Source organism: Engraulis encrasicolus, chromosome 24 (assembly GCF_034702125.1).
Source record: "Engraulis encrasicolus isolate BLACKSEA-1 chromosome 24, IST_EnEncr_1.0, whole genome shotgun sequence".
NCBI classification, from domain to species: domain Eukaryota; kingdom Metazoa; phylum Chordata; class Actinopteri; order Clupeiformes; family Engraulidae; genus Engraulis; species Engraulis encrasicolus.
In genome coordinates this window covers 44,367,721-44,490,538 of record NC_085880.1, presented here as the reverse complement: position 1 = coordinate 44,490,538, position 122,818 = coordinate 44,367,721, and the positions used below count along the sequence as shown (strand labels likewise).

The 122,818-nt window shown below is 43.0% G+C and overlaps 5 protein-coding genes and 1 pseudogene across 5 annotated transcripts in view; 2 read left to right on the top strand and 4 right to left on the bottom strand.

Moving 5' to 3' along the window:
• The first annotated feature begins 12,738 nt into the window (after nt 1–12,738).
• Nucleotides 12,739–32,817, top strand: LOC134441359 (chitin synthase chs-2-like). Its single transcript, XM_063191636.1, has 19 exons — nt 12,739–12,809; nt 18,740–18,875; nt 19,133–19,315; nt 19,862–20,967; nt 21,317–21,406; nt 21,498–21,650; nt 21,850–22,024; nt 22,779–22,883; nt 23,542–23,683; nt 24,598–24,798; nt 25,813–26,097; nt 26,935–27,114; nt 28,024–28,459; nt 28,584–28,612; nt 28,708–28,772; nt 28,909–29,019; nt 30,922–31,139; nt 31,761–31,866; nt 32,029–32,817. The coding sequence occupies exons 1-19, from the start codon at nt 12,742–12,744 to the stop codon at nt 32,047–32,049; spliced, it is 3,810 nt and encodes a 1,269-aa protein (XP_063047706.1). The 5' UTR covers nt 12,739–12,741; the 3' UTR covers nt 32,050–32,817.
• A 5,832-nt stretch (nt 32,818–38,649) lies between these two features.
• LOC134441115 (sialidase-3-like) lies at nt 38,650–40,881 on the bottom strand. The gene is made up of 2 exons (XM_063191305.1): nt 40,660–40,881; nt 38,650–39,729 (listed from the first exon to the last, which is right to left on the bottom strand). Exons 1-2 carry the CDS (start codon nt 40,879–40,881, stop codon nt 38,650–38,652), a joined length of 1,302 nt encoding a protein of 433 aa, XP_063047375.1.
• A 14,925-nt stretch (nt 40,882–55,806) lies between these two features.
• Nucleotides 55,807–58,781, bottom strand: LOC134441114 (sialidase-3-like). The gene is made up of 2 exons (XM_063191304.1): nt 58,559–58,781; nt 55,807–56,787 (listed from the first exon to the last, which is right to left on the bottom strand). The coding sequence occupies exons 1-2, from the start codon at nt 58,778–58,780 to the stop codon at nt 55,807–55,809; spliced, it is 1,203 nt and encodes a 400-aa protein (XP_063047374.1). The 5' UTR covers nt 58,781.
• A 10,068-nt stretch (nt 58,782–68,849) lies between these two features.
• LOC134441113 (sialidase-3-like) lies at nt 68,850–70,903 on the bottom strand (annotated as a pseudogene).
• A 14,998-nt stretch (nt 70,904–85,901) lies between these two features.
• chs1 (chitin synthase 1) lies at nt 85,902–120,367 on the top strand. The gene is made up of 20 exons (XM_063191672.1): nt 85,902–85,958; nt 88,074–88,209; nt 95,130–95,318; nt 98,329–99,413; nt 100,213–100,308; nt 100,589–100,753; nt 101,150–101,297; nt 101,507–101,572; nt 102,202–102,430; nt 103,074–103,274; nt 103,895–104,179; nt 104,902–105,081; nt 105,524–105,769; nt 113,046–113,406; nt 113,580–113,701; nt 114,695–114,864; nt 115,433–115,606; nt 118,101–118,211; nt 118,992–119,209; nt 120,168–120,367. Exons 1-20 carry the CDS (start codon nt 85,912–85,914, stop codon nt 120,346–120,348), a joined length of 4,410 nt encoding a protein of 1,469 aa, XP_063047742.1. The 5' UTR covers nt 85,902–85,911; the 3' UTR covers nt 120,349–120,367.
• A 1,767-nt stretch (nt 120,368–122,134) lies between these two features.
• The window catches only part of mpc1 (mitochondrial pyruvate carrier 1), a 7,253-nt gene continuing 6,569 nt past the window's right edge, over nt 122,135–122,818 (bottom strand). The window contains exon 5 of the mRNA XM_063191670.1: nt 122,135–122,818. This exon is cut by the window's right edge and continues 55 nt beyond it. The gene's annotated coding sequence lies outside the window, so the exon portion shown is untranslated.

The following is a 122,818-nucleotide window of genomic DNA, read 5'->3' as shown; positions in this document are numbered from 1 at the left end:
ATGGGTTTGGCTCATTTCTCAAAACAGAGATAACATTCACAAAATAACATGGACAAGTGCCAAAGCAACTAGCAATCGTTCAAAACAGAATGTTGTTTGAAAAAATGTCATGAAATTAGCCAAATAACAGAGGAAACTGTAGTATACATGGTTGTAAAATTCTTTTCTAACTAGTAAAGTTACAATACCATCTGACCTGTTGAACATTTACTATGTAATAAAATTCTTAAAATATGATGTCCTTGACTGTTTTGGGAATTGCGTTGACCACTTTGCATATGATGACTTACACAATGAAATAATGCTGACGTGTTTTGGAGAGGGCAACCATTAGACTGAGAATTGTCTAATTCATTTAGATAAGCAAGGTCAATTTATTTGGAAAATGTGCTAAATCTATGCTGAATGTGTCAACTGAAGGGTATTTGTACATATCCATCTGCAGAGATGTACTAAACATTTGAGACATGTACAAAGCATTTGATATCTGATGAAAGCAATGAAAAATGCCATTCTGTTTTGGGAAATTGCAAGTTGGTTTGGGGATTTGTCCGTGTTGTTTTGAGAATGTCATCTCAGTTTCGAGAAATTAGCCAAACCAATCGAGAAAAACTGTAATCTATGTACAGTAACAGGGTTAACAAAGAAGATTGAAACAGTGTTTGACCAGCCTCCCATGTGCAGTTAAAGGGACACTGTGCAGGAAATGGTCAAAAAAGGTACTGCGACTATGCTACATTGCTGCTCATTGAAACTGGGCTGCCTACTGCCAAATTTGATCTTTACATGGAAGTATGGTCCAAGTACAGTCATTTTTGCAGCTAAAAATGGCTATTTCTGGAAATTCAAAATGGCGGACCATGGAGAAGATCCCCCTTTTCATGTATGAAAAGTGCAATTTTCCCAGTCATAATGAATACTTAGAATTTTATGGTGGTGGTAAGTATTCATGAAAAAGGTAACATTAGTGAATGGGCAGCATGAATTCTGGAAATAAACAACTAAAAATCTGACACAGTGTCCCTTTAAACTAAACATAAACATAACCACAAAAATGAAGCAATCCGCCAATTGTTCCAGCTTTTATTTTAAAAAAAAAAGTGGAACGATCCGATCTGGAAAGAGTACAGAAGAGTATGCCTGTGGGGGTATGTAGGCTAAGTAGGATAGGGAGATCTGACCCTGTGAATGTATGGTGATTTTTCTGTGAATATATGTGCAATGTTGTGTGTAATGTCCTTGTGTCTTCTTCTGTATTTATGTACAGTATGTATGTGTGCTACTTGACATCTTCACTTCAAAAATGCCTGGGACCTTTTTTTTGGCCCCATGCAGGTCCAGGCCTGTCTGCCCTGACAGGTTTCCCTGCTTCAGATGAGGTTCCTGAGAAGCACCTGACACTCAACCATGAGTCATGTAAGAATGGTGGCTGATACTTTTTACTTCCGCCAAGGAGGTTACGTTTTTGGTCGCGTAGGTTTGTCTGTCTGTTTGTTTGTTTGTCTGTCCGTTTGTCTGTTGGTTTGTCAGCAGGATAACTCAAAAAGTTATAAACGAATTTGGATGAAACATTGTGGAGTTGTTGGAAATGACAAAAGCAACAAGTGATTAAATTTTGGTGGTAATCTGGATAACGATCCAGAACCAGGATTTAAAAAAAGATTCTATCTATCTATCTATCTATCTATCTATCTATCTATCTATCTATCTATCTATCTATCTATCTATCTATCTATCTATCTATCTATCTATCTATCTATCTATCTATCTATCTATCCTCAAAGGGGTGACATTTGAATGAATGAATGCATTATCATTGACAGGCCTCTGTAATGTAATTAATTCAGGAATCTACTGATGTGTCAGAGCAGCAAAGCCAGGCCCGTGGGGGTGGAGGTGTTGTGCTACATACAGCCACTTTCAGCTCCTATGCCTTATGGTTTTATGGTTTTATTAAACATTTTTATCTCGCCGTTGCTCTTACTCATATATATTTTTTCAATTCTATTTATTTATCATTTTAACGCACCTGATGCCCTTTCCAATTTTTACTTTTTATTTTACTTTTATTTTGTCCTGTGTGTGAAGCACTTTGGTTTGCTTGTGTACGAAAATGTGCTATACAAATAAATTTGCCTTGCCTTGCCTTACAGTAAGCCACAGGGGTAGGAGTTACTGGAATAGGCTCACGTGCAAAGGTCAACATACACACTGAACTTCAAAGGTATTTGAGGAATTAAATGCTTTGTGTCTAAGACCATAGCTGCTTATGAAGCAATGAAGGGTGAATTGGTCTTGTGTGTGTCCCACATACTTGTCTTATTTATTCATTTGTAGTTTATTTGTCAGGGATATTTGTCTCGATTGGTTTGACTAATTTCTCGAAATTGAGATGACATTCTCAAAACAACACGGCCAAATCCCCAAACCAACTCGCAACTTCCCATAACAGAATGGCATTTTTCATTGCTTTCATCAAATATCACATGATTTGTACATGTCTCAAATGTTTAGTACATCTCTGCAGATGGCTATGTACAAGTAGCCTACCCCACAGTTGACACATTGAGCATACATTCAGCACATTTTCCAAATATACTGATCTTGCTTATCGAAACGAATTAGACAATTCTCAGTGTAATGGTTGCCCTCTCCAAAAACAGGTCAGCATGATTTCATTGTGTAAGTCATCATATGCAAAGTCGTCTAGACAATTGTCAAAACAGTCAAGGATATAATATTTTAAGAATTTCATTAAACAGTAAATCCATGACAGTGTTCAACAGGCCAGATGATATTGTAACTCTACTAGTTTGTAAAAAATATTTTTTACAACCGTGTATACTACAGTTTCCTCTGTTATTTGGCTACTTTCTTGACATTTTTTCAAACGACATTCTGTTTTGAGCCATTGCTAGTTGCTTTGAGATTTGTCCATGTTATTTTGAGAAAGTTACCTCTGTTTTGAGAAATGAGCCAGACCAATGAGAAACCTGTAATATATGGGCATTACTTTCTGTATTTGAATGTATAGTAAAGAAAGTCACTGCTAAATGTCCTTGGTAAATTGTCTGTATTGTCAAACTTCAAGGGTTTCACTCACTTTTTCATTTTTGTACATAGCTAAAATGTGTTAGCTGAACATAGTCCCATAGTGACAAAACATCTAACCATTTTGACTTGCAGTGCACACAATGACAAAGGGACAATGTATTTTGGGGGTACTGATGATATATGTGGGGAAGGAATTTAGATTTGACACATGGGTAAACTGTTTTTGGAGCAATATGAGCATGTGATGAGGATCCATGAGGTTATGCTGAACCATCCAGTTTATTTTGACAGAAAGACTAAATGAATGCAAATGACCCAAAGCAATTGAGAGGGATCTATGCCATTTTTATGGTACCGACTATTTATGTGGGAGAAGGATTAAGTGCTGATGCAAGAATGAGCTGTTTTGGGAGGTATATGACATTTTGCTAGTTATCTGAACTGTTTTGCAGAAGTGTAAGAAAGTTTGGCCAAATGACCCAATGGTTATAGGAATGTCATCTCAGTTTCAAGAAATTAGCCAAACCAATCGAGAAAAACTGTGATACAAACATGACATGGCAAGGCCATGACACAGCTTGCAGATGTGAGTACAAAAAGGTTTGTAGCTAGATAGCTAATTTGCAACCTCATGTCAGGCTAGCTATTCTAATAAAATACATAGGTCACCTAGACCAGTGGTTCTTAACCTGGGGTGCGGGCACCCCCTGGGGGTGCGCCAGACATTACAGGGGGTGCGCGGAATGTTGTTTGTGTTGAGGTTGTGACCAAAATTCAGCTTGGGAACATTATAATTAGGCCAAATCTAAACCAAATTAAAACATGTTTTGGTCCCCATTTAAAGTCATCAAGCTTTTCATTAATATGTCAAGCAAAAATCATTGTGATTCATCACTAAAATCCTTTTTTAGTCCTTATACACGTTACATACGTTGGGTTGGGGGTGCGCGACTAGTCATGGGAACAGGTGAGGGGGTGCACTGAGAAAAAAGGTTAAGAACCACTGACCTAGACTATACAATTATACAAAATATACAGTATACAGTATACAATTACATGCTATCTTAAAACATACTTCCCATAACATTAAAAGCATGTACAGAAAGAAAAAAAACAATATGATGAGTGTGACCTACAGTATATGCTGTGTGTGCATGCATGTGTGTCTTGACAAAACACCATCATAAACCAATGTCATGTGCATTGTGTGTCACGCGTCTTTTTTTGCACTGATCATTACAGTTGAGGACTATAATAAGTACTTATAGCCTCATAATGTATGCCATTCTGCCAGTGGAACGCTGTAATAATCACTGACAAAAAGCGTAATTACCATAGCCACTTCATACTTCACCACTATGGCAAGTGCGCCGGAACGAGTTTTAAAGTGGTGATGCATTTTTTTTCCTTCATTCTTTATTTCTTAACAATGTTACTGCTGCTGCACTCCACTCATTTGTCTGCCGTAAAAGTTGAGAAAGATTCATTTAAGGAGCCCAGAAGTGTGGATGCAAATGCAGCACTGCATCCCCCTTTCCGACACACCTATGCAGTATGGCATGACATAGGCCAGGGCCCGACACACCTATGCAGTATGGCATGACATAGGCCAGGGCCTACAGTAGCCTACATTTACATCCACACATGGCCAAGTTAGGAGGAGAACTTGGTCATTGCCATTCTGATAACAGCACATTAACAGCGGCTGTGTCTTACTGTAATGGGTTGAGGCATAGCAAGTCTTATCTGTCATTATTAAAGCTATTTTTTATCTCTTACGGCTTTATTGATGATAGGACAGTTTGAGAGGTGGACAGGAAGTGAATGGGGAGAGAGATGGGGAGGGGTCGGCAAAGGACCCGGGCCAGGAATCGAACCCGAGTCGGCTGATGGCAGACAAGTACCCTACCAGTTGGCCACGGCAGGGCCTTGTCTGTCATTATCACTGTAGGCCAGGGGTGGACTGGTAATCTGGCATACAGGGCATTTTCCCGGTGGGCCGACAGTCCCCAGGGCCGACACTGTTATTGTTGTGGTTGTTTTCCTGGGAATTGGCCAACAAATTAGAGGGGGAGGCCCATTGGTCCGTCGTTAATATATAGACAGTGGACTCAGCCAGTCAAGATATAGTATGAAAGTGGCCTGTGTGTGTGTGCGTGCGTGTTTGGGCCGATCAATGCCAAAAATGCCCGGGCCACTTTTCGGTCCCAGTCCAGTGCTGGTGTAGGCCTACTTCATATATATATAGCCCAAATGAAGAGGTGACTATTTATTTGACCTTTATTTAACCAGGTTATCTTCCACACACCGCGCTCTTCCGTCTTGTTGGTGCGTCTCTGAAGTAATCTAGTAGTAGGGAATGGATCGCACTCAATTTTTCTTCTTTCTTGTTGTTTTCTTTTTATTTGAACATTGCAGGGTCTGACATGACAGACGTTTGTTTTGGCTGCATAGAGTGACACTGAAGAAGGCTCTGTGCAGCCGAAACGTCTGTCATGTCAGTCCCTGCAATGTTAAAATAAAAAGAAAACAACAAGAAAGAAGAAAAATTGAGTGCGATCCATTTCCTACTACCTTTATTTAACCAGGGAGGTCCCATTGTATTGAGGTAGGCCTATAAGATCTCTTCTTCCAGGGAGTCCTGGCCAAGACCTCTTGTCATCCAGGGCAGAGATCGTGTCATTGGCAACTAAAGTAGTAGCAGTGATAGTGTAGAGCAGTCGTTCTCAACTGGAACAGTCTTGGGACCCACCATTTTCCACTCTCATTCGGTCGCGACCCAATTTTTTTTAGCGTTCAAGTCAATTCAATGCAATTCTCAAAATGTAACCAAGACTCAAATGACTGGTTGCACGCTACCTATCTCACATAAACATTCAGATTGTATCTATGACAACAGATGACACAGAGTTCACTAGCCTATCAAAATAAAAGTTGTAAATTGTTGCAGGAAAAGTTGGATTTTTTTTTTTTAGAATTACGTTTTTTTTACACCAAGGCTCCGCGACCCACCCATGACCCTTCCGCGACCCACTTTTGGGTCGCGACCCACCAGTTGAGAAACACTGGTGTAGAGGTACTGTACCAGAGCTGGACTTGTAATCTGGCATACAGTGCATTTTCCTGGTGGGCCAATTCAGGGCTGATACTGTGGTATTGTTGTAGTTGTTGTTTCTCTTTTTGCCTTTAAAGATCCAGTTACGATTTAGATGGGGCAGCCCATTCATCTATCTTTAATATAGGCAATAGACTGCGTCAATCATAATATTGTGAAAAACATTGGGGTTAATGTGTCAAGGGCTGGTTTACGCCAAAAATGCCCGGGTCCCAGGTCCCAGTCCCAGTCATTCTTGGGTCCCTGTCCAGGCCTGAGAGGTATTGTCTAAATTCTGATTGTGTATACCGTAGTTGAAATTCCATAATCAGACAAATAATGTTTGACCTGCTCATTAACTTAAGACTCAAATATTTAGCCATCGCTGTTAATCTGGATATGGGGCAATAGTTGTCTGGCATTTGAGGGATTGCCGCCTCAGCAGTGGGAGAACCATGGCTGACTTCCTTGACCTCAAAGGGATTTCTCCAGTGGTGAAGCTAAGATTGAATATTGAGGCTTTACTATAGAACTGGCAATCAGCCAATCACACTTGCTGCTGCTGCTGCTGCTAGCAAAAACAAGGAAGTATATCAACAAGGAAGTATGTGGAGGCCCATGAAAAATGTACACAAAAGCTGTTGATCAATATGGACACATATCATACAATAGGCGCTCAATGACAAGAGTCCTCAAGACTCCATTGCCGGCTCATTTGAAGAAATGGGGGTGACTCATTTTCGCACGCACGCACACACACACGCATGCACGCATGCGCGCACGCTCACACACACACTCAGATGTATTCTCTCCTGCACTTTCTCTCTCATGGGCATATGAATATGCCTTGTTTTCTTTACCACAGTAAATTATAGAACCACACACACTTTTGAAAATATTACAAAAACAACTTTAGTAGATGAATGTCACTGTTTTTAATCTTATTTTCACTGTGTTTTTCGTGTCATTCTATATCAGTTCAGTTTTGGGGTTCTCTATTCTTGTGGTTCTCTATTCTTGTCTATTGTGTGCTTACCTTTCTTTTTCACTTTTCTTTTTCACTGCTATTTGCTTCCCTGCCTTGCTTGCTTGCTAGCCTTTGTTTATGTATTCAGGGTCTATCTGCTTGCACTCATGTCTGATGTGTGTATGGCTTATGCATAGCCTATCCTTGCATGTGCTTTTCATGTTTGTCTGTAAGTCTCGTGCACGTGCCTCCTCTGTTTGTTTGTCTTTACGCCGTCTTGTCCAGGACTACTGCCAGGAAGAAGAGGGGTTTTACCTCACTGTGACCTTCCTGGTTGAATAAAGGTCAAATAAAAAAGTAGGTCATGACATTATTCATTTGACAATACAGTTCAATACAGTTTAAGTGTTTATGGTAACTAATCATTAACTGCACGTGTGTGGGTCCTGCATCAAGTGGATGCTGAGGTGTGGCCACCTATAGTATAAAAGTGAATGCACCTGTGCAGGTGAGCCGATTGGTCGAGGACATCCTGTCAGACACCTCCATCACCTGCCTGTCAGACCAGACGTCGCCATCGCAGACTGCCTACATCACCCACCAGCTCACTATAGGAGACTGCCTCAACCACGAACCACCAGCTCACTATAGGAGACTGCCTCAACCACGAACCACCAGCTCACTATAGGAGACTGCCTCAACCACGAACCACCAGCTCACTATAGGAGACTGCCTCCACCACCAACCACCAGCTCGCCTCACGGGCTGTCGTCCTGCTGCCCAGACTAGACTGACCTCCTGCTGACCACCCACGTTTCTAAAGAGACCATCTCTGCAGACCACTAGAGAACATCTCTGACCAACTAGAGAACATCTCCGCTGACCACTAGAGAACATCTCTGCAGACCACTCACGTTTCTAGAGAGAACATCTCTGCTGACCAACTAGAGACCATCTCTGTAGACCACAAGAGAACATCTCTGCTGACCAGTAGAGAACATCTCTGCTGACCACTAGAGAACATCTCTGCAGACCACAAGAGACCATCTCTGCTGACCACTAGAGAACATCTCTGCTGACCACTGGAGAACATCTCTGACCAACTACATTTCCAGAGAGAACATCTTACCTCTCCTGCCTGAGGTGTGTACTTCAATCATTTTGCCTTTTAGTTTTTAGTTTTTTTGGGGTGGGGGTGGAGGGGGGTGGTGGGGCTTTTTGGCCATTATTATTATAGGACAGTGTGAGAGTAGACAGGAAATGATTGGGAGAGAGAGATGGGGCAGGGCCGGGAAATGACCTCAGCCGGACTCGAACCGGGGTCACCGTGGGCAATGTAAGCCCAAATATGGGGGGCTTAGCATGCTGCGCCACAGGGCCCACCAATCTTTTTGCACTTCACCAATTACGTACATCTCACAACTTGGAATCTGTCTTTTCTTTCTTTCTTTCAAGAAATATCTCTTTGTAACCCATGATACAATCTCCGCCAGGGGCGCCGCCAGGCGGGGAAAGGTGGTACTGATTCTAACGGCCCAGCCCAACGCAGCACGGCCCACGGCCCGTGGATGCCATAATAAAATATTAATATTCCTTTTTTTTTTTGGGGGGGGGGGATTTCTAAACAAAGAACGAAATGGTAATTGGAAATAAACAAAACAAAGTGTGGGGAGACAGCCTTTAGCTACTAACTCCTCACTCTCCACTGGTACTGTACCCTCTTTGTTCAAAGTTGCTGCTGTCACCCCTATACTAAAAAAAACCTGGCTCCTATCCCTCTGACTACAACAACCTCCGCCCAATCTCCAACCTTCCGTTCATCTCCAAAATACTAGAAAAAATTGTAGCTTCTCAACTCCATTCCCATCTAACTCTTAATTCCCTCTATGAGCACTTCCAGTCTGATTTTCGCCCCCGACATAGCACAGAAACAGCCCTAGTTAAAATCACTAATGACCTGCTCATGGCTGCTGACTCTGGCCTACTCTCTATTCCATCCTTCTCCACAGACTCTCCTCAATTGGCATAAGTAACACACCCCTTGACTGGTTCCATTCTTATCTCTCTGGCCGTTCTCAATTTATTCAAATGAAGTCTTTTAAATCCAAGCCCTCCCCTGTCACCTCTGGTGTGCCTCAAGGTTCTGTTCTGGGGCCCCTCCTCTTCATCACCTACCTCCTTCCCCTTGGTAATATCTTCCGCAAATTCAAAATTAATTTCCATTGCTATGTTGATGACACCCAGCTCTATTTATCTGGCAAACCCTCTGACACTCTCCCTCCCCCCTCCCTCACCACCTGTCTCTCTGAAATCAATCAATCTGTGTCTTTTGTTTTGTCAGCTGTGCAATAGTCTTGTGATGTGATGTTATTGTGTAGGCCTATGTTTTTCTGTTTTCTGTATTCTGTTTCGTCTTAACGAGTGTTGCTCAGGGATGCAAACTGAATTTCAGTGCAAACTGACAATAAAGTATCATCGTATCGTATCGTATCGTATCGTAAATCCTGGTTCACCTCCAATTTCTTGAAACTGAATTCTAACAAAACTGAAGTCCTACTAGTAGGCACCAAATCCACCTTATCCAAAGCAAATAGTTTCTCCTTCTCAATTGATAGCTCTCCTGTCTCCCCCTCCCCTCAAGTTAAGAGTTTGGGTGTCATGCTTGATGGCTCTCTATCCTTCCTCTCCCACATTAACAACATCACATGGTCTGCTTATTTCCACCTACGCAACATTAACCGTCTCCGCCCCTCTCTCACCTCCCATTCTACCTCCATCCTTATACACAGTCTTGTCACCTCTCGCATTGATTACTGTAATTCTCTCCTCTTTGGTCTCCCTCAAAAATCTCTCCACAAGCTCCAACTGGTCCAGAACTCAGCTGCCCGCATCATAACTAAAACCCCTTCCTGTCACCATATTACCCCTGCACTCCAACATCTCCACTGGCTCCCTATCAAATTCAGAATTCACTTTAAAATACTTCTCCACACCTTCAAGGCTATCCACAATCTTGCCCCTCCTTATTTATCTAATCTTATTCACATTGCTATTCCCTCCCGCCCCCTCCGTTCCTCTTCCTCCATTCTCCTCTCTGTCTCTTCTGCCCGTCTCAGCACCATGGGGAACAGAGCTTTCAGTTGCTCTGCTCCTCAGCTGTGGAATGTGCTTCCCCCTGACATCCGCAATATTGAGTCTTTACCCCTGTTCAAATCCAGACTTAAAACTCATCTATTTCAGTTAGCCTATTCTTTATGATTCTTTAACTCTATTTTGTTTTATTTCATTTTTAATTATTTTCTATATATTTATTTTTTGTTTACAATCTGTTAATCTGTCTTGTTTTATTTTGTCTCTTTCTGTACAGTGTCCTTGAGTTTTTTGAAAGGCGCTTTTAAATAAAATGCATTATTATTATTATTATTATTACTATGCTTCAAAGCTTTGGAATCAACTTCCGGAGGAAGTGAAAAACGTCCCTACTGTTGATAGTTTCAAGACCAGACTTAAGACAAAGCTTTTCTCTGATGCCTTCTCTTAGAGATCAAAATGTTTTTGATGTTTTTACGTATTTTGTTTCCTTATTTCTTGCTTTTATCTTTACTTTTTATTTAATTTTCGCCAGTCATGCCTTATGCTTTTATTTTTATTTTATTTCAACTTATTTTATTTTACATCATTTTTATCTTACTTTACTGTACAGCACATTGAATTACATTTATGTATGAAATGCGCTATACAAATAAATTTGCCTTGCCTTGCCTTGCGAAATGGTGCGATCCAATCTGGAAACGCGCAAGGCGTTGAATCGAACAGCATCCAAAATGCTGGCAGGTGTACAGAGTGACTGAGGTCTTAACCCATTGAGGTCTTAACCCATTGAGCCCATTGAATAGTAATATGCCTATAGGCTACAATCTATGGGCCCTTCTCAAAACCTAGGACAGTGCACTTCTAAGTGTATCAGCCTAATTAGTCACACCCAGTGATTGGATACTCTTTATTAGTCACACCCAGGGATTGGATATTCCGTAGAGTTCACCAAAGAGTATCCAATCACTGGGCGTGACTAATTAGGCTGATACACTTGGAAGTGCACTGTCCTAGGTTTTGAGAAGGGCCCTATGTCTTAACCACAGCAACCTGTAGCGTAGGGCAGTGGTTTTCAAAGTGTGGGCTGGGGACCCCTAGGGGGCCGCGAGGGGGGCTGCGGCAGGTTGACCGAATAACTAACGCAACCCAAATCATCCCATAAGAAGATGAACAAGCTTAACAACATTAAGATAATCTATTACAGTGTTTCTCAACCTTTTTTTAGGCGAGGCACCCTTTCAATTACTGAAATTTTTCAAGGCACCCCAAAGCAATAAGCTGTAACATGGCATAATAACACATATGAAGACGTCACACAACCTACGTTCGAAGTTGCAGCTTACTGGGGCGACCTAAATTTACTTTATTGTGTGTAAATGGCAGATGAAAGACTCCACTGAGCACAGACTAAGCAATACTTTATTAATTTAGAACAATATGTGTTAAAATACATAATTTATTTATCAGCCACGTTCCCGCTGCACTCTTGATGGGGGCCTGCGACACCCCAGGGGGCCCCAGCACCCTGGTTGAGAAACACTGCTCTATTACATCTCTGAATATTACAACTATTAGCGCTACTATTTTATGTAGGCCTATCCTAGTGGGACACTGTCATAAAGACCTAGACTGTGTTTGTGAAAGAGAATGCGCAGGAAAAAGTGTGGCATGCGTCGTCCCTTGTAAGGGGTGCCTTGGCTGGAATGTACTGGTAAATGGGGAGCCTTGTCACGGTAAAAAAATGGAAAACCCTTGACCTAAGGTCCCCTTGCAGGTCATCTTAATCTTTTTGTATTATTTATTTATTTATTTATTTGTACGATTTTTGGGGGGTCTTTTACGACTTCATTGACGATAAGACAGTTTGACAGGTGGACAGGAAGCGAATGGGGGGGGTCATGGCCACGGCAGGGCCAAGCCATCTTAATCTGCAACTGAATACAGATTATGAATACAGTACATTGTCATTTGAGTCTGTTTCTAGGCCAACCTTTAGTTCACAGGAATACATTTCACAAGTGTGACGAATGGAAACTGATCTGTATTCATGAAACCAAAGATTTTCTAGGCTGCCTCTCCCCCGTTTCTGAGGAAGCATATTTCCTTGAAGCAATTATTGTCGAGCTGTCATTCCATTTTCTGTTTTCCATACACTCAGAGCCAAGTGTACCAGAAGAGATGCATTTCTTTGTTGTTCTTCCCAGAATGAACATCACATCAGTTGTATCTGTTTGAAGACATATAACCAATGTTTCACAACTTAACAGGTTTTCATGTATGTTTAAAATGTTTTATGTTATGTTTAAATAGTCAAAGTTGTGGCCTCTCTCTCCATGAGCTCAACTTCTTAGCCTCTCGCGCCCTGTGTTGCCCTCATTAACATAACACGTTTCCCAAGCAAAATGCCTGAATCTTAATGACAACAAAGTTCACAATAACTCATCTCTAATGCACAAGACCCACCTACACCTACATACATGTGCTTAACAGAGGACACACAAGGCACCTCCGCTCAGACGGGTTGGGGAGCTCCATGGAGAAGGAGAATCTGATGGAGGAGGAGGAACAGAAGCGGTGGGAGGAGGAGGAGAAGGAGTTCAGGTAAATGCCATCACTTTGCTTACAGTGATTTTTTTTAGAAGTATCCTGGCAATAGTGGATAATATGTATGATTGTAACTATGGTATAACTGTAACTACTTTTGTTAAATCATTGTTATCTTTTTATCTTCTTGTTATCATTGGGTGATTTGCTGTCATTATAAAAGTTTGAACTTTAGAATCACTTAGTTCCTGATGGCCGGATGCAAAGCTGGGAATCTGGAAATTATAGAATTTTGGAAATTTGAAAGAGTCAAGTCAAGTCAAGTTGGTTTTATTGTCAATTTCTTTACATGCACTGGTCATACAAAGAATTTGAAATTACGTTTCTTGCTTTCCCATGCAGACATAGACTAATCTAGGTAAGGACATAGACAGTATAGACATATACAGTACTCATACATGGACATAAGACAGTATGGACATAGACAGTGCTCATACAGACATTTAAAGTGCAAGACTGGACAACAGAAGACTTGTAGAGAACATACATTAAGAGGAGGTATTTGTTGTGCTTTTTCTAAAAGTCCTTTATAGCGTTCTGATATAGTAATAGTAGCATTTTGAAGAAAAATAAATATTAAAATAGGTCTATCAAGTACACCAGCAGCAGTGTGTGTGTGTGTGTGTGTGTGTGTGTGTGTGTATGTGTGTGTGTGTGTGTGTGTGTGTGTGTGTGTGTGTGTGTGTGTGTGTGTGTGTGTGTGTGTGTGTGTGTGTTTGTGTGTGTTTAGTGCAGGTAGAAAGTGCGGTGTGCGTCTGTGTGTGTGTGTGTGTGTGTGTGTGTTAAAGAGAAAGTGGAAAGTGATGTTCTATCATATGTTTGATGTGAATTTAAATATGTGGTGAAATACTGTTAAATTGGAATGTAGTCACAGACTTTAAGAAGAAAGTATTGATGAATCTTATATTTTTGGTATAGAAAGATAAACTGTTTACGTATGTGGACATTTTTGAAAACGCATTGGTTTGGCCTTGGGCTAAGACAAAAGAGGTCAAGTTCAGATAACCAGATGAGCAATGTTTGAGAAGAAGGATAAATCGACGAGCAGTGGCGGTACTAGACCAAATGGTCAGGGGGGCCGAGGTGAGGCCAAATTGTTTTAAGGGGGGCACATTCTGTACAGTATATTACATTACATTACATTTCACTTAGCTGTCGCTTTCATTTATTCAAAGCGACTTAGTTATTATTTGTCAGGGTATTGTTTACAGTCCCTGGAGCAATGTGGGGTGAGGTGCCTTGCTCAAGGGAACTTCAGCCATGTATGGAGATGTAGGGAGAGGTCAGAGGGGATTCGAACCCTGCAACCCTTAGATTGAAAGACCAACTCTCTAACCACTAGGTCACGGGCGACTGGCCCATATCCGTGACACTCCTATGGGCACTCATAATCTTAATGGAAGACATGGAAAAAAGCCCTCCATTCAACATTTAATTCATCATTTCAAACTGTATCTCTATCAAAACAGTGTATTGTATTCAATTTCATTTGGGTTGCTTTTGTGTATTTAGGGTATTACTTAGCCTATGTTAAAGTGTGAAAAAAATATTTCCTTGAACATGTTACTGGCCCAACCTGTCTTCATTTGCATTTACTGGTAGCATTTACTGGTAGGTCTCCCCTGGGGCTAGATAACCACCTTCCATCTTCTCATGAATTCTTTGTATTGTGGTATTCATGGAACTTGCATGCAATTCTCATGAAAGCATACCGGTAGACTATTCACCTGTATTGGGTTTTTTTATTTCCTGCATATCATGTAACCAGAGACGATGTAATTAGAGCAGTGGTTCCCAACCTGTGGGCCCTGAAGGTATTCCAAGTGGGCCTTGAAATAATTTTCCAAAAATAATAATCATATTTTGGTGTGTGTTGCTGTTGATTTATTTGAATTTTATTCTTAATTGGGTCAGAGGTTGCCTAATCACAAGTGAGATTAGGTCTGGGGAGTTGCCTATTGTAAATTCCGTAGGGGCCGGAATACTTGGCTATTATGACACACTGCCCTGCTCTCTGATTGGGCAGAGAAACTGTAAAGGTCGGAATGCTTGGCCATTATGACACAGGGCCCATGATCTTGGACGTTATGAGTCATCCTCGCCAGACAGTCTTTCAGATCGAAACGATTGTGTAGAACTAAAGGCGGTATGGGAGTTCCCAGGCTAGGTCAGAGGTGGGCCCCGAACATTTTTGACCATTTCGAGTGGGCCCCAAGTTGAAAAAGGTTGGGAACCCCTGAATTAGATAATCTTTGATGTAACTTGTTCTTTTGAATGTCACCCTTATTATGCCTCTGGGTATCAAAGGTGCTAGATGAGGCATACATACCATCAGGGGCTGCGCTATAGGTGGGGCAAGCAGGGCATTTGCCCCTGGGCCCAGGGCCCTCCAGTATTGGTGGTGGGGGCCCTATTATGACCTTGGCAGGCCAAATTGAGGGCCCTGAACGCAATTGTTCCACCACTGCACTCTGCTCTCTAGTCTTCCATTCATCCGTCCTTCACAGATTTGTCTACTCTGTGCAGAGAAATCTTCTGTGCTGTCACTAATAAGTACTTTGATTCAGGATTCCCAAGGTGCTTACACATTGTTTATTACCTCCGCCAGGAGGTTATGTGATCGCCTGGGTTTGTGTGTGTTCTGTGTTTGTTTGTTGTCTGTGTTTGTTCTCTGTGTTTGTTAGTTCGCTGCTATTCCACTGCCTGCCACAAGGTGCGCACGGTGAGCACTGAGCAGAGGCGTGCCTGCGCGTGTCTCAGCAAGGAACAGGGAGAGACTCTCTCCTTCGCCGCCAGCTCCAACACCAAGTGCATTTCAACTAAAAAGTTGTTCATCTGCAGGCAGCCTTCATCCGCAGGCAGTAACCAGTCCTGTCAAATGAATTACCACCGCTACCAAAAATATTCAATTTGTTATGTGTGGCATAGGCTATGTTACCATTGCTGGTGCGAGAAGGACAGTGACCATCCCCGCAGATCGTTTAGGTTCACAATGCTGTCGAATTAATTACGTTGTCAAAAAACATGGAAGTGATCGTGTAAGTTCACAATGTTGTTGTGGACTGTGACTTAGGTTCACAATCCTGTCGAATTAATTAAGCTACCGTTGCCAAAATAATGTATGACTCTAGACCTACGTTCACAGTGCTGGTAAAATTCATTACATCCCCTTCGCTACATTTAAAGATAACCCCAAGTTGTTTGCGAGATGGACAGGGATCAGAAAGCCCGGCCGACAGCATGCATAATGGTCGAGCACCGGCATATATTCCACACGTGTGAGCCTGCGCCATTCTAAACAGTAAGGAACAGGGTGGGACTGTCTCCTTTGACGCCAGCTCCCACACCAGTGCTATCAACCTAAAAAGTTGCTCATCAGCGGGCAGCCTAGCCCTAGGCTACACCCTCATTGAAGTTAACAAACAATCATGTAAAATTAATTACCGCTGCCTAAAATATGTGTGAAGTGGAAGTGAATTGTTGCGAGATGGACAGTGACCACCGCAGATCATTTTGGTTGACAATGTCGAATTAATTGGGTACCATCGCCAAAATTATGGAATTTGTGGCTGTGTAAGTTCACAATGCTGGTCAAACACCCCCTTCACTAAATTTAAAACCAAGCCCAGTTGCGAGATAGAAACGGTGAATAGTGATTTGAGGAATGCGGGGAAGCAAATGCCGCTTCAACCGACAGCGCCAAGACTAACCAGTGGCCCATGAGAATGATGCATAGCCTATACCATCGTAGGCAAAAAAAGGCCTTACCCTTCTGTAGTTGTTTCAGTTTTGTTGGTCAAAATCATTACATTCCCTTCATTAATTAGGCTACAGTTCTATCAGCGCGTGATCACAAGCTTTCAAAGCAGGTAGATTTTGCAAATGACTGAACTGATGTGAGTGTGTCATTTTGAAAGTTCTGACAGGAATATAGTCGTTCATTTTGGCAAAGTGATTATTTTTGTCCATTATCTAATTATGGCATGCCCTGGCGGAGGTATGTGATCTCGGAGCACTTTTCTAGTTGTTACTATTACATTCATTAGTTTAACAGTTTAAATAATGTAGTTGGCAAAGTGTAACATTGTGAAGGCTACAACACCATAGTGTTGACACCCGTCCTGGTTTTTAAAGGGACACTGTGTGAGATTTTCAGTTCTTTATTTCCAGAATTAATGCTACCCATTCACTAATGTTACCTTTTTCATGAATACTTACCACCACCATCAAATTCTAAGTATTCATTATGACTGGAAAAAATACATTTTTCATACATGAAAAGGGGGATCTTCTCCATGGTCCGCCATTTTGAATTTCCAGAAATAGCCATTTTTAGCTGCAAAAATGACTGTACTTGGGCCATACTATAAAATATGAATTTATTACTTAGTAAACTTTCATGAAAAGATAACATTTGTCCTTAGACAACACATTTTCAATGAGCAGCATATATAGTTGCAGTACCTTTTTTGACCATTTCCTGCACAGTGTCCCTTTAATGGTCTGTCTTGAGGGGGCGCTGTGGCGCAGCGCGCTAAGCCCCCCACATTTGGGCTTGCATGCCCACCCACGGGGACCCCGGTTCAAGTCCGGACGCGGTCATTTCCCGATCCTCCCCCATCTCTCTCTCCCAGTCACTTCCTGTCACCATCTTCTACTGTCCTGTCAAATAAAGGCATAAAAAGCCCCTAAAAATATATATATATATATAATGGTCTGTCTTGGAAAAAGATATATACTCTCCTGGACACTATGCCATTGTATACAAGCAAAAAGGTCGATTGAGTTTGAAATGTCCAGGGGCCTAATTTATCATCAGTTCGTAGAATGCATTCTAAATTGTTTCTTAGGAGTGAAATTTAGAATGTTCGCAAGTACAGAAAAATCGGGATTTATCAAACGGGCGTTGGCTGCTCCTACGCACACGTCTGCATGATAAATCACACACCTTCCAAATCACTTTGCACGCGCGCATTCGGGGTAATTAGCATCCCGAAACGCCTCCAAGTAACCATATATGGTATTAAAATATATTCAAATGCCATGTTAATTCGAATGCGCCACCCTGTTCGGACTTCGGACACACGAATACACGCGGACACACGCGCCAGTCGAAGCGCTGGCGGGAAGTGCGGAGATAGAACCATTTCTGTGGCAGAAGTGGAGGTGCTCTCGACAGGAGGAGGACCGTGTTTCAAAATAAGTAAAAGATGGAGACACACATGGACGAAAACACAGTCAAATAGCATACTGTCATACTCCATTGTAATTTGAAGCAAACTGTAGCTTGCACGGTCAATATTATTTGCAATTTCGTGTTTCTTCCACTCACACGCATGGTCTGAGGTGTGCGTAGATTTAGGCACATTTCTACGTTCAAGTACAAAAAATCCCACACTTCGCTCAGGAATGATCGCACCCACACTTTACGCACAGATCTGTGCCTAAGAACGCTTGATAAATGAGGCCCCAGGTTTGTTTGTCGGACTGAGGTGGCAACCATAACTGCACCACAGAGGGAAGTTTGAAGAAAGCTGCAGTTTGTTCTGTTTTGTTCCAGCTGTAATGGAGGTGGCTCAGGCTGAAGGGCTGTTCCCCATGATTTTGGGCACACTCCAATATGCGACCTTGCGTCCTCCACTTGTGCTTGTGGCCTCACATTTTGCTGATGCCCCGTCTCCATGGAGAAAACAAATAAGTTTCCCCGCTGTCAGCCTAGCCCAAAACATTTTTTGGGGGACTATTCTTCATTCACCATCCAGTTTTCAAATGAGAAAATGACTTTATAATTTGCGAGATATTAAAATATTGTCAGTGATGTCATCATGACATTTTACTTCCTGGTACGAGGCACCATCACAAGTGGAGGACGCAAGGTCGCATATCGGAACGCACACTTTATCTCCCCTTTGCGTCTTGTCTTGCAGGAGCTCCTGGGACTGTGCACGAGAGGTGCCCGTCATTCAGGATGAACAGAAACTGAGGAAGTCAGTGAGATGTGTTCAAGTGCTGGTCACAGGACTCACCGGCATCCTCATGTTTGGACTGGCCTTTTTAAGCAAGGTAACCTAAGGCATTTCCACATTGCTCCCTCTAAGTGTTAAATTAACAATGCACAATTTACTATATACTCAAAAAAAGGTTGTGCCTAAAGTAACACCAACCAATCGGCCAAATGCTGGTGAAGTTTCAGTTTGGCTGGTAGAAAAGACCAACTCACTAGCCATTTTAGCTGGTGGTGAAAAAAGTTATTTTAGAGCCCTGGTTGTGTCAATCCCATTCAATGCTCAATGCTGTCTTTGTTTCTTTTTATTCAACAGACCTCGTTCCTGCTGCTGATAACAATAGCCAGTCCAGATGCAGTCACCATCTCAACAAAGCCCTACGCTCTACTCTTCATTGGCGTGCTTCTGACGGCACCCAGCCTGTTAACCATCTGCAAGGGCATTTGGAAAATCTCCTTCAAAGACTCCAAAACTCCATCTAGAAAAACATTGCTATGGGTATTTCATGTTTAAGTTATTTTTCTATAGCCACAACAAACAGCTCCCAGAAGAACTATCAGTTTGCCACATTGGGGGAACCCCTGAGATCCGGGACAAACCTTCAATAGAACATCAAGGTTCTCCCAAGAACCAGTGTTGCCAGATGTACGATAATTATCGCATTTGTACCCTAATTTGTACTATTTTTACCTCTGTACGATCAAAAAACCATGATGTACGATAATTTCAGAGTTCTCATTCAGTTCATTTTGATGCCTTGAAACAACAATGCGTGTCTTGTACAATAATTTCCTCCCAAAGAGCACCCAAAAACGATAATTCTGGGGTACGATAATTCAGCATTTTCCATCTGGCAACACTCCCAAGAACCGATTTATCAAATACTCACCTTTTCTGGTTCCTCCACAGTGGCCAACTGATGTTTCTTCAGGGAACTTTTATTTTGACAGTATACATACGTATGTGCATAGTTTTCTAGATCATAGCTAAGATATTAATGAGTAATGCCAAACCCACAATGCTGCTTTCCTTTCTCTCCCACAGGTTATCTCGGTCGACATATTTGTGGCATCAGGCGCTGCGGTGCTTGCTCTGGTTGCGATGCCCCATTTTGACATCCTAACAAACGTGATGATACTGAACAGCATTGGCATACTGTCAGCCATCTTCCAAGCGATCGTCCACTCAAAAATGAGGGGTAGAAAGCGATTTGTCGTCTTCTCCATACTTGCAATAGTCCTGCTCTTGGCAGGCTACGCCCTGTTCGCAATAGGCTACATCAATGAAGCTGGCCAACGTCTCTCTGAGAGAGACACGGCACTCATGATTGGTCTGGCAATCGCGTGTACCGTCTGTGTGTCGTTCAACTGGTGGGAAAACTACGCAAGTTGGTTCAACATCTTGTTCTTCAAGACCATCGCAGAAGAGGTGAAAAGGACGTCAAACATCGTAGGGATTCTCTCGAGCATCACCCGAATCGCCGTCACTGGAGCCGTGCTAGGGGCCTACGTCTACCTGTCTGGTCAAGAGTGGGAATCTGTCCTGTCCATCTCACAGAAAGACAAAGTCACCGTCTTGAGCCTGTTTGCCATCCAGTTCATCTCCTCTGCCCTGTGCCGCTGGTTTGCGGTCGTGGCGTGTAAAATGCACGCCGTCCGCCGCAGCTTTGTTTACCCCATGTGGTTCGTCTCGCCGGCAGTGCTGGCAGCGTTCGTGTTGTGCATCTGGATCCCGTATCTCGAAGAGCACGACAACATCGGCAGCATCGCCCAATTGCTAAACCACTCGTTCCCACTCTACTGCAACATCAGCGTGTCTTTCTACAACTACTCTGACGTGCTCGACCCCTTCCTTCTAAAGGCTCCCGCCTTCGATCTCATGCGGGCCGATATCACCCACAGCCTCTGCAGGCGGCCTTCCTTCTACGATGGAGACCTGTTCGGCCAAGGTCTCCTGGCGAGCTCAGTGATCAGCTGGTGGCTAGGTCTGGTAATGGGCACCATGTACATCAGCTTCAGCCGAACCAAGCGCATCCAGAGGACGCGCGACCTGTTTGTGCGCAGTCTCTACGAGGCGCTGTTCATCGACTCCTCGATGCTCCTCAACACCAGGTTCGACGTGCCCAAGCTCAAGAGGGATATGAACATCAAGTATGTCCACTGAAACACTGCTTGAACTGTAATACAGTATATACGTACAGTATATGTATTTCTAATGTGTTATTCATGTTATTTCATTATGCTACCCTTTGAAAATTATAGAAGAAGCGCAACGCTGCTACAATTATGGAGGTCTGACTGACCGAAACGTCAGCTTTCACATTAAAACCGTAATTGTAGCAATGTTGCGCTTCTTAACCGTAATTGTAGCAATGTTGCGCTTCTTCCATAATTATCAAGTTATTTCCATTGAGTTGGCTGCAGGCCACCTCCTCCATTCTTCTTGAAATATGCTACCCTTTGAAATCTTTGATTTCAAGCCGAGTGTTGTATTCGACAGGGACACGGAGAAGATGACCATCTACTTGTGCGCTACCATGTGGCATGAAACCACAGATGAGATGATGAAGATGCTCATATCAATGTTCCGGTATGAAGCTTTTCCTCTAAATGGGTTTCATTTGGTCATGTCTTACAATTATTTTTAAAGGTTGTGACCGTATACTTTTGTTCCTTTAAAGGCTTGACAAATTTAGGCCCAAGAGAAACAACTTCCAAGATGTGAGTTTCGAGTCCCACATTTACTTCGACGATGCCTTCTTCAAAGATGGGGATCAACTATGTGTAAACGAGTATGCGGAAAATCTTGCGGAAGTAGTCAGAGAAGTCTACATGTGCGTGACAATTCCTTTTACGAAGCTATAAATGCAAACGTTTATTCTGACAGTACACAGCAGAATCGATATACCTCTCTTCTACTTTTTAATCATGTGCGTTAGTCAAACATGAATTATGACATTAATTATCAATTTGACAGAAAACGGAATGAAAATAAAACTATTTAAATAATGTACCGGTACTGTATTTTGACAGGATTTTCACTGATGACGGGACTGGTATATTTCGGGAAACCAAACACATCCCTACTCAGAAGATAATCCCAACTCCGTACGGTGGGCGGCTGCAGTACACTCTGCCCCAGGGCAACACGCTGATCGTTCACTTCAAGGACAAAAACAAAATCAGGCACAAGAAGAGATGGTCTCAGGTAATTATGCATACTGTATGTAGTGCTTCCCAACCTTTTTTGTCCTGCGTAGCCCCTTAGCAACTTTTTCATATGATGAGTACCCCCTCGCCCTCATTCATGCTCTGTTCCTCTATCCCAATGTGACTCCACTCAATATATTTGTTATTATTACATTTTTTCCGTGTACCCCTTGAGGTGTGCTCGCGTACCCCTAGTGGTACATGTACCCCTGGTTGGGAAACACTGCTGTATGTAGTACAATACGTAAATCAAGGTTTCATCAGCCAAGGTTTGGGTGGGACTATGGATGGGGCTGGGGAGTGAAGGGGGGGGGGCTGCGTGCAGGGGACTTGCCATATGAGTGATTTGTTTATTGTTTCTATGTGTATATTCATATGTTTTTGATAGCTTTAATTTATTATTTTATTGTATTGTATTTTATTTTATATTAATGCTTAATGTCCTGTCAGGGACTACAGATGCAAATTAGCCTAAGGCTGTATAATCCATGACATGGAAACTTTTATGCTTTAATTGTACATGGTCCCAATAAACCGAATTGAATTGAATCAATATTACATCAACATAAAGGAACATCTGTCAAAGAAGCACTTGGACATTGAAGCACACATTCAGAAGCAATGCTATTGTTAGCAAAGATAATGTACATGTACCTCTGATTTCAGAAACAATGCTTTTCTTCCCAAAGATAATGTACCTCTAATTTCAGATAATGTACCTCTAATTTCAGATAATGTACCTCTAATTTCAGATAATGTACCTCTACTATCTACTGGGATGGAGACTCCACAGGAGATTCTACCAGAAGTTTCAGGAGAACAGCATGGCGAGGATGGCCATCGAAGAGGAAATGAAGGTAAGCGGCTGATTTTCTTGCATCATAATGTTGTGATGAACCACTGGGCATTTCTCAGAACTCTAGTGCGCACACTTCCAAGTGTATCAGGCTAATTAGTCATGTCCAGTGATTGGATACTCTTTGGTGAACTCTGCAGAGTGTCCAGTCACTGGACCTGACTAATAAAGAGTATCCAATTACTGGGCGTGACTAATTAGGCTGATACACTTGGAAGTGCGCGCACTAGAGTTTTGAGAAATGCCAGTGAATCAATCAATCAATCAAGGGCTTTTGATTAGCGTGCATGCTCATTTCACACGGTTCAACTTAGTAGACAGCATCTGTCCTACAAAGGCCAAGCGCAGTAACTACATATTTTGTCAAAATTGAGTTTAAACCTACATTACACATCCTTTACTTTGCGTCGAAGCCTTGTGGTGAAAATGTGTCCCGTTTTAGAGATTTTGCTATGTCAAATTTGCATTAACTACAACATCCAACCTACCTGTATTACCAAGGCTTTGAAGGCATTTTTCTCAGTCAGTTTCAACGTCTACGCAGTTAAGCACTTTGAACTTTATTTGTAGCTCAGATCTTAAAACTTGTGTAACCACATACAGGAAGTTTGTGGAGAGACTTTTTAAATGGTGGGTACTAATGTTCTGCTCATCACCAGAAAATGAAAAAGAACACCTACCTGTTGGCTTTGGATGGTGACACGGACTTCCAGCCCTCAGCTGTGATGCTGCTGGTGGATCGTCTCAGGATGTACTCGGAGGTGGGGGCTGCCTGTGGGAGGATCCATCCTACTGGCACTGGTAAGACAATATCCAAGACTGGGCTCACAATATCCGCATAGTCTGCATCCAAAATAGGGATGCAAACGATTAATCGATTAATGTGTTGCGTTAATCGATAAAACATTTTTTAAATCGGAATAATCGCCAATTCAACTGACAAGAGACTCAGGTGACATGGGTATGTGAAGAGTGTGTGTGAAGAGGGGTGTGAATAGTGGGAACATTTATATCACCTTTACATTTAATGAAGTTCTTTAATCCAGTAGTTTTTTTCCCCAAAAACATTGCGATTTTGGGGGGAAAATGACGCTTATCAATTAATCGTAAGTCGATCGATAAGGCAATCAACTAACGATTAATGAATTAATCGATAATTTGCATCCCTAATCCAAAACATTTACCTTTTCACTACACAATGACTGGAGATGTATATAGTACAAGAACCATACGTGCTTTGACAGTGTGTTTACTTAATTACAGTAAGTACAGTGGAATAAACGGGCTTGCTATTTTTTTGTTTTTTTTATGAAACTGTGATCATTTCAGGATGATGACAATGACAATGTCATCAACGTACAGTATGGACATTGTTTAAAAAACAAAAACAAGCGCAGTCAGAGATGGCAACTTGATGCGTGCATGTGTGCATGTATGTTACTTGGACTGTGTTTGGCGCCCCCTGAAGACTACTGACGCACACTGCAGGCATGCAGTCATGGTCATCATTGCAATACTTGACCCAACCCCAAGTGTTGGAAATGTTGTATACTATGATTATGTCCCCAATTTTAAGTCGCTTTGAATGTAATGTAATGTAATGTAAAAAAAAACATCTTTGGAGCCTAATTTAAAAAAAACACCATATAAAGTGGATCTTTGGCTCTGAATTGGTCTACTAACTACTACACCATCCACTCCTTGTCCTGTCACAGGTCCAATGGTTTGGTACCAGAAGTTTGAGTATGCGGTGGGCCACTGGCTGCAGAAGACGGCGGAGCACGTGTTTGGCTGTGTGCTCTGCAGCCCCGGCTGCTTCAGTCTTTTCCGAGCCGCCGCACTCATGGACGACAACGTCATGAAGAAGTACACCACCACTGCCTCCGAGGCTGGGCACTATGTGCAGTACGATCAAGGTACAGTGTTTATATGTAACAGAGTTGGAAAACTATTTTTTAAAATCTATTTTACTTAAAGGAACACTGTGCGGGATTTGTAGTTGTTTATTTCCAGAATCCATGATACCCATTCACTAATGTTACCTTTTTCATGAATATTTACCACCACCATCAAATTCAAAGTGTTCATTATGACTGGAAAAATTGTACTTTTCATACATGAAAAGGGGGATCTTCTCCATGGTCCGCCATTTTGAATTTCCAGAAATAGCCATTTTTAGCTGTAAAACTGACTGTACTTCGGCCATAGTAGAAAATAGTAGTTTATTATTTTGTGAACTTCCATGAAAAGATCAAATTTGGCAATATGCAACCCAGTTTCAATGAGCAGCATAGTTGCAGTACCTTTTTTGACCATTTCCTGCACAGTGTCCCTTTAATTTTAATCTCGGGCTCGACTACGCCACCTAGGAGTAGAGGAGAAATCTGGACAGAGGGGGCCCAGAATTGGGTTCTAATTACATTGTATGTATTGGGTGAGGGGCCCTTTCAGATGACTTTGTCCTGGTCCCAGCCAAAGCTGTCAGTGGCCCTGCACATACACACTGGCAATAAAAGCTAAAACTTGGTGACCCGCTTCATCGATGTGTATGTGTGTGTCTGTGTGTGTGTGTACTCTACCTAACCCTTCTTTGCATCTGCACTTGTTGTTCTGTATATTTCCTGTGCACCTTGTATCTGCTAGTGATGTTAGTTGATTATGTCCTCTTTTGAAAGTCGCTTTGGTTATAAAGCGTCTGCCAAATGTAATGTAATGTAATGTATGAAAAACTGAAAGAAAAGTCTGCGACACCAAGCTCCCGTTGCTCTTTGCTGCCCGAAACGTCATGTTAAAAAAGAGCAACGGGAGCTTGGTGTTGCAGACTTTTCTTTCAGTTTTTCATGGTATTTTTGCTGGTCCTGCACCCAATCTTTTTGAGACGGATGTGCATCTTTTTTCTCTTTAACTAATGTAATGTAATGTAATCGTAGGTGAGGACCGCTGGCTGTGCACTCTGCTGCTGCAGCAGGGCTGGAGGGTGGAGTACAACGCGGCGTCCGACTCCTACACCAACGCGCCGCAGGAGTTCAAGGAGTTCTACAACCAGCGGCGACGCTGGGGGCCCTCCACCATGGCCAACACGCTGGACCTACTGGGCAGCGGCGAGCTGACGGTGAAGAAGAACAAGTCCATCTCCACCCTCTTCATCCTCTACCAGACCCTCACCATGGGTGCCTCCATCCTCGGGCCTGCCACCGTCTGCCTGATGATCGCAGGTGAGGGGATGCATTGCATTGCATTACGCATAGCTACCTAATGTTATTACATTACATTACATTGCATTGCATTTGGCAGATGCTTTATAACCAAAGTGACTTTCATAAGAGGACATAATCATAGCCAACATCCCTAACAGATACAAAGTGCACAGGAAATATACAGAACAACAGGTGCATATGCAAAGAAGGGTTAGTTAGGTACACACATACAGGAATGTCAAGAGTCTGGCCTTATGCACACCGTTCCACCAGTGGAACACTGTAATAGTCATTGAAAAGTGAACTACACTACTATGACATAACATATGGCCTTAAAGGTGGGGTTGCAGGTATGACATCACGTTGGGGGAACTCCCCCAGGATTCTAAGGTTCTACATTCCTATGAGCCTGCGGAACCATAGATGTGTATAGAAGACTTCTAAACACATCTATGTGCGGAACCCCCAACGTGATGTCATAATAGTACATTTTCTTGAAATGGTTAACCTGCAACCCCACCTTTAATTAATACACTATGACTTGGTCATTACCGTTCTGGTGGTAACAGCTCATTTATAACAGTGTACCTTAACGACTCTAAAGCATGTTGTGCGTTGGCTATGTGTGGGTGTGTTTGTGTGTGTGTGTGTGTGTGTGTGTGTGTGTGTGTGTGTGTGTGTCTGTGTGTGTGTGTGTATGTGTGTCTCCTCTACTTAACCTGAATTTTGAGTTGTGTAAAAACTGAGGTGAATAAAATAAATCAATTTTAATAACGTACGGAAACAAAATAAAGAATCAACATGTTATTCCTCATATGAGTAAAAGAATGGAATGTACGCAATCTGTTCTTTCAGGAGCCTTCGGGTTTGTCTTCGGCATGTCCCCTAACTGGGCTCTGACGGCGGCTATTGTGCCCCCGTCCATCTACCTGATCTTATGCTACAAGCTGAAATCCAACACCCAAATCACCATCGCCGCCATCATGAGTATCTTCTATGCATTCCTGATGACAGCCAGTATCCTGTCAATTATTGGTAAGAGTTACTGTATTATCCATTAACTTGCTTTCAGCAACATGACATCACACCAGAGGGTCATTCTCAAAACCTAGGACAGTGCACTTCCAAGTGTATCAGCCGAATTAGTCACACCCAGTGATTAGATACTCTTTATTAGTCACACCCAGTGATTGGATATTCCATAGAGTTCACCAAAGAGTATCCAATCACTGGGCGTGACTACTTAGGCTGATACACTTGAAAGTGCACTGTCCTAGGTTTTGAGAAGGGCCCAGAGTGTAAAGATGACATGCCGACTTGAACTGTCTATCGTGTTTGTGCGTCAGGACTTCGCTTGTTAACTCCACAATGGCCTGTGACAGGTTAGGTTTAGGCATGGCACGATCAGCCACAATTTTGCCATTTACCTTGCTAGTTTCGCTTTTCTTGGCAAAAGCAAAGGAGGAGATATGTTGCTTTACTGACAGGTTAGGGTTAGGCATGGTTTTCAGTGTTGCCAGATTGGACTGTTTCCCGCCCAATTGGGCTGCTTAGGATGGCTGTGTGCATTTAGCAGAAAAATCTGCCAAATTTTTGGCGCAGAAATCAATAGAATTTTGCGGGATTTTGTGCTTCTATGCGAGTTTTGAGCATTTTGTGGGCTGGAAATCATCAGCCTCATCTGGCAACCCTGATGGTTTTGGTCAGGGAACAGCAGAGCATTTTCACGTTTAGCAACAGAAACACGGCGGGAAAACTGCACAAACCTGGTCATGTGACAAAGTGCTTTCCCGCTGTGTTAAAAAGCACAAATTTAATGTGGCCTGTTCTTCACTTGTTGTGTGTGTGTGTGTGTGTGTGTATGTATGTATGTATGTGTGTGTGTACATGCGTATGCCTCTATGACCATGTGTGTTGTGTACGTATGCGTGTGTCCGCACGCAGGTGACATGGTGCTAGAGGGCACCTTCATGACGCCGAGCGGCCTGTTCTTCATCGGCATCGTCAGCATGTACATCGTGACGGCGCTGCTGCACCCCAGCGAGGGCCACCTCATCATCTACGGCCTCCTGTACGTGCTCTGCATCCCCAGCGGATACCTGCTGCTCGCCATCTACTCCATGGTCAACATGAACAACGTCTCCTGGGGGACGCGCGAGACGGCCGCCCCCAAGCCAGCAGGGGGCGCCGGCCAGGCCACGCAGACGCGCACCGAGAAGAATGTCAGGTGCGCCAGGAAGTGCAAGTGCTGCGGCTGGAACTATGAGTTTGAGATCAACGAGGACAAGCAAGTGACTGTGGTGGTGCCTAGCAACGCTGCGGCTAACGCTATTGCTGCTACTGCTGACAAATGCCAGGAGAAGGAGGAAGAGATCGAGAGGTATTTCACTGTGACATACAGTTCCTCATTCCAGTAGCATGAAGTTATGCAAATGCTTGAGGCCTTAGGAGTTTACCGCTGTGTTAATCGTTGGTATCTTTACTCACTGATCTTTTTTTTTTAGCTGCCAAGATCCAGAAGATCCAGACAGCCGTATGTATTCTGGGCTTTTTTAATTAACAAAGTTATATCAATGCATTTTTTCTTCTTATGACTACTAAATATTATATTATTGTGTTTCCCATTAGACTGGATTTCACAACTGGTGAAAAAGTCTGGAGAACTGAAGCTTGCAACATCATATCTCAGTAATGTGAGTAAAGATTGTTGTCTTTCTGTTGTTTCGGATTAGTTGTTTTCATAATGTCTACTGAATGAACAAGTTACTTTTGACATATTTGTGTATTTCTGAATTTGAATCTAAAATTAAATGACTCATCTCTTCACAGGATGAAATTACGTTTTGGGAGGGCCTTAAGAAGCGTTATCTGAAACCTCTTGACGAAGACAAAGAACAGAAGAAGAAAATTGAAGCAGAACTTAAAGACTTAAGAAACAAGGTGTTTACCTCATGCCATTGCATCCAGAACACATCATTACATACACCATCTGTTATAATAGTATGGAGAGGAAGACAGAAGCTGTTCAAGAAGGACTTTCACTCTTATGCCAGGCTCAAACTACACAAATATCGGCCCGATTTTCGTCCGAAAACCCGCCTTACGACAATCGGTGGAACATTATCCCCCAGTACCATTGCAAGCGATTGTCGGCCAAGGTTTCCTTGCCGTAGGCAAAGTTCTAAGATAGAATTTTTGCAGGTCAAAGACTCGCCGATCGCAAATCGTAGAATTCGAACACTTTGATATTTGCGACTTGAAATAACACCTCGGGCATTGTCTCAGTGTTTACGATCTGGGATAAAATTGACAGTTATGATCCACTTTATGTTTGTGGCACACCTCAACATCAAAAGCATGTAGTTTGAGCCGAGCTTTATTCGTTAATGTTATGGCAGGTGTCAAACTCAAAGCCTGGGAGCCAATAGCATTTCAAATGAGGATTACAGTTGGCACACATACACCATTACTTTAGAAATATGACTTGAAAACAATTTGATGTGCGTCACACAGGATTTATGTGTAGGCCTAGGCCAGTGTAACAGTGAAGATCATCAGTAGTGATATCTTCCATTCATAGAGTACAAAAGAATTATGTGCAGGCACATCTGAGCTACCAAATGATGGAAGTGTTTGTGAAATTGGTCCAGCATCAAGTATTAAGTATTAAGCGTGTGCATGCGTAAATATTGAGTTTGGCCCATGTCTAAGTCCCATGTTTTGATTTTGACACACTATAGTATGAACTTGAGTTTGACACCCCCTGGTCAGTTAAACTTAAAAAAATAAGTTGCCGTGCTGCCTTAAGTTTGTAAGTTCTGAGTTGTACAAATAACCATCAAGTTGCGTTAACTTACGGCAGCTGGGCAACTTGCTTTTTAACGTTTAACAGGCTTGTAATGTTTCACAGTGTGTAGTGTAATGTAATGTAATGCTGTTCTCTACTGCCATCTGCAGGCCATCTTTTTATTCTTCATCTGCAATATGCCCTGTAATGTACACTGTAAAAAATATCACAAGTTTACCAGCTGTCTCAGAATTCCAAGTTAATTTAAATCATTTTTGTAAGTTGTGTGAAGCTTTGAATTGCAGCTTTGTGTTCAAAGCTTCACACAACTTACAATAAGGATTTAAATTAACTTGGAATTCTGAGGCAGCTGAATTGAATGGAATTTTTACAGCGTAATGTAATGTAGTGTAATGTTATGTAATGTAATGAAATGCAATGCAATGCAATGCAATGCTCCTCTCTGCTAAGTCCAATAATGCAATGTTATTTAGTGTAATGTAATGCAGTGTAATGTGATTGTAGTGTAATGTAATACATTGTAATGTAATGTGGTGTAGTGTAGTGTAGTGTGATGTAGTGTAGTGTAATTAAGTGTAATGTAATGTAATATACTGTAGTGTAGTGTAATGTAATGTTATGTAATGTAATGTAATGTAATGTAATGTAGTGTAGTGTGATGTAATGTAAGTAAGGGTTAACGTTCGGCGAGAAGGTCGCTACCGTGGAATAGCAGCACGACAGAGAGAATCTTTAGACCCCGACGCGGAGCGGAGTGCTGCTATTCCACAAAGCGACCGACTCGCCGAACGTTAACCCGCTTATTATATGGATATACTTAAATGATTCACACATGGCGGGGACATTTCTTTATTTAATGTTTAACTTTAGCAGTGAAAAGTCTTGTTGCCATTGACAGCGGTCTGATATAGACCAACTCGTCCTTATCTCAAATATCAGACGTGCGAACGTTGGGGAGCCCCACTGAAATGAATGGAGCATTCGACCGATGACGTCACACCATATAATGTAATTTAATGCTCCTCTATCTGCAGGCCACCTTCGTCTTCTTCATCTGCAACGCGCTCTGGCTGGTGGCCACGTTCTTCCTTCAGGAGATCGGAGGGGCCGTCAGCATCCAGATTCCCAAGCTGTACGCCAATGGCACCATAGACCCCAACGGCAAGATCTTCATCGATCCCATTGGCCTCATGTTCGTCATTGGCTTTGCATTCCTGCTGGTGATTCAGTTTTTCGCCATGCTCTGGCACAGGTGAGTGTTAGACACTAAGAAGATCCTTCTCTTTTCTTTCTGGTCACGATATGTAATCTGGTCATATGTATATCCTGAAGTGAGCAGTTTCAATGTTATTGTGATTAATATTTACAGTATAGTGTAAATTGTACATGTGAGTAGTCACATGTGAATAAAACGCATTCTATTCTATTCTATTCTATTCTATTCTATTCTTCTCTGTTCTATTCTCTGTTCTATGCTATGCTATGCTATTCTGTTCTATTCTATTGTATTGCGTCATCGTTCACCGCCCTTCCTTTTCAATCCCCCGTTTGCTGATATTGTTTGGCATCATGAGTAATGTTGTCCACGAAGACCCGTTAGCCGACCGTAACTTTGAGGGTAATGCGAATTGAGTGGACGTGTACAGATGGGAGGGCGGGGCTGATATAGGCCTTTTGTAGATGTGTTTAGTATGACATGTATAGTAAGTCTATGGCCATTTCTCAATGTTCCGTCTGCTTACTAGAACATAGAGAGATGGCCTACAGAGTGAGGAAAAAAGAAATGGACAAGGGTATGTGCTTCTGATTGTTAAAATGCTGTCAAATGATGTAAATAAAAACTAATGTGTCTTGTCTTTGTGCCCCCTCCCAGACTTCAAACTCTGATCCACTACATTGCATACCAAGACACCGAGTCCACAGTCATAAAAAACAACTTGAAGAGGTCACATGAGGCTCTAAACAAAATGAATGAAAAGGTAAGCTTGCTAAAGCATATAAAGCATAGCGTATATTTGCCTACACTACCTTTGAATTGTTTTTTGTTTTGGTCTATTATGCAATAGAATAACTACTGGATAGTAGTTTGAGTATAGGTTTGACTTTAAAATATTAATGCTGTATAACTTTCACCTTAACAGAACATGAAGCAGTTCCTCTGACAAACCTATGAAATGGACAATCTCAACAACAACAAAAATGGAAAAATTAACACAAGATTGGAAAATTCACCTGAACCATCATTTGACCAAACTACTAAATCTCACTTTTTCAGTAGGCAACATTCTTAATTTTTTATATATTATTTGGTCACTGCTTTTAACAGAAAAAAATATGTGTAACCATAATGCTCATGTCATGTTCTATCTTTAAAATTATATATGTACACCACTGTGTTTCATGGTTTATGTTTCCGAAGTGGGCTTTCCAAATGGACAGTACAGTGTTTAAGTAAATTATCTCAGGTACAACAATGTGACAGCGATAACTATGATGTAGCGATAACTTCTATGATGTAATTATCTACTTTTCGATTTAGAATTATTGTCTAATTTGATTTTGTTGTTATTTGATGTTGTCTTCCTCTCTTCTCATTGTTGACACGAGACTCGCACTTTATTGTAATGCACTATTTTATTTAATTTTTTAAAGGTATTTTTTTTACAGGCTTTTGTGCCTTTATTGATAAGAAAGTGGAGATTATGACAGGAAGTGAATGTTGGGGGAGATATGGGGAAGGGTTGGGACATGACCCAGGCCAGAGTCAAACCTGAGTCCCCATGGGCATGCAAGCCCATATGAAGGGGGGCTTTGCGCACAGTGCCACAGCACCCCCCTGTAATGCACTACATATATTTCCAGTTGAAAAGATAGGCTTTGTATCATCCTTTGATGTTTTCGATGTTGTATTATTAAAGATATAATAAAATATTAACTACAATTATGCAGGGCGGCGTCTCCTTCGAGCACTTAAAATGCTCTACAATGACAATGTAAGTCTCACATTTATTCACATTCACATTCACACACTGATGCTAGAATGACAGGTAAGCATGTCAATATCTAATATGTCTATCAGCTAATGGGGATCCTAAAAAAAATATCAAATATCAAATTGAAATACAATTCTGTTGTCGGTGACGTCATCACAAGGCCACAAGGAGGTAAGTGAGCAAGGGAGGACGGGAGTCTGCATATTGGAATGCACCCAGAGCAGGGCTAGACCAACTCCCTACGCCAGGCAAAACTATGTTCGGCTGCTAGGCGGGTTTTTCTAGTTTACTAGGCTTGGAGGCCGCTTGCCAAAAGACTTTGGCCACCACCAGGAACTGTTTTTTGGGTTAAGTAGTGTCTTAAAGGGACACTGTGTGAGATTTTTAGTTGTTTATTTCCAGAATTCATGCTGCCCATTCAATAATGTTACCTTTTTCATGAATACTTACCACCAGCATCAAATTCCAAGTATTCATTATGACTGGAAAAATTGCACTTTTCATACATGAAAAGGGGGATCTTCTCCATGGTCCGCCATTTTGAATTTCCAATAATAGCCATTTTTAGCTGCACTTAGACCATACTAGAAAATATTTGTTTATTACTTAGTAAACTTTCATGTTAAGATCAAATTTGGCAATAGGCAGCCCAGTTTCAATGAGCAGCATAGTTGCAGTACCTTTTTTGACCATTTCCTGCGCAGTGTCCATTTAAAACCGGGAGCGCGGCCGGGACTCAATGAGATAAGACACTCAGCCATTTCTCAATGTCAAGTGTATGAGCCTTGGACGTGTGAGAGACTAATTAGTCATGCCCAGTGATTGGATACTCCGCAGAGTTCACCAAAGAGTATCCAATCACTTGGCGTGATTACGAAGGCTGATACACTTGGAAGGATGCACTCTAGATTTTGAGAAATAGTCCCCCCCCTCTCTGCCGACTCATTTCCTGCCTCTATGAAGTGCCAGTCACCATGATTGTACCAAAACCTACTGTATTCTTGATGGATTGCCCAATAGCAGCTGAAATCAGGGCCACTGACAGCTGAACTAAACAGATCCTGGGTGTTGCAGCACCTGCATCTTTACCTATAGCTAAAATATGGTTATACGTGTAATTGTTATTACTGTATATGTCCACAGTATGTAATGAAAATATTGTCACTTTTCAGCAGAAACATTGCATATCATCTTTTCATATTTTTTTAGATGCGTCCAGCATCTCTATAACAGGGTCTGTCTGTCCGTCCGTCCGTCCGTCTGAAACGCTTTCATTCAATTGTTGTCCGTCTGAAACGCTTTCTTTAAATTGTTCCTTCCTGTGGCCACAAGGCGGCAGACTACGGAGCGAATGCGTGCAAGCATAGCCTTTCTATACTAAACCGGATGCTAACGTTGGCGAAAAGTAGCCTAGCCACAGGCTAACTGACAAACGTGAGACCAACAACTCAGCCGATCGTGATGTACGCCACAAATAGACCAATCGACCTCATATTTAGACACTACAATGTTGATTTCTGCCTTCGATTTTCATCAGTTAAGAAATCTAGCGTCGGATTAACACATTATTAAGGTAGTAAAGCGAGTTGCCGCCATGTTTGTTTTCCATAATCACCCAGGTAGAGAGCTCACGTGCAGCATTCTGGGTAATTGAGTTTCACCTAAAGGGTCAACCCATAAGCGCATGAGCTCACGTGCAGCATTCTGGGTAATTGAGTTTCACCTAAAGGGTCAACCCATAAGCGCATGATTCACCCACACGGTTTTATTATTTTTTTATTTGTCGATGTTTAGATTCTTTCCCACATGCACATAATGCTGAAATGGCGTGATACTAAAGGTTGTTAGGCCTAATAAATGTCTGGTAATTTGTAATGTAGCCTACTTCATCTAGGCTATGTGAAATTTCAAATCATAGCCTATGGTTCTTTTCCAAATCCAAGAATGATGATAAGCTTATGTAACAGGGCGCACTGCCTGTTCAGTAAGGTGTGTCCCTCAGCAGTTCCCATACCCCCATGACGTCACGGGACTCAGGTAGCCGCTCAGTGGCTAATACGTAATTGGTGGCTATGCCATTGTTTTTATAAAATCAGATGAATTAGACCGGCTCTTTGGAGCCTTCCCGGTGTGCCGGTATTCGCTGATGATGCCCGGTGCCTTTGCTACGGGTGCAGCAAGGTATGTGTGATCACAGTTTTGTCTAGATGACTGCAACCAGCTAGAGCTGTGTATTTAAACATATATTGTTCATTCTCAGGAGCCAGAGTCCCCGTGGCGTCTAACCCCAGTCTTGTGGCTTCCCCCCTCTCAGTGTGGTGGAGGTGAGCTTGTAAATATTCTTTGTCACATGCGTAGCTCATGTTAAACATTTGTCCACTAATTGTATGTAACATGTACTGATCCGTGTGTGTGTGTTCACCTGATTCCAGACACCTCAGAGTACGTCGAGGGTCTATGTGGGCAGACTGCTTGCGGCAGCTGCTCACCGCTGTTTTGCCCATAGCCAAAATATTTTAGCCTTTCTGTTTTTGTTTGTTTGTTTGATTTTCTTTTACCTGTCCGCCGCTTCAGCTTGTCACATTGTTATTTTACGGGGTTTGGCTGTCACAGTTCTAGGCCTGTATGCTGCTCTAGTCGGGGCAGGGCCATACAGTAGACTAGTAGTTTGAGTGTGTATTATTATACGGATTTATTCTGTGTGTAGTGGATATCCACACTGATTGTGCATTTAATCACTTACATAGCGTAGTGAGCCTATGAGCGTGTGTGTGTGTGTGCATGGTGTTTACCATAGGCCCTTGGTTTCGTGCACGAGTGGTGAACTAATTTATTCTCGACTAGTAAACCTGCCCGGCTAGCCTGGCTCGGTGACACCCTTTATCCTGTGGCAGCCAACCCCGTTCTTGAGCATTACTGTTTTTATCCCAGCGGCGCAGGGTTTTAACTGTTGACTTAAATTGTATTAATAAAGAAAAGATTGGGTTATTCCCTTTAAAACAAAGGTACGTCTCTTGTGCATTCTATCCGAACCTGTTGTGCCTTATTGGTTGAAATCAAAATATATTCTGGGGTGGCAGTCCCCCAGTGGCGTAGTCGTGCAATTACAAGTATCAGTCTGATGGTTATTATTTTAGGAAAACTAACATCTAAAGGTCCACCTTACTACACTTATTATACCCTAAACTGCAAAAAATAAAGCCATGTCTCGCCATTTTGCTGCCTTGCTGCCTGCCACAATATTTGGAGTGTCCATGATGACCAATAAACAAAAAGTACATCCTCGGGGGGCGTTGACAGGCTAGGAGGAGGCCAGGGGGGCGTTTGGGGGGGAAAATGGCATAGTTGGAACTGGCATAGAGGGACGCATCTGTTGTCCGCCTGTCGGCCTTGTTACTTCATGAATTGCTGGTAATCATTGGCCCTACTGTTACCATTTATTTGTGAATTATTGTTTTCTAAATAAATAATGTCAACATACAGCATATATCAATGGAGACTGACCAGAAGTACCGATTTATGTTTTATAATGAGAAGAAAACTAATATAAAATGATTTAACAAGGATGCCAGACAGCAACAATAGCTGTATGTAATTGAATGCACTAAAAAATGTGATGAGCTGCAATACATACTCAAAAAGAAAACATATTAAGTTTGTATGTTCATGCTATTGAAATCCATCTGCACAAGCATGTTTGATTGGTGTACTTCAGGCAACCCCCCAGGGGCTTCAAGTACTTAGCCTCATACCAGCATCCTGACGACATCATCATATTCATTCACTTTCATTCAAAGATGTCTCTTCAGCAGGGAGCCTATGTGAAACACTAAAACAGGTGTGTTACAAAATTACAATCATCACGTTTATTTACAGTTACAGCCATCATCATTTTTGATATACAATAACCTTTATTTTACCAGTACCAGGGCTGTAACGATATTGCATCCAGCCCAGAAATCGTGATACAAAGAGTGCAGAAAAGAACCACATGATATGACTCCAAGTTTCAAATCCTCCTTATTACTCCCTTTAAACCGTGTTAAATACTTAGTAGTGACTTCTAACCTGGTCTAGTGAGAAATTATAATTAATAGGTTTTTTTTTAAATGATGTGGTGTATCGAACTGTTGGTCAAATATCGTGATACGAACTTAATCATAAGTTGAGTGTACTGTTACAGTCCAAACCAGAGCATAAAAATGTGTTGAAGTTAACCCTGGCCAATTTGGCAGCTCATTAGTTAAGTTGTATGGATTAATTTACAAGGACCCATAAGATGAATACAATTCAAATCATGTCAAACACAACCAAAATACATAACTGCATGTACAGTATAAAAGACAATGACGAGATCAGTTTGAAAAAGCTGTGATAGAATGTGACATAACATGTAATTATTCTAGGCCTGGGAGGCAGTCCTGCTAAAAGACCGTTTTGGCAAATTCTGTATATCGAATAAAATATGCCTATTGAATGATAAATTATCTGTTACTGTATTTTTTTTATAAACAAGATTGAGAGAAAATAAGGAACTATTGCTTGTTCCACAAAAATGAACCATTGTTTGTTTGTGTCTTGAATCAAGCAAGGCCCATCCAACAGAATCTCCCATGTATCTGATTAGATTAAAAGGATTAGGCTATGTGTATGACAATGATAACGGGTGTGCAGTCTCTACACTTTGGACTGTGGAGATCAAACTCTCTGTAGATAATCTGAAGGCGTTCCCCTGCACAGCACTCCATGAGACAGGAAAAGTGGCCCTCGTGTTCGCAGTGGGTGAGGTCAGAGTAGCTGCTGGTGCCTGGGTGGATGACAGAGGGCTTCCCCTAGCCCACAGTTGAGTTCACTTACAAACTTAAGGCAGCAGGGCAAGTAATTGGCTTAACTGGCTTGTAATGTTTTACATTGTAGACTGACGGGTAAACATGATTTCTTTTGGTCTGGAATAGCATGATTCAAATGCTTAACATATTACATTCTGACCACTCTACAGTCTGAGGTTATCGTTTCTTTAGATGCCGAGAAGGCATTCGACCTCATAAAGCAGTGGTTCTCAAAGTTTTTCAGACCGAGGACCACTTTGTCCGCCCAAAAATGTTCAGGGATCACCTGTGAACAGAATTGACATTTGACGGGTGCCAATTTGACACTGCTCATTTCGAGGCAGCTCACTTACTTTTTATTCACAAGCCTGTGAATTGTGTTGAAAATATGACTTCAGCTATATTTAGCTTTGTTATTATGTTACAAATATAGCCTACTGCTAGCTTGTCTTGGAAAAGTAGAAATCCTGAGAAAACCTGAGCTATGCCGCGGACCACCAGTGGTCCCCGGACCACACTTTAAGAATTACTGTCATAGAGCATACTTGCCAGGGCTGTTCCCACAGCTCTTTATTATTTGACCTAGGTATGGAATAGCATTATTCAAATAGCTGACTGCTGTGGGTGGGACCAAATCATTGTCGTTATGGTTCAAATTGCCTGTGCACTGGTGGCTTAGGACTGCTCATGGTAGCTAGACTCTGCCCTTCTAGTGACAAAACACCTTCAGCGTTGCTTCTAGTCAGGCCAAGAGCAAAACAAATATTGTTTCTGAGCTCCCTATAAAACGGGAACTCCTCCCACTTTGTCAGGAAGCAAAACAACCATTAGCAAATTAAGGGAGGCGGGTCAACCATGCTGTTTGGGAAATGTTAATTGTTATGCTCTTGGTCAGACCAAGGCTCGAAGAGATTTGAAAGTCGATGATAATCAGGCTAGCTCATGGAGCCTTTGGCATAGCTCCACTAGGACTGTGGAGATCAAACTCTCTGAAGACAATCTGAAGGCGTTCCCCTCCACCGCACTCCATGAGACAGGCAAACTGGCCCTCCTTCTCGCAGTGGGTGAGGTCAGAGTATCCACTGGTGCCTGGGTGGATGATGGAGGGCTTTCCCCATGGGGGTTGGTCCTGCAGAGACTTGCTCACGTAGAGCCCCAGGTCCTTCCTGTGGTAGCCCTCCCCTGCAGTCGGGTGGCTGAAGAGCAGAGCCGTCTCCTGGGATCCCTCTTGTCCTCCTTCTTCTACTCCTGCTGTCTCCTGGGATCCCTCTTGTCCTCCTTCTTCTACTCCTGCTGTCTCCTGGGATCCCTCTTGTCCTCCTTCTCCCTGTCCTGCCGTCTCCTGGGATCCCTCTTGTCCTCCTTCTTCTACTCCTGCCGGAAGTTCTCTGGCTGGGAAAGCCAGTACGCTCCCCTGGCAGCCATTTGGCCTCTCTTTGAGAGTCAGCTCAGGGAGAAGGGTGAAGCTAATCCCGCCATCGTCGCTTAGCGCCTCCAGTCGGAACTCTCCAGCGCTGCGGGCATTCATGTACACCTGTCGTCTCCCCTCCCTGTTACACACCTCGGCCAGCTGACACTCGCCGGTCTTCATGGTGAGGGGCTCACCCACCTGCCAGGTGTCAGGAGTGAGCGGGTTCTGGTTGCGTATCACCACGGACCGGTTACGCAACCAGATGCCCTCATATACCTTTACGTAGGCGGGTATAAGCAGGCTGCCGCTCAGCTCACCGCTCAGCTGGATCCCGTGACCTGGGCCCAGGGCGAAGGTCTTACAGTTAGAGAATTTGTTGGTGAGGATGTTTGTTAGGTCCTTTGGGTCGCTCCAGGTCTCGCCACAGTCACCGCTTGTGACGTAGCATAGACGAGACTGGCCAGGAATGAGGGCCCATTCTTGAATACCACACTTCAGGCAGATGAAGAACAGGAAGAGGGTTTCGGACTTCCTCTCAAAGACTGGACAAGGGTTCATGGTGCGGTAGCCTTCCTTAGTTGCCTCTTTCAGGATCTTCATGGGAGACCACTGGAAATGACATTGCAAGCATAGAGCACATTCACATTTGACAAACTATAAATTCCCAATATGGTGTAGCCTATGTAGCATGTTGGATGTGTGGTTGTACGCCTTTAACCTTCTGGAGTCTGAGGCCTTTCAGAGGCTTTGAGGCAGTTTGCAACACCTTCACAATATCAAATATTTCAACTATCAACATCAATGCCAAAAAGGCACATATGGTTGTATTCTAAAACCCTAACAAAAAATAGTATGTGAGTAAAGTGAAAGTATCGGTCAACTCTGCTTGGAACAACTCCCTAAAACAAAACTGACAGTTTGTTTGCAAGCCCGGAGAGATTGGATATATTGTGCGACATCTTTACATAGGGTCGCATTCGGACGGGATTAGTATTACAGAGGACAATTTCTTAGATAACACTCGCCGTGAAGTTTAGAAAACATACTCCGCTATCTTTACTGACATGGTGCGTTCGGACGGGACTAAATTTCCTGGTTATTCTTACTTTACCCTAGGTCCCCCCATTAATCTAGTCCCGTCGGAATAGGGCTTAAAAGAGTGGAACCAGAGAGAGTAGAGAGAGAGAGGTTCCATTGGCCCATTGTTTCCGGGTTCTATTTTTGCAAGGGGGTGGGGGGAAATCCCCCTTTAGGCAGACCTAAGGACTGTTCTATTCAATGCTAGGAGTATTATGACACGCCCTTTAGGCAGACCGGAATCTGGTCATGTTAGGTGCCCATACCTATTACATTGGTATATCTCTATACTTAAAGAATCTTTGGTGGAACATTTGGTCCCACCCAGAAATAAGTGTTCCATTTGCTCTTCTTTTTGACTCTCTTGTTAGAGTAATTTCAGTCTCCAGTGTTTTAAATTTAAATTTAAATATATCTGGATTTACATATGATATAATATTGACACCCTATTATACCAGGTACCTGCAGTGTGCCATCAGTCTGCCTTGTGCCTGTCCTCATTACCAGATCCTTTGCCGTTTCGTCTCTCCACGTTCTCCGTTTCTCTGCAAATGCCAGGAACGTGCTCCATTCCCGGACGTACAGAAGTGCTGGGATTCTGAAGTCATAATCTTTAGCGGCAAATATAGGTGTTTCTGGAGGATGGATTCTGGTGGTCTTACTGTTGGAGGAGTTGTTTCCCATGTTTAAGGTGTGTCCTGACACAAAAGAGTTGAAAAAGTAGATCAGTATGTTTATTAGATTAACTATTCTCAAACCATATTCCCTGGTTTGGCCCAGAGGTTAGCAAAGAGTCCTGAAATACGAGTGCAGTGTTTCCTTCAGATGAATTATGTTTGTTTACTTACAGTGTTAGGACAGATTGTGATGATGATTGAAAGTAGATACTGTATTAAAAATACACAACCTCTTTTTTTTCAAGACTGCAGAATACACTAATTGTGAATGGACATGAAAAAACAGTAGGCCTACGCAGCATAAAGGGCGGGTTATCTCTTTTCAGACTGTCGCCTACAAGTCAACATAGCTATTTTTGATTTTTGCTCCATTCTAGGTCTGCGCTATCCGTATCCGTCGTAACTGTAGGGGCAGCGAGACTATTGTTCACATATCCTTCAATACAAGTAGTAAACTAGATGTGTCTATTGTTTTGTAGCTACATAGCTACACAGACTCAACGACAATGGAAATAAAACATTTAATATAAGTCACATGCATTTTTGATCGGACTAGCAGCTGCGGTAGTTTGGAACAAGGAATTGGCTCATTGTCGAGAATCAACTGTATCGCACGCTATATCGTCACGTGGCCACGAATCGCCGATCAATAATCTGTAACATTTGTCGTGCCGTCGCAATAAAGCCCCGTTTTTCGTGGTTGGGTCACACTTCCGCGGCCAATGCATTTGAATGGGCTGTCCGACTTGTGGTAGATTTACGTGATGGCCCAATTCCGATAGAAAACTGATTAGGGAAAGAATATTACTGAAGGGATACATTATAGCATGTATGCCCCATCACACTGTGGAGTAGGCTAAAACAAATTAAGTTGGACAGTGTGTTTTCCAATGCAATGTTCGCTTCTCTACACTCTGCTTCTTCCTCACATTTTCCTGGAAGCTTGACAGGTCCATCAATCGAAACAACCACGAGTCGGACGGCCCATTTAAATGCATTGGGCGTGGAAGTGTGGCCCAACCATGAAAAACGGGTCTTTATCGTGACGGCACCACTACCGTTATAGATTTTTTTACTTTCGTGGAAACACGATGCATCTTGTGCGATAGGGCTCCGAGCATAGGTCCTCGGTAACACTGTTCAACTGTCCCAATATAACTTCAGCATCGTAACTTGCAAGTAGCCTACACGTGTTGTCTTTGGTTCGTGTAAATAAATGAAACTACAACTTATTTAACCCATTGATGCCTAAAACACCTGCAAACGTTGCCCTCAGCCTATAAAAACCTAAATATCTTAGCCTCTGATGCACATAAAAACATGAAACATGACTGCATTTAAACCCTAAGACCCTCATCTTGCATTAGAATATGTTAAGGGACTGTACGTTATTTACCGGGGGGGGAGGGCTGGTGCGCTGGAAGTCCGGTCAAAAAAAAAAATCATGGCCCCCCCCTCCACCTCAATTTTTTTCCCCATGGCCCTCCCCCCACTTCAATTTTGTTTTCCCATGGCCCTCCCCCTACAGGTACAAAAATGTAATATGTAAAATTGGTAGATGAACAACCATCATGACAACAGTCAGAGTAGCCTACATCAAGGGCGGTTGTCTGCACTATTATGTGCTATCGATATCAGATACCTATGAGAAGCCGCTAGAATCTACCTCTGCGGCTGCATGGGATGCCTAACTCCACTGTCACCAAGACAAATTGCAGGGACGCAGGAACTCATTTTGACCAGGGGGTGCTGTGGTCAGCGGAGGGTCTGGGAGTCCTCTCCCAAAAAAAATGTTTTTTTAGATGCAATTTCCTGCATTCTAATCAATTTTAGGATGAAGAATGGCGAATCCCATCTGACTAACTTCTTCATGTTTTATGTAGCCTAACCAAGGATGACTAAATTTTACCTTTTTTTGTTTAACATTTCACTTCAAAATTATTAAATTCTTCTTGTGGAAGGGAAACGCGCACCTAATGTGGAGGTGAGGGCGTGTTCAAGAGCAAATCGCGCTGCCGTGACAGTTTCTCTCTTCTCCATAGGCAGTCTAGGCCTACAATGTGTGAAATTAGTAGAAATGCATGAATAGGCTATGCGATGCACTTGTGAGAGGTGACCGGGCTTTCAAACAATTTAGATTTTCTTGCAATTGCGACTGTGTATATCTCAAGATGCATACGATCAGGACCCCTGTCTCCCCACCCGCGCACAAAAGCACGCACGCACACACAGGCATAGGCCTACTGCTTCCCGAATGTGATCACACTCTGACGGCCAAATAGTTTGTGCTGTGATCGGCGAGAGAAGTAAGTTAAGCGCCAAAGCAGCTGGTGCCATTGCTGGCTATTGATACAGGGAGAGTGTGAAAGCCACCTTTAGTTTGCATTTGACGTTGCCCATATTTAAGACGCACTAAATGTGCCACTAAACGGTGGTCAAATCAGCAGCAAGAGGCAAAAGGAACAAATCGCCACCACTACAAAAGTCCAAAACATCTAACAATAGCACAGCCATTTCACACCGCGGCAATTCAACTTTGGCAATTATGATAGACAAGCCACACACACCATCGGCTGTGCTATAGATTCACCCCATAGCCAACTCCGATGCTATGATAGACTTCACCGGCAATAGGCAAGACCTAGCCTACCAATGTGCTACTACGAATCCAATCTCCACCGCAAGAAACAAAAGTCACTTCTTACCCGACACGATGCACAATTTTGGTGACATTCCCTTCTTCCGTCGCACTTTAAATTCACCTAATTCCTTGCTTAGTTGGTCCGTTTTTGATCACCAAAGTGATAAAACTTCTCTTCACAACAAGTTAGCTCCTCCAATGGGTTTAAGACCGTGTATGTTGATGCATGCCCAAGCCAACATATCGCTGTTAATACCACTTTTATTACTACCTTGACACCACAAACTAAACAAAACAAACGTCTCTCTCGGCAGTGCTATGCGACCATTGAACACAGATGTAAAGCACACGGCGGTGCCAATAGGCTAAATAAAATCATGACTTACCAGAGGCTGTGACCAGCAGTTGACAACAACACCTCTCCAAAATTCATCTGGAAATGCCCATCCAATTCGTTGTCAAAACTTCCCAAACTGTGTAGCCCATAGTTTGATATTTGCTAGTTTGATATTTGCTCACGGGCATTTTCTATGATGCTCAATGTTCCTCCGTAGCACTAGCAATCCTACAGTGAAAGAGAGTCAGCACGGGCAATCTACAGTAGCTGCTCCTGAGAGTTTTTTGATTACAGATAGGCCTACACGCTTCAGTGCTATACGCACCCGGGACCTTGCATCGCTTTGCGATGTGTTTCAGAGCATTTTTTAATTATTATTTTAAAAAAATAAATGAAAATAAAATAAAATAAATTCTTTTTTTTTTCCCATGGCCCTCCCCCTAACTCCGATTTTTTTTGCCATGGCCCTCCCCTCCACCTCATTTTTTTCATCATGGCCCTCCCCCCCCTCACGCACCCGCCCCCCCCCCCCCCCCCAGTAAATTACGAACAGTCCCTAATTTAGCTGTAACATACCCACATTTTTATTTAAAAAGCTAAAATATCAAGAGCCTGAATGCAGTGTATGTGTCTCCAGGCACCAAAGGGCAAACAAAATATACGAGTCATTAGGCTAAAATGGGTTAATGAACACAGTCCGTAGCCCGGTGAAGGTTAGAAGTTAGAACAAGGAAGTACTGTAGCTATTTGGTCGAGAGGACCAATCACAGCGGCTCCTGCTGCCGTTAACTGCGTAGCTGTCTGCGGGCAGTCACATTTTCAGGGGTGCACACCAAGTCACTGCGGAGGGGGGGAAATAACTGCGTGGCTGTCTGCATCATCGTTCAGACACGTTTGTCTAGGAGCACAAACCAGACCAAACCAGAAGACAGCACTCTGATGCAGTAGAGTAGGCTATGTGTGTTGGACAATGGATTCATAAACTCCTGGACCATATTAAGTAATCCGTCCCATTATATGCATTATACAGCCTATTTTCGCAAATCTGCTAATAGAGTCTGTCAGTAAATCAAGTTGATCAGATGCACTCTGTCATAGAGGTAGAAAATAACACTAGAGGTGACCCCGCCCCCCCTTTTACGGCAATCTGTAGCGGCCATTATCTGTAGGTAGATCAGAGAAATGGAAATCAGCGGAAAAAGAGGCTCACCTCTGTCAAAAATGGCTTAATCATGTGAAAATGTCCATCAACACACTACACAAGGACAATAGTTGAAGTGTGTTGCTAACTATGTTCATAAAATATATATATATTTTTTTTATATGTATTTTATCGACTCATATGATTTAAGTAGACATTTAGCCTGATATTTCAAATCTGGTCTTTGATTAATGTGTTACTTCATATTCACACAGTTTTAGTAAATTTTTTGACAGGGGTAGGCGTGTTCTCCATTGACTTGCATTGCCTGAAGATACCTACACTACCTACGGAAGTTGGGAAGCTCCATCTGCCATTTCCCAGTGCTGTCGCAAATTGCTGTGTCCTCTCTAGTGTTATTTTCTACCTCTATGCACTCTGTTCTCACACAGTAATATCAGCTGGGTTGACCAGCAGGGAGAGGAGCAGAGTGTCCTTAATCACTTCCCAGTGAATGGATGATCAATACTGAGCCTCTCTTTCAGCGCTTAACAATATTCGGCCATATTATCTGTCAATGTTATGAAAATTACTCTAGTAATCAGGGAATTGCATTACACTGTTTGCACTGGTCATAAAGTATCATTATAAACCTTTTATATAATCCAGAATTATGACTCATAAGTCATGTGTAAAGAGCAGAAAACAAACCTCAATCTAACAACCAATTCCCAACGATATTAAAAATGCTATCTTGTTGTGAGCAACTGGACTTCTATTTGGAACGTGGACTCTAAAAGATCTTAGTAGCTTGAGGCTGAACCTTTCAGGTGACATCAGATGAATCACAACTTAATAGAAATACACATCAAAAACACATAATTCAAAGCATGCAGCAATTGGATAATTACACAACATGGTCACTCAGCATGGTGTGATTCGTACAAAGGACCAACAGAGCACTTCAAATTGGTTTTGTGGTGCATTTGCACTTACCCAACAGGATATTGTGCCACAGGGTTGTTCTCTCTTAAGGACCCAGTCCGAGCATAGCCCCTTTTACATTGCACAGCGCAAGGTTCTATGCTTTATAGTGTACGTATGCATTTTACTGTACATTGACAAGGTTCTTTAATTGGACCATAGGTGGAGTGAGCAGCCGCTGGGAGTGGCCACGAAAACACAGGGTATTTCCCTGTCTTTGGCAAACGGCTCATGGCTCATATCTCAGAGTTAATAACCAACATGGGTAATAACACAGAGTCCTCCTCAAAATGCTAAAAAATGTATTCTATGAACTCAAAGGGCAAGGCAAGCCGTTCATTTTTATCAGATGTTGACAGAAATAACGGCATTGCCTCTGTCTAGCCAAGGTGCAAAGCTCGGAAACCAGGAAGCAAACTGGTAGCTGACCTCACCAGAATTACTTTCAGGGAAAGTTATTTAAAAAACCCCACTTTGCATTTGCACCTATTGTTATCTTTATTTCCTGTGCACTTTGTATCTGCAAGTGTCTGGGCTGTGATTATGTCCTCGATTGCAATTAGCTTTGTATTGTATCTGCCAAATGTAATGAATGTAATTAGTGCTGCAACTAGACTTTAAAAATGAATCTAATTAATTACAGACTTTGTAATTAAGGAAGATCCGCACACTGTTGCTGCTCCAGGTTTATTAACACAACGTTTCGACCATGCCAGACTGTTGTGTTAATAAACCTGGAGCAGCAACAGTGTGCGGACCTTCCTTCTTTTCATGTTTAATCGTGTTTAAGTCCGGCACCTGTCCAATCTGGATGTGCGCGCTCTCCAAAACGCTACTGTAGACTTTGTAATTAAATAATCTAATTTAATGTCATTTTTATCATCCCCATATGGGATACTTGGTATGAGAGAAAAAGGTGGGGAAAGGATGAGTTAATCTTCTCCATGGCTTTAAACAGACTAAAGGCCCATAATAAAGAAAAATACCTCTGATATAACTATCAAAATTAAATACCATAACCGCCAACCTAATATCTCAACAACACTAGAGACGAAGGAGGTGCACAGAAAAAAAAGAACAAACAGTAATGCGCCTATACCGTGAGCAAACAGATTAAGTGAGAGCAAAGTATTTTCTGAGGATGTCCAAAAATGAACGCCGTACTCATGGGAGACGTGTTGACGATGGCAAAGTAGTGAGAAAGTGTCTTGTAGTTAGATTGTTTATCTTATGCATATGCGAAGCCTGCTTAATATTTGACAGCATGCAGAGTGAGAATTTTTTTTAAATGAAGGCATGAGCCCTGTTTCGCTCCAATGAAACGTGCGTTACACACTAGAACTGGCTATTGAAAGATAAGCAAAGGTACAAGCCATTGGATAAGCCCACCGCAAACAGAAGAAAAAAATGCAATGTCACTAATGTTTCACCTTAGAGGTTTGTCGAAACGAAGACGAACCTGTTGATATGTCTCATGTTGCCGTCCTGAAATGAAGACGCTTATAAGAAGATGACTGTCTGCAGTAGACATGTGCTTGTGCGAGCTACCTGCTATTAAACGGTTACGTGGCGCTATTCCAACATGTCGCTATTCCGACGTTAATGTCTTGTCGGAATACCGACACGTTTTCCACCGTCCGCCGCTATTCCTACATGCCGCTATTCCTACATGCCGCTATTCCGACATCCCTAACCTTAACCCTAACCCTAACCCTAACCCTTAAAAAGTGTCGGAATAGCGGCGTGTCGGAATAGCGGCATGTCGAAATAGCGCTATGTCGGAATAGCGATTGCCCCCCCTATTAAACTTAATTCTGATAATTTGTAGTTTCTGGATGGTCTATATTAATTACATTTTATTTAAATTGGTTAGCCTAGGGTGACATACAGTAAGGTGAAGTGGGCCGCTTTTTGGTAGATCGCTTGGGAAAACAACAAAATAACATCTATACATTTTACATGTACATATATAATTAATAGCTACTATATTCCATCTTTTTGTATTGGAATTATATTATAAAACATATTCATTTAGGCCCTACAAGTCTAAATCGTGTATCGATTCTCACTAGAATCGTGAGAGCATTGCCAATCCACACCACTAATGAATAGGCTACTTTGAACATCGAATTGCTCCCCTTTTAAATTTGAGAAGCAAGGAGCAGTTTTCACACATAATCGGTATGTGGGGATGAGTGAGCAAGAGAGAGAGATGTGTGCACTTGATGAACACTTGTCTGAACATCGTGAGCAGCGGTTTCACCGAAGCTGGATGAAAGAGCCTTTGGTGAACTCACAATTAATCGTGATTAATTTTTATAACACGTTAATTCGCAGTGTAATTAATTAATCTAATTAACACGCTAAAGTTACAGCCCTAAATGTAATGTAATGTAACTTAAGTAGCTGGTGCTTTTATCCAAAGTGACTTACAGTGTACAGGTACAGGGGATTAGTTACAGCCATTATGAAAATTGTCCATGGTTTATGTGATGGAGTGAGCATCACTAGAGTTGTGGGTGTGTTCTTTATTTAACATGCCAACGAGCCTGGCTCTTTGGTGTAGCGGTCAGAGCCCCGGTTTACTACCCCAGAAGGTCTGGGTTCGAGTCCCAGCTGGGCAACTCTACTCCCCTTCGCTACAAATGGTGTCAGAAGTGGGATGGCTACCGTGAGGCCATCGGAAGCGTACCCATTGTGTGTGAGCTGTAATTCCATGTGAGGGACCCCCAGGATTGGTGACCCCGGTGTGAGGGACCCCAGTGATGGGTGAAGCATTGATGATGGGGCACACTGGATGGGAGAAGCATGATGGGCAGTTGCGTGAGGGACACCATGAGTGTGTGAAGGCCGAAGGGGAAGGCAGTGTGATGGAGTGACCATCACTAGGGTTGTGGGTGTGTTCTGATTGTCGTACAAACGAGCATGGCTCTTTGGTGTAGCAGTCAGAACCCTAATTTACTACCCCAGAAGGTCTGGTTTCGAGTCCCGGCTGGGCCTTCTCCCCCTCTCTACAGTTTAACTGTAGTAACGTAAATATTTCATGCTGCTGGCGACGCTATGCTGGCGATGTGCATGGCAACGGCAGGGTGATGAAGCAACGCGTCATAATTTGCCTGATATAAACAAGATATTCAACACCTGTGGGGTGACAGTGGTCAGGATGTTTGTAAAGAGCTTGTATACTAAGTAAAAAAGTAAATGAAGACAAAAGAAGTGTGCATATTCCTGCTAACAGCCGGGGATGTGGAGTGAGAGGAATATGCGCCTGATACACAGAGGTCTCGTGTCCATTCTACTTGGTGCAAAGCGCAGTTCACGCTACTCGACACTGTGTGTGCCGACTGCAGGTCTAAATAAATATCAATGCTATTCTAATAATACAATAATAGTCATAATTATGTCCAATTGTGACCTGGCTGCGACCTGGCTGAGGAGAAGAGTCCACAATATGGACTCAATGCTGCAACTCTCTCATGAAGAGTGTCCCCAGGGGAACTACCTGATACTAGAAGCCATGAGACCCAATATGCATAAAAAGTCTCGAAACGGCAGACGCCGTAATCGACAAAAACGGGATAGGCAGGCCTTGAAAGCCTCCACCCTTGCAGGGGACAGGTAAGCCCTGTACAGGACTGAGTCAAGGGACATCCCGATGAACACAGTCTGTTGAGATGGCAAGAGAGAGCTCTTCTGCCAGTTGATGGTAAAACTCAAACCGCATAGGTGGGATACCAAAAGATCCGTATGCGCTCTGGCCTGAGAGGCAGAGTCCGCACAGGTCAAGAAATCATCCAGATAGGCCAGAACACGCGGGGCCTGCTCCCACAAAGGAGAGAGTAGAGAGAGAGGTTCCATTGGCCCATTGTTTCCGGGTTCTATGATTGCAAGGGGGAGGGGGGGAAATCCCCCTTCAGGCAGACCTAGGCAGACCTACAGTATATCACGAAAGTGAATACACCCCTCACAGTTTTGCAGATTTTTGAGTATATCTTTTCATAGGAAAGCATTACAGAAATGTAACTTTGACACAATGATTAGTGACCTTTTAACAACATATTTAACCGCTTAAATTTCTTGCTCACTCAGAAAAAAACAAAATACAGCCATTAATGTTTGAACATGTACTCACAAAAGTGAGTACACCCCAGATTAAAATACGGTAGAGAAGGGGCTATGTTGGCTCGAATCGTCTCGAAATGAAAAGGGATGACAAGGGAGGTCATCAGTGTGCGTTTCAACCTTTCTTTGCATTGAACTTTTACATTTTGAGTCTGCATCTGGCTTAAATAGATTGGTGTGAGATTTGAATGCAATCCTATGGAGAATATCATGATCTGCTTCAGTAGTCACAGTGTATGTTGACATGCATGTTTCTTTTAGGTGTATTCAGATTGCCAATGTTGACAGCATTCATGCATCCCCAAACCATGTCAGTCCCACTACCATGCTTGGCTTATGAGAGGATACACCTTTTTTGTAAAACTCACTTGTTTACCACCACACATGCTTGACACCATCTAAAGTAAATTTGTGTATCTTGGTCTCTTCAGATCACTCAACATGGTTCAAGTGTTCCATATCCTTGGTCTGTTCATCTCTCTTGAGACCAAGATAAACCAATTTGCTTTAGATGGTGTCAAGCATGTGTGGTGGTAAACAAGTGAGTTGTACAAAAAAGGTGTATCCTCTCATAAGCCAAGCATGGTAGTGGGACTGACATGGTTTGGGGATGCATAAATGCTGTCAACATTGGCAATCTGAAATACACCTAAAAGAAACATACATGTCAACATGCACTGTGACTACTGAAGCAGATCATGATATTCTCCATAGGATTGCATTCAAATCTCACACCAATCTATTTAAGCCAGGTGCAGACTCAAAATGTAAAAGTTCAATGCAAAGAAAGGTTGAAACGCACACTGATGACCTCCCTTGTCATCCCTTTTCATTTCGAGACGATTCGAGCCAACATAGCCCCTTCTCTACCGGATTTTAATCTGGGGTGTACTCACTTTTGTGAGTACATGTTCAAACATTAATGGCTGTATTTTGTTTTTTTCTGAGTGAACAAAAAATTTAAGCGGTTAAATATGTTGTTAAAAGGTCACTAATCATTGTGTCAAAGTTACATTTCTGTAATGCTTTCCTATGAAAAGATATACTCAAACATCTGCAAAACTGTGAGGGGTGTATTCACTTTCGTGATATACTGTAAGGACTGTTCTATTCAATGCTAGGAGCATTATGACACGCCCCTTTAGGCAGACCGGAACCTGGTCATGTTAGGTGCCCATAGCATTACATTGGCATATCTCTATGTACTTAAAGAATCTCTGGTGCAGCCTCAAGACAGCGTGTGAACACGCGAGGGCTCAGGGATAACCCGAAGGGAAGCACCATGAACTCGTAAGACACACCCTCGAAAGTGAACGCAGGTACTTCCTATGCAGAGGGTAAATCTGAATTTTGAAATAGGCATCCTTCAGGTCTACTGAGGTGAACCAGTCTCTATGATACACCGAGCGCATAACAATGGCCGGAGTCATCATTTTAAAGTTAGCAGGTCAGTTTCCAGTTTGGTTCGTGAGGGCCTTTTTTGTTGGACAAAATGAACAGTTTGGATTACTGGATTGTATGACTTTGATTTATTGATCCCAGGGGGAAATTAAGGGGGAGATAAGACGCTCAATGTCCCTCTCTGTCCACTCATTTCCTGCCTCTCTCAAGTGCCAATCACCATGGTTGTACCAAAACTTACTGCAATCTTAATGGATCGCCCAGTTGCAGCTGAAATCAGATCCGCTGATAGCTCAAGTAAGCACAGCCTGGGTGTTGCAGTACCTGCATTTTTACCTATAACTACAATTTGGTTATACGTGTAATTGTTATTATATGTACACAGTATGTAATGAAAATATTGTCACTTTTCAGCAGAAAGATTGTATATCCACTTTTCATATTTTTTTTACTTTAATCATTTAATCATTGGCCCTACTGTTACCATTTATACCATTTATACATTTTGTTTATGAATTATTGTTTTCTAAATAAATAATGTCAACATAAAAAATATTCTTAAAATATTGTATCAAACATACAGCATATATCAATGTTGACTGACCAGAAGTACCGATTTATGTTTTATAATGAGAAGAAAACTAATATAAAATAATTTAAGAAGGATGTCAGACAGCAACAATAGCTGTATGTGTCACAGGTGGGAGGTGCACGTTGCCAGGCGGCACCTCCACTTACTATCAACTATACCCCGAGGAGCATTGCACAACCAAACACACCAAGACACCAGAGCAGTTGAGGTTTAACATTTATTTCTGAATTGTGGACACAAAGTTCTGTAGGCCTAATGCGGTGTTGTGCGTGTGTGGGTGCGTGCAACCAGTTCATCAACGGGGGCGGGTCCATTCGTCTCTCTCTCCGGTAGGGCCCCCCAGCGTCAATGCCAGTCCATTCATTTCCATCAGAGATTCCATATCCATCACGGCAATCCGGCGGAAGGCTGGGAAGGACAATGAAAACGTCACCAACCAGTGTTCGTACGTGCCACCATCGTTACTCTTATTATTTATAATTATGCGCACGAGATAGCCGTTTTCTGATAACACACGTGAGTTCAAAACCATGGCACACGGCACGCATTACTACTGCACTTCAAACTTCACACAGTGAATGAAACTAGGGACGGCCATCACGTTCACGCATCTTAAGGATAATTTCGCTACGATCATGGGCGAGGTTGGGGCCCAGGAGAGAGAGTGAGTGAGTCGAGTCGGAGGAAGGAGAGGAGAGGCAGAGGAGAGCGCGAGGGGGAGAGAGAGAGAGAGAGAGCGAGAGAGAGAGAGCAGGGCTGAGCGGTCTGCCTTCTTGGAGGGAGGGGGCTTCTTAGACTTGAAGTGCCACGGAGACTAGGTCACGAAATATGCACTTATCTTTCTGAGGGGCGAGCGTTCTCACCCCTCCATTTCCAACGTGGCATAAAACACTGCGCCCAGGTCACGGACTTTCATCGGGCAGAATGCCGTCCGCCTCTTCCATCGGGTCGCAGGTGGCCATTCTCGATCCGTAGGATCATCTGTGCTCGTCCGCCTTCTTCCTAGGCCCGTCCGGCTACCGGCTTGGCGTCCCCCAGGCCTCCGGCATCCGCTTCACGGCTTTGGCTCAGGTCACGTCTCGCGTCTCATCTTCGCCCGGTCCCCTCTCTCTCTTCCTCTCGCCTCCCCTGCTGCGTGGTTGCTCGTCCGCTTCCTCCGCTGCCATGAGTTCAGTCACCTGCACATAAAAACCCTCACCTACCCCGTATGCACCAATCACGTTCCCCAAATCTCCCGCCTTGCACCTGCACACATTCAAGTTCATTAGTCCATAATAAAACCCAGTCTCTGTTATTGTCCATCTGTTAAAACCTTCCCCTGAGAAACAAAAAAAAACATTTTCAGTTCCGACCTCCACCAACAGCTTTTGTCACCCCGTGACATATGTAATTGAATGCACTGAAAATATGCGCTGCAATACATACTAAAAAAGAAAAAGTGTTAAGTTTGTATGTTCATGTTATTGAGATCCATCTGCTGCGCAAGCCTGTTAGATTGGTGTACTTCAGGCAACCCCCCAGGGGTTTCAAGTACTTAGCCTATTGACAGTACATAAAAAGAATCCCAACTGTCAATCAAACCATCTCCTGATGCTCATTGGTCAATTAAACTTTTTATAATCTCTCTAAAATAAATTCTCATCACGAAAAAAAACAACACCTTGGTATGTTGAGGAGCAAGGGGACCTACTAGTTGAGCGAAACGGGTTCCCCCTAGAGTGGCATTTAAGGGAGATATAGGGTTTCAAGTCTCCATAGGAATGATTGGGATTTGGCCATCTTTTGGTCTTTTTGGGTCCAACCTTGGCTCCACTTTTGGCTTCACAATGAAATAGAATTTTGGCCTCCATTCTATTTACTCTCAATGACTTAGCCTCATACCAACATCCTGACGACATAATCATATTAATTCACTTTCATTCAAAAATATGTCTTCAGCAGGGAGCCTATGTGAAGCACTAACACAGGTGTGTTACAAAATTACAACCATCACGTTTGTTTACAGTCATCATCATTTTTGATATATAATAACCTTTATTTTCCCAGTACCAGGGCTGTAACGATATTGCATCCAGCCCAGAAATCGTGATACACAGAGTGCAGAAAAGAACCACATGATATGACTCCAATTTTCAAATCCTCCTTATTACTCCTTTTAAACCGTGTTAAATACTTAGTAGTGACTTGTAACCTGGTCTAGCGAGAAATTATAATTAATCGTTTTTTTTTTAAAGTGTGCTGTGTATCAAAATGTTGGTCAAATATCGTGATACGAACTGAATCATAAGTTGAGTGTACTGTTACAGTCCAAACCAGAACATAAAAATATGTTGAAGTTAACCCTGGCCAATTTGGCAGCTCATTAGTTAAGTTGTATGGATTAATTTACAAGGACACATAAGATGAATACAATTCAAATCATGTTAAACACAACCAAAATACATAACTACATGTACAGTATAAAAGACAATGACGAGATCAGTTTGAAAAAACTGTGATAGAATGTGACATAACATGTAATTATTCTAGGCCAGGGAGGCAGTCCTGCTAAAAGACTGTTTTGACAAATTCTGTATATCGAATAAAATATACCTATTGAATGATAAATTATCTGTTACTGTATTTTTTTATAAACAAGATTGAGAGAAAATAAGGAACTATTGCTTGTTCCACAAAAATGAACCATTGTTTGTTTGTGTCTTGAATCAAGCGAGGCCCATCCAACAGAATCTCCCATGTATCTGATTAGATTAAAAGGATTAGGCTATGTGTATGACAATGATAACGGGTGTGCAGTCTCTACACTTTGGACTGTGGAGATCAAACTCTCTGTAGATAATCTGAAGGCGTCCCCCTGCACCGCACTCCATGAGACAGGAAAAGTGGCCCTCGTGTTCGCAGTGGGTGAGGTCATAGTAGCTGCTGGTGCCTGGGTAGATGACAGAGGACTTCCCCTAGCCCACAGTTGAGTTCACTTACAAACTTAAGGCAGCAGGGCAAGTTATCTTTTTAAATTTAACTGGCTTGTAATGTTTTGCATTGTAGACTGATGGGTAAACATGCTTTTTTTTTGGTCTGGAATAGCATGATTCAAATGCTTAACATATTACATTCTGACTATTCTATAGTCTGAGGTTATCGTTTTCTTAGATGCCGAGAAGGCATTCGACCGCATAGAGATCGGATATCTATTCTTTATCTTAAATAACTTTAACTTAAATTACTTTAAATCCTGGGTTCAGACTCTATACTCTTCACCTGTATCATCAGTAAAAACCAATAACATTACATCAGCTTACTTTCCACTACAAAAGGATACTTGCCAGGGCTGTCCCCTCAGCCCTTTATTATTTGACCTAGCTATGGAATAGCATGATTCAAATAGCTGACTGCTGTGGGTGGGACCAAATCATTGTCGTTAGGGTTCAAATTGCCTGTGCACTGGTGGCTTAGGACTGCTCATGGTAGCTAGACTCTGCCCTTCTAGTGACACAACACCTTCAGCGTTGCTTCTAGTCAGGCCAAGAGCAAAACAAATATTGTTTCTGAGCTCCCTAAAAAACGGGAACTCCTCCCACTTTGTCAGGAAGCAAAACAACCATTAGCAAACTAAGGGAGGCGGGTCAACCATGCTGTTTGGGAAATGTTAATTGTTATGCTCTTGGTCAGACCAAGGCTCGAAGAGATTTGAAAGTCGATGATAATCAGGCTAGCTCATGGAGCCTTTGACATAGCTCCACTAGGACTGTGGAGATCAAACTCTCTGAAGACAATCTGAAGGCGTTCCCCTCCACCGCACTCCATGAGACAGGCAAACTGGCCCTCCTTCTCGCAGTGGGTGAGGTCAGAGTATCCACTGGTGCCTGGGTGGATGATGGAGGGCTTTCCCCATGGGGGTTGGTCCTGCAGAGACTTGCTCTTGTAGAGCCCCAGGTCCTTCCTGTGGTAGCCCTCCCCTGCAGTCGGGTGGCTGAAGAGCAGAGCCGTCTCCTGGGATCCCTCTTGTCCTCCTTCTCCCTGTCCTACCAGAAGCTCTCTGGCTGGGAAAGCCAGTACGCTCCCCTGGCAGCCCTTTGGCCTCTCTTTGAGAGTCAGCTCAGGGAGAAGGGTGAAACTAATCCCGCCGTCGTCGCTTAGCGCCTCCAGTCGGAACTCTCCAGCGCTGCGGGCGTTCATGTACACCTGTCGTGTCCCCTCCCTGTTACACACCTCGGCCAGCTGACACTCACCGGTTTTCATGGCGATGGGCTCACCCACCTGCCAGGTGTCAGGGGGATTCTGGCTCCGTATCACCACAGAGTGGTTGCTTTCACAGCCACAGATGCCCGCAAGGCACCAACAGCAAGGACTGCCCTTCACCACCTTCACATAGGCAGGAATGAGCAGACTGCTGCTCAGCTCACCGCTCAGCTGGATCCCGTGGCCTGGCCCTACGGCGAAGGTCTTATACTTGGGGAAGTTGTTGACGATGATGTGCGTTAGGTCTGTTGGGTCACTCCAGGTCTTTCCACAGTCACGACTTGTGACGTAGCACAGAAGGGACATGCCAGGCTTGAGGGCGCACTCTGGAACGCTGCCCTTCAGGCAGATGAAGAACAGGAAGAGGGTTTTGGAGTTCCTCTCAAAGACTGGACAAGGGTTCATGGTGCGGTAGCCTTTAACAGTTGCCTTCATCAGGTCCTCTGTGGGAGACCACTGCAAAAGACATAGCAAGCAGAGAGTTACCAAAGCAGATTCAGACTATATTGGCACAGAGTTACCAAAGCAGATTCAGACTATATTGGCATAGAGTTACCAAAGCAGATTCAGACTATATTGGCAGAGAGTAACCAAAGCAGATTCAGACTATATTGGCATAGAGTTACCAAAGCACATTCAGACTATATTGGAAAACTTGCACTCCCTATATGTTGCAGAATAGTTTCTATGTTCTTGTGTAGCATTCTTTCCATTCTATTCTCTATTATCATTATTCTCTATATAAACTATTGGGCCACACCTGAAGATTCTTTTGGTCAAATATTTGTTTTATCTTTCAGAACTAATGTTAAAGTGGTGGTTCGCTATTTTAGACATTAAGCCCTGTTTGTGTGACTTCTGCGGTGAAGTAGAGATGTTCTCATCACAATTTTGACATTTGGTGCTGAACGGAGCATTTGGGTATTCAGGACTGCAGCCCCCCCACCTTTACATTGACTACAGTGGAGCACTCAAGCAATCGATCACAAAATGACATTAAACTTTCGTTCGAAAAGACATGGAACTCACCGTGTGGTCAGTGGTAGACAGCGATAAAAAATATGCCTTCTAACTGTTGTTTAGCATTTGGCAAACCTATTTTCCCCCAGACGCCATTGAATAGCAGTAGACATCCAGCCAGTAGGTAGCAATAGTGTGTTGTTTGAGTAGACATCAAGCAGCGAGGTAGAACGGCTGTCTTTCAGCAGGACTTGCTACAAAAACTACAGCTTGCATACAAACCATAGATAGGAATGTAAACGAACACACCCCCATTTCCGGTCGCGCGGAGTAATACTAGTCAAACCAATACAATCAATGAAGACGGACAATAATGATAATATATCTTCTCTGGAAGCGTATTTCGCAGTGATTTTTGAGCCAACGTATCGCTGCCCACCTCTGACCACTCGGTGAGTTTCATGTCTAAGCAAACGAATGTTTGATGCCATTTTGTGATCGATTGCTTGAGTGCTCCACTGTAGTCAATGTAAAGGTGGGGGGTCTGCAGTCTTGAATACCCAAATGCTCCGTTCAGCACCAAATGTCAAAATTGTGATGAGAACATCTCTACTTCACCCCAGAAGTCACACAAACAGGGCTTAATGTCTAAAATAGCGAACCACCACTTTAAATTGGAGAGAGAGCAACCACTGGGCCAGACTTCATACTTCATTTGTGACCCTAATGCTCTAGTATTTTCTATTAGGGGTACATTTCAAATCCACCAACTTTTAACTTCAACCAACGATCGTACATAAGCACACATGTATCTTTTATATAATACAAAAAGTCTATTTTTTATGCTGTCCTATTTTCCAAATGTCAGATTCAGTCTTCATATTAACATGTTAAAAACATTTTTTGCATAAAATATTTACAAATATTTTTCCATAGTTACTTACTATAATATGAAAACAAGTCTGACAGGCGGACAAAGATGCGTCTGTCTATGCACTGCCGCCTTGTGGACACAGTAGGGAATGACAATTTTATAGAATGCGTTTCAGACGGACGGACGGACATACCCTCTTATAGAGATGCTAGGACGCATCTAAAAAGTGTTTGAAAACAATTATCTTTCATAATACACATTAAATCTGGAGTTTTGTGTTCGTCCCAGTAAATTGTGTCAACCGTGTTACCCACTCTACCCAAGTGTCCCTTTTGCTATCTAGATTTACTTTGTATATACTCTGAAATATTGACACCCTACTCTACCAGGTACCTGCAGTGTGCCTTCAGTCTGCCTTGTGCCTTTCCTCATCACCAGATTCTCTGCATGTTCATCTCTCGACGTTCTCCGTTTCTCTGCAAATGCCAGGAACGTGTTCCATTCCCGGACGTACAGAAGGGCTGGGATTCTGAAGTCATAATCTTTATCTGCAAATAGAGGCGTTTCTGGAGGATGGGTTCTGTTGGTCTTACTGTTGGAGGAGCTGTTGCCCATGTTTAAGGTGTGCCCTGACACAAAAGAGTAGGAAAAGTCAATCAGTAAGTTTATCAGATGAACACATTCTCAAACAATATACCCTGGGTTGGCCCAAAGGTTAACAGGAGTCTTTAAATAAGAGTGCAGTGTTTGCTCAACTACGAGTACAGTTTCCGATTGATTGCTTTTGTTTACTTAGTGTTAGGACAGATTGTGATGGTGGTTGAAAGTAGGCCTACAGTAGATACTGTGTTAAAAATACATAACTTCTTTTTTTTGATGCCTCAAATTCTTAACCTCTCCATAAAAGATTGCAGAATACTACACGTTTTATGAGTGGACCAGATCAAAAATAAAATGCAACAAAAAGACTGCACATTGACACAGGAGGCTATGTGGATTGGACACTGCACAACACTGCAATCCTGCAACAAAAAAACAAACAAACAACAAAAAACCCCACAAAAACTGCAGTATTTTTATTTTTCTATTGTTATTTATTTGCCATAACAGCAATGATGGATCATAAACTCCTGGACCGTATTGAGTAATCTGTCCCATTACAGTATATGCATTATACAACTTGCCTTCCAAGATAATACACCTTCCCACCCCCAGCCTCACTGATGCAAATGACAAAGCCATCACACGCCTAGCCCACGCAATAGCAAGCAGCCCAGACCACCCCCCCGAACCAGTAGTTCTTCACCTTTCTCTCATCTGGTCGCAGGTAAAGAGCCCTGAACTGAACTGGGAAAAAAAGCACATCTCAAGAAGAGTTTTGTTCCCTCAGCCCATGCTCAAGAGGTTGGAGGGAAAAAGGTCCACAGGATGCCACATGACGGGTATATGGTGACACTTGGGGCAATGCAGGGATGAAACAACATGTGGTATGTCTGGACTAATGTATGTGTGGTGACCTAGCTGGGAAATGAGAGGAGCTGCAATAGCTAGTGGCATAGCTGGGTAAATGAGGGGGAGGGTAAAATAAAATAGAATAAAATAAAAATGAATGGGTTGCGTGGAGGAGAGGAATGTAATGTATAGGTATGTAGAGGAGTGGATATGTACTCCATGGAGTGTATGTGAATAGATGTGTGTATATGTATTGTGCTGTATGTGAATGCCTAAGGATGTTTGTGTCTATGTGTGAAAATTGTGTCTACATGTAGGCCTATAGCAAATGAGATGTGTACTACAAGATCTAACCTGATGGAACTGAACAGTCTGATGTGAAAACAAATATCCCTATGGGACAATAAAGAATCTAATCTATGCAGCCTATATTAGCATGCGGTTAACCAGTAAATCAGGATATCAAGCTTATCTTATGACCTCTGTTCTCAGATATACAGTAACGTCAACTGGGTTGGCCTGCAGGGTGAGGAGGAGGGGAAAAGAGCAAAGTTTCCTTGACCACAAGTGACTTCTCAGTGAATATGTTTTTGTTTGTTATGGTGAAGGTAGAGATGGCGTCCGCACGTTTATCTTACTTGAGAGTTTCGCTCGGTGCTTAATTCCAAACAAAAATGCACACAGGAGCTGGAGTCGCACACAGGAGCTGGATGCTGTTCATTGAAACTGTATTAAAAACTGAAAAATAAAGCGAAGCCAAAACAAAAAATGGGATGCAAACGTTTTGGGTCTAGCCCATCATCAGTGTTCCCAAAATGTTCAGTTTCACTGAACAGCATCCAGCTCCTTTTTTCTTCACACTGCATTTTTGTTTGTTATGGTACAGTATATGGACAAAGGATACTATGTTAATGGTCCATGCTGAGTCTCTGTTTTCAGTGCTTAACGATAATTAATTAATGAATGTCGATATGTAAGAATAGATCAGGTAATCTGTTAATGCCATGTAAATTACTGAAGTGTGTTGTTACACTGGTGTTACACTGTTTACACCTGCTTAATGTTTACACTGAGCACAAGATATACACCCTCTATAAAAGCCATACTTATGACACATATGACTCTACAGATGTCATATGACTTGATGACTCTAAAGAGCAGAAGGTAAACCTCAAACTAACAACCTCTAGAATTGTGTTACACTCTTTACACCTGCTTACTGTTAACACTGGTCACAAGATATCACTACTGTATATAAACCCTCTATAAAAGCCATACTTATGACACATTACTTATTATTATTATAATTCAGACTCTAAAGAGCAGAAAGTAAACCTCAATCTAACAAGCACTATAGAATTACCAAAGATATTGAAAATGCTACCTTGTTGTCAGCAGCTGGACTTCTTTCAGAGCGAGGACTCTTCACAGACCTTCACAGATTGAGGTTGAACTTTCATTCGCCTTTCAGATGACATCAGATGAATCACAACTTAAAAGGAAAAAAAGAAAAACATGAAAAAAATAGAAAAGAAATACACATCAAAAACACATAATTCAAAGCACGCAGCAACTGGATAATTACACAACATGGTCACTCAGCATGGTGTGATTCGTACCCAAGACCAACAGAGCACTTCCAATTGGTTTTGTGGTGCATTTGAACTTACCCAACAGGATATTGTGCCACAGGGTTGTTCTGTCTTGAGGACCCAGTCAGAGTTGTGGCTGTGCATGATAACAGAGAGTCTGGGGGAAGTCCTCAGTTGCACATTATCTCTCTATTGCTTGGGAGAGCAACTCACCTGACTTACCTGCAGGGGTCGCCAAAGTGTTACTATCCAGCAACGTCTGATAATCCACACAGTAAACACAGGGGCGTCAAACTCAAATTCATTTCATTTCACAAACACCCAATGTCATCGTATACTGTATTTTAGTGTCACATTATGGCTCAAGACCATGACAAAGAAGGGACACACGAGAGGGTAACGTCAAACACATTTTATTTTTTACTAGTGGCAGGTCAACCAAACCAGACATGCAGGGAGAGAGAGAGAGAGAGAGAGAGAGAGAGAGAGAGAGAGAGAGAGAGAGAGAGAGAGAGAGGGAAAGAGAAAGGGAGCGAGCAGAACATAACGAGTTCACAGTCCACTCAGGGGTGGATTAAGAAATTAAGAGCCCCTGGGCCAGACATTGTCTTGCCCCCCCACCCCCGCTGATTGGACATGCTCTACAATACGTTCCAAATTATTATGCAAATGACATTTTCACTGATTTCCCAAAAAAAATAATCAATATCCTGTATTTGTAAGTTTTTGAATGAACCTTCCAATGATAGCAGTATTTAAAATAAATAAATAAACAAATAAATAAATAAATAAATAAATGGATCAAAATAAATTTACTCACACAATTCAAGTTACATTACTAGCCGATTCAGAGCACACACAGGTTTGTGCAGATGAAGGCACATTAAGAAAGGTTTCTGTCAGATAAATACATCAGAATAAGAGAACATGCTAAAATACTATTACGAAGCAGCAAACAGGTGAAAAAGGTAACATTTGAAGCTGCTTTATCTCTTGAGTCCCACAAACATGTAGCTACGCAGCTATGCATAAACTCTCTATTCAGCCATCTTTAACCAATGCTCACAAGCAGAAACGACTCCAGTGGGCCTAGAAACACAAGTACAGTACATCCAGGCAACTTTTGCAACAGTCTTGTTAACTATTGAGTGCCCTTGCAGCCCTGAATGCTGGACGATCTGTATGACGATATACAGTATATTGTTGTCATGATAGAGAAGTGTCCATCGCACCCTTACTCCTCAACAGGCCCGTTGCGTTAAGGTACGCAATGTAGGCAGTTGCCTAGGGCCCCCGAGTAGGTGGGGCCCCCAAGGACGACAGGTTATGGACCCAACAGCAACGACGATTTGAAATAGCTTTATAATAAGGCAATGCCATCTTTATGAAGGGCTCTGCTGCGAGGGAAGCAACAGCGCCTCCCTAATGCCCCCTGCTCGAGGGGGCCCCCCTTCCAATAGGTTTGCATCAGCGACAGCGACGTGAAAATGTCAATTGCCAAAAGGTGCAATGACAAATGTAGTCAAAGTACCCCCATCTCGAGGGGGCCCCCCTTCCAATTTGTTCAACCGTCAAATCCAGCGCAAATACAAACTGAAGATGAAGCTACATAATCTCTCTCACTGGATGTTGCGCAGACGCCAGTTTATATTACATTTTTGGCTCAACAGTTGCGCAGTAAAATAAAAGTTAATCTTGAAGGCGACATATTAGGCTACTCTCTGTACTGCAACCAAACTGTCCCAGGCCAGTTGACATCGCACAGACAGCGAGATGCTTCATTTAGGCTACAGTGTTATGTTTTCAAAAACATCCGTGAAGCATTAATCCATGTGCTGTAACAAGCACTGGGCAAACGTCGATTGTTCAATAACGCACTTTTTGTTCACGGAACTGTTTTGAATGTGGACAAACGCAAGAAGAAACGAATGAACAATGTGCATATGCATATGCATATGCATATATGCATATGACCAATATTTCGGATAACACGAGTCACACAAGTGCGCTGGGATAGCTAGGCCTACATTGTAGCCCACTTTCTTGCTATTATATGGATTACACATTGGCATTTGGGACCATGATTCTGGAAACTTGTGGATTACAGTGAGAGGTTGGGATACATTCTGCGGTCAAGACAACTCAAGGTAAGGGCACCGGGGTATTGGTCCCCTATAATTGACACAGCTGTCAACCACGGAGTAACGTAGGTGGTTGTGATCCTTGGTCGCTACAGAGTAGCCTATTTGTGTGTGCTGCGGTATTACTAACAACACAAACATTTGAATGTATTTTCAAGTGCGTGGTGGATGCAATACGAAAAAAAATCTCGTCGGGGAGACCCCCCCTGGCTTGGTTAGTGTTACACTTTGACTTTGTGTAACTAATTAAATCAGACACACACCGGAGCATAGTTTTCCATGGCTTTACTTCATGCTGGTCAACGTAGAGGGGAGAACCTTACATCCCTACTCTACTAGGTCAAGGGGAATAACGCATGACGTGCTGAGGTCATCCTCAGTACATGACAGGTAGAATTCTTGCTACCAATATCACATCCCCCCAAACCCCCCACTGTGCCTGCTCATTCGTTTTTCAGCCTTGAGTTTCTGGACTAGGCCTATTGTTTTATGAGTCAATAGTTGGTTTTGCACAAATGGAGCACCCTTGGTTAGATTTTAAAAGTGGTTGGAAAGATTAGACCTTTCTTTATTGTGATTGGCAATGCAGATCATGATTTTCATGGTAGGGTCAAAAAAATCTGATTGGGCCATAGGCATAGCCTACTCTCATGTGAGACAGGCCAGGTTAAACTGAACATTCAATTAGCCTACTTCATGAGCGGAGCCTACTGAATGGAATGGGCTATATTTGCCCAGGTCTTTCTTCATAAAGTTTCATAAAATGAACTGTAGGGACTAGTTATCATACTAGATTGCATTTCCTCACAGGAAATGCTGGTGTATGCTTGCTCTTTATGCATTCATTGCCCTTCATGCATGTGTTGCCCTGCCACAACACTGTCTATAAGGTGACTTCTTGTTTGTTCCATTAGATTTCTATGGTTTCTGTGACATTGTGTTGTAATGGTAGGCTATGTGACAATGACTGAAGTGCCATCCAAAAATTGTCTGGCCCCTCCGAAACCCAAAACAGAAGTTCTGGTGCCGTGGCTACCCTGTCAGGTGCCCCCCCCCCCCCCCCCCCCCGGTTAGAAAAACCCGCCCTAGGGCCCTGACAACCTCTTTGCCTAGGGCCCCCAAAATCCTAGAAACGGCCCTGCTCCTCAATCGAATATATCATGGTAAATTAATTTTATCCATTATCACAGCTAATTCACAATTCAATATCATTTATTGGGCTGTCAAGCAATGATTTTTAAAATCCTGATGAATCTCGGAAATTACATAGTTATTCGTGATTAACCATTACCATTACAACCCATGTTTAATATTTGTATTATATTGCATTTGAAGAAAGTTTAACCCATATGCCGGATGCTGCCTAGCGCAATGAATAAGGTTTAAGGTTTAAGCATCATAGCAATTAAACACAATTTACTTCACGTTTTAATGTGCTTCACTTTAGCGTAGGCCTAGCATAGGTGTAAATGGGACATGCGCTCACCCTAGTTTAGGTGTAAATTGGCTAGGGCTAGCGTGTAAATGGGACATACGCTAGGCCTAGCGCAGGTGTAAATGGGACATGCGGTATGTGGTGTGCTATGCCCAGCGTAGGTGTAAATGGAGCATACGCCCTTTTGGCTCCAACAGTGATGCCCTCTGAGTTAGGTCTCTATTCAATATAGGTTGATTTATGATATGTATTTTTAGGTACAATTAGATAGAGCTCATGAAGACCTTATTTGCAAAGATAGTTTCGAGGGGCAGTTTGAGTGGCTGCCACGGGGCCAAGTCGGCCTGGCCGGCCCCTTGGGACCTCTGGCCCCCTCGGCCAGGGCCCAGCAGGCCCGGTCATTAACAGGGCCGTAAGCAGACATTTTCAAATACCGAGGTCAAATACTGCGTGCTGTACTGCATACTACTGTACATTTAGAATGCCTCAAAGTTCAGTCAAACTCGTAAGTTTGTTTTCATTGATCACTGCCTTGAGGATAAATGGGGGTGGTGTATACACACTGAATGTACGTATGAATTTATCATTGTTGATCATATATTGATTTTCATCATAGATAAATTTTACATTACTGAAAAAAATACAGAGGACATGACCTCAGTGTCCTCAATGGTAGTTACAGTCATGGTCATTAATCCACCCCCGAGTCCACTGCCCAACAGTGTTCAACAGAAGGAAGCTGTTTTAGCCAAATTCAAATTGTCAAAAGAAAACGTGAGGTAATAATTAGCATACTGTAGTGTACACACAGTTCCTTGTTCCAGCAGATTGAAGTCATGCACACATAATGCTTTGGTTTCCTTGAGTGTTAATGGTTTTACTTTCTTGCTTCCTTGTATTTGATATCACTGTAGTTCACTGGAATTCGTGGTCTCCTTTGAACAATCTGCTGCATGTCTAGGTGCTTCATTTTATACATCTCAAGCCCAGTGTAGGACACCTGATTCTGATCATTTAGATGGGTTAGCGAATACTTTTGGTAATATAGTGTATAAAGTCATAGTTAATTTGCTTAACAAGGACAAATAGGATTAATACAACACAAATCTTATTCAACACAAAACACATAAAGTACAGCAGAGGTCCCCAATAGCTTTCCCCCAAGGGCCAAATTATGTAATAATAATAATAATAATAATAATAATAATAATAATAATAATAATAATAATAATAATAATAATAATAATAATAATAAAACTTTCGTTTCATATATCGCCTTTCAAAACACCCAAGGTCGCTTCACAGGGTATGGTGTAGGAAAGTGTGAGTGTGTGTGCGCGTCAGTACGTGAGTGTGTGTCTGAGTGAATGTAAGCAAAGTTTGTTCAGTGAATGTGGTTGTGGAAGTAGCAGCCATAAGCCTCCAGGAAGAGATGTGTCTTAAGGTGTTGCTTAAACATGGCCAGTGAAGGGGCATTCTGGATGTGGTCAGGTAGATTGTTCACTTCCAAAGAATAGGAGCAGCAACATGGAAGGCTCTGTCACTGGTGGCCTTGAGCCTGGTACGAGGTAGCGCAAATGAGGCTGAGGCCACACAAATAGCCCGACCATATGGAGATAGCCTTCATACATTTTTTTCATTTGTTCCAACCTCATGATGGGCCAAATGTTTGCCATGCCCGGGCCGGATCTGGCCCATGGGCCACCATTTGGAGACATACAGTGTACACACAATGATAACAAGATCAGTTTGGAAAAGCTGTGATGTGACATAACATGTAATTATTCTAGGCCTTGAGACAGTCCTGCTGTGAAAGGATGTGACATAACATGTAATTATTCTAGGCCTTGAGGCAGTCCTGCTGTGAAAGGATGTGACATAACATGTAATTATTCTAGGTCTTGAGGTAGTCCTGCTAAAAGGCAATTGTGGCAAATTCTCTGTATTAAATAAAATATACCTTTTGAATCATAGATTATGATTTTTGTTACTGTAGTTTTATACAGGATTTAAATAAAATAAGATATTGTTTGTTTGCTTGTTTGTATTGTCTTGAATCAAGTAAGGTCCAACCAATCAAAACTCCCATGTGTCTGATTAGATTCCATGTTTTTTCTGTTTGCATACTTTTTCTGTAAAGCACACTTGTTGTCATTTTCGCTGCTTTGGGGAAACTAGTCTTAACACAGATGCACAAACTTATAACCAAATTACCCAAACTAAAATAGCACAAAATAGTTTTGCATTCAGTTTTCAATTTATAACACAAGCTGACAAAATGTAACAAAACAATCTATTGCACCAACACTCATTTTGCATAGAAGTAGAGTGTACTTTATTGTCCCCAGTGGGAAATATGTCTTGGGCTTCTCCCACTGCATTACATTACTCACATACCTGGTATACAACACAACATGAAAACATAGAAACATAAAACTTTGCATTGCACATGTTATTGTTCCATTTTTCTTTTTGCTATACTATTTTATTATTCACCTCACTTCATTTAGCATCACTTTTTGATTCATTTCCCCATCAGTTTTATTTTCCTAATCTTTTCTAGTTTTATCATTATTTTATTTTATTTATTTTATTGTTTTGTTTTATAAGTGTGTGGAGAGCATGATGTATGGTGATATTGCACAATAAACAATAAATATTATTATTATTATTTCCATCTGTCATTAAGCACTCTTATGGCAGTTGGGACAAAGGAGTTATTGAATTTGTTCAGTCTGCAGTTTAATGTCCTGAAACATCAACCTGAGGGTAGTAGCAAAGGTGTATATTTGGCTTTGAAAGTGGTGGGGACATTATGGTAAATGGGGCTGCCAGATGAGGCTGATGATTTCCAGCCCAAAAAAATGCTCAAAACCCGCCTGGAAGCACTAAATCCCGCCCAATTCTATTGATTTCTATGGCCCAAAATGTTTCCCTCCAAAATCCCTTTTTACCCACAGACGGCCATTCTAAGCAGCCCAATTGGGTGGGAAACTGCCCAATCTGGCAACACTGATGGTAAATTGTACGGGTCAACTAGGCCTATTCTTTCCATTCGATTTTTTGGAAAAGGTTTTTTTTTAATAGACAAACCAAGAGGCAAAGTGTGATTTTAATATGTACTGTCTGTGTCTAGTTTCTACAGTGTGTGCCAGTAATGTAATGGGAGTGTTAATAATTTGGCACAAAAGCATTTCAATTTACTGTTGTCTGTACAGTTAAGCAGACCATGCTGATTTGGTGAGAAGTTGCTATATTCGTGAGAAGAATTCTCCAAAAACAGCTCATGTTACAAAAAAAGGAGTTTCAGCGATCTGAAAAAAAAAAGATTAGGCTACTAGTACAAATGATGATGATAACCTGGGTTATGAGGCAAAAATGCGCTTTTAATTTGTACTGTCTGTGTCTAGTTGTTGCAATCAATGTGTGCTAGTAATGTAATGGGTGCATAAACGATTTGGTACATAGCATTCCAATTTACAACTGTCTGTAGAGTTAAGCAAACCGTGTTGGGTTTTGCAATAATAATAATAATAATAATAATAATTGTATTTGTATAGCACTGTATCATACAAGGCATGTAACTCAAAGTGCTTAACAAATGGGAAAAAACATCATTGTTAGAGATGGATTTAAAAGGAGAGGTAGAGAGGAGAGGCAGAAATAGCAGGAAGGCAGAGGAAGAAGAGATAGATAGAGATTGTAGAGTCATAAGGTCAATGTAGGTTAGGACCAGGATTCTTAGATGCGTAAGGTCCATAGTGGCTGGGTCTAGCATAAGTCATAGTCACACAGAGATTGGGCGCTCAGAATGCGGCCCCTGGTTGCATCAGGGGTGAGGAAAAAACTCAGTATCTTAACGATTTGGTACAAAAATATTTGATTTTATAACTGTGTGTAGAGTTAAACAAATCGTGCTGGGTTTTGCAATGTATCTACACAATATTTCTGATTTGGTGTGAGGTTGCTGTTGCCGGCCTATTCGTGTGATTTAAGTTCTGCAACAGCTTACCGTATGTTACAAAAAACCTGAAACAGAAAATAAAAGCTGTAAAAGGATGTGCTTATGTGTACAAATGATGATGATAACGTGTGCAATTTGGACTGTGGAGATCAAACTCTTTGAAGACAATCTGAAGGCGTTCCCCTTCACCGCACTCCATGAGACAGGCAAACTGGCCCTCCTTCTCGCAGTGGGTGAGGTCAGAGTATCCACTGGTGCCTGAGTGGATGATGGAGGGCTTTCCCCATGGAGGTTGGTCCTGCAGAGACTTGCTCACGTAGGTAGAGCCCCAGGTCCTTCCTGTGGTAGCCTTCCCCTGCAGTCGGGTGGCTGAAGAGCAGAGCTGTCGCCTGGGATCCCTCTCGTCCTCCTTCTCCCTGTCCTGCTGTCTCCTGGGATCCCTCTTTTCCTCCTTCTTCTACTCCTGCCGGAAGTTCTCTGGCTGGGAAAGCCAGTACGCTCCCCTGGCAGCCTGTCTGCCTCTCTTTGAGAGTCAGCTCAATGAGAGGGAAGAAGTTGATCCCGACATCGTCGCTCACCACCTCCACGCGGAACTCTCTAGCGCTGCGGGCGTTCATGTACACCTGTCGTCTCCCCTCCCTACTGCACACCTCGGCCAGCTGACACTCGCCAGACACTCTGGTGACGTGCTCACCCACCAGCCAGGTGTCAGGAGTGTGCGGGGCCTGGCTGCTGATCACCACAGAGTAGCTGCTTTCACCGCTTCCACTGCTCCAACAGCAACTGCTCTCACTGGACGGGTCACCCTGCACCTTCACGTAGGCGGGCACAAGCAGGCCGCTGCCCAGCTCATCGCTCAGCTGGATCCCGTGGCCCGGCCCCACGGCAAAGGTCTTATGGTTAGAGAATTTCTTGACGATGATGTGTGTTAGATCTGTTGGGTCGCTCCAGGTCTCCCCACAGTCACCGCTTGTGACGTAGCACAGAAAGGATTGGCCAGGCTTGAGGGCGGACTCTGGAACGCTGCCCTTCAGGCAGATGAAGAACAGGAAGAGGGTTTTGGAGTTCCTCTCAAAGACTGGACAAGGGTTCATTGTGCGGTGGTCTTTAACAGTTGCCTTCATCAGGTCCTCCACGGGAGACCACTGCAAAATACATTGCAAGCAGAGAGTTACTGGAGCAGATTCAGACTATATAGGCAAACCACACACCCCTACGGTATATGTTGTAGAATTGTTACCTCTGCCAATTGGAGGTAATGTTTTCGGTCACATTGGTTTGTCTGTCTGTCTGTCTGTCTGTCTGTCAACATAGTCAAATGTATCAAGCAGCTTCCTTGGCGGAGGTCTGCACTCTCTGAGTGCTTCTAGTTTTCTACGTTCTTGTGTAGCCTTGCCATTTTATTCTCTATTATTATTCTCTATATAAACTATTGGGGCCAGAGGAGCGGGAAGACATTTTGACCAGGGGGTTCTGCTGGAAAGTGTGGAGGGTCTGGGAGTCCTCTCCCAGAATTTTTTGTGTTTTTTAGATGTAATAGATAGCGATCAGGCCCCCTATCTCCCCTCCCGCGTGCTCAGGCACGCATGCACGTACACACCCATAGGCATAGACTGCCTATCCCGAATGTGATTACACGGCCCAAGAGTTTGGGGCTGTGATCGGCACGAGGAGAACACCAAACTAGCTCGAGCCATAGCACGAAAGAATACGATAATGTGCAGCTGGTGGGGATATTGGTCAAATATTTGTCTTATCTTTCAAAACTAGTAGATTGGAGAGAGAGTGCAACCACTAGAACAGACATAAGTGTTCCTACTTCATGTGTGGCCCAAATACTCTGATATTTACTGTTGGTGATGTCGGTCAATGGTTGGTGACCACAGTGTTGTTCTAAACTCTGAAATATTGACACCCTATTCTACCAGATACCTGCAGTGTGCCATCAGTCTGCCTTGTGCCTTTCCTCATCACCAGATTCTCTGCATCTTCGTCTCTCCACGTCTTCCGTTTCTCTGCAAATGCCAGGAACGTGCTCCATTCCTGGACGTACAGAAGTGCTGGGATTCTGAAGTCATGAACTTTATCTGCAAATAGAGGTGTTTCTGGAGGATGGACTCCGTTGGTCTTACTGCTGGAGGAGCTGTTGCCCATGTTTCAGGTGTGCCCTGACAAAAAACAGTAAGAAAAGTCAATCAGTAAGTTTATTAGATGAGCTATTCTCAAATATACCCTGGGTTGGCTCAGAGGTCAGGAGTCCTTAAATATAATGCAGTGTTTCCTTCGGATGAATTACTTTTGTTTACTGTTAAGACAGATTGTCATGATATGATGATTGAAAGTAGATACTAGATAGAAAGTAGAAAGTAGATATTGAAAGTAGATATCTTAACCTCTTCATAAAAGACTGCAGAATAGTATTTGTGAATGGACATGAAAAAACAGTATGCACAAAAAAACTGCACTTTGATGCAGCAGGCTACGTGGATTGGATAAACACAAAAATCCTGAAAAAAGCAAAAAACAAACAAAAAAACAAAAAGAAAAACGGCAGTATTGTGCTTTTTCTATTTATATATATAACAGCAATGATGGATCATACACTTCTGGACCGTATTGAGTAATCTATCCCATTTTGCATTATACAGCCTATTTTCGCAAATCTGTTAATGGAGTTAGTCAGTAAATCGAGGAGAGAAAAGAGCAGTTTCCTGAACCGCAAGTGTACTCAGTGAATAGACAAAGAATACTATGTTAATGATCAATACTGAGCCTCTTTTTTCAGTTCTTAACAATACTGAATCGTACAAATCAATATGCAATAATGGACCAATCTGTCAATGTAATTGAAATTGGTGTACCGGTAATCTGGGAATGGTAAACTATTATTACACCTTACACAGTTTACACCTGTTTACTGCTTACACTGGGCACAATAAGATATCACTATAAACCCTGAATAAAACACAGACTTATAACTTATGAGTAAAATCCAGACTCTAAAGAGCAGAAAGCAAACCTCAATCTAACAAGCACTAGAGAAATGCCAAAGAAATTGAAAATGCTACCTTGTTGTCAGCAGCTGGACTTCTTTTCAGAGCGAGGACTCTTCACAGACCTTCACAGCTTGAGGTTGAACTTTCATTCACCTTTCAGATGACATCAGATGAATCACAACTTAAAAGAGAAAAAAAGAAAAGAAATACACATCAAAAACTCATTATTCAAAGCATGCAGAAATTGAATAATTACTCGATAAATCACCATGGCGTGATTATACAAAAGATATGGTGTAGCACTTTAAATTGGTTTTGGTACTTACCCAGCACGGTATTTTGCCACCGTATTGTTCTGTCTGAAGGACCCAGTCTGAGTTGTGGCTGTGCATGATAACAGAGACTGGGGGAAGTCCTCAGTTGCTCATTATCTCTCTATTGCTCGGGAGAGCAACTCACCTGACTTACCTGCAGGGGTCGCCAAAGTGATACTACATAACCGTAAACAGAGTGGCTTTATCTTCTACCGTATGCCATCCACACCGCCTGCCCCGCATCCCATCTACTTTTAATATGATTCCATGGCTGTCATGTGTGCTATGCACCAACCACTGTGTGGGGAAGCAGGAGATGACTTGTCTTTTGAGGAATGTAGGTTTCACTGGATCAGATAGTGAATGGATGCGCCAGATCATGCAGTTTGGAGTCAAGAGGAGCAAAAACAAGGACACCGACAGCTGCAAAAACACATTTGGGCATACAGAAGCCATAATGCTGCTGTTTGTAAAATTACAAGAGGGCAAATTTAAAAAAAAAAAAAATGTATCGGACATGAATGAATGATACACCAGAATTAACAGTGCTTCACAGTTCACTGTGCAACAGTGTTCAACACTTTTAACCCAATTCAAAGTGCCAAAAGAAAGAGGTAAGAGGTAATAATTTGCCTACTGTACACACAGTTCCTTGTTCCAGCAGCATGAGAGGTCATGCATACATAATAGATTAATTTCTTGGTTTCCTTGAGTGTTAAGGGGCGTGTTTGATTACTTCCTTGTGTTTGATATCACATACTGTAAAAAAAACAAAATCACAACTTTACCAGCTGCCTAATTTAGATCTTTATTGTAAGTTGTGTTGTGTTAAAACAACAACAACACACACAACTCCACAGAACTTACAGTAAATTTATAATTTAACCGAATTCTGAGGCAATTGGTAAACTTGTGATTTCAGAGACACTGACGAAGGCAACAGCCGAAACGTTTGTCTACACTTCTGCTGCTATGTAAATACAAAAATAAAAAAGAAGAAAAGAAGAACCCGAGTGCGATCCACTTTTTCACCTTCAAAGTAAAACCATGCTGTCGCCATCGCTGTGTATAACAAAATCAGGGGCAGAGCTATAGGGAGGGCGGGCAGGGCACTTGTCCCTGGGCCCAGGGCCCTCTCATATTGGTGGTGGGGGCCCTAGTGTGAGCTTGGCAAGCTGTATAGGGGGCCCTATAAGTGTCTTGCCCTGGTGCCCTGTGTGCAATTGTTCCGCCACTGAGCAGAATTAATGAACTACATAAGTTATCATGACTTATCACGGATGCCATTTTTTTTTGTCCTCGTTGGAATTCTCTGAGCTCCCTATAGAGCGGCCCATTAGGCTCGGAGGCAACCACGCAGGCAGCCAGGTTGCTAGGCAGCGAGCATGCCCACTAGTGATGTGTCGGTCGCGAACCGTTCGGCTCTGCAATGGGAGCCGTTACGGGATTTTTTTTTTGGGAGCCGTTTTTTGTTTCTTTGTTCGTTTTGTCCTTCTCACAGCGATCAGAAATGCATAGTATGTGTTAATACCTTTTTAATTTACATTGTATTTGGATATGTTGGGTCATTATTAACGACCGATTATGATAAAAGTGTTGTTCATAAAGGCTTTTACACAGTATACACTGCCCAAAGTGCTTCACAATGTCAATAATGAAACTAAATGTTGTAAAATTAAATTAAAACTTTGAATTCATTAATTATGTAAACATATATATAGGGAGCCGTTTGGGAGCCGAAAGAGCCGGCTCTCCATAGTAAGAAGAGCCAATAGAACCGCATCTCAAAGAAGAGCCGAAAATCCCATCACTAATGCCCACTGTGTCCGCGTGAAGCATCTCGGTTAAAATTTCCGTTCGCGGCGCAGCATATGGGAGGGACCTCTGCGCCGCAGTCATGTCTCATGGTGTTAAACCATTCGCGGGAACAAAGTTTTTGCCAAGCCTTCACGCAGTAAGGTGAGAGCAACTGCTGGGCATCGGACCTCCTTCATGCCGTCGGTAGTCTACCCTGTTTGGCATTCATCTTATCTATCTGACGTGAATTGCAGGTGTAGCCCACATGCTTGTGAGGCAGTTCACTCGCTGCTCCAAGTAGGAAGCAACGTTTTTTTTTTTAATGTTTTGGGAAATCACGGTAGAAAAAACTGTCCAACTTGTTTGCCAAGCATTCAACCCCACCTTTATTGGACTAAGCAGATCTGGTTTTGATCAAGCATTTTACTGCTTGGTTGCATACGAGCCTATTGTTTTTTTCACAAATTTTACCGAGCATCACCATTTCTAATTGGAAGAGGAAATAGGCTACAGGGGACTGTAAACCTTGCTGGTGGGGTTGCAGGTATGACATCACGTTGGGGGAACTCCCCCAGGATTCTAAGGTTCTACATAAAGGTCGTTCATGATGGCGTTTTTTTAACCAGGCAACAAATTTGCTAGGCAGCAAGCATGCTCACTGTGTCCGCGTGAAGCATCCTGGTTAGAATTTCTGTTCACGACGCAGTGTGACCTCTACGCGGCAGTCGTGTCACATGGCGTTAAACCATCGCGGGAACAAAAGTTTTGTCAAGCAGCCACGCAGTACCACAAGAGCTACTGCTGAGCAGAAGACCTACTCCATGCCGTCGGTAATCTGCTGTGATTGGCATTCATCAATCTGACGTGAATTGCAGGTGTAGCCCACATGCTTGTGAGGCAGCTCACTCGCTGCTAGGAAGCAGCGTTTTTTATGTCTTGGGAAATCACGTTAGAAAAAACTGTCCAACTTGTTTGCCAAGCATTCAACTCCACCTTTATTAGACTGAGCAGATCTCGTGTTGATGAAGCATTTTTATGCTTGGTTGCGACTATGCCTATTGACTCCTACAGTATGAGCCTGCGGAACCCCCAACGTGATGTCATAATAGTACATTTTCTTAAAATGGTTAACCTGCAACCCCACCTTTAAAGTATAGAGATATGCCAATGTAATAGGTTGCTATGGGCACCTAACATGACCAGGTTCCGGTCTGCCTAAAGGGGCGTGTCATAATACTCCTACATTGAATAGAACAGTCCTTAGGTCTGCCTAAAGGGGGATTTCCCCCTCCTCCTCCTTGCAAGAACCCGGAAACCAGGCACGTGCACAGCATAGTTGCCCACGGTGCCCGAGCAACGGCCCTTTTGCCCACATTGGCTGATATTGCCCTTCCAAGGGAGGGGAAAATAATTTGGCAATTATGATTTCATATTTCAATATCATTTGATTTCTTTATAATTCATAATTTTGATTGAAGTTTTGTAGGGCCTACAATAAAGACTTAAGTCAGTCATACAAATTCATCAGACCCGTCGAGAATGGGCACGAGCGATGTGAGGTAGGCCTACGCAACAACTCCGGTGGGGAGGGAGAAGGCACGCGACAGGCGCTTGAGCCTATAAGAGACACGAAAGATTTTGAAGATGCCTGGGTGTCGGCTAGAGCCCTACACACAGTCTACATATTAGGGTACAAAATATGCTCACAATCAACCTCTCTAATACAATGTTGAGTTTAGAACTTTTAGTTAGGCTATCATACATCTGACAGCCAGCCAGCGCCACGTTTAGGTAGCAAAAAACCCCGACAGCCAGCTGTAGATATGCCTCGGAAAAATAGGCTAAGATTTCATGTTTCAACTGATTTGCTTTGCAATTCGTATTTTTGATTGAAGCTTCCTAAATTAAGTTTTCAAATTCAGATTCACCTGCACCTCGAGAGATAGGCAAAGGGAGGGGCAGCATGCGCGTTGCGGGGGGGGGCACGCGCAGCTCTACATGGGAGGGAGGGGAGAGCAAGCATGCATGCAAACAGGGCAGAGACGCAAAATATGTCGAAGATGTCGTGGTGGGAGTAGAGCGACTGCCCTGGCGGACTGAGGTGAGCTGGAAACATAGCAGACAAACAATGGGCCAATGGAATCTCTCTCTCTCTGCTCTCTCTGGTAGCACTGTAGCGAAGGAGAGTAGAGTTGCCTAGCCAGGACTTGAACCCAGAACTTTTGGTTTAGTAAACTGGGGTGTGACAGTCAGAACACAGCCACAATCCTAGTGATGGTCTCTCAACCACAAGTATTGTGATCAGAGCCCCAGGTTACCACCTTGGGGCCTTGTGTTAGAAGCGGAGTAACCAAAGAGGTTGGATATATAATAAGAGGAATCGAAGTACGCCCACTCAATGCAAAAGCGTGTGCTCAAAATTTGGTCTCCTAAGGGGGCGTTGTCCCTCCTTCTTCTTCTCTTTTCGTGGTGTTTGCACAAGACGTGCGCTACCGCCATCTACAGCGCTAAGGGGACTCCATTTATTCTCTACCTCAAGACTCCGAAGGTCTCCTAATCGAAGTTCTCCTAAAGGGGCGTTCACCCGACGTAAAGTGGATACCGGAAAAGAACCCGCCTGGTTTATCTCCCTCTCATATACGATTCTCTGGAGTAACTGTCCTTCTTTTCACTACACCTTTTTTTTTTGCTTCGCTACACCATTGTTTCAGGTTTGTTTGTTTCTCTGTGTGTATTTATTTATTTAATTAATTAATTAATTAATTGTCAAACAGTCTTTGAGACTGCCAAAGATGTCCTTAACGTCAGGGTTAGGGTTAGGTTTAGGGCTAAGGTTAGGTTTAGGGTTAAGGTTAGGGTTAGGTTCAGGTTTAGGGTTAAGGTTGGGTTTAGGGTTAAGATTAGGGACGGTATGGACGGTTGTCATGGCGACGATTCAAATGTCGTCTGCAACAAGGACGCGCATAGCTATTGTGACGTAGGCACGTAATACCGCCTCCGGACGAAACAACCTAGAATTTGTTTGTCCCGTGATTAGATGCCCTAGATTCCATGGCCTTCTGAGTGACAATGGTGGATATCTACACAGTTAGATTACGCACGCACACACACACACACACACACACACACACACACACACACACACACACACACACACACACACACACACACACACACACACACACACACACACACACACACACACACACACACACACACAGCAGAGCAGCAACAGCTCCTCCCAGTGGCTGAGTGGCAATTTGTCCTTCACAAGATAAACCCCTTCCATGCATGCAGAGCGACAGTAAAGATTGTCAAGATGTTGACTAAAACCCCTGTCATCAGCTGCGTCATCACAATGCCACAAGCAGGCAAGTGAGCAAGGGAGGACGGGAGTCCGCATACTCGAAACAACGGGCAGTCATGGGTGAGCGGTTAGGGCGTCAGACTTGCATCCCAGAGGTTGCCGGTTCGACTCCCGACCCGCCAGGTTGGTGGGGGGAGTAATCAACCAGTGCTCTCCCCCATCCTCCTCCATGACTGAGGTACCCTGAGCATGGTACCGTCCCACCGCACTGCTCCCCATGGGGCGCCACTGAGGGCTGCCCCCTTGCACGGGTGAGGCATAAATGCAATTTCGTTGTGTGCAGTGTGCAGTGTTCACTTGTGTGCTGTGGAGTGCTGTGTCACAATGACAATGGGAGTTGGAGTTTCCCAATGGGCTTTCACTTTCAACCCTCAATACTAGAGCAGCTGGGGTGCCCCAACTTTGAGAAAGTCAAAGAATGCGCGCACATCAGTGGCACAGGTGCTGGACCAAACGTAAGATAGCTGAAAAGAAAATAAAGGTCCGCAACACTGTTAAATGCTCCCAAATATTTAATGGCCCGACGTTTCGGACTAACCTTCCTTCATCACAGCGCCCCAGCTTTACCATGATGAGTCCCCCTCCATACCTGCAGATGGCAGCCAAGGCCCTCCTGACATTGGTCCCCCTGCCACACCAATTTTCGTGCACTCCCTTTCACAACCATGTTATAGGCAGAGATTCTTTAAGTATAGAGATATGCCAACATAATAGGTTTCTATGGGCACCTAACGTGACCAGGTTCCGGTCTGCCTAAAGGGGCGTGTCATAATGCTCCTAGCATTGAATAGAACAGTCCTCAGGTCTGCCTAGGTCTGCCTAAAGGGGGAATTCCCCCCCTCCCCCTTGCAATAATAGAACCCGGAAACAATGGGCCAATGGAACCTCTCTCTCTCTACTTTCTCTGGTATAGGAATGAGAGTCAGTGCCCCACTGGGATGATAAATACAATAATACAGATGATATTAGGCCTACTAGTATTCAGAAATGCAATAGATTATCATAATGTTCTTCTAAACTACAGGGAATTTTGTTTAGCACGTTTTTGTTTATTTTGGTGTAGGCCTATATTGGTTATTATTTAATATATTATTATGAATTTTGTTTTACTATACCAGAGATTCCCAACCTTTTTCAACTTGGGGCCAACTCGAAATTGTCAAAAAAAATATTCAGGGCCCACCTCTGACCCAATTAAGAATAAAACTCAAATAAATCAACAGCAACACACACCAAAATATGATTATTATTTTTGGAAAACGATTTCAAGGCCCACTTGGAATACCTTCAGGGCCCACCAGTGGGCCCCGGCCCATAGGCTGGGAACCACTGTACTATACTTATCCTGCCAACCGGCTGCAGCCCCCCCCAGCACCCCTTCACGGTTCCCCAGGGCCCCCCGGCCCCCACTTTGAAAACCACAGTTTGCAGCTTGCTAAGCCCCTTACGTTTGGGCTTGCATGCCCATGGGGACCATGTCCCATGTCCCAGCCCTGCCCCATCTCTCTCTCCCCCCACTCACTTCCTGTCATAATCGCCACTTTCATATCAATAAAGGCACAAAAGCACTTATAAAAAAAGAAAAAAAAGAAGAAAAAAAATCTGGATTTCCTATTATAGAATACACACACACACTCACTATGCATGTATACACATACGTAGACAGACACACACATAGACATATACATATACACAGACATATACACGCATGCGCACATGCACGCAGACACGCACACAAACACACACACACACACACACACACACACACACACACACACACACACACACACACACAGGGCCGGTTTTTAGCATAGGCTGGCTAGGCGGTCGCCTAGAGCGCCATGTGAAGAAGGGGCGCCGAAATGGCGCTCTCCTATGCGTAATTTTGCGATATGAAGTTTTTTTATGAAGTCGCAATCAACAAAGAGTGGCGAAAGCGCTCCTCACAGCGCCCCTCAGCCAATAGTAATATCTCTTCCAACTGTCTCTGGGAAGTCTGTGAACCAATAAACAGACAGTTCTGAGAAAGGGGGCGGGACGAGTGACAGCGTGCGGTCTATTTTGAATTTGGAGACTCACTCGAGAGACAGAGGGGGGAAGCGCAAACAGTAGTGCTGCTCTGCTGGATGGAGATTATTATGTTCTCATTAAACCAGTCATTGCATGATGCAGGAGTTTCAGAGGGTGTTTTGGAACTATGTGATTTAATCAGCAACCGTTTGTGATTATGGAAAGCATAATAGTTATGAGGTTACTATTTGGAATTAGAGAGAAAAAGAGCTTTGTTTTTGATCAGAGAAATCGCTAGTTAGCATGCTAACATTAGCCAAGTATGCCAAGCAATGAAATCCAGTAAAGTAGCTGTTAGTAGCCTACTCACTACTCACTAACACCCACCTGATATCATAATACTTGCTTAGGTTGACAAGCAATGTAAAGTAAGACTGGTGCAATGTTTAAAACCATTTTAGCTGCCATATCTCCTTCCATCCACATGAATTACCTGCTTGTTTTAAGCTTAAAAAACATTAATTTCCAGACCAGAATGACATAGCCTACATTAATCATGTAACAGAACCATGCACAGCAGACAAGTGAGGCTATTTACTATATTTTGTATATTATGAAATTCAATAGCGTGACAGCTCTTCTCCCTTTCTCTCACCCTGTCCCTCCAAACACCTAGATAGCCCCCTTCTCATTCTCCTACTCACAAATGCACCACTATTTCCAGTCCAGAAATGAAATTGGTTTGGAAGACAGCACAAATGTGTAGCTTATTAAAATTGTTATGCTGCCATGCTTTGTGATGCTGTAGATCAATGCAGACCTCCTTGGTAGGCTTATTGTCTACACATGCATTTTACATGCAAATGTACTGTATCACTCTCCTGGCATTTCAATTTCACGTTACAATTCAAACACATTGATAACCTCCCTCTCATCTGGGGTTGGGGGCCCCACCACCATCACATCCAACACACCACACAGTGAAGCTACTTCCATGCGACTCAATCTGATGTGTTGGTCGCCTGTCAAAAAGAACCACAAATCCATTTGATGAAAAACGGTTATTGTTCTTGATGCTATTTAGTTAAGCTTACTAAGGATATTAGTCTTGTGTTCTGTGAGGTATAAGAAAGATTTTTTTTTTCTTTCAAAGGTGTGTGTGTGGGGGGGGGCGCCAGAAATCAAACTCGCCTAGGGCACCAAATAAGCCAGAACCGGCCCTGCACACACACACACACACACACACACACACACACACACACACACACACACACACACACACACACACGCACACAAGGAAGTGAGACACAGACACACACATAGACACTTCGAAGAGGGGATGTCTGCGCTTCAGCCTTGGTGGTGCTCACCGTCGAGGACAGCAGTATAAAGACAAGCTGGGCTACTTCACAGTGACTAGACCCAGAGATGACTGGAGCACTCAGCAACTTTTTTAGAGGTTTTTTATTTTGGTGCACAAAATGACTGACGTTTCGGCGCACCTGCGCCTTCCTCAGAGTCAAACTTTGACTCTGAGGAAGGCGCAGGTGCGCCGAAACGTCAGTCATTTTGTGCACCAAAATAAAAAACCTCTAAAAAAGTTGCTGAGTGCTCCAGTCATCTCTGGGTCTAGTCACTGTGAAGTAGCCCAGCTTGTCTTTACACACATAGACACATAGACATCTACAGTACATATACACAGACACATACACACAGGCACGCACACGCACACACACACACACACACACACACACACACACACACACACACACACACACACACACACACACACACACACACACACACACACACACACACACAAACACACACACAACAGGAAGTGAGCCAAAAAAAAGTGTGGCTGGTGACACAGACAAACACATACACAGTACATACACAGACACATACACACAGGCACGCGCGCACATACACACACACACACACACACACACCAGGAAGTGAGCCAAAAGAAAGTGTGGCTGGTGACACAGACACACACATATACAGTACATATACACAGACACATACACGCAGGCACGCATACACACACACACACAAACACACACACACCAGGAAGTGAGCCAAAAGAAAGTGTGGCCGGTGCTACAGGCTTCCTTGTTCCCAGCCATCTCTTACATTATTATATGTTCTTTCAAAGGGAGGCAACGCGCCTTTTCTCTTGATGCCGGGTGGGTGCGTAGGTTCCAACAGGTAAACCATAGGACCAAGGAAGGGGAACTCGAACACCTTGTATGCCGGTGACTGTCAATCACCATATTTTTCTAACCTTTCCTTGCTATTTTTACATGGTTATTAGAAATTAAAAGGAATATCTGTCGTATTTCAAATTGAAAAAAACATGTGAAGTACTCACTTCTTTTGCAAATCACTTGTAATGATGAACTATTTTATGTTAGAAATTATGGCTACAACAGGCAGTGGCCTAGTATACAGCCCTCATGATTGATCCCGGCCCCTTTAATCAGCATTTCTCCTCTGTCTGTAGGTTACGCCCATCTGACTTCTCTTACTCAAACCATGTTAACAGCACTGTGTCTAACCGCTCCTTCTCCTTTTCTTCAATACTCCCAACTGAGGTACAACAATCTATTGCTGAAATTAAATCGGGTAGCAGTACGGGTCCAGATGGTCTTGAGATTAAGTTTTTAAAAATGGCTTCTCATGTCTTATCATATCCATTATGTGACTTATTTAATTTGTCTTTATCTACTTGCACTGTTCCAATCATGTGGAAGTGTGCTAAGGTAATACCTCTACACAAAAGTGGTGATCCACTTGAATCTAATAATTATAGACCAATCTCTATCATTAGTAATGTTGCTAAAATATTTGAAAAAATTATATTCAAGAGACTGTTCAATTATATCAATGAGTCTTCCATTCTATCACCATGTCAGTCAGGTTTCAGACCCAATTTTTCCACTACTACTGTACTGACTAAATTTGTTAATGATGTTACATCATCTTTGGATGTCAATATGCCTACTGGAGCCATTTTCATTGACCTCACCAAGGCTTTTGATTTGGTTAACCATTATCTTCTTCTAGACAAATTACATGCTATTGGTCCTGTCTGAGCAATCTATGTTTTGGTTTAATTCATATCTGCATTATAGACGTCAGTGCGTATCAGTCAGTGGTGCCCTCTCTCAGTTTAATGGTTATGGAACAGGGAGTTCCACAAGGTTCTTGCTTAGGCCCTCTTTTATTTTCTATTTTTATTAATGACCTTCCACAAAATATGTGGTGACTGTCAAACTCCTACTCTATGCAGATGATACAGTGATATACACCTCGAAGCGGGATATTTGTTCAATTCAATCCTCTCTTCAAACTGATTTTGATATTGTGCAAAAATGGTTTCTTGAATAATGGTTAATACTCAACAAACTTAAGTCTCATAGTATGTTATTTTCCATTAATTTAGGTCAACACACTCAAGCAAATAGTTTAATGGTTAAATTCCTAGATGGTACAGTTATGGAAAGTGTAGATGAATTCAAATATCTGGGTCTATGGTTTGGACTCACATCTTTCTTTTAGGCCTCACATCGACTCAATTGTTAAAGGGATAAACTTTAATTTAAGACATCTTTATCGCTCAATTAATTGCTTCACATAAGAATACAAATTGTTACCCAACTTTTATTTCCTATCATTGACTGTGCGGACACTGTGTACATGAACACAACTCAATCCAATCTTAAATCGCTTACTGTTGTATATAATAGCATATGCAGATTTGTCTTGAGGTGCCCATTCTTGACCCATCACTGCGATATGTATCAGAGAATGAATATTCTATCTCCATCGGCCAGACGACGGTTTCACTGGTTTCAGTTCATTTATAAATGCAAATTTTTCAATTATCCTCTTTATTTAAGACAGTACTTAATCTCTTATAGCTCATCATATGCCTTAAGACACCATGATCATGTTTTCTTTTCTGTTCCAAGAATTTCCAAAGAGATTGGACGACGTGCATTTCAGTTTAAAGCCCCTTCTGATTGGAACAGCTTACCCTCCTCTTTAAGGTCCATTACATCTTTCCCTTCTTTTAAAGTATCCCTTCAGAACTACATTCAATCATCTGACCAATGTAGATGTTTCAGTTAAGTATGATCTGTGAAAAATGATATATGTTTTAGATTCCCCATAGAGTTATTTTTTTTCCCGTTGTCTTTGTCTCAGCTTTCTTAAATGTTGGTTCTATACACATGTATGAACATTATGGACATGAATATTTATTTTGTGTTTTCTTTGGTTTTCTCCTCCTGTATTATGAAGAACTTTTTTTTTTTAGCCATGGTATTAACTTTAATTTATTTTGGTAAGAGATGGGGTGTGTGTGGTGGGGAAGAGCTGCAGTGTGTGTGAATATTTGTAATGTGTGTGTTATGTATGTTTCTCTGAGGACCCTCTCGAAAACGAGATTTTTATCTCAAGAGGCTATCCTCCAATAAAGAAATTTGAAAAATAAAGAAATTTGATCACAGTCAGGAACGATAATGTGACCCCCAGAGAAAACAGTTTGGGGACCCCTGGTTTACAGTATTATATTACATTATGGTACACTAGTAGGTATACTGTCCAAATCTGGTCTAGGTTATATTTTACTTTGTAGAAAGAAAAAATGAAAGCATACTCAATACTCCCTTCAGCAACTGTGGAAAATGGAACACAATTTGTGGTAATGTTTTGTTCATAGACTCATGCACTGTGTATATTTTTCTCAATGAGAGTTAGATGTATTCTATCACAGTAGTAAGTATTACTTCAACCGCATCTAAGAGACAAAGAAACGCACGCACGCACGCACGCACGCACGCACGCACGCACGCACGCACGCACGCACGCACGCACGCACGCACGCACGCACGCACGCACGCACGCACGCACGCACGCACGCACGCACGCACGCATGCAGGGCTGTCACGGTTAAGCGGTTAGGGAGTCAGACTTGAAGCCCAAAGGTTGCCGGTTCGACTCTCGACCCGCCAGGTTAGTGGGGGAGTAATTAACCTGTGCTCTCCCCCATCCTCCTCCATCCACCACTGAGGTACCCTGAGCATGGTACCGTCCAGCCGCACTGCTCCCTTGGGGCGCCATTGGGGGCTGCCCCCTTGTACGGGTGAGGCATAAATGCACGCACACGCACACACACCCACACACAAATGCACGCATGCACACACACACGCCCATATACGCACACACACACACAACACACACACACACCCATGTACGCGCACACACACACACACACACACACACACACACACACACACACAGATTGAACGTGAGAGAGAGAGATATATATGGAGAAAGCAGGAGAAGAAATGGTGAAGCAAATGAGAAATTGATATGAGTTCGATTTAATTTTTCCACTGTTTATAAATCACTGTGATTACTGACATGCCTTGGCACATTTCACAATCAAAGCATCGATTTGTGTCAACTTCAAACTGAACTTTGTTATGGAGTTGTTTTATTTCTTACTGGCACAATCAAAACTGATGATGACCCTGTTGATATGTTATGAGCTGCCTCACCTTAGTTACCAAGTGCAGGGCCGGATTAATGCACCGACTACTGTAGCTATGGCTGCAGTTTAGGGGCCCCCACCTGCCAGGGGCCCCCCAATTGGATTAAGTGGCGGAGAAGTAAATAATTGTAGAGGATGTGTAATTTAAAACAAATAGTCAGCTATTCAGTTTGAGTTTTCGATCTTGACACTCATTCCGGGCTCAGAATTATACCGCTGTCTACCATATTTTATTGCGGAATTTGTCTTCTGAGGGGGGGCCTACATCCACCTGTAGCCTAGGGGCCCAATGCCAGCTTAACCTGGCCCTAACCATGTGACGGGGTGTGGAACACAGGCAAAGTTCAGGAGCTCCGATTAAGAAGAGACAAATCTCGATGGAATCTGATATGACCACAGACAGACCTAACAGTCATCATTAGATATGACTCAATCGAAGGCATTTTGTGACACTGTCGAGGTCTTTTTCCATTGCAGTCAAATGGCTAAGTCACGTAGGCCTACTGTAGCTTCATCTACATGGCATTTAGATCATGTAAAAGATTTAGCCTACTGTATATGTGCTGTATTTCACATGTTCACTTATCATTGTTATAGAAACGCTTTTAATTGTTATTTTTTAATGATTTACCTGTAATATCACTATTTCAAAAAGAAATGAACATCAGCCTACTTCATTAAATTTGACATTAAATCATTCACAATATAGTTAGTCATTATTCAAAGATTTTGCACAATGTAAACTAGACATAATGATATATATACTAAGTAGATGTGATGGCTATCTAACACATCCTTATTGACTCTTGTCTCTCCTCTCATAACTCTAGATAAATCCTCATTTCCTCTCACCCAGAAAAAAAGGAAGACACACGGTTGACAAGTGCTACCTCTTGCCTGCAATGTCTTAAGTAAACTACAGTGATAAAAGATAATCAAGCCGTGTTGCCGAGCATCATTCACGTGCTCCTTGTACCCGTTTATGGGAAAGGTACTGTAAAAAAGGAAAGAAGGGGCCAAAGGTCCCTTAGATAAATCGCTGCCTGAGATTTTAAGACTACACCTGTTGTGGATGAGGTTATTTGTCAGCCTGTGCATGGTATGTGCACATCGCCATGGAGGAACTAAGGGAAAGGCGGAACAAGAGGGAGGGAAGGCATAGGTAGGAATATCTTCTCTAAACCCTTCTTTTGTAAACGCTACAGCAGTGGTGTAGTCTAGGAGTATACCCACTTCTAAATTTTAGGGGATTCAGTATACCCACTTGATTGATCCATTATTTACAATAGCATAAATATATACAGTATACTGTACCCACTTCAAAAAATGCTCGAATATACAGTATACCCACTTCAAAAAAGTAGACTACACCGCTGCGCTACAGTGCAGCTTTACACCTGCACACATGTAAATAGTGGATTTAACTGAACACTTGAAGGGGCACTATGTAATATTTTTAGTCCCTAGTTTGTTTCCAGAAATCTTGCTGCCCATTCACAAATGGTGTATTTTGGTACTTGGTGTATTTCTGTGAAATGTTACTGGGAATTAAGATTATGTTTTGATGAAGCCAGTAGGCAGACTGAAAACGCAAACAGTTGCTGATACTGTGACACACAGGCATTTCCCTTTGTTTCTGACATTGACTTTCCTTTGGAAATGAGCATCACACATATTTAATGTTCGTTTTGTATATTTATATTTACAGATTTATATTTATATTATATATGTAACCTTTTGGCGCATAATGGTTAGGGTTTTGTGCTTTTCAAATACAACGAACACAGGGAGCATTGGATTTGTTTAAACTGAGGCAAAATTTCTTCTTGGAGCAGGCGTCACTCTTAATTATTTAATCTCTGAGGGTGCTGGCCCAAATATTAAATTCGATGTTTCAAGAAGGAGGCCGCACCTTGGATAGCAGTGTTTTTTATTGCAATAAAAAGCACTGCTATGCAAGGTGCGGCCTCCTTCTTGAAACATTAAGCTGAGGCAAACTCAAAAAAATAGATTTTTCCATTTATGAAGGGGTACATTTCATGTTTAAGTATTGTTTTTGAGTTGCAAAAGGAAAGAATCGAGTGCTCTATAGTCTTTTCCCCAGGTTGAAGGGGTGCATCTGGTCAGGCATGCCGACAGGGGGGGGGGAAAGGGGTCAGTTGTCCCGGGCCCTGGGAAATAGGGGGCCCAATCATTGGGTCCTCATTACATTGAATGTATTGGGTGAGGAGCCCTTTCAGATGACTTTTTCCTGGGCCCAGCCAAAGCTGTCAGCGGCCCTGCATCTGGTTATTCCTTTTAGAGCTTGACAGACTTATGAACTGTATCCAAAGCACTCTCCATTGAGTCAAGGTAGTTGAAGTATTAAAACTATTAAACTATAAAACTACTATCAACTACCTTGACTCAAAGGAGAGTGCTTTGGATACAGTTCATAAGTATTGTTTTTGAGGTTTTGAGTGCACAGCCTTATTTTAGAAGCAGTTTGAGGCTATGGTCCTACATGTCATTTTCAATACACTGTCTCTGAAATGGTCAGAACTAGGTCAACAGGGCCAGGTTAAGATGGCCTGTGGCCCTAGAGGCTACGTCAAATTCACATAGACATGGTCATAATTACAAGTTAGGAAAGAAAGATAAACATGTCTACCAACTGTCCTCAATAAGACAAGTGATTTCTTTAATACTGTATCATGCCACAATTCTGCAATGTTTAACTTTTGGCCAATCAGGGGCCCCGGGCCAGGCGGCTGGGTCATATCTAGCCTTTGTGTTAATCCAGCCCTGCTTGTCAAGTGTACTATTATTTCTGGGTGAAGGAGTGTCTGTAGCCTACCATTAAATACATCTCCAGATAAAATTCCAGTTGAGGGTCCTTTTTTATGACTGAGAAGTTAACACCAACAGCCAGGGCCGTAACCAGACATTTTCAAATACCGAGGTCAACTACTGTGTGTTGTACTGTATACTGTACGTTTAGAATGCTTCAAATACTTTAGTCAAACTCTTAAGTTTGTTTTTATTAATCACTGCCTTGAGGATAGGTGGGGGTGCCGTATACAGACTGAATTTATCATTATTGATCATATATCACTTTTCATCATACATACATTTTACATTACTGAAACCAATACAGAGGACATGACCGCTGTGTCCTCAATGGTAGTTACGGCCATGTCAACAGGTGTGACTTTAACTAACTTGTAGTTTTGTGAAGACAAAAAAAATGTATGTGTATGATGATGATGCATAATGTCCATCCACCACATCTGTACAGGGACACATGGGATCCCTTCCAGCTGAACCCCATTGGTGCAGAGAAGGAGACGAAGAAGAGATGCATGCGGTTCGTGCAGTACATGGTGGCCGTCATGGTGGGAATTCTTGTGCTGGTGGCCGGAGTTCTCAGCAAGGTAAACTGCAGTAGAGTAGCCTGCCCTGGGTGAAAAGCCGACTCTTGACTCTGTCAAACAGCCTGGCAAAAGCCATGAGGAATCCGTCTCCGCGGGGGGTGGGAAATGGTCTGATCTTACGTCTTACTTACATTGGCCATTTAAATTCATTGGAGTTCCGAATTGAAATTAAAATCCCTAATGTGTTTTATTAGCATGACTGTTACGATATAGCTTTGCATAAAAGCATACAAATAACAAAAGTGTGAATAGAGTTACCATAACCAATCAGTGACGGACTTACCATAACCAATCAGTGACGGACTTCGCGGGTGAGTTCTGCGTCACCACTCTCAATTGCTTGCTGATTGGCTAAACGCTGAGAGAACCGAGCTGGAGGCTTTTGCCAGACGATGTGCAGATCCAAAATCTTTGGGTGGAGTACATAGGATGGCGTCGCCAGGCTAGCAGTAGTGTAAGAAGGATCTTCAAGGCAACTCCTTGTCTTCTTTCAGCATAAAGATTTTAATTATATACCCAGTTAAGTTTAATCAGTTAGAACTGATTGAAATAACTAACCTTTTTTTAGGCCCGTAGAGTCTTTGAGCAGATGGGCTCGCCGGCAGGCCTGTTCTAGCCTGGTCCTGACCATCCCATAATACTACCATTTCCATTTCGTATTCATGGTCTGGACTTTGTTTAATCTGACGCAATTGCAGGAAGCAGGACATTTTCGGAAAAATCAGGATTTAACTTTTAAATTGTTGAACAAACGTGTCTGACGTCTATCTATGGCGATGTAGGACCGTTTAACAGACATGTCTGACAGAAAATCCTACCGTAGGATAAAATTACAATGTAGGACCGTTTGTCAGAACACCGGCGCCAATTCTACCGGTCAACATCGCTCCACAGAAGACAGGTACCAGACGTAGTGCGGAGCCAAGTGTCTTGGCGGAAGTACGTAGGATGGCGCGCGAGGCTAGGCCTGTTCACTCTTTACTGAAAGGACTGAGCCACATCATAACAATATTGATACGACATTAGAGAGAGAGAGCCGTAGCCCCATAATCCACGCCATTCCACCAGAGGCACGCTGTAATAGTCATTGACAAGTTAACTACAACGGTACTACTAGGGTGTAAAAGGTGAAAGGTTAATTACCACAGTACAACAACTACTATGACAACTAACACAGGGCCTTTAGTAATACACTACGACTTGATCATTGCCATTCTGGTAGCATTACATTTATAATGCCTTGTCTTTACGGGTTTAGTAGCAGATTAAGAGTTGGTCATTACAATTTTGGTAACAGCAAGGTTATAACATAGGCTCTGCGCAAAGGGGTTACACAGGCCTTTAGGGCTTTAAGGCCCTAATTACCAGAAGAATGCCACAACGCTCTGGTTGACTTCCTTGCGTTTGGTAACTTGCAGTATATCTGATCAATTGTATAATATTTGTCATCATACTTGCCCTGTTATTCAGGATTAAGTGGTTTCATTATGAACAAAATTACACAAAAAAAACCCACTTTTATCTGTGTGCGATTCTATTTTCTTTTCTTTCTTTCTTTTTTTTTGCAGCATGTCAGAGTTGAAGCTGTTATCTAAATCACTGTTATCAAACACCCTTCCAGTAGATACAAGGATGAGCAAGATGCTTTATTGTGTTGAGAACATCACCATGGCCACATATTAGGAGGGAGGAAATTAGCCCGTTTCGTACTTTGGCCCTGCAGGGCTATAGCCTTCTCTGGTACTCTGCTGGCCACTCCCAGGGGAACAGCAATGAATATAGCTGTAAGCAGCAATGCGGGGCCAAGCAGTAAACTTGCCAAAGTCGCCACGGCAACAGAAGGAACTGCAGCGCCCCCTTTGGCCCAAATCTCGCCAATGTTGGGGTGCATTCCTTGGAGGGGAAAATGGGGAGAGAGACGGGGAGGGTCGGCAAAGGACCTGGGCTGGGAATCAAACCCGGGTGAGCCGCATGATAGACGAGTGCCCTACCGGTTGGCCATGGCAGGGCCTGTGCTACCCTTGATTTATATTGAGTAACACATTTCCATTTCCTCTCAAATTAGTCTATAAAATATCAGCAAGTAATTTTTATACTTGAGAGGCTTGCTTTTAGCACAGCAATTATAATCCTCTGTGATCATTCTATTTAGTAAAATTGTTTATATGACATACAATATTATGGAAAAAAATCAGGAGCCTACTGAAAATAGATATGTCCTTGAAATCCTAAACATAAGAATCCTATAGGCTGCAATGCAATGTTGCCCAGCCTTTTGAGACTGTTCTGAGGAATTGGTGTACATAGAAGTAATGTGTGTGTGTGTGTGTGTGTGTGTGTGTGTGTGTGTGTGTGTGTGTGTGTGTGTGTGTGTGTGTGTGTGTGTGTGTGTGTGTGTGTGTGTGTGTGTGTGTGTGAAAGACAGAGGAGCCGAGAGAACAACAATGGTCTCTCTCTCTCTCTCTCTCTCCGTCCCTCCTTCCCTCTTTCTCCCTCTCCCCCTCCCTCTCCCTCTCCCTCTCCCTCTGTCTGTGTGTGGGGGGTGGGGGTGGTGGGGTATGTGCAAGGGCTGGGGCAGTGGGGCTTTGGTTGACACTAGAGCAACAGAAGAACTACGCACACACCTAAGCTCTCGTCTCTTGTGTGTCCAGAGACCCCCTGCCGAGAATGGTGTCAGTGAACGTGCGCAGGTGCCGTTGGCAAAGGGGACAGAGACATGAGAAAAATCCCTCCATTCTTTCCACAATTTTGAATGGCTGCTGTGAGCTGATAGTTTTCTCAATCGTTACGAAAATCCATACCTGGGTGCAACATAGTGTGAAGATGACCTGTGTGCATAGGCGTGCACAGATAGACACGTGGTGTTGCTTGGGCAACACCAAGTTGCCTTTAACAGACAAAAGTGCCCTTTTGAAAGTTCGGTTTTTATTTTTATTTTTAATTATTTTATTCCTTAAATGTAGGGTTAACGCTGTATTCGATGTTCCCATCATCATTTAGACATAATTGTCAATTAAAATCGCGTGATAATAATGCCCCAAAATGCCTCATGCCCCCTCCAACGGCACACATCGCTCAAAGGTGTCAACGTGAGCGCGCTTGAACTGACAGATTCGGAAGCGCGTTGCAGAGGCAGCAGTGTGGCGGGCAGCCCCACATGCCGTTCTCCCCTCCAGCCAGGTAACAGTCAATAGCCTATTTATGATGTTGAAAGTTGCGTGTGACTTTGGAAGTGATCTAAAGAGAGCCCTGGCTTTCATAATGAGACTTTGCAAATTGTGCATTTATCAAATCTACCGCAGAAGAGGTAGCCAATGTCAACAATTAACACGTGTAACATGATTGCAAAAAACATTATATTAGCTTAATGAATCCAGAAGTTTCTCAAACAGTTTCATGTCTAAAGATTAACAGAATGTTTGGGAAATAGCAAGAGGATTTATGTAGCCTTTAGGAAACGTTGGCCTCCTGATGAACTAGAACTATGCAACGCACCAAATCACATTTGTGTCAGACGGCATGGAACAGAACAGCGGTCACGGCCAGGGAGAAAAAAAAGGTTGTGCGTAAATTCGGGTGCACACAGTCTTATGTGGGGGGAAACAGGTAGGCTAATAGAGGATTGTGCTTGACACCTCCAGAAAAGTGTAGCCTATCGATAAAACCTCCGACCCAAAGTAGCAGTTTTCACTCACAATACCCGTGTAATAGACTAAATCCTTTTGACAACGTCTTGAAATGAGAGTTAAGCTTTCATATTCGTTATAACAGTTTGGAAACACACATGGACTAATTAAAATCTGTACTAATGGAGGAAAAATGACCGGAGATGCAGAGTTTTCCAAGTAAGGAATCTGTTAGAATGAATCGCTTCCTGATCACTGCGCTGGAGACACGCATTTAAAGCGACAGTACACTTTTTAGTTCATGCGGTAAATTATGCACTTGACATGGTAGTCTAATTATTTTAACTTTCCAACATAGTATTCCTCATTTTAAAAAAATGTAAATGTTTTGTTTAGCATACTGTAGAATGTTCATTAAAATGTGATTAAAAAAAAAAAAAAAAATCACCGAACCGTTGCCAGTTCCACATGCCCCCCACCATCATCCCAGGACCTGCCCCCCAAAATGTCTGTGCACGCCAGTGCCTGTGTGCCAATATTTTGAAAATTGGGAGTACGGTTCAAAAGCTACAGGCAAAAATGTAGCTAAAGTTTTGACCTGCTGGTGGCACTACAGAGTTTGAGCTGGAGATCTGATTTTTTTGTGGTAGGTCATGGGATGGACTACTATGTGTGTAAAAAAATTCCAGCCTAATTCGACAAACGGTTGCTGAGATATGACCTCACTTCCTGTTTTGCCACTTTTACGACAATTTTGATTGGCTGTCACGGCTAAACGATAAAAGATATCCAATATTCCTTGAGACCCCATGTGTAGCTCAGTCCAGAGATACTATATACCGAGTTTCGGGCAAATTGGTCAAACATTGCGGGAAAAATAGCATTTTTATTGAATTTCACAAAATTCTAATTTGCGGGAAAACTATACACGCAGGGTACAATATCATCACTAGTTCTCGGATTTGTCCTGGGCCAAGGATTCCAGGGATACAAAGTTTTTGAAAATTGGACCAGCGGTTCAAAAGTTACAAGCAGAAATGTACCTGCAACTTTGACCTGCTGGTGGCGCTAGAGCGTTGGGGCTGGGGACCTATAAATCGCTGCGGGTAATGTTGATGCTGCCTCAAATATGTGTGCCAATTTTCATAACTTTCCTATGTACGGTTCTATGGGCTGCCATAGACTTGCAGAGGGAGAAGAATTTTGACTGGAGTCAATGAGGGAACTAAAACACTAGGGGCCTTCGCCAGCTTCGCTGCTTGGCCCCTAAAAATAGACCAGGAAGGTGTTACAAGCTAACCTCCCCCAATGATGTGTAATCGAATCTTGCAGTGAATTATGTACTGCATTTTTGCATTCTTTTGAATGAAGCATTCACTGTCACTGTCATTGTGGGGCAACCAATAAAGGTTCTCCAAATTACATTTTTGACGAACACTATGGTTTTTTGTTTGTTTAAAGTTACCAGAGTGTCAATCCAAAGAACCAATAAAAGTTATTTGGGAAACCTGAAGGGCAGGTATAAGTTCTTTGCGGAACCTTGGGGACTGAAGAAGTAATTTGTCATCTACCAATTTCCTCAGAGTTCCCCCACAATGGCAAAGAAGGAACCTTTGTGGAACCAACTTCCTGTCCAAATTAGAACTGCCCCAACAGTATCTTGGTTAAAGGGACACTGTGTGAGATTTTTAGTTGTTATTTCCAGAATTCATGCTACCCATTCACCAATGTTACCTTTTTCATGAATATTTACCACCACCATGAAATTCTACGTATTCATTATGACTGGAAAAATTGCACTTTTCATACATGAAAAGGGTGATCTTCTCCATGGTCCGCCATTTTGAATTTCCAGAAATAGCCATTTTTAGCTGCAAAAATGACTGTACTTGGAAACTACATACTAGAAAATATTAGTTTATTACTTAGTAAACTTTCATGTAAAGATCAAATTTGGCAATAGGCAGCCCAGTTTCAATGAGCAGCATAGTTACAGTACCTTTTTTGACCATTTCCTGCACAGTGTCTCTTTAAAAAAGAAATTAAAAACAGCTTCATTCTCATCTGCCTATGGTGATAGCTAATTACCTACTGTCGCAACACAATATCGTTTCTTTTTATTCTCTTTTCTATTTCTCTACTCTTTAGCACGTTCAATGACAATTATGTAAGATAATGTGCTATATAAGTAGGCTAATTGTGATTGATTGATTGATTGATTGATTGATTTCACATTTTACTGGCATTTTCATTAGTGCTCTGGGGGCCCCATACGGCCTGTTTGACATTTCCTGCGGCCTAATATCCTACTAGCAACTGACTTCAAACTGAATGCAATTCAAGGTCATTTTTGAGCTGTCTTATTTAACATGCTCCAATCCACCCCCCCCCCCCCCGGAAATCTCAACATAATTTGTGCATTTGGCCCTTTTGTCAAGTTGAGTAGCACTGGTGTACAATTGATTAACCCTTTAGTGCAGAGCCTCTGTTATAACCCTATTGTCACCAATACAATGTCCATGTCTTAATTGTTTGCTTAAGACCCTCTGCATTGTCATAGCCATGTTTTCATGATGTAGTTGAGGGTTTCCAGCAAAGAGTGGATTGGCCCGTTTAGGCCCATCTGCTGCCATGCAAGGTAGGGTGGGCTGGTCTCTTCATTCTACTGTAGCTGAGTTTGTTTGGATGATTTTTCCCTGTTTTTTTCTTTTTGTTTTATTTTACCAAGTGAACGTAAAATAAAACAAAAAGAAAAAATGGGAGCAAGTTTGCGGACATTTCACCTTTATTTTCATAGTGTCTTACCTTTTTGTCCTGCACCTGCATCTCGGATGTGCGCATCACTACAGTCCAGAAAGTCAAAGAATGCGCGCACATCAGTGGCACAGGTGCTGGACCAAACCTAAGATAAATGAAAAGAAAATAAAGGTCCGCAACACTGTTAAAAGCTCCCAAATATTTAATGGCACAACGTTTCAAACTATTTGGGAGCATTTGTTGCGGACCTTTATTTTCTTTTCACGCACCACTACAATACCTTAGTACTTGATCATTTCCCCTCAACATCTTTAGCAGAGATATTCTATAGAGATATGCCAACATAATAGGTTTCTATGGGCACCTAACACGACCAGGTTCCGGTCTGCCTAAAGGGCCGTGTCATAATGCTCCAAGCCTTGAATAGAACAGTCCTTAGGTCTGCCTAGGTCTGCCTAAAGGGGGATTCCCCCCCAATAATAGAACCCGGAAACAATGGGCCAATGGAACCTCTCTCTCTCTACTCTCTGTCTTTAGGGGGCTCTCCTGATCATGTGCACCGTGTCCGGTCCCACGGCTATGGCTGAGCAGAGGGAAAAGCAGTACTACACACTGCTGCTCACCGTGTCCCTGGTGGTGCCCAACTTCCTGGTCTTCCTCAAGTCCCTCTGGAAATGTGCCTTCAAGAGTTCCTTCCATACCCCCAATATGAAGATGATGGGATCGGTGAGTATGCACAGTAGTCCAATACGAAGCTTTACTGTAGTATTATATACACTGTATCATACAACCTTATTCTAAAGCAGTGGATCCCAACCTTTTTTGGCCCAGGACGTTCAAAATTTCTGGGACCCCCGTTTTTTTTCACGACCAAAAAAAAAGAGCATACCCTATATGCTACTGTGGCATACTGTATATACATCTACGCTGTATGTGGTAGATATTTATTAAAGTCGAAGATTGTATGTGGCATTTCAGTCCGAATAGTTATTCTGCTATAATTGGTAATTGTCAGCATTGCTCTTCTTTTTATTTTTACACCAATACATTTCAGGCAACCCCATTAGAATTCCAGGAGACCCCACATAGCATCCGACCCCTGTCTTGAAAAATATTATCCTAAAGACCCATTTATGCCAAGTTACTGTAGGCTTACTTGACCCCATTATGCCAAGTTACTGTAGGCTTACTTTACCCCATTATGCCAAGTTACTGTAGGCTTACTTGACCCCTTTATGCCAAGTTAGTGTAGGCTTACTTGACCCCTTTATGCCAAGTTACTGTAGGCTTACTTGACCCCTTTATGCCAAGTTACTGTAGGCTTACTTGACCCCTTTATGCCAAGTTATTGTAGGCTTACTTGACCCCTTTATGCCAAGTTAGTGTAGGCTTACTTGACCCCTTTATGCCAAGTTACTGTAGGCTTACTTTACCCCATTATGCCAAGTTACTGTAGGCTTACTTGACCCCTTTATGCCAAGTTAGTGTAGGCTTACTTGACCCCTTTATGCCAAGTTACTGTAGGCTTACTTGACCCCATTATGCCAAGTTACTGTAGGCTTACTTTACCCCATTATGCCAAGTTACTGTAGGCTTACTTGACCCCATTATGCCAAGTTACTGTAGGCTTACTTGACCCCATTATGCCAAGTTACTGTAGGCTTACTTGACCCCATTATGCCAAGTTAGTGTAGGCTTACTTGACCCCTTTATGCCAAGTTACTGTAGGCTTACTTGACCCCTTTATGCCAAGTTAGTGTAGGCTTACTTGACCCCTTTATGCCAAGTTAGTGTAGGCTTACTTGACCCCTTTATGCCAAGTTACTGTAGGCTTACTTGACCCCTTTATGCCAAGTTACTGTAGGCTTACTTGACCCCTTTATGCCAAGTTAGTGTAGGCTTACTTGACCCCTTTATGCCAAGTTACTGTAGGCTTACTTGACCCCTTTATGCCAAGTTAGTGTAGGCTTACTTGACCCCTTTATGCCAAGTTAGTGTAGGCTTACTTGACCCCTTTATGCCAAGTTACTGTAGGCTTACTTGACCCCATTATGCCAAGTTACTGTAGGCTTACTTGACCCCTTTATGCCAAGTTAGTGTAGGCTTACTTGACCCCTTTATGCCAAGTTAGTGTAGGCTTACTTGACCCCTTTATGCCAAGTTACTGTAGGCTTACTTGACCCCATTATGCCAAGTTACTGTAGGCTTACTTGACCCCATTATGCCAAGTTAGTGTAGGCTTACTTGACCCCTTTATGCCAAGTTAGTGTAGGCTTACTTGACCCCTTTATGCCAAGTTACTGTAGGCTTACTTGACCCCTTTATGCCAAGTTAGTGTAGGCTTACTTGACCCCTTTATGCCAAGTTAGTGTAGGCTTACTTGACCCTTTATGCCAAGTTAGTGTAGGCTTACTTGACCCCTTTATGCCAAGTTAGTGTAGGCTTACTTGACCCCTTTATGCCAAGTTAGTGTAGGCTTACCCCTTTATGCCAAGTTAGTGTAGGCTTACTTGACCCCTTTATGCCAAGTTAGTGTAGGCTTACTTGACCCCTTTATGCCAAGTTAGTGTAGGCTTACTTGACCAGGGGGAGAGATGGCCTCTTTTCAGCATAATACACACACAGTGAATTACACAGACAGGTGCTAGTAAGGCCTTATATTAAACTCCAACTCCCATTGTCATTGTCATTGTGACACAGCACTCCACATCACACAAGTGAACACTGCACACTGCACACAACGAAATTGCATTTATGCCTCACCCGTGCAAGGGGGCAGCCCTCAGTGGCGCCCCATGGGGAGCAGTGCGGTGGGACGGTACCATGCTCAGGGTACCTCAGTCATGGAGGAGGATGGGGGGAGAGCACTGGTTGATTACTCCCCCCACCAACCTGGCGGGTCGGGAGTCGAACCGGCAACCTCTGGGATGCAAGTCTGACGCCCTAACCGCTCACCCATGACTGCCCTGCCTTACTAGGCTATATAAAGATTATATCGAGCCATTATTATCACACGCTTTTAATCGTCAAGCTTTTCTAGACGATCATGTCAATCGTCAAGTTTTTCTAGATGATCATTGTGAAAAAAGAACTTTGAAAAGGGGCACTGTTTGTCCAGTAGGGCAAAGGGGCAGGTGCTTTAGCACCACCTCGTCCCTATCTGTGCACACCCATGTACACAAACACATACTAAAGGCAATATGTGGTAAAACATGATATTATATCAGGATTGGAAATCAACTTTGTCAACCTTTGCTGCACAGGCAATACAAGAAACCTTTATGGTGTCTTGTTTTGAAATATGGTGTTTTTGTAAAAGTGAGCTGATTCGTGTCTTGCTTTGTGTGTGTGTGTGTTCACCAGGGGTGTCGTACAGGGGGGTAAAGTGTAATTGAGACACCAGGGCCCCCCTATATGTATATGTAAAGAGGGGGCCCACACACAGTCTGATTCATGTAGGCCTACATATGTGGCTAGCGGGGTCCTTTGGAGATGATTGTGCACAGGGCCCACAATTTGCTGCTACACCCCTGTCTGTGTTCAAGCATGTGTCTTCTTTCTTCGCCTCCTCTTCTCCTCAGATTTGCCTGATCGAGAGCCTGGTGGCCTTGGGGACGGGTATCCTGGTGCTGATCGTCATGCCCCAGTTCGACATCCTCACCAACCTCTTCAATTTGCTGCTCCACCCCTGGTGTTGACGCACGTGTCTTCTTTCTTCACCTCCTCTTCTCCTCAGATTTGCCTGATCGAGAGCCTGGTGGCCTTGGGGACGGGTATCCTGGTGCTGATCGTCATGCCCCAGTTCGACATCCTCACCAACCTCTTCATCTCCGGCGGGGTCAGCCTGGTCTCCTCCCTGCTCCAGATCGGCTTCCGCCTCCAGTTCCGCACGCAGGAGAACTGGAAGATCATCTTCCCCATCTGCTCCGTGTTGCTGGTCTTGACTGGCTACTCACTCTTGGGCGCGGACTATTGGGTACGCGAAACGACCCATAACTATATTGACTATGGTCTCAACCAATCTTATTGGTATGTCCTGCTGGCCATAGTGGCGTCCACGCTCGTATCGCTTAACTGGTGGGAGAATCCGTTCCAAGCAAGCAACAAGCTGCAGCAAGAGCTGGCCGACCTGGACAAATACAGAGACTTTGTGTTCGTTTTCTCCAGCCTGCTGAGGATCTTTATCGTGGGAGCCGTGTGGGTTTTGTATTACTCTTTCATTGCGCCAGAGAAAATCGTCTGGGACAACTTCACGAACCTCACGCCAGAGATGCTCAACCAGGGCCTCAGTGTCTTCTTCCTGCAGACCATCTGCTCCATGCTGTGCCACTGGTTCGGCCTGGTGGCGTGTAAGATCCATGCGGTGAGGATGAGCTTTGCCGTCCCCGTGGCCCTCACGGGTCCTGCCACCCTGCTGCTGGGACTGTTCCTCTTCGTCATCCGAGCCCATCTCCTCGAGACCCCCGAAACTGAAAGGGCTGACATAGTCAACCCGTTCTTTGGCTTCTGCGCGCATTTGAAAGGTCTGGAGAGCGAACCACGCAATGCAACTGTGGTGCTGATCGAAGTGTGCAGGAGCGTTTGCCGCACCTCCCTGAACAACAGGTATGCGGTGTGGCCGGTGTCCATGCTCGCTCTGGAAGGGGTCTGCATGTGGGTTGGACTGCTGTGTGCCGCGCGATTTGTGTGGAAGACCAAGGTGCAGAGGATTGAAAGGACCTCACAGCTCTTTGTCCGTCGCCTCTACGAAGCCGCCTTCATAGACCAGTCGCTTCTGCTCAATGTTCGAATGAAGGTTGTCCGAGCACAAAACGAGGAAAAGTGAGAAATTTATTCTATTTTTGCCTGTGGGATGTTTTTATTCTTTAACATGTCCAATGTATAATTTTAGTACTTTGTTTCCAAAAAGAATGCTGCCCATTCATAAATTTGACACTTTTCATGTGTATTGACAACGTAAATTAAAGCCACAACCTTCGGTGCTCGGGCCCTAATAAACTAATATTTGTTGGTGTGACCAGAGTAGGTGTTTCAGTCAAAGCTATCAAATGATGGATTTATATGGAGAAGTTACACCTATTTCTGTATTAAAAAAGAGAACATTTCCAGTCAGTCGAACTGGTGGTGGTAGTAAATAACCACAGAAACATGACATTTGCCCAAATGAATGGGCTGCATGGAATCAGGAAGTAGGCTAAACTACTAAAAAATTACACAGAGGGCCTTTGACCCATTGACGCCTAAGGCACCTTCAAAAAAGGGTGCTGTATGCCTGAGCATTCAAGAAATTTAAGAAAAGCTGCCCTCAGCATATAAAAACCTAAATATCTCAGCTTCTGAAGCACACAAAAATACCGGTATGCACCAAGTTGCATTTAAACGCTAAGACCCTCATCTTTCATTAGAATGTGTTCATTCATCTCAAACAGACAGAGATTTTTTAATAAAGTTGTCTCAAATCGCATGAGCCTGAATGTTGCGTAATACAGCTCCAGGCGCCAGGGCCAATGTTGCGCAATGCAACATCAGGCATCAATGGGTAAAGATAAGGTTTTAGTCAGGTCAAGCAAAGCATACAAAGCAAGTCATTGCACATTTTCAACCAAATGTCTCCTTTCAGTAAGGACAAATTGGAGGATTGCATGATCTACTTCTGCGCCACCATGTGGCACGAGACCTACGATGAAATGCTCAAGATTCTGACGTCGATGTTCAGGTACAGTGGAGTGCACAGTTTTTTGTTGACCATAATGTGATAGCTCATCATAGTTGGCTAATTGAGTTTTTATCTTTTACCTGACATGTTTCGGTGGTGAAACAATTTCCATCTTCGGACAGAAGTTTCATTGTCGAAACATTTGAGGTATAAGATTTAAAAAAAAAAAAAAAAAAAAAACGTTTGCACGTCTGAAAGAAAAGAAACTTGGAAGATTTGATATATACCTAACTTTAAGACATACTGTGCATCATACATCAAGTTTGCTTATTGTTTACAGATTTGACCGGTACAGAGGAGATCCAAAGGAGGAACACAGCGACAGCTTTGACTTTGAATGCCACATATTGGTGGACGACGCCTACATGAAAGAGAAACTCACGGACAGGAGAGTGGTCAATGATTATGTCAACGATCTGATCCATGTTGTCATAGAGGTGTACAGGTAAGAAGCAGAGTCTCATTGCATGAAAATAACCATCTGATGTACGGTGACATGCAAAGCAAAATGCAGAATAATTAGCAGCTGGGTAGGCCTACGAAGAAAGAAATGAGAGCAGTTGAAGGGTTTTGTTGCAGAACCGTGTATCTCCATTTTGTAGAATGTTGGGAAATTGACATTTTTTTATTGGGCATTCCATTGTATTGCATTGCAAAATGCATTTCATATAGGTTTAAAAAGTATGTTAAATTATTTGAATGGCAAGAATTCACTCAAAGGTGATAGGACCTCTGAACATGCATTTCCAGTAATAAAAGGCAAAAGTAAAAAATGGTGGATACACCATTTTACATTTAAACGCTTCAATTTCAAACAAAGAGTCTGATTCCTCCTCCACAGGGTGTTTACAAACAAAGAGCCTGATGAAGTCTCGATCATTGAAACTCCCTATGGCGGACGTCTGGTTTTTGTCATGCCGGAGGGAAACATGTTGTATGTTCACCTAAAAGATAAAGCTTTGATCCGCAACAAGAAACGATGGTCACAGGTCAGATAATTCACTCCCTATCAAATACAAAATCATTTCATTAGTCTGTTCAACACAGTTCTATATGATAAACTGCAGTTCATGTATATTACACATAGCCAATACATATGGTTGACGAAAGTTAATAAGTGTCAAATATAAATGAAACTACAAATCTGTTTCTCTATATGACAACATCTATGAGGCTTGTTCTTTATTTCATCTTCCAGATAATGTATATGTACTACCTCCTTGGATGGAAAGGATACCAATCCAAAAACCCACCAAAGATACCTGTAATAGTAAGTAGTGCACTGTAAAACCTACAACTTGACATTATAATAATAATAATAATAATAATAATAATAATAATAATTGTATTAGTATAGCACTGTATCATACAAGGCATGCAACTCAAAGTGCTTAAAGGGGTATGCCACTATTTTGGGGCTTAATACAGTTAAAATCGTTGGCTGGGGTTTATAAAGGTGGTAGAGTGTCTTATTTTTCATGTTAAGCGTTGTCTTGCTTTAAGACAAGTTAAAAGAGGGAATATGTCGGTAAGCTAGTGAAAGTCAATGGATCCGTGTAGCATGCTACAATGCTTGTTATTTTGTTAACTTTTGTAGGTCTTAGATGAAAAGCTAATCTTAAATGAGATGTTGAGTTGATATGGTATACAAATTGTTGTTGATGCCTAGAATGGATAATGTCAAGTAATCTACTGTAAGAAATAAAAGTTGGCTTCAACTAAAAAAAAAGTAATTAATTAAAGTTTTTAAGTAATACGTTTCAACTTTCAACTTGAGGTTTTGGAGTAATGATATTTCAAAGTTGAATTAATTAACTTTACAAGGTTTTGCAAACTAAGTGTTAACTAAGCTATGGCAATGTGTACATTCTTTTCTTTGTTACTTTGCAACAGCCACAGAATTTAGATTGCCGCCGTGGCAGTCTGATTTCATTAGATGGAGAAAGCTACCTTTTGCAAAACGACACTAAGAGACGGCACATTGCTGATGACCACACCTACATCTTGGCTCTGGACGGAGATACTGACTTCCGTCCTGAAGCTGTCATTCTGCTGGTGGATCGTCTCAGGATGTATGACAACGTGGGGGCAGCCTGCGGACGAATCCACCCCACTGGAATGGGTAAGAACCAGGGGCGGAGCTATAGGGGGGGGCAAGCAGGGCATTTGCCCCAGGGCCCTCCTGTATTGTGGTGGGGGCCCTATTGCGACCTTGGCATGGCATATGGAGGCCCCTATCATTGTCTAGCCCTGGGGCCCTGGGGCCCTGTGTGCCATTTTTCTGCCACTGGTAAGAACAGAGCCATGGTCATGGAAGTAAGACTAGTCCCATTGACCTCCATGCTCCAATTTTAAACAAAAATGGCGGCTAATGGAGCCTTTACTGTAACACACAGATCGCCATTAGTTCCAAAATAGTTCCAGGGACGGAGTGTTGAAAACAGAATACATTCAAATCACTTCCACTCTGGATAGGGTTGGGGAATCCAATCCAATTTTCTTTCGGGGGCCACTTCAAATTCCTACAAAAGTTGTCCAAGGGCCATACTATGAACACAAACCAGGATTTCCCCCTGCACGTGAGGCCTATATTTAAGGCAGCCACCCCGTAAAAGAGACCCCACCTTCTCTAGTTTCCCTAACATTAAAATTATATAGGGGGCAGGATAAAATAGCCTTAAGGGCCTTAAACAGCCCTCGAGACATAGGGTCCCCACCACTGCTTTACAAAATGCTAACTTTTTTTTCTTCTTCCATCCTTGCAGGTCCAATGGTTTGGTATCAGAAGTTTGAGTATGCTGTTGGTCACTGGCTTCAGAAAACTGCGGAGCACGTCTTCGGCTCTGTGCTGTGCAGTCCTGGATGCTTCAGTTTGTTCAGAGGCTCCGCCATCATGGACGACAACATCCTGAAGCGATACACCACTAAAGCCACCAGAGGATCAGAGTATGTCCAATATGACCAAGGTGATTTCTCTCCACATATTTTTTTCTTCTTCAAATGATTAGGGCTTGACCACAGACAAACAATGTCTATAGGTCGAGGTATCAAGCAGTGTGTATAGGTCGAGGTATCTCAATTACACAGCAGCCCCAACTCTCGCCAGAGGAATTTACGGTAGTTTGGTGGAATTTCATGTGAAGCTCGTCATACATCTGTCGAGTGTCATAATAACAGGCAGTGTTGCCTGTTTTGGCTGTTTCCCGCCCAATTGGGATGCTTAGGATGGCCTTGTGCGGGTTAAAATGGCATTTAGCAGAAAAACCCACCCAATTTTTGGCATAGAAATCAATAGAATTGGGCGGGAGTTTGTGCTTCTAGGTGGGTTTCAAGCGGTTTTTGGGCTGGAAATCATCAGACTCATCTGGCAACACTGATAACAGGTACACAGGACAATGAATCTACAGTCAGTGTTGCCAGATTGGGCGGGTGCCCGCCCAATTGGGCTACTTAGGATGAGTGTATGCGGGTAAACATCGGACAAATTGGCCATTTGGCGTTTTTTTCGGCCGTTCTGGGCCCATAGAAGTCAATGTAATTTGTTGAATTTCGGCAACACTGGCAACACTGTTTTAACTGTGTGCAGGTGAGGACCGCTGGCTGTGCACTCTGCTGCTGCAACAGGGCTGGAGGGTGGAGTACAACGCCGCCTCAGACGCCTACACCAACTCGCCGCAGGAGTTTGCGGAGTTCTACAACCAGCGGCGACGCTGGGGGCCCTCCACACTGGCCAACACCCTGGACCTGCTGGGCAGTGGCAAAGAAACGGTTAAGAAGAACACCTCCATCTCAGGCCTGTACATCTTCTACCAGATCTTCACCGTGGGATCCTCCATTCTTGGCCCGGCCTCCGTCACCTTGATGGTAGCAGGTGGGACCAGTGGTTGGTTTCCAACCTTTTTGCAGCCAAGGCACACACAGTTATTCTGTTTTAATTTTCCATGGCACACCAGCTGATCTCTCACGGCACACTAGTGTACCAGAGATTCTTTAAGTATATAATCCACTTTTTATTGTCTACTACTTATCTACTCTCTCTGAATGTACTAGTACTACTCTTTGCTAGCATTCAAAACTAGTGAATGCTAAAACTGTGCCCTGACCAAACCGATTCCTAACCCTTACCTGGCAGGAAACAAATGTTTTTGCACTTTTATTTTTCTCCATTAACAACAAAACAACATATTTAATAGCTGTGAAGACAGACAAAAATGTCCTCACAAACACAAAGGTCCTCATGGCAAAGGTGAAATGCCTGGTTGTGGTCCTCACAATGAATAAAAGCACACACACACGCACACACACACAGTGATCAAAAAATATTTCAAGCACTTAAAATGCCATTCATTGCGAATCAAATGGAATGGAACTGTTATGTTGTTGATTTAATTGGGCCGCCACAGGCGACTTCGCTCCTCATTTGCATAATATTATAACTTGGTTTAATAATTTCACGTCGCTACGCTCCTGTTCGCTTGCTTTCGCTTGCCTTCGCCGCTCCCATAGAAATGAATTGCGAAGTTTGTTTCGCTCGGTCAAATTCGCGTCTATGTGTCCCTACCGAAACAGAACATTTTTAACCTTTCTTCACAGGTGCTTTCCAGTTTGTGTTCAAGCTGGCAGGAACTATCTCCATCATCATCTCGTCAATACCACCTGTCATCTACATCATCATCTGCTTCACAACTAAATCAAACTTCCAAATCACCATTGCCGCCATTATGAGCGTCTTGTATGCCTTCCTGATGACGGCATCATTCTTTTCCATCATAGGTAGGTTTGGTTCAATTTGGTCTATTTAGGCCTCTAGTATCCAATGGATTATACTGTATATCACAGCATTAAACACTTATTTCCAACATGGACCCTGGTAGGTTTGCCAACTGTAAATGAAAAGTACGGTACACTTGTTTGTGCATCATAGCCTAATACTATTAGATGATTTACCTGTTAACTCAACCTGTTTTACTCCTGAACCAGCTATGAGGTATAGACCCCTGGTGATGTTGATGTGTTTAAAACCTTTAAGAGTGTACCGACACACCGGTGTAACGGGAATGTTCGGGCAGTGAAAGTTCTGTAGAGTTCTGGACGTCATTCAATACAATTTGGAATTTTAGAATCTTGCATTGTTATAGAACGCATTCATTGTATAGAATGTTCAAAAACCCACTCAACTCTTAAAGGTTAAATCACTGTCTGTCGTTTTCCTCAGGTGACATGGTGACCCAGGGAACATTCATCACCCCCACGGGCATCTTCCTGATCTCCATGGCGATCATGTACTTGGTGACGGCCATCCTGCACCCGCAGGAGTTCTCCAACATCATCTACGGCCTCATGTACTTCATCTGCATCCCTAGCGGGTACCTGCTGCTCACCATCTACTCCCTGGTCAACATGAACAACGTCTCCTGGGGGACGCGCGAGTCCAGCAACAGAGAGGAAGGCGCCGCCAGGTGTGGTTAAAAATATTTTTTTTCAGATTACATATAATGTATTATTTTGTCATTTCTATTAATAAAGGGATTTCAACACTGGGCCACAGTCGCCTTGGTGGAGGGTTCCAGGGTACTTAAGTCAGGCTCTCTGACTAGCTTGTTATGCCTTGTTCAGACCAAGAGCGACCTACGCTAACGGAGCGCACGACCAGCGCTACCAGAGCGAATTCGCCAGGGGCAAAGAGAACTGAGCGACCAGAATTAACTATTTAACTATTAAAGTCAAGCTAATCTTATGGTAATGAACTATGATGCAGTTCTGCGAAAACCAATTGGAATGTTCATACCTCCGAATGTCCCAGGCTGTCAAGCCAGAGCCGTTATGTGATAAGCTAAATCAAACATGTCAATGCCCCGGGAGAGAGGCAAAACCCAATGAAACAAATGGGGTATAGTCAGAATTGGGTAAAACAGCCGGTGTATGCATGGTTTTAGTGCTACGGCTCCCTGTGAACTGTGCAACCAAAGTTACACTTTTAATCTTTTCATTCTTGTATTCAGGACAGTCGGAGATCTTATGCCCAGGTTTCCAGCAATAAAAACATTCAAGGTCAGACATTGTCTGAGAAGGACTCAAAGAGTAACTTCTTGAGTTTCTTAGAGGAGGCCCTATACTTGGGCCTACCATTGCTGGTGGAGACTTATTCCGATAGGGAATGTCATTCTGGTTTGGATAGTTAATGCGTCTGGTGAATGGCATACTATGATGGGTCAGGGTAAACTCATCCGCTAAAGCAGCAGCCTGAGACAAAGTTTGTGCCTTCCGTTCATTGAGGTATGTGGCTAAGGCATCAGGAACACAGTTCTTAAATTCCTCCACAAGAATTAATTCCTTAAGCATGTTGAAAGTATCAATCTTTTGAGAAGAGCACCAGCGATCAAATAAGTGTTCCTTTTCACGGGCAAACTCAGCATAACATTTTTGTCCATCCTTTTTGTATGCCCGGAAGCGTTGCCGATACGCTTCCGGAACAAGTTGGTAAGCTTTTAGGACAGCTTTCTTCACCGACTCATAATCCTGCACCTCCCGCTCAGACAAGGAAGCATAAACTTCCTGGGCTCGGCCTACCAGTACACACTGTACCAAAAGGGTCCAAATTCCCCTAGGCCATTTCAAGGAGCTAGCTACTCTTTCAAAATGGGGGAAAAAAACTTGTCAACATCCTTCTCTGAGAAGGGTGGCACCATCTTCATGCATTTACTGATATTGTCAGGTATATTGGGTAACTTTCCTGAAGCAGGTAGGACAGGTATGCCTTTGGCAGCAAGTTCCAGTTCGAGTCTACGCAGTTCAAACTGCCTCTGCCTCTCCTCATGCTCCAGCTTGGTCAAAGACAATTTTGTGTCCAACTCTTTTAAACGTAGCTCTCGATCCGCCACAAGTGTGTCATTCTCAGTGCTTTTAGACATGACTGAAAATATCAGCTCAAGTTAGAACTAATCAGTAATAGAAAAAAGGCAGCCCCCTGCTCTGAAGAGTTCCCCAATCACTCTAGCCAATTATTACCAACTGCAATGAAAGAAATGCCTTGTCACATGACAAAGACAAAAGACTACTCAGTAAGACAAACACAGGCCTCTAGTTGCTTACTGAGCATTCACAGGCCATCACGACTCTGCCATCTCAAAATACAAGCTGACAAACACGCACACACGCTTAACTAAATACTCTCTCTCAAAAAAGTGTAATGCTACCCTCCACAAAAATGACTTACCCCAGTGGCCAACCATGCACTCCAGTCCTACACAGTTATGCTACCTATCCTGATCCTGTCTCTTCAAAACGTGCCGGGCTTGAGGCTACTGTCCCAAATAAATTGAGCACAGCCGTCCTGTCACGAGCCCCTAAGAGAAGTCTTTTGACTCCCGCCCGGGTTTGTTTCCGACGTGATGAAAAGGCCCCGAAACACAACCAAAAACGCAAAGAAAACAGCGCTCGATGGAAGGGTCTTTTGACCCAGCAGAGCTGCTGCTAACTACCTGGAGTGCGTGGAAGGTGACGTCACCGGGTATGAAGCAACTACTGCCTAGGGATGGATATGTAAGAATGGATATGTGAAAAAGACCCACAGCGCAACCAAAAAAACGAGTAAAATCCCGGACGAGCCCCCAATTTTATGTTACGCCTGGCTCGTTACCGGCGCAACATAAAAGAGGCACACAAAGGTTTACCGTTTTTTATGTTTATTTTAAAGAACAGAAATAGGATCAAAACAATGTCTAGGGGTATGTGTGGATGCGTGTGGGTGAAATGTAAGTAAGTGTGAAATGTTGGTGTAGCGTGGTGTGTGCAAAAGTGGTGTCTGGTCAAATGTGAGAGAGGAGCAAAAGCTACCATGAAGGAGGGGAGGCATCCTTATATACCTGCACCAATTAAGGTGCAGTCAATTAGTCCAATTAACCCAGCCTCACTCAACTGAGCAGGCCAGCTGCACCTCATCTCGCCATCATGAGCCCAAACAGCCTGTAGGTGAAACAGAGGGGCGTAACAGCCGCGTCCAGAGCAAATGAAGGGTATTCATGGCGAACTTCTTCAACCACCCTGGGTCGCGTAGGCAGCACTTGGTGTACACAAGGCATTTAGGCTTCCTTGGTGAGACCAATCATGGATCTAATCAGGCATTCCTCCGATCGGTCGTAGTACATTTCTGCAGACCAATGTTTGCCTGCCTGAATTATTAATATTTATTATTATTATGAGGCAGCCGTGGCCTAGTGGTTAGAGAGTTTGTCTTTCAATCTAGGGGTTGCCGGTTCGAATCCCCCCTGACCTCTCCCTGGGCGTGCATCTGAGGGACGACCTTACTTGGAACACCAACACCACTGCCACCATCAAGAAGGCACAACAGAGACTGTACTTCCTTAGGGTCTTACGGGCTAACCATCTACCCCAAAGTCTACTGGTGGCCTTCTACCGGAGCTCCATAGAGAGCATCCTAACATACTGTTTATGTGTGTGGTATTCCAGCTGCACAGCAGCGGACAGAAGAGCTCTTCAGAGAGTGGTCAGCACAGCTCAGAAGATCACCAGCTGTCCCCTGCCCTCTTTAGAGGAGTTGTTCTCCTGTCGCTGTCTAAAGAAAGCCAAGCAAATCATCAGAGACCCCTACCATACTGGACATAAACTGTTTGAGCTGCTGCCATCAGGCAGGCGTTACAGGGCTCTGGGTACAAAAACAAACAGGCTAAAAGACAGTTTTTATCCAAAAGCAATCTACACACTTAATTTTGCACAGCTGACTTTTTAAAATCTTAATTATTTTTATACAATATATATATAGGTTCTTTGTTGATTTTTAAGCACCGTGAGCATCTGCACTTTACCAATTTCGTTGCCATGGCGGCGCGTAAACAAGACGCAGCGGCTAGGAGCTCCAGCAACTGCCGTAGTTTTTATTTAATTATTTTAATTATTTGTTTTATTATTTCAGATAGTTTTAACGTGCTTGCACTGCAGTATAGTCGGGCAGAACTTTTGGCGCTAAAGAACAGCGCGCAGTATCTCCCAAACGGACACGTTATCCCGACGGAGATCTTTACTGACACAGGGGGACCTGTTGCGGCTGGCAGGAGGAGGAAGCGCTGCGAGCGGAGACAGAAGAGGGGCAAACGAGCCGGGGTCTCGGCAAGGATAAGATCTCGTCCGTTCAGACCACCGCTTCCTACCATCTTCCTCTCCAATGTGCGTTCCATCAGGAATAAGATGGACGAGATTCAACTGCAAATGGCCACGCAGAAGGCCCTGAAGAACTGTTGCTGTTTGATTTTCTCGGAAACCTGGCTTGACAGTTCCACACCTGACGCTGCCATCAATTTACCGGGCTGCACTGTTTACCGAGCCGACAGGACAGCAGACTCGGGTAAGACGATTGGCGGAGGATTGTGCGTCTATATTAACAACTCCTGGTGCACCGATGTGAAAGTAGTGGATAAAATATGCAGTCCCGAGGCTGAACTTTTGTTGTTAAAATGCCGACCGTTTTATCTACCCAGGGAGTTTACAGCTGTTTACATTTGTGCTGCGTACATTCCACCGGACGCCAATTCTAAGCTAGCGCTGTCACAAATATACAGCTGCATCAATAACAGCCTTGCGGAACATCCAGACAGCGTCTTTATCGCAGCGGGAGACTTCAACCACATCGAATTAAAGTCAGTGCTGCACAACTTCCATCGCAACATTAAGTGTGCCACCAGAGGGGAAAGAACGCTAGACCAAGTGTATACAAATGTAGCAAATGCCTATAGGGCTCAGACCCACCCCCACCTGGGTCAGTCAGACCACCTCTCCATACTGTTACTTCCGCGTTATATTCCCAAGATCAGGAGCGCTGAGACTGCTGTTAAAAATGTGAGAGTGTGGCCAGAGGATGCGATTCCTATGCTTCAGGACTGTTTTCACCACACAGACTGGGATGTTTTTAGAGAGCAGGGCACAGTCACTCATGCCGCTTTGGACAATTACACCTCCGCTGTTCTAGATTACATTACTTTCTGTGTGGACAGTGTAACAACATGGAAACAAGTTCGTGTCTTCCCCAACACACCACCATGGATGACACAAGAAGTTCAACAGCTGCTTCGACATAGGAATACTGCATTTAGGTCTGGTGACCAGGAGGCGTACAGGAGTGCCAGGACTGTGCTGCGGAGGGGCATCAACACTGCAAAGCAGCAACACAGAAGGCACATCGAAGCCAGATTTGCTGACACCACAAATACCAGGCAGGTGTGGGAAGGCATCAGGGCCATAACAGGCAACAAAAGCAATATTCATCCCCCCTCTGCTAATTCTCCTACATTGGCTGAGGAATTAAATGTTTTTTACGCCCGCTTTGACAGGGAGAACACAGACCCTGTCCTGCCCCCCCTACCTAGTACAGATCCAGCTCCTGTCCTGACCACACATGAGGTGAGATGTGCACTTAGCAGCATTAACACCAGGAAGGCACCTGGACCAGATGGAGTGCTGGGCCGGGTTCTCAAAGAGTGTGCTGCAGAACTCACAGACATTTTTACCTCCATTTTTAACACCTCATTGTCCACTGGTTGGGTCCCAGCCTGTTTCAAAGCCGCCACAGTAGTTCCCCTTCCCAAACAGTCCCACATCACAGGTCTCAATGACTACAGGCCTGTTGCTCTCACCCCTATTCCTGCTAAATGCATGGAGAGACTGGTCATGAAACATATTAAAGCGGCCACTACACCATCACAAGACCCCTTTCAGTTCGCATACAGGGAAAACCGCTCCACAGAGGACGCCATCGCCATTGTGCTTCACACACTCCTGGAACATCTGGAGCAAAAGAACACCTATGCACGTCTCCTCTTTGTGGACTACAGCTCGGCCTTCAATACCATCCGGCCTTACAGTCTTCGTTCCAAAATACACCAGCTGGGACTAAACACCACCTTGTGCAACTGGATTGTGGATTTTCTGACTGATCGCACACAGAGGGTCAGAGTAGGNGATCACATATCATTCACTCTTGTCATCAACACCGGCGCGCCCCAAGGATGTGTTCTAAGCCCTCTGCTCTACACCCTGTTCACCCATGACTGCTCTGCCTCTTTCCCCTCCAACCTCATAGTCAAGTTCGCTGACGACACCACCGTTCTTGGACTGATAACAAACAACGATGAGACGGACTACAGGAAGGAGGTACAACATCTGGCATCATGGTGTGACAACAATAACCTGGCCCTAAACACCAAAAAGACCAAGGAAATTATTGTAGACTTTCGGAGGAACAAGACCCCTCACAGACCCCTCTCCATCGGCTCAGAGGTGGTGGAGAGGGTCAACAGCTTTAAATTCCTGGGGGTGACTGTGGCTGATGATCTGTCCTGGGGTACACAGATAGCCTCAGCCGTGGGTAAGGCCCAGCAAAGACTTTACTTCTTGAGGAAGTTAAGAGGCTATCACATCCCCAGACCGCTGCTGGTGAACTTTTATAACTGTGCGATCAGCAGCGTTCTGATGTATGGGTCTTTGGTGTGGTACTCTGGCTCCACAAAAGCAGACCAGCAGGCACTCCAGCGTGTGGTAAAAACAGCACAGAGAATCACTGGGACACCTCTCCCAGAGATAGGAACAATCTACACCACACGCTGTCTACGAAGAGTGCAAAACATCTTGCAAGACTGTCACCACCCTGCTTACCACCTGTTCCAACTGCTTCCCTCAGGCAGAAGATACAGGTCATTACAGGCACGAACTACAAGACTTTATAATAGCCTGTACCCTGAAGCCATTAGACTGCTTAATTCTAGTGCTCTTACATAGGTCTCTGGACTGGTGTTCTGTGTTTTTTTCCTTTTAAGGGATGGCACTTAGGCCTACTGTAACATCCTATTGATTTTTGTGTATTCATACATGTGTGCATACGTGTGTGTGTGTGTGTGTGTGTGTGTGTGTGTGTGTGTGTGTGTGTGTGTGTGTGTGTGTGTGTGTGTGTGTGTGTGTGTGTGTGTGTGTGTGTTGTGTGCACCTTAAAAATATCAACAGCACTGGGTTATTAACTTTGAATTGTGGGGAGAGGATCACATTTTTTTTTATTTTACTGTTTTTTGATTTACTTGATTAATTTGTTAATACTCATATTATTACTATTATTTACTTTAATTTATTATACTTCATGATATACTTCATGAATTTAGACTTTATTTGACTACTTCTTTTTGGTTACTTCTATAGGCCTACTTCAAACTACGCAGTGTTGTTGCTCCACCCACAATTTCGTTGACTTCATTGACAATGACAATAAACTTCTTGAATCTTGAATCTTGAATCTACCTGTACAATGACATAAAGTTTCATTCATTCATTCATTCATTCATTCATTAATCTCCACCCATGGCTGGAGTGCCCTGGAGCAAGGCACCTAACCCGACATTGCTCCAGGGACTGTAACCAATACCCTGACAAACAATAACTGTAATTCGCTTTGAATAAATGAAAGCGTCAGCCAAGTGTAATGTAATGTAATATCAGAGAGAGTAGAGAGAGAGAGGTTCCATTGACCCATTGTTTCCGGGTTCTACTATTGCAAGGGGGAGGGGGGGGAATCCCCCTTTAGGCAGACCTAAGGACTGTGCTATTCAATGTAGGAGTATTATGACACGCCCTTTTAGGCAGACCAGAACCTGGTCATGTTAGGTGCCCATAGCAACCTATTACATTGGCATATCTCTATATACTTAAAGAATCTCTGGCAATATTCCCTGACAGGCGAGTGGGCGTGCTGTGTGACCGCACCTGCAAGCTCTGCTGCTGGGACATGACGTGCCAGGTGACCCAGGAGACGGAGAGCCTGCTCCTGCAACAGGTGCAGCAAGCCGTCGGGCCCCGCGGTCAGCCCACACCACCAGGAGCAGCAGGAGCAGCAGGAGGAGCCGCAGGAGGAGGAGGAGCAGCAGCAGCAGCAGCAGCAGCAGCAGCAGTGCCTGTGGAGCAGGGGGCGGAGAATGGGCAACAGCATGACCAACCAGATGCAAGGCCAGAGAAGAAAGAGGAAGCACAGAAAACACAGCGTAACTTAAGGATGAGGAAAGGAGCGAGGAAAGACTCAAGCTCAGACTCAGGGTCTGAAAAAAGGTATCTCCTCCTACTGTAGTATGTGTCAGTTCGGGTTTGTTTTTCTCATTTGGATTCACTGGTATATGGCCTACTGTATTTTTGGTAGTAATGCTGAGTATGCTGCCGAGTATTTTTCTGCTAATGCAATTGGATTAATGTTTTTGTGACCTTTTTTTATTTTTCCTTTTCAGTCATAGCACTGATAGTGATGCAACGGCCCATGCAATTTATGAAAATGACGACGATGACGACGATGATGATGACAACATGATTGCAGATGACATGGACAGTATTGCTGCCCTGCCAGAAAGTGGTATGAAGTTGCATTTATCTCCGACGCAGACCAGAATTCCATAAAAAGGGAATCCCACTGTATAAATGTGGAGGCCCTTCTTGTCTTATTCTGCTAAAGGTGGTTCTCTCCTAAAGGTGGGCACTTACAGGAGAATACACAGAGACACAAATTAGCTCTTGGAGGAACCACAGTTCTGTCACTGTGGAAAAACCTTCAAGACAAAATTGGGGTTCGTCTAACCGCTTTGTAAGTTCCGTAGAGAACTTATTTAGAGGTTCCCTCAATGTGGCAAAATGAAGATTCTGTAGCCTCTTTGTGCAGATGGGGTCGCCAGAAGGTCTATTCACTATTTGCTGACAATACTCAACTGCAGCATAAAAAAAACAAATAAGTAACAGATTGAGACATTACGATTTTGATGACAGTAATTATATAACTAGTTATATATAGGCTCTGTGCTCCACTATTAACTATTGATTATTTCATTTTATTGACAGCTTGATATTTTTCACACACCGCGCTCTTCCGTCTTGTTGGTGCGTCTCTGAAGTAATCTAGTAGCAAGGAAATGGATCGCACTCAGTTTTTCTTCTTTTCTTGTTGTTTTCTTTTTATTTTAGCATTGCAGGGACTGAGTGCGATCCATTTACTATGTTTTATTTTTATTTGTAGTTTATTTGGCAGGGACAATGCAGTGCACATTGTTACAAACATGACATGGCAGAGCCATGATACAACTTGCAGATGTGAATACATGGAAGGTTTATAGCTAGATAGCTAATTTGCAACCTCAGTCCCTGATCAGGCTACCTACTCTAATAAAACATATAAATCATCTAAAAGTAAAATTGTACAATACAGTATACAAGACAATAATAAGCCATCTTGAAACATGCTCCCTATAATATAAAAGCCTTGTGCATTAAGAAAAAAACAAGATGATGAGATGATGATTTACAGCTTGATATAAAATAAAAAAAAGTCTCACAACCCTTGTCTCTCTTCTGACAGAGTGGGTGTCCCCGGTCAAGGCTGAGTTCATGAAGAAGCTGACGTACTTCAACCTGAAGAGGAACCTGCAGGCCCAGATCCGCTACACCTTGCGCGCCAAGAACCAGGACGACGTGTGCGAGGATCTGGTGATGAACCTAACGGATGTGGTGAACTCGGAGCTGAACGAGGTGATTGCCTTTGCCTTCGATCGACTTAAGATGAATTAATAAGCGCACATTTGGGCTTACATTGCCCATGCCCTACCCCCATCTCTCTCTGACAACCGTTTTCTGTCTCCTTTCATACTGTCCTGTCATAATAAAAGCCCCAAAAATGCATTAAAGGGACACTGTGTGAGGTTTTTGGTTTATTTTCAGAATTCATGCTGCCCATTGACTAATGTTACCTTTTTCATGAATACTTACCACCAGCATCAAATTTTAAGTATTCATTATGACTGGAAAAATGGCACTTTTCATACATGATCCATGACTCCATGATCCTCCATCTTGAATTTCCAAAAATAGCCATTTTTATCTACAAAAATGACTGTACTTGGACCATACTAGAAAATATTTGTTTATTACTTAGTAAACTTTCATGTAAAGATCAAATTTGGCAATATGCAGCCCAGTTTCAATGAGCAACATAGTTGCAGTACATTTTTTGACCATCTCCTGCACAGTGTCCCTTTAAAAAAAACTACTAAATCTACAACTGAAAATGAAAAAGTGATATAAAATGCTTCATGTGCAGGTGGTGGGGCCGGAAGACGTGCTGGAGGAGTCGCAGCTAGAGGAGCTGCAGTACGCGCTGAACGAGGCGGCGCGACGCATCCTGAAGACCAACCGGATGGAGAGGCTGGACAGGAGGGTGAAGCGGGCCATCGAGAGGACCCTGATGGCTCCGCAGGTGGAGCCGCTGGCTGAGGTAAATCTCTCTACTAGGTCGTCCTCAGACGGGCCTTCAATCGTTGCTTCCAGTCATCCCGATTCTCCATAGACTACATCTTTTTCAGTTCGCTGGTACTCTGGGCTCCCGCGTTTTTAAATTGTCAAGATTAAAAATACACCACAACCCCCAAAGACAGACGAAGCGCATATTTTATTGATTTATTTATTCATTTTATCCTTAATTTCACCTTGAGTTTGACATGTGATTTTAGCAACCATGAGATTCTGGAATATCAGACCTTATGGATAACTGCGTTGCCAACATTGGAAAAAGAATTCCATGTATATAAAGCCCCATCCAAAAGGAATAGCCATGAAATGCACTGTTTGACACTTTGACCTTCAAATTTGACCTTAAAGTGCAAGTTCCATTTTGGCTACCGGGTAATTCTGAAACCTTAGCCCATGCTGATAACTTCTTGCATGGTTGCCAACTTCTAACAAAAAAGTTTATTTAAGCAGTTTAGCTGCCCAAGGCAGGTTGACTATTAGTATCTATGGGTCTATTGGTCGAAGATAAGGGGAACAAAGGTATAAAAAGTACTCGCAGGGGCACTGACAGCTTTGGCCGGGCAGTCATCTGAAAGGGCCCTCCTGCCCAATAGATGCAATGTAATGAGGACCCAATTCTGGGTCCCTTGTCTCCATGGGCCCGGGACAACTGTTCCCTTTGTCCCTCCCCCCCTGTCGGCATCCCTGAGTACATGGACCTCTAATGTACAGTTAGGGCCAGAAATATTTGGACAGCAACACAATTATCATCCTTTTCCACCCTATACCCCACTACAATGGATTTTAAATAAAACAAACAAGCTGTGCATTAACTGTAGACTCTCAGCGTTAATGTGAGGGTGTTAAAATCCATATTGCACAAACAGGAATGAAATCGCATCATTTTTTGTGTGTGTTGCCCACTTCTCAAGGGATCAAAAATAATTGGACAGTAGACTTTTCAGCTATTTTCCAGTCAGATGTGTGTTATTCCCTTACTACACCATCACCAAGATGTCAATACAAGGTCTTGGAGTTAATTTGAAGTGTTCCATTTGCATTTCCATATATTTTTACGGAATATCCATGAGATCCAAATTCCACCTGTCGCCATCAGTGATGTAAGCCATCATAAGGTTGAAACCCATTTGAGAGACGGGGAAACATTGAATATGACTAATTCAAGAGTTCAGAATATTGGAAAAAAAAGTAACACCAAATTACCTGGCAGACATGGAAGACAAATGCTATGGATGACAGACAATATTCTGTATCTGGTGAACAAAACCCCATCTCCCAACAGTTGGCCAGATGTAGAACAGTGTCCAGGTGAACGGTGGATACATGTCCAAGGCAACAATCAAGAAAAAGATCAAGAACATTGAGGAACACTTCACCATAGGAAATACAGAGGGTTAACTAAAGGATGTAAATTATTGATTGCATCAGAAATAGCAATACCAGATTTGGCTTTGCCAAACAACGTCTTAAAAAGACTGTATAGGTCTTGAGCTACATCCTATGGACAGAGGAGACAAAAATCATCTTGTACAAGGGTAATGGGAAGAAAAGAGTATAGAGAAGGGAAGGAACTGCTCATGATACAAAGCATACCACCCAATCAGTGAATCATGGTGGTGGTAGTGTCATGGTGTGGGCATGCATATCCGTCAATACTATTGTCCCCTTGTATTTATTGATGATGAGGACTTCCGACAAAAGCCACAGGATGAATTCTGAAGATTTTCAGGCTATATTATCATGTCATATTAAACCTAATGGTTCTGAACTCATTGGACAATGCTTCACGGTGCAGATGGACAATGACCCAAAGCTTCATCTGAAAGCCACTAAGCCATTTATACCCCAAAAAAGTGGAATATTATTCAATGGCCCAGTCAATCACCTCACCTGAGTACGGTTGAGCAAGCATTTCACTTGCTGGAGGCAAAACTGAAGGGAATATACCGTAAGAATAAGCAGGAACTGAAGACTGTTGCAATAGAGAGCTCACCATAGCATCACCAGAGATAAAACCCAGTGTCTATTGACGTCTATGGATTGCAAATTACAGGCTGTAACTGACTGGAAAGTATTTGCAACCAAATAATTAAAAATTGAAAGTTTGATGTATAAATACTAGACTGTCCAATTACTTTTGGTCCCTTAAAAATGGGGTGGCACTGATAGAAAATGTCATAATTCCTTCACAGTTCACTCGATTTGGACGCAAACACCCTCATATTAAAGCTACATGTCGTTTGTTTCATTTCAAATCCATTGGAATGGTGTACAGCACCAAAAAGATGAAAATTGTGCAGATGTCCAAATATTTATGGCCCTAACTGTATGTAATAACAGACTGAACTGTAATTCCAAAATGGGATATGTGTTTCAAATTTCCATTTGTTTTCTGGACTAGATCCCATGTGTAGTTGCAAAGCATGATTTTATTTGTGAATCTGTGCTGTACCCCACAGGACGAGACGGATTTCTGGCACAAACTGCTTGAACGATATCTGAAACCCATCAATGACCCCCAAGAGCATAAGGAAAACGTGGAGAGAGAGCTGAAGGCGCTCAGAAACAGGGTTAGTGAACATTACCTTGTCCAACTAACACAGTGCTTCTTCATATATCAGCAACTAATGAACTGCCATTACATTACACCAGAGCAACTTATGCCTCTTTTCCACTGCCGGTTTTCTGGTAGGCCTACAGCTCGACACAGAGCGACTTGGCCGCCACTTTTCGCTTTTCGATTGGGCACGACACAGCTCAATCGAAGAGCAAAAAGTGGGGGCAGAGTCGCACTGCGTTGAGACGTAGGCCTACCAGAAAACCGGCAGTGGAAAAGAGGCATTACAGTGACCAGAGGGTATTGGTTACAGTCCCTGGAGCTACCAGCAGGGTTCCCAAGGGTCATGGAATTTCTGGAATATCATGGAATTTCATAAAAGTTTTTCCAGTCATGGAAAGTCATGGAATTCTACTATTTTGCATGCACAGTCATGGAATATCATGGAATTTTCTTAACAGTTGTGTAAAAGCAGAAACTTTTTTGTTTGGTGTATAATATTGTTTCTTACTGGTTATTCTAAAACACTTTGCCAGAGACTGTTTGGTTTCACACTGTTATGTGCAACATTCTAGAATGCAATGAGCCCACTGAAGTCTGGCAGTTAAGTTTTCACACTTAAAAACAAATTTACGTTTTTGCGGAAGTGGTCATGGAAATTCTGCTTTTTGGGTCTGGAAAGTCATGGAAAATCATGGAATTTTATATCTGAATTAGAGTGGGAACCCTGTACCTGGGTGCCCTTGCTCAAGACGACTAAAAAGCAAATCCCTGCTTGGATTTGGTTCCACAGGCAGTCTTCCTGTACTTCATGCTCAACCTGCTGTGGGTCGTCGCCACGTTCTTCTTACAAGCCATCGGCACGGAAACCCTGAGCATCAAGATCCCCAAGTTCGACCCTGTTTCTGGAAACGTGACCGGAGACATGAATATCGAACCAGTCAGCCTGATGTTCCTGCTGTCCTTCGCGGTCCTTCTAATCGTCCAGTTCTTGGCCATGCTGTATCATCGGTAAGCATTGCCACATGCTCTATTGTGTATTTTTTTTGGGGGGGGGGGGTTGGACTTTATTATGACAGGACAGTACGAGAGGAGAGGAGACGGGAAACAATTGAGAGAGAGAGATGGGGTAGGGCTGGGAAATGAGCCCGGCTTGACTCGAACTAGGGTCCCCATGGGCAATGCTTAGCGCCCCCCACACACAATGTAAGCCCAAATGCGGGGGCCTCAGAGCGCTGCACCGCAGCACCCACCACACACGATGTATTCATACTCAGATCTGTGTTTGGATAGCAAGTGGTCAGTGGCGGTTCTAGATCCAAAATTGCCATGGGGGCAGTGGATGGCCCAATGCATTTTCTAGGAGGACACATTTAATGGGAAAAAAACAGGTACAATATTCTATATTAAATATTGTATTTTGTATTGAGATATTTCAGTTAAAAATAATATTGACCATTGACTGTTTAGCACAGGGGCCGCAACAGGGGCCAGGAGCAATTCTACAGGGGCCGTCGTGGCCCACCCTGTCCCCCCTTCTAGAACCACCTACTACATGCAAGTGGGGATTACGGGGAAAATGTGTACAGTAGCTTACAACAAACCCCAAAGCCATAGTCTACAGATTAACAGCAAATAGTTCAGTTGCTACTACCGAGTAATGGGTGTAGGCTCAGTGGCGGAACAGAGCCTACAAAGGTCATACGTAATAGGCCCCCCACCACAAATATGGGAGGGCACTGGGCCCTGGGGCAATTACCCTACTCGCTCCCCCTATTCCGCTCCTGTATAGGCTATACAGTACCGGAAGTGAATGGTGCTGTTTTACAGAATTGGGAATGTTGAGTTAACGTAGGTCCTATTATTCACAGACCTGTAGTTTAATATGCAATTTCCCAACCTTGGTTTTGCTATATACTGTATTTGAAAAATATGTAATTTTGTAACTGGATGCCCTTTGTCTTCACAGAGTGTACACACTAATCCACGTAGTGTCCTACAGAAGTACAGAGAAAGATTATGTTAAGACGGAGGATGGTGACGAGGTGAGCAATGATTTTTGTCCATGTACACCAGCACAAATTACGAGAAAATGCAAAATCCTAAGACACAGTTATATACAGTACACACAGTACATACGTGTCTTTTGAAATTGTCCAAATGATACAAGCCAAGGCAAATGACATGCCAGCGGCGGCTATTTGGGAGACTCAAGAGCCAAAGAAAGCCTTTTCTACTGTCATTTAGACCTCTCAAGGTCCATTTGTTTTTTTTAGGTGGTGGTAGGCCTATTTAATCTTTGGCATTAACTAACTGTCTTATATGTTCTATTTTTTCTCCAGGAGGATCTCATAGTAATGAATGAGATGGCAAATGGCCATCTTGTGGCCAACAGTGACGACTATGCGCTGTGAACTTGTTTACACAATTCACCTTGAAGGACACTTTACTGTACGTGCTGCACCTTATAGCAAGACTGAGTTGAGGTCATTTATGCCAATTGCAATGCTTTGCATTTATTGCTTGTTTTAAAGGTGCATTGTGTAAGATTTTTAGTAGTTTATTTCCAGTTTATTGTCATGCTGCCCATACACACAGTATACACACAGTGTATTACTAAGTAAACATTCATGAAAAGATCGAATTTGGCAAAAGGCAGCCGTTTCAATGAGCTCCATAGCTGCAGTACCTACTTTGACCACCATCCTACACAGTGCACCTCGAAGTCCTGATTTTTGCCAATTTGGAGAAGATGAATGGCACACATTTTCTTCTGAACACTATATTAGTCTTTACATATTTATAACTGTACTGAAGATGTTTATATTTGTGTGAAATCTTTCAGAGATATGTACCGAAACAATGATACTGAATTGTCCAATGGGATGTAAAGAAATGAATTGAAATAAAATTATTTAATATGATCCGAGTACACAGAATTGCAACTGTTTCTTTTAGAATATATATATTTTTTTTAAATACATTTCAGCCTGAGTAGACTGGTACGATCTAGGTTTGTTTTCCAACCCAGAGCAAGGAAGCCATCTTTTCCTGGCTGAAACCAATTACGGTAAGGCATTTGCCCTTTGCTCTTCTAGCAAACACCTCATCCACAGGTGCAATAAGGTGCCACAGACCGCTTTTACAGTGGTCAAAGTTTGCTTTTGTGGTTTACTTATCAGATTTACTGGAAACACTACACTTCTAAACTTTATTACATGGAAAGAATTAGAAACTGTAATAAACACTGATATTCCATATACAGTGTATAGTGACGCATGTCAACACAAAATCATATCCACTGAAAACCAACAGCTTCAACAGCATGATAACCTATCTGCCTTCACGTGTTTAAGTGCAACACCCACGACAAGCAGGCTGAGAGCTGGACTGGGATGAAAAATCAGGCTGGGTATTATAGCCAATACTGTTCCACTAGGCATTGAGAGAGTCAATGAAGCCTCTGACAAAATTTTAGAAATCTAATAGGAGCGATTTTGACCTAACAGCCAAAATGGTTTATTAATACCTGACTAAACTTGAAAAGGCCTGCTGTAGCGGCATGAGGACTGATAACATTCAGAGGGCCAGGCCAAATGGTAAAAACATCACCAGTCCACCAGGCAAATGCCCTGTAGTGTTGCCAGGTGTACAATAATTATCGTATTTGTACCATCATTTCGTCCATTTTGTCCTCTGTACGATTAAAAAAAACCATGACGTACAATAATTTTAGGATTGCCATTCAGTTCATTTAGATGCCTTGAAACAACAGTTTGGGTCTTGTGCGATAATTTTCCCAGCCCCAAAAATCGAGGTTTGGTGCGATAATTCAGCATGTCCCATCTGGCACCACTGATGCCATATGGCCAGTTTAGCTATGAACAGGCAACACACACCCAGTGAGTGACCTCCCCCATGAAGACACGAACCCTCTTTCCCTTTGATACAGTGTTTATTGTGTTCGTTCAGTGACTGCCACATTATTATTTTACATAAATTATTCAAAATTAAATTACTGTTGTTTCATTAATGTACTGCACTGTGTTTATATTCCATGATGAGACCCTTTTGCTTAAAACAGAAAAGTTTGTAACAGTTGTTTAAAAACTTGTCATTCAAGGCATATTTACATTTCATCCATTTCATTATTTGTGCGTAACACTTGGACAAACAAATTAGTTCATCAAATGAGAAAGAAAAGAAAATTAAAAAAAAGAAAAAGGAATTAGCACTTTCCCCATAAACAGCTGACAATAAAAGAGACCTGGTTCACATTAAGCAGTGACTAATGGCTCATTCTTTTGAAACTCGGCTGTCGGTAGACCCGAGGTTGTTCTCTCGACAACCGCTGTAAATGTGTTTTATTGCAACAGCTGGGGACAATACAAATGTCTGACACTAATGTTAAACAAACTCGGAGTACACTGAAGTGCACCGAGTTGAGTACCCGTTCTTTTGCACTTTCCGGAGGCGGAGGTCTGGGTTTCCGATAATCGCAGTTTCAAAAGAATGCACCATTAAGCCAGGCATGTTCTACAGCTAGGTGCTGTCTGGGTTGATTAGTTTATTTTCTAATAACCGCTACTGTCGGAGAAGACCGCCAAGTCCTCTGTGTGG

Excerpts from the sequence above, each read along its gene's own strand:
- LOC134441359 (XM_063191636.1), top strand. The coding sequence starts at position 12,742 with ATGGAGAAGGAGAATCTGATGGAGGAGGAGGAACAGAAGCGGTGGGAG. Across the intron at positions 22,025-22,778 it reads ACAAGAAGAGATGGTCTCAG|ATAATGTACCTCTACTATCT; the intron begins GTAATTATGCAT and ends CTCTAATTTCAG. Across the intron at positions 28,613-28,707 it reads TCCAGAAGATCCAGACAGCC|ACTGGATTTCACAACTGGTG; the intron begins GTATGTATTCTG and ends GTTTCCCATTAG.
- LOC134441115 (XM_063191305.1), bottom strand. The coding sequence starts at position 40,881 with ATGGGAAACAACTCCTCCAACAGTAAGACCACCAGAATCCATCCTCCA. Across the intron at positions 39,730-40,659 it reads AGACTGATGGCACACTGCAG|TGGTCTCCCATGAAGATCCT; the intron begins GTACCTGGTATA and ends TGTCATTTCCAG.
- LOC134441114 (XM_063191304.1), bottom strand. The coding sequence starts at position 58,780 with ATGGGCAACAGCTCCTCCAACAGTAAGACCAACAGAACCCATCCTCCA. Across the intron at positions 56,788-58,558 it reads AGACTGAAGGCACACTGCAG|TGGTCTCCCACAGAGGACCT; the intron begins GTACCTGGTAGA and ends TGTCTTTTGCAG.
- chs1 (XM_063191672.1), top strand. The coding sequence starts at position 85,912 with ATGGAGGAACTAAGGGAAAGGCGGAACAAGAGGGAGGGAAGGCATAG. Across the intron at positions 100,309-100,588 it reads ATTCTGACGTCGATGTTCAG|ATTTGACCGGTACAGAGGAG; the intron begins GTACAGTGGAGT and ends TATTGTTTACAG. Across the intron at positions 104,180-104,901 it reads CGTCACCTTGATGGTAGCAG|GTGCTTTCCAGTTTGTGTTC; the intron begins GTGGGACCAGTG and ends CTTTCTTCACAG.